This window comes from Pangasianodon hypophthalmus, chromosome 15, assembly GCF_027358585.1.
Source record: "Pangasianodon hypophthalmus isolate fPanHyp1 chromosome 15, fPanHyp1.pri, whole genome shotgun sequence".
Classification (NCBI taxonomy): domain Eukaryota; kingdom Metazoa; phylum Chordata; class Actinopteri; order Siluriformes; family Pangasiidae; genus Pangasianodon; species Pangasianodon hypophthalmus.
In genome coordinates this window covers 15559170-15681065 of record NC_069724.1, presented here as the reverse complement: position 1 = coordinate 15681065, position 121896 = coordinate 15559170, and the positions used below count along the sequence as shown (strand labels likewise).

Here is a 121896-nt window from a genome sequence, read left to right as displayed (position 1 = left end):
TGCATGTGTATTAAACCTTTATGAGCTTAATAGACACAAGGTGGTCTGATTTCAGAACAATTGTTCAGTTCCATGTTTTCAGTTCCGATGCAACAGCAATACAGTGACCTGTAGAAAGCATTTCCAAACCCAGTAAAATTTCTACACTGATGTTATATTATTATCACAAATAATTTGTGAATACTTGAGAAGTGTGACTCTAACAGTGTTAATTTCCTCCACAGATTTCTGCAGCACCACTGGATTGGACTTGTGCTGGAGACTTGCCTGTTAAATGTACAACTCCAACCTTCAGTTCAGAAGATTGTTTGGGAGATGTATGTTCTGCTGTGTAGCAGTTTGAGAATTTGGTCAGTGAAATACTGACACGATTACCATTAAACCACATGAGTAATTAAAATAGCATTAATAGAATTAGATTTTAATTCAGGTCTATAATATATACAATAATCAAAATGAAATAATTAGATATAATACTGGCAATTTGTAATTTATATTACGTAAATTTTAAAAGTACCTTTGCAGTACGTAAAGGGGTAAAATGAGTTGAACTAAACAGGTAGGATTTACCACATGTGCATTGTAGATAGTACTTACTAAAATAGGATAAACCTTGCGCAGTAAAACATGGTGTAAAATTTACCCCCCAAAAGTGATTTGCTGCCTCTTTTTCTTTCTTTTTTTTTTTGTTGGGGGGGGGGGGGGGGGGGTGTTTGAATCCTATATGCTATTTTTTAGTGTGGGACTTATTTAGCAATAACATAGCGCATTGTTAAGACAGCCTACAGAGCCAAACAAACTGAGCTGAGTGTTGAGTTTAAAATGTATTCCGACATTTTAACTAAACACATACACTTTCTTCTTTGATTGCCCGACTGAAACAATTCCAACCGATTTTTTCTTATTTATTTCCAGAAATAAGCAATGTCTCTTTAAGAGCGGAAACCTTGGCTGAAACTCTATTGTCCAACCCCCAACAGTCATTGAAAGTGTCAATCAGCGCGTGGTGCCCTTTGATGTTCGCGCTACACGACTTGTCTTCTGCTCAAAAGCAGTATTTGTTGCAGGCCGTGACTACAATACTTTTCATCTCGTCGTGGTCCTATGTATTTTTCTGTTTTCTCTCAGAAAGTTCGAGCCCTTAAATTTTGAGAAAAATTCACAAGTTTCTGACACGAAAGTGGAAGTGTCTTTGTTTTGTTTTGTGTTTTTTTTTTTTTTTTTTTTTTTTTTTTTTTACAAAGAAAAAAAAAATGCCGCAGCTCAATAGCGGAGGGGGAGATGATCTCGGAGCCAACGACGAAATGATTGCCTTCAAAGATGAAGGAGAACAAGACGAAAAAATTCAAGAGAACGCGTTTACGGAGCGGGACTTGGCCGATCTGAAATCGTCGTTGGTGAATGAATCGGAGATCAGTCAAAACTCGCACCCGCCGGTAGTAGCTATTTTGTCTCGTGTTTGTTTGACCTCATGTTTTTAACTCTTTGCTTCATGTTTTGAGGCCACACGTCGTAGTCAATGTGCTTTCTGCTATTGCTGTTGTAAATGTATTTTCTGCTAGGTTTATGATGGTCAATAACCACCAGTTGCCCATTTGAGTACAAATAGCCTAAAGTTTATTCCATCCAATTCAATTGTTCCGAATGCGTGCAGGTGGTTAGAACAGGACAGCAGGAGGAGCAGAGAGTGTACGAAGAGAAACACAGGGAACACCTCGAACATCTTGACGACGGTGAGTGTAATCAAGTTGGAAGTAGAAAATAACCACGAAGAAGGCTAGCCATAACGGAAATAATTGCAGCCATTATATATAGGATAATTCTATCCTTTCGTGTTACTGCACTTGTATTCGCACAATTTTCGAATGTACTTAAGCGTCGTTTACGCAGTTTGTTATTGTTATCACCTGGCAAAGTGACGTCGAAAAGTTAGTTCTTTAGTGCGTCTTGCCGTGATATGTAAGGAATAACAAACGACGGGCAGTGCTGTGATATGAAAATAATCCACCGCCTGACGCGAAGTGGATTATTTTTGTAAAACAGCACCGACCGAAGTATGCTGTTCCGCCAATACCACAGTGATATGCCAAGGATTGAAATGTTTAATTTATTAATCCACGATACATCGCGCATTTAAACCTTCTATAGTTAGATTTAATCTTATGGAACGTCCGCGAGACACGTTAATAACTAAAAACAATCATTCCCTCACCAGCATCTCTTTTTTTCTCGCTCTGTTAAAGTTAAAAAGTCAAAAATACAGCTTGTCATGCCACTGAGAAACCGGAAAGCGCAAACTCAACTGTCCTGAAAAATTTCCCATGGCGAAACACTTAGTGACTGTTAGAAAGAACTGACAATCGGGACTCCTTCCATAAATATTGCACAAACGCCTTCTAACAGAAAGCTTCACCATATCAACGATGACACGTTTTTCCTCGTTAAATAACAATACGCTGTTTAAAAAGATGTTTATTACTAGGCTTAGATAATATGGAGTGTCCACCAAGCATGTCCCTGTGAATGAGCCGTTGCTATAGAAACGATAACACGCGCATTAATATAAACCTGTTGTTTACGCAGTGTCGGAACTACTGCTGTAGAAAATTGCATTTTCTGATTCGGGAATTCAGCCGTGCTGTGGTATAATTTAAGATGCATGTTTTTCTGTGATTATAAGTTAATTGGCAAGTTACTTTAATGTTGAATTTTGGTGGTAGGACAGGATACTTTCCGGACCTGGTTATGCTCACCACACGTATTACAGTAAACAAGGTTAAATATGCATTAAACCGTTCTTCATGCCTTACTGCTTAAATTGTGCAATGGTGAGATATAAAGATATCTAGTTTATTTTTAACTGATTGTGCACTTGGGACGTAGGGCATTAATTTCACGTCTGAAAGTAAAATTGATGTTACTGTAAACACAGCAACTTTGCATTAAAGCTTTCACCATGTCTTTGGAACTGGGACTGAATTAATCCGTCATGTTTGCCCTTTAGGTTTTGTCAGTTAGTGAAACTTTTTTTTTTTTAACATATGACATTTCATATTTTAGTACCAAAGCCTCAAGATGGAGGGATGTACAAAGCATCGGCATATTCTGGATACCCCTTCCTGATGTTGCCGGATCCCTATCATCCCAATGGACAAGTGTCACCATCTGTAAGTTTCTTATTGTCATTCCTCACTTGCACTCGTAACTAATTATTTTGGAGTGTGAAGTCAAGCAAAGATACACCTGGCATGTCAGATCTGTCTTCCCCTATCAGACTTGATATATTATAAAAAATATATCTTGACTCATTTTAAATCTTGATTCATGGCATCAACATACTAAGCTATAGTTGTAAGATTACATTTATTACCTCTAATTTGAAGATGTTTGTCTTCTTCATGTACAGCTGCTAAGTGCAGCCTTTTAGATTAATGCATTGGTTTCATAAGACAGGATATATTCAATTATTACCATTTCCATATCATCTTCATAACAACCATTTTAGCTTTTTATGTGGCTTAGAAAATAATTTAGAATTTTGAAAATCTTTTTAAATTTTTAAAATTTATATATAAACATAAAGTTTTAGAATGTTGAAAATTCTAAAACAAAAAAAAGAAATGTGCAACATCATGAATATTGTCATATATAGTCAAGATGTTGCACATTTCCTTTTTTTGTTTCTAGGTCACTATTTAAATTTAATAAAATTTGTGATATTGACCATGTTAACTCCTTTGTACAAAAGGTCATATTTTCCTTGAGTCTTATCCCTTGAATTGTAGCACGTGTTCAGATGACACGCTGATGGATTTGATCTAACATGGATCATCATGGTTTACACAAACTTGTAGAGGCCATGCCAGCTCAAGTGCACGCTGTCATTAAAGCAAAAAGGGGAAAGTACTGAATACTAAGAAATTCTGAAATTCCCGTAAATATTTCATAGATTGTACTGTTCACAAGTTTTTGTTGATAATATCATTTGTAATGAAAACCTTTGTGTTAAATCGAAAAAGAATGCCAAACAGAAGCATTTTCACTAGTGGTCTCACACTTTTGGACCCCACTGTACACACACACACACACACACACACACACACACACACACACACACACACACACACACACACACACACAAAACCAGTATATACAAACTTTTGTTGACAAAGTTTGGTCTTTTATTACAGTTACAGAGTCTAACCTCTCCTGTTTCTTTTTTTAATTAATCTTTATTTGTCAAATGAAGTTTCTCCAGCAAATCTATAGTTTAACTTTTGGTGTGGTGTTCTACTGGAAATTTTGACACATATTATGCTATAACATTTATAGCATAATATTTCATAGAAAAAGAGTGGGGAAAAGCACAAATTTAGTGAAGTTATGTCCATTATAATAACTACAGTTTAATTGCATTTTTTCTAATTATTTTTACTAAGGAGATTTTTTTCCAAAATAATACTGAAGTGTAGTTCTTCTTTTCTTCTAACTGAACAAAGATTTGGGATTTTCTAATATCATAACATTGTTAGTATTCGTGCATAACAAATGGTCTTTCACGTTATTATGTTTGACATTTTGGATTCCTCATATTTGTACTATTAGGGTAAAATGTATGTTCTTGGATAAGTGTCTTGTCCAAAATGTTTGCAATTCTTTTAATCACTACAATCCCAGAATGGAGAAACCAGTGACAAAATAAATCACAGAGAAGTTTGTCTATGATAGACAAGACAAACATAGGAAACAACAAGTATAAACTTGCCTGACACACGCATATGAAAAATCATGAACAAGTGAAATGTGCTTTTGACAGGTAATAGGTCTGTTAATCAGTAAAAGAGTTGTTTTCCAAAGCAAAAAGCCCATATGCCATTAACATGCGGGAAATGAAAAGACTATAGAAACTATATAGAAGAGAATTCTAGGCTTTTCTCACCTTTCTAGGGATAATGAAAATGAACGGGCCTGACATAGTGAACATTAAGTATTAACAGAGATTTGTTTTTAATGGAGATCAGTAGTGATAAATCTACTGGTTGTCCTAATGAAGAAGAAAAAACTCTGAAGTAGTCAATAATGTGTGTTCTTTGCATTTTCACCAGTGTTTTAGGCACTGGCTTTCCTCTAATACAAACTGTTTTGTTCACTTAGCTGTAGCTTCTGTATTTTATTAGGGAATTAACTTTCTTTTCATTATAATGCATAGAATGTGACTCTTGTGATTCTATTAGCATTCCTCTGGGATTCCTCTGTCTTGTTTATGTATACTATATGGCCAAAAGTATGTGGACACCTGACCAAACACATCCATGTGTGGCTGTTGAACAGATTTAGTCCCTCCTTTGCTATAATAAATATAATAATCTCCACTCATCTGGGAAGGCTTTCCACTAGATTTTGGAGCTGAATGGAATTTGCCCATTCAGCTACAGGAACTTTAGTGAGGTCAGGCACTGATGTCTGGTGAGGAGGCCTGGCACGTATTCAGTGCTCCAATTCATTCCAGAGGTGTTCAGTGGGGTTGAGGTCAGGGCTCTGTGGATGCTCAAGTTCTTGCACACCAACCTTGGCACACCATGTCTTTATGGATGTTGCATTGTGCACAGGGGCATTGTTATGCTTGAACAAGTTTGGGCTAGGTCCGTTAGTTCCAGGGAAGGGAAATCTTAATGGTACAGCACACAAAGATATTCTAGACCAGGGGTCTTCCATCTTACCCACAAAGGGCTAGTGTGGCTATAGGCTTTCATTCCAGCCAAATTGGAGCACACGTGTTAGGTGATTAGAGACCAAGATGAAATGATTAAACAAGTGGAATCAGGTGTAGCTCCGGTTGGGTTGGAATGAAAGTCTGCAGCCACACTGGCCCTTTGTGAATATGATTGAAGACCCCTGTTCTAGACAGTTATATGCTTCAAACTTTGTGGCAACAGTTTGGGGAAGGCCCACGTATGGGTGTGATGGTCAGGCATCCACATACTTTTGGCCATATAGTGTATTTACTTAGAATTATCTAAACCTTGGTCCCCCCAGGATTTTCTCTCTAAATAATTCTTCCTTGTGTTTTATTGTGAGGCTTCTTTGCCCTCTATTGAAACTGTGGGCTTTGCACTTTGTGCCTCTGACACTGATAAGCAGCAGGTACAGGATTAACACTTTAGCACATTTTAGCAACTGAATTGGTTCTGCTTGTGACGCAGTCATCAGACAGGTAGGATCAAACACCATTAGGTTTGTTTAAATAAGTGTCCTAAAATATCCTCAGAGTAACGCAAACAACATACAGGACTGAATTCCTCATAACCCAACAATGCACTTTAAAATGAGGATATATGATATGGGATGATGGTGTGAGTGCTATGAATCCCCTGAATCCCTTGAATTGAAAGAATTTAAAAGATCTATCAGAAATAGTGTTCATTCACAGAAATATTTTGGAGAATCTGAGGACCTGTGGATCACCCCAGTTTTGATACCTATGATTACTGATGAAGGCATTTTCTGAAAGAAGACAGAAACAAAACATTTGCATGAGGGGAAGCATAATTTAATAATTTTTATGTGAGACCAGACTGTCTTGTTGTTGAAAGGTGAGAAATGCTATGCAGTTGCACACTACGGAGGTAGCAGAATTGCTTGAGCAAATCCTTCTGTTGATCAGGCAAATGAGGAACCTCTGAGAGGTGATGTAGAGTCTTATTCCAGAAGATCTCCAGCATCACTTAGATGTTCCCATATGGCACTGCATGTTTATTTGCTGGGAGGTTATATTCATAAGGGTAGAATGTGGCATCGAAGTGACAGATAAGAAAATCAGATTTTGGCAATATTCATATGATTTACATGTACATGAGTAATCTGTTAATGGGAAAACTACAGATCTAAAGGATTCAGTAGGTTATTGGATTTCTTTCTAAACACATGATGTATACACAAGTATAAACTACATTTAGATGATTATTGTGTGTATGTGTGCATGTTAGATGGAGTGGCGAGTAATCAGGCCCGGGCATGTAAATATGCCTACATATGATGATATTCTGGAGCTGTAAATTTGCACAAGAATATGGATTTAGAGAGACATTGTTTGCAGTGGACTATGAGATGAACTTGATTCTTATAGGCTACAACATAAAGAGAGAACTTTGCAGAGCTTTCCTGTCTAGGACTTCTTTATTTCACCAGTGACTAAAGTCTAGCAGTCCTTAGACTTGTAACCCCATTATGTTTCATCTTTCTGTACTTTTCTCACCTACTATATCGTATGTCATCAAAAGACTTTCACTAACTGAGTCAGTCTGTCATGTTTATTTATATGATGTAAAATGAAAGAAAATCCCCCACCTCAAGGTAACCATGGCTCCCAGATCATAAATGATTGATGTCAGCAAGGCCAGAATGATGACACATTTATGGTCTTCAGAGTAAAGGTTGTTTGCCCCATGAATAAAAAAACCCTAAAAATATAATAGGAAACCTGCATGCCCCAGTTGATAGCCAACTGTTTTCTCAAGGGGGTGGTGCAAGGAGAAGGAAGGGGAGGTAGGGAGTGTAATAGTTGCCTTAGCACAGTGTAATACAATAGAACATATATAATTCCCTAGTAATACAAAAGCTCTGACCAAATGAGAATGCAACCTTCATAATATCACTCTCCCCCTTTTTGAGCTATAAAAATACTGTCAGGTTTGGGTGGGTATGTAATATGCGGCGTGATACTTTATATTGTAAATCACTATGAAGACATGAGCTATGCACAAGAAAACAGAAAAGAAAATACAAGAAAAGAAAACTGATAAGTTTATGCTATGTTAGTTTATGCTGTGTTGGACATGTGTTAATACAAACAGAGTGTGCATACTTTTTTGTACGCCCATGTACTTGTCTGTTTCCATATGTGTGACTCAATGGGTATCAGATGGGAGTGGGATTTGGCTGCTGCGGCCCCATGCGGCTTGGGAGGCTCCGCTGGGTCTAGGCCACACTAATTCAGGGTGTGTGTTGTGTTGGCTGACCATAGCAGTGGGAAGTAGAAGAAGTTCTCCATATGTCCTAGAACCATCCGTTCTTTCTTTCTTTCTTTCTTTCTTTCTTTCTTTCCTTCCTTCCTCTCCATATTTGTATCTTATAGTTCCATACAATCTTTTAGTTCACCATGCCATAATACAGGAATGTTTATTTTACCCACATCTAGTCAGCAAGGATATAAATAATAGTTTATGTTATACAAGCAGCATATTTCTACAGTTTTCTAGATGAAGCCAAAAAGGAAGTTTGTGATCTTGATGGGTGGCATGCTTTTCCATAACACTAAAGAAAGGCTTCAGGTGGCTGTATTTTGGCTGTATTTGTGTTTGAACTTTAGCATATAGTTGATGAAATGAACTATCCCTGAATTACAGAGGCTTTACACTGTCAGCATATGCATGAATTTGTGTAATATTTTAGGTAGCTGAATTGTACCAGTTGTACAGTATATCACAATTTAAGGCATTCTGCTTCATTAAACAGTAGAACAGTAGTTCCTCAAAGGTGATAAAAAGCAGCAGTTATAGTAGTGAATGTGTTCATTGAGTTCATTATAATACCATTCAAAAGTTTTGAAGAGCTACTGCTTATTTAATTGTTTCCAAATAGTGCCAAATATACACTAACCTGCTTCTGAAGACTTGCTTCAACTTCATACAACATTCAAGAACTCGTATAGCAAGCTATGCTGCTAGCCTTGCCCTAGTCTTACTTAAAAGTTCACATGTGCAAATTTGTTGGAAACCAGCATGTTGCTTCTTAAGGTCTCACTTGTCCTGGTGTGAAAACATCTCTGCCTCAAGAGAGCAGAAGTGAGGAATAAGTGAGTGGTTCTTTGTAAAATCCAAAGTGGTCTACCTCAGTGCTAAGGCCTTGTTCAGAATGCAGTTCCCCTAGAAATGAAACATTGTTGTGCTAAGTAATTTTTCTGTAAGGAGGGGTTCCCACATTGACTAGTTGTTCCCTTCAGATATTATGGAATGTGGTTTTCCCATGTGTTTTTGTCCCCCTATAATCAGGGGTCCAACTGGAAACATTTACCTACCATAAATAGAGCTATGCTTGTGGGATTGAGAACAAAGTTTTGTAGATAGTAAAAAGGGGAAAATCTTAAAAAATAGCCTCATGCTTACTATGGCGAACAGTAAAGTCTTGAAGTGCAGCATGAATATGCAGTACTAAGTTGCCTATGGCTCATTAGCAGCATTTTAATATTGTTTATGAAAACCATTGCAAAACCGTTACATTGGTCTGTTCCTTGTAGACATTTTAGAGTGTAGTCTTTGAGCTCTGTGTGTTTTTATTGCCATTCAGCTGTGCTCAACAAACATGCATGGTGTGAGCATTGTGGTAACTGCACTGCGCACATACATCTTACATCCTGTGTTCAGTGTTATCAAGGCCAAGTCGTTCTACAAGAGTAGAGTGATGAGGTGTAATGTGGTTAGACTAAAAACTGTCTCAATGTTTGTACATGAGTGTTTGTGTGTATCTTTGTCTGGATTAATGTAACATTGCACATGATTGTAGGTGCGAAAGATGTTGAGGAGAAGGCATGTGTTGTTCTCCTCTTTCTCTCTAAGTTGGTTTTTATCAGATGAATAGAATGGGGCAAACATTTTGTGAAGCTGAGTTGTGGCGGAAAGGAGTCAGCAGTAAACACTGAGAAGTTAAAAACCATGTAGTGCACCTGGAACACCTTACTTTGAGCAACTTTCAACAGTCAGATGCAGTCTCATCTTTGGCTTTAACCCTTTCACAATGCTGTTGTCAAAGAACATGTGTGCATAATGTTTGCTGATCTCTCTTCACTGCCTACACAATCCCCAACACTAAGTCCCACACAAGTTTAATTTTCTTGATCATGAAAGCCAAGTTCGTGGTCCTGATCCCAAAATAATGTTAGTGGATACATTTATGTTGCTGGTTCCAAAGTGAAATAAGTGGAGGGAGCAGTCTTATCCCAAGATGAGCTACAGATGGCAATGCAGAAATTGTTCATGTGTGTGTGAACACCTACATCCAAAGACACCAAAATGCTGTTGTGAAAAAAGTGTCTTTGTTGTTTCATGGAAGATCCATTACAATTGCATTACAAGGCAGCTTCATGAAAAGGAGAAACTCACACATGTATTGGTGGCCGGGCTATGAAGAAAAAGAAAAGCAGAGCATCAGGTCATTTAGACCTATGTTGTACGTTTTTGAAATGATCATAAATTCATGCCCATTTAATGAGAATTATTTGTTCATTAAAATTTGTTTAAATTGCATTGTTCAATATTGGTCAATTTATTCATTCATATTTTATCGTATGTCTACTGAAAGTCTATAATTCTGAATTTCTTTATAATATTAACAGATAAGTTCAATGCTCTTAACTCTAGCATTTGAGAATGGCATCTATAGCAGTATATCGTTTTTATAGAAGTCAGTTGCACTCAATCTAGCCTCAGGCCACATGCAAGGTGCAGATTTAAATCTCCTTCTATTTCTAATCTAATTAAGTCATTATACTGGTTGACATAACAGACAATCAGTCTTAATGAGGGAGGGTATGTTTTGGCAAAACATCATTGGGTGTATAGCTCTACACAAATGTTGGGTTTGTGCAAGTACAGTTGTTAGGTCTTGTGGTTTACCATGGAAAACAGAGCAAGCAAGGCTGTTACCTGAGAAACAAAGTAGCTGTTATCATGGGTGGCAAAACTTTGTCACTTCTCTGCTGCTACAATATATGCAGGTTATATAGGTTATGCAGGTTTTATGTGTGTGTGTGTGTGTGTGTGTGTGTGTGTGTGTGTCTCCTCTTCAGGAGGTGAAATGCATGCTGAATCTGTTTACAATCCTCCCAATTTGATTGGATGTATTACTCTGCAAATTGGCAGACAGAATTGTCATTGCTACCATGCTGCTACCATTGGTACCATGCTGCTAACATCATGAGTTACATCATCAATAAAGATTAGTGAGCCCATACCAGAAGCAACCATGCAAGCCCAAGCCACAACACTACCTCCGCTGTGCTTGACTGATGAATCCATATGTTTTGGATCATGAGTAGATCCTTTCTTTCTCCACACTTTGGCCTTTCCTTCACTTTGGTAAAGGTTAATCTTAGTTCCACAATTTTTGTGGCTCATCTCTACATTTTGTTGCAAATTCCAATCTGGCCTTCTGATTCTTAATGCCGATGAGTGGTTTGCATTTTGTGGTATGGCCTTTATATTTTTGCTCTCTAAGTCTTTTTTTGAACAGTGTTGGGATACCTTCACCCCGGCCCTGTGGAGGTTCCTGGTGATGTCACTGACATTGATTTGGGATTTTTCTTCACAGCTCTCACAATGTTTCAGTCATCAACTGCTGTTGTTTTCCTTGGCTGACCTATTCCATGTCTGGTTGTTAGTACATCAATGGTTTCTTTCTTTTTCAGGACATTCCAAATTGTTGTATTGGCTATGCTCAATGCTTGTGCAATGGATTTGATCAAGTTTCCATTTTTTTCTCAGCTTCAAAATGGCTTGCTTTTCTCCCAAAGACAGCTCTCTGGTCTTCATGTTGGTTTATCCAGTCTTCATGGGTGAAACCCAGGGCTCAAACCAAGAGGAAACAATCAGAGCTATTAATTGTTTAAACAATCAATCTAATAGGGCACACATGGGCAACAAGAAACACCTGGCAGTCACATTTTCCAATATTTTTAGTCACTTGAAAAATGGGTGGGTTCAAATAAATGGTGTACTTTTGTTTAACAGATCTCGATGTAAATATCAGAAAATGCAAGATGAAATTCTGATCTAACGTTTCATATTCATCTTTTGATCTCCAACCCAAATGTCTTCTGTCTATAACAAAAAGTATTGGCCTTTCTATTCCAATACTTTCTCTCTCTCTCTCTCTGTGTGTGTGTGTGTGTATATATATATATATATATATATATATATATATATACACAATGTGTGTGTGTGTGTATAAAATCACTGCTGAAGAGTTTGGCCTCTATATTCCTTAAAATGATTTGAAACATGTTCAGAGTTGGCAGAGTGACTTTGTGTGGTGACGTTATAAGGTTTGGCAGCTGATTAAGTCAGTTTTTTCACCCAGATAAAATTACTTTCTTGTAGTTCACACCTCTACTCATGAAAAATTTGGAACCATCCGAGTTGTGAACTAAAAGAAATTAATGACTAGAGGTGTCCAGTAATAATAATAATAATAATAATAATAATAATAATAATAATTTCTCAATATTGTGTAGCTCACCACCTTTAAATTGCTTGCCTTTGAGCCTGAAAAAAATCAGGGGGATAGAAAATGTGGAATGAAGAAGGAGATTAAATTTTTTCTTTGCTGATATAATTTGATGTAAAATAAAAGAAAAAAACAATTTAAAAGAGGTAAAAAAAAAGACTAATGCAATGCTATATGAATGAGAATATGGCAAGCTTTCAGATAAAAATATAATAGGAGGATATAATATATTGCTGCATGAATTGTCCTAGTTGCAGTTAACAAATTAACCAATGAAAATGTGGTTTAGTTTAACAATATGGCTTTTACTCTCAGTATTTGGCAGCTTGTAAAATAGCACTTGATCCAGAACATTATTCTGTTACATTATTTTATATTGTGCACCAACAGTTAATTGTGTGCACAACTTAATGTAGCCTGTTAGTAAACTGAGGTAATAAAATCATAATGTATGCATGGCATTTAGGCTATTTTATTGCACTTTTAATTTGATATTTAATCTACACTTAATTTATTCATTATGCAGTTCATATTTTGATATGAGTTGTCAAAATAATAAATAATAATGCCAGTGTTTTACTTAATTTGATGTGCTCTTCTGTGCCAATCGTTTAAAGGACAACCTGGCCAAGCATTCATCTGCTACGATTGAAGCTCACTTTAAAAATTGAAAATTATTATTAACTATTATTAAAAATATTATAAATTAATTATTATTAATTAAATATTTTTTCTTGATATTTATAGATTTAATATTGGCCTCAAATGGCATTCCATAGTTTTTAATAGTGCATTTACAACCCAAAACTTAAATTTCACCATGAAGTATTGTCCTTACACCAAACTGTCAGCCAGTGGTGCTGGGTGTAATACTGCTCAAGCTGATATTGTGCAAGAAAAATAGGTCCAAGGTCAGAATCATGTCTAACTGAGATACAGCTCTGTTTTAGGCAAACTCTGCCCCATGCATGCAACTGTCCAAGTAGCACATAAGTATGTAATTATGTCTGAGGTAATGAGGTCTGAATACAGATTTGCAGTTTCAGTATTAACATCTGACTGTGTGCTTAACACAACTCTGAATATGGTCCTTAGAGACTATGCAATATGCCTTCATTTGTGATGTTGAAAAAAATCAAATAAATCATATCTAATTTATAAAGTGTGGTATTTGAATATAACATGATCTCTTAAGCTTGGAGTCATTCAAGATGAAAGGCTCAAACACCAGGTCATTTTAGGTAAAAAAAATAAATAAATAAAAAAATAGATGCATGCATGCAAAAGATTAATCAAAAGCTGTATCGGTATTAGATAGGCCACCAATTCATGATTATCTGTCAACAATTTCTTGCCATTTCCAAATTTCAGAATTTTATCTGGCTTTTTTAAGACTTAAGTGGTGGGTGGCTAGGCAGGACTAAGCTGAGGGTGGTGGGTAAACTCTGTGTGGGTTTGGTGGTTTGTGAAATGGGATTTTATGGGAATGGGATCAATAATTTATTTCAGAAATCCTTCATTCAATGAACTTGTCTCAGCTTGGCTCTAATTTTCCCCGGCTCAGCTGTCCCTCTGTACATCAGACATTCAGTGCAATTGCAGACACTCTTTGACTAAAAATATTTAAAAAATAATAATCTGCTGAATGACTATCTGCTTAATGACTAACAGCTGCATGCGTTAGGAGTCAATCATCAAGGTGCTATGGAGAAAGAAGGCTCCAGTTTTATGTTTTATGGAAGCTTAGTTTTATCTGCTTACAAATAAAAGTTAGACTTAAAGCAGCTTTTAAAAGATGTCTATGGTTGCCCATAACTTCATCTTCTTTTAACCCTAGGATACATTCAATTCTGTGTTTTTTCTCTCTTTTTTAATTAATGCGGCCTTTAGCAATGGTAGGATATGCTTTTTAATTATATAGCCATTTCCTCCCTGATAAAATGCATAGGTATTGTATCATAGGTTATAAAATGATGCTAATAATTGAAATGAGCTTCTCGTCCTATTCCTATCAATATGGCCTACGCAAATATCTAAACAATACAGCATGGAACAGGAGGGAGGTATGATATGCTACAGTGAAGCATAAAACTTTGTGAGTAGAAAAGGGGCTACACTGAAGCATAAAACTTTGTGGAAAAGGTGCCTTTTTTGCATTTGAGCACTTTTTGTGCTGATATGAAGAAGTTATGCTAAACAGGTATTACAATAAGGACTCTGGTGTGTTTCATCATTAAACATGACCATCAATAGCCTACTTTTACAAAAAAAAAAAAGTAAGTGTATCTTTAAATGCCACGCTGTCTGTTTTGAACCATCTAGCATACTGCACCTCCATGAACACTGCACTGAACAGTTTTTATGTAGATTTTTTGTTACATTGATGGGCTCAGTGATGAAAAAAAACCCAGATAAATTTAGGTGGAAAAAAAAGCATTAACTTTGAAAGTCCTCCTTCAAATACAAAAGGAAGGTTCACCATTCCAGATGCCTGTTATGCTATTATTGTGTAGAGGTGAGAGATTCAGTTAAAACTGAAAAGCAGCTAAACAATTAAAGATAATTAGATACAACTACAAAAGGAGCTAATCAATAAAAACAATAGATATGTATGTGGAGACTCATGTTCATATCATGAAATATATATATTTGTTTGTTTAAGATAATTTGAAGAGAAGGTATCAAATGTGCTGTAGGTAATAGTTCAGTTTCATCATGTGTTTGTCATAACTCCAGCATTTTTCAGATTAGATGCATAGATGCCTGGAACTCAGCAAAACAGAAATGAGTAGTTTTGTGTCAGCTGCTGAACCACACCAAGTGATTTCAGCAGTAGAAGAGGCAGTGGCCACAACTTGGTGCAGGTGTTACCATTATCTAAGCCATGTGAGGGCATTCTGCAGCTGCATGGCAGAGAGAACAAGCCACTGGCAATTATGAGATCCAGAATTGCAGCCAGACTGGGCTTCTTCGTTCAGGGCACTGGTAGTTTTAGAGTTTTTCTTTCATTTACTTCTGTTTTTTTTTTTTCCATTTAATTTATGTTCACATCTAGGGGATCTCGGGGACTTTGACCATGGCATGGTTGTTGGTGCCAGACAGGATGGTTTGAGTATTTCAGAAGCTGCTTGTTTCCTGGGATTTTCATACACAGCAGTCTCTAGAGTTTACACAGAATGGTGTGAAAAACAAAAAAAACATCCAGTGACTGGCAGGCGATGGCTGCTTGTTGATTAGAGAGGTCAGAGGAGAGAACACAGGGGTTCTGAAATACTCAAACCAGCCTGTCTGGAAGTAACAACCTTGCTATGGTCAAAGTCACTGAGGTCCCATTTTTTCCCCATTATGATGTTCGATGTGAACATTAACTGAAGCTCTGGAGCTGTATTTGCATAATTTTACGAATTGCACTGCTGCCACACGATGGCTGATAGCTGATTGGGTAATTGCATGAATGTGCAAAATTGTTCCTAATAAAGTGGTCAGTGAGTATACATTCTAGCAGCTTCCATAGACAACCACAACTTACATATCATCAGCAAATAATACATCTGACTACAGGACAAATAGAGACTCCAATGGGGACATTAATGCTGGAATTAATCCATTGTAAACCTGAATCCAACAGTTACTTGATAACTGAATTGTGGTCACAGATGCAGGTGTGTAGCTTAACTGCCATCAGAGTTCTCTAGGACAAGCAGAGATGTACAAAACAGGAAATGGTATCAGATACATCAGCTGTCAGATACTTCTGCAGCTTTTACCCCCACATATTTATCATCAACTCCAGAACTATTTGCAATTTTCAAGAACATGAGTGAAAATTAATATGTTAATATAGTATATTAATTAATATATTAATGTGAGCTGATGTAACAAGTGATATTTTAGCTGATACATATGAACATACTGTATACTGTCTTTTTTATACATTCTTTCCCACATACAGATGGTTTTCTTATGTAGTGGACTTCTGTAAAACACTATTACACTATTACCTATTACTGTCCATAAAGATTAGAGAACATTTTGTGAGGGATATTGGACAAGGACTGTTGTGCATAACATTTCAGGATTCTATATAATGTTAGGTTTGCCCCAGTGGACTGGAACAGGTTTAGAGACCACAGGTTTTCAATAGGGCTCAAATCTGGAGACTGACATGACCATTAGAAAATACTATTTTTGTGTTTTTATTAGGGGTCCAAGCATTGTTAGGATTTTCTTTCTTTCTTTCTTCCTTCTTCTTCTGGTCAGTAGGTAGTACTTCCTCCTGCTACTCAGGCAAGCAAAATTGGCCTGATCGGCCTAATGGTAGCACTATAGTGCAGAATTTTATGTTTTGGTTCATATCTCATGAACCTTTTTTATTCCACTGATTCCTTGGGTTCTCCCAAATAAAAAGCCTTAAGAACCATTTAGCTCCACCCATTTTGATTTTTTGCATAATATTTTAATAATTTGCATAATATGCAAAACATACTTTTGTGAACTAGTCCTGGTGTCAAACTACTCAGCAGACTGTGAAACTCAATAATTATCAACAACATGCTGTCACTTGTAAACAATATGGCCACCACTTGCCAATCAATACTAATGAGGAGGAGCCTTATTTCTGTTTCTCAGGAACTGTAAGTTCGATCCAGCGGAAAATTGGTATCTATGTGCTAATCCATAACTGGATTTTTGATGATGACCTAATTAATTAAAAACATGGCCACCCTCGGCCAATCAGCTTTCAGCAATCATTTGATAGGGTTAACATTGAGCTATCATCATGAAACTTTAATAGTAGGTTCAGGGACCCACTAGTATGTGATGCAGTCACAATCAAACTGGTCACTGTGGGGTGCTATTCATATTAATGCAAAAAAAAAAAATAATAATTTAGGTTGATTCTTTTGCTCAAACTGTAAAAAAAAAAACCATTTTTGGAGCATTTAGCTCCACCCATGTAAATTTGTGATAATCTGCATATATGCAAAACCTACTTTTGCAAACTAGTTCTAGGATTTTTGGCCATGCTTCACAGTTTTGGTGCCAGATTACTCAACAGAGTCTGTTGAGTCTGCTGAGTTATTAAATGTCAAAAACATGTTGACATTTGTAAACAATATGGCCGTCATATGTCAATCAGTTCTAAGGAGGTGGAGCTGGTTTATTCAAATAAGTGTAATTCATGATTGGTTATATGGATTTGACCCAAACTTGAAAGCCATGTTCAGTACAAAGGCCTGAGGATGTCTGCAAAGGTAGTGGCTTTGTCATTGAATGGGGGCGGAGTTAGGTACAAATAGTTGTTTCTGGGGAACCAAGATCTGCTAATCTGTAACTGGATTTTTAGTAATCACTAAATTACATCAAAAACATGGCCACCTTCACCCAGTCCGCTTTCAGCAGGCATTTCAACTAGCAACTAGCACTGACCTATCATCACAAAACTTAATAAGTGTACTCATGTATGGTCTTTTTATTGCGCCAAGTATCTTGGAAAGAACTGACCACTGTGGGCACTATTTGAGAGAGGAGAGATCGTAACTCGCAGATTGCCACTTGGGGCTATATATATATATATATATATTTTTTTTTTTACTGGATTTAGTCTATAGCCAAGCATTAGCCTGGCAGAAGCAACCAGGGTTTGGGATAAAACATCCTGGTACCTAGAATTTATCATAAATGTACCATCATGTTCTACAGTAGATATCTTAATGTAGGTGCTTCCCCCACTTTTCCCCTAAATGGAGTAATGTTTAATAGTCAATTATGAAACATGACAACTGCAAGCATCAACTAAAGCTAAAAGTATTTAACAGACTATAAGCAACACTTGTGTGTTCTGTACTTAGAAGTTTGAAACTTAGCTTCCATGTTTTATCATCAACAATGTACCTATGGCTGATAGTGAAAATGATGGTGTTTTTTCTCTTAGTGTTAAGTTTTCTGGGTAGATTAACTGCTGCTGGTTAAATGTATTAATGTGGAAATTTGTCATTAGTAGATTTCATACATAAAAGCATTTCTGGCTCATCTTGTTACAGGATAGCAGTTCGATGTTGTCAGTGCATAATGTTTCACGGATGGGAATAAATTGTGATTTACATACATTTTTATTTATAAATGATATAGCAAATGTCAATTTATGTAAATTTAAACTTTCATTTATATAGATGGCAGTAGATTAAGATATAGATGGCAGTAGATTAAGATATAGTTTAAGTGCTCCTTTTAACATTGACTTTGTTGCCATACCTAAACCCTCCACCTTATCCATAACATGAAAGGATTTAAGTAAACCCCAGACAAGATGAGGGTGTGTTTTGAGGTCTGCAAGATGAAAGGAAGAGCTTGAACATTAAATCAATATTTCCATCAATAGAAACATGTACAGAAGATTAAAGAGAAAGGAAGGTGGCTGCAGTGTGCTGATAGCACACTGGGCATTACTTTAATTGATATGAAGAGAAGTATAATAGAAGGGGGAAGTATAATACACATGTGGATGAAGGTGTTATAATGGCACACTGAAGATCTTTAGAAAGCATCATATCTACCACAGAGGTTGCATTGATCCTTTAATCAACCATGGCTCCATTTAAAATACATCAATACTCACGTCAGTAGTGATTCTCTTATTAGATGCTTTTCCATTGGTTGTATTGTAAGGCAAGGTGTTTTATTAAGGTAGTTAACGAAGTTATCTTTTGAGTTTTGTGGAATTGCAGACATGTCTGCTCAATAATAAATATTATTGTATGTAGTGATCATTTAGATTTGAGTTGATATTTAACAAGGTACTTAATTCTTTTTTCCTCACATGCAATGGCGCAGTGTCTTATTCAGATATTACTGATGTGAGTAAAGATAAAATGCATTTCAAAACTATTAAGCTGTGCACATTGAATTTAAATCAATGCACATATCAGCTTATGATGTGCCTATGGTTAGGAGGTCTGTTCCTTCATCCCATAATGGTAGTCAGCATGAATGGGTCAGTTACAAGTTGTTTTTAAAATATAATTACAGCATGGACTATGTTCTAACAGGATTCAATAAATGCAATTATTCTTATGAATTGATGGCCATATTTAAAGTTGAGTTTCATGGGATAATGAAGTGTTAGTACAGAAATTGTTTACACTGGTATTCAGACCTCATATATAATTAAAGGCTTGCATGCTATTTGGACAGTTTACAGTTTACAACTACTTGGCATGCCTCAGTTATGCATGATGCTGACCTTGAACTACAGTATATACACCTATATATACTGACAGTTGTGTATATATATATATATACGTATATATATAACCTTGAAGTATTTTTCTTTATTAACTTCAGCAATGAGAAGTGTTAAATCCAGCACCACTGTCAGACAGATTGTTGTAACCCCAACATGTCACCCAGAATTTTTTGTTTTGGGCTGTATATACACAAGAAATATATATGGATTGCCATTTGAGGCCAATATTAAATACATATATATGACAGTTTTGATGAATTTATTGTATCACCCCTGTAAGGTCCACAAAAAATCTTTACAAAAAGATTAAAGTCCAACTTAAGCACCTGTGTAAACTGACTTTGAATACAGAGAACTTTCCACAAATAAAAATTTGATGCATCTTTTGTATGTAAACCACCAGGTAGCCAACTCTGAATATGACCCTACTGAACTTTTTAATTATATCAATAACTAATACTATTTCAGATTATAATACCATCATGAAAAATATAGGCTGTATTTTAAGTATCCATGATGCTCATGCATAATGTGTTGTAATAGGATTTCCATAACAATGCTATTATTTTTCACAAAAGTTCCACAGACAGTAATCATTTTATTAGAGTTACATTACTGCCTAACTCCAGCAATATTATTTACTTCCACATCAATTAATGTCAATTAATGTACATTATTACATAAAGATAGTACAGGGACAGGGACAGGAAATTCTGGTGTTTGATTTGAATTGCTTAATCGTGCTAATATCACAGTATGTCTGGCACTTTTTCAATCACAGATGGATATATCATTACAGATCTGTGACTCACATCCACTCAGTTATGTCTGCTTAAATTAATCCCAGATGAACAATGATTACATAAAGAGGCTATAGTTCAAAATATAAATAATAATATTTGAAAGGCTATTGGCTTTTTCTTGTATTTTTTATCAAGAGTTCCAGGAACACTGAGATGGTCTTTACCTTGTAAGATTACTTACATTCAGCAGTTACAAAAACTCTACTTTTACACACCATGAAAAATCCCAAACTTTATATTCATCATTTGAATAGCCAATGGCTAATTGTGACAAATCAAATGATGTGGTCTGTAGTTCTCTAACTGGCTGAGGATCTTGGGAAATGGTGTTTGTGTTATTTAGTGATGCAGGTCTTTAAATGATTCACTGAGCTTCCTGGGAAACAGAGTTTTCAAGCGAGCCTGGCACTGACATGACAATTACGATATGGTGTTCCTTCTTTGTTGAGGAATCTATAAGCTAGGTAATTTACCATTATAGAATAATTCTACCACATTGACTCCCGAGTCCACAATTAAATAAAAACTGAAACTACTCAAACAGTAAACTGTTTAAAGTTAATCTTAAAATTAAACTTACTGCACCGAAACATATTGGTGCCTTCGTAGTTAATTATTTTTGCTTCCATTCTTCCCCATGTCCTGTGCCATTCAGGCCAGTCACCTTTGAGAAATCATGCAAGCCAGCTAATTAATATTAATTAACATTGCGTCGAATTATGAATATTCACTACTCATGGAGGATGGCCAGGTGTTTTTGAAGCACACTCAGACTGAAAAGCAAGCAGGGTCAGGCGATTCACAAATGGGCTGTGTGAGCTGGAGAGGCACTCCAATACAGTTTAACATAAGCAAGATTTTCAGAATAAAGATCACTTAGGATGCATTTTATTGAAAGTCAGAAATAATACAAATATGCTGGATAATATAAGCTATATCACATTCCCATTAGTATTTACTACAATATTGCTTTTAAAGTAGGTAGCACCCAATACACAGTTGCTCTGAGGCTTCTTAAATGACTTACTTATGTGGAAATCATCAGAAGGGTCAGATCAGGAGTCAAATCTGAAGGGTGGTTTTCATCAGAAGGGTCAAATCAGAAGGGTGATCCTTCTTTTTTCCTATGCCATGTGGGCACTTGTGAAGCACTTCTGTAGTCTTCTGTTAATGAGATACTACATCCCCCGATATGTAGCTAGAAATATACCAATACGAAAATGACCATATCACAATAATTGTATTGCCAATAAAAATGAATATATAAACTGATTAGTACAAAGAATGAGTTGAATTTCGAGCTTAAACAAATGGGGATGCTGTATAGTTTTTATTTTAACACAATTTACTCAAATAAAACAATTCTAATGAGTGCAGCTTCTTACTGGAGGGTATCACTTTATGTTGGTCTGGGTACTACAAATCATATACAAATCACAAACCATACAGTTCTGAAGTTTGTCCCTTTGTGTAATTTGTACTTTAATTTGACAATGTATGCTTAGTCTAATTACTTCCACTACTGTGGTTTACAGGTGTCTTTTCGATCACTGCTGATCACATGCTTTGGATGTGCCAGCAAAGCAGGCTTAAATAAAACAGTCCCAATGGACACCAAATCAAGGGTGTGTTTCACCTTGTGTAATCACTTGACATGACACTCAATGATAAGCTGCATGAATCTGTAGTATAGGATAGAAAGAAATCAACCCTGGCCTTCACAGGTTCGACAGGAGTAAATAATAATACTCTTGAAGCAACAAAAAAAATATATAGCACAAGGAATTAGATGTATTTTGAGCTTTTTTAAATTTCCTTTTTTTTCAATATTTGGTGAAGCCTTAACAAAAAAGGACAACAGCAGTGATCTTCTTCCTATAATGTACTTATGGATGAATCTTGGGCCACTCTTTCATTTAGGCGCCTTTATATTTTATATGTGTTGACTGCCCTCATCAACTCAGAAGATTTTCAATAGTTCAAATGCAGAGACTGCAGTGTCTGTTACTACACTATATGGCCAAAAGTATGTGGACCTGACCATGACACCCATATGTGCTTGTTGAACATCCTATCCTAAAGGCATTCCAATTCTTCCCAAAAGTGTTCTGTGGGGTTAAGGTCAGTGCTCTGTGCAGGCCAATTGAGTGCTTTCAAACCAACCTTGGCAAACCATGTCTTTATGGACCTTGCTGTGTACTCAGAGGCATTGTCCTGCTGGACCAGGTTTGGGCTAATCCCCTTAGTTCCAGTGAAGGGAACTCATAATGCTACAGCATAAAAAGAAATTCTAGACAATCGTGTGCCTCCTACTTTGTGGCAAAAGTCTGGGTAAGGCCCACATATGGGGATCATGGACATTTTGTATTCTCCCAACCATCTCTGTATTGATTTTGATGTATGATTGGGGTCATTATCTTGGTGAATGATCCATCTATGGCTGTGTCCCACCTTTTGACAGAAGCAACCAAGTTTTGGGCTAAAATTTTTCATGCCATCAATCCTCAAAAGAGCCCCATCAACAACTAGTTGTAAAATCGCCCCAAAGCATCAATGATTCACTCTCAAATTTTACAGTGAGTATCAGTTGCTTTTCCTTGCATGACTTTATGGCTTTGGTTGTGGTATTTTTTTTTACCTACCTGTGAATCCTCAATCTTGATTTAGACATTTTTCATGAAAATTAGTAAAGACAAAAAGCTTCTTGTGCTTAAGAGGACTTGTGATGACAACAAAGCCAGAAGAACTGTTCCATCCATTCATTCTAACCAGAAAAAGTTAATTGCCATACCTAACAATCTGGAATTAACTTATACTGAGCTCTGTGTTATCCAAAGTCCTTATTTTTTTACCCACAAGGCCCATTCCCAATTAATTTACAGCCAGGAGAATTCTTTCTGCACTGGATTATTTTGGTAGATTTTGGTAGATTTCCATTTCCTGTTGACAGTATGCTGTGCACATTTTGGCCGCCACATCTGACTGATGGGACAGCACCCAAAATGTACCGCGAGAGCAACCCAAGAGCTTCTTAAGGCAAAGAAATGGAATGTTCTTAAATCAACCCAGCTGAGCATGCTTTTCACTTACTGAAGAGAAAACTGAAGGCAGAAAGACCCACAAGCAAACAGAAGGTGGCTGCAGTAAAGGCCTGGCAAAGCATCTCAAGGGATTAGGTGATGTCCATGAGTTCCAGACTTCAGACTTCAGGCTACAAAGGATTTGCATCCAAGTATTAAAAATAATCCTAATATTTATGATTGTGAGTTTGTCTAATTACTTTTGAGCCTGTGAAAATGGATGGACTATGTAAAAATGGCTGTAATACCTAAACGGTTAATGCAATATTTTTGTTAACCCCCTTGAATTAAAGCTGAATCACATCTTGATTGCCTCATTTTAAATCCATTGTGTTGGTGTACAGTGGCAAAATTACAAAAATAGTGTCACTGTTTAAATACTTATGGACCTGACTGTATTTCCCGCACTGTAGTCATTTCTATCTTCTCCCCAAAATACACAAGGAAAACAACCCTGGATATCCCATTATATCCGCCTGTCCTTGTCCCACAGAAAGAAAAATCCCAGTTTATGGATGACAGTTTACAGCCTGTTGTTCAGTCTTTATTTACATTTGTTAGAGGTCTTCTATGGGTGGAAAAACTGAGAAATTATACTTAATTGAAAGTATAGATAATGCGTCAAAATCTTAATTAAACTTTTACTTTTAATTGTACTTGATTAGTAAAACGTAAATGTTTTTAACTGACATGAACTGAAATGAAGTTAGTTATGCTTATATACAAGTATCTGATTTAGATTAGTCAACATACAGACATATTTATTTATTAAATTTATGACATTGACTATACATTGGCAAAATATACATCACTCATCACAGTTAGCTGGCTAGCTTGTTGCTAAGACAAGACAAACATGGAGACGTCCATTCTTCTGTTTAGCCACTCTGTAGCGCGAATGCACAGAGGTCAAAAATGATGTAACTCTGAGCTCCAACTTCCCACTTCTGAGGTAAGTTGAATGCAGCTTTACATTTTTAGACATATCATTGAAGTCAGAAGAGTCCACTTTGAAAACTACTGTCTATTATAAACCTACAGATTCTCATTCCTGCTTGCAGTACAGCTCTTCCCATCCCAAACAACTGCAAAAATTCCATTCCCTACTCAAACTACTGAGAAATTATTGAGAGAATGGATGCACTGGTCTCTAAACAATCCACTGCTAAGACAGAGAGAATTCTACTGGTGCTTACCTATGGTATAATCGCACTAATAAAAAAGTAGCTCAAATTATACTTAAAAACTTCACAATTCTTCAGGGAGATAATAAGACTGCTGCCCTTTTTAAGGAACTTCCACTCATCTTTTATAGATGGGACAAAAAAATATACAACTTGGCAAGTGTCAGTAGTGAATTAAATGATCTGTCTGATAGAATATGCAGCACTCTTGCATGCAACCATTCTAGTTGTTCATTCATTCATTCATTCATTCATTCACCTTCAGTTATTGCTTTATCCTGGTCAGGGTCATAGTGGGTCCACAGCTTAGCCTGTGAGCACTGGGTACAAGGCGTGAATACACCTTGGATGGGATGCCAGTCCATTGAAGCACACACACTGATTCACACACTCATTTACACCTAAGGCAATTTAGCATGGCCAGTCTACCTACATGTATGTACACTATATCGCCAAAAATATGTGGACAGCTGTCCATCACATCCATATGTGCTTGAACATCCCATTCCAAAGTTGGTCACCCCTTTGTAGCTATTACAGCCTCTGTTGTTCTGAGAAGGCTTTCCACTAGATTTTGGAACATGTCTGTGGGGATTTGTGCCCATTCAGCCACAAGAGCATTAGTGAGGTTGGGCACTGATGTCCGGCAAAAAAGTCTGGTGCATAGTTGGCGTTCCAATTAATCCTGAAGGTGTTCAGTGGGGTTGAGGTCAGGGCTCTGTGCAGGCCACTCAAGTTCTTCAAGCCATTCTTGACAATTGTGTGTGTCCAACTTTGTGGCAACAGTTTGGGGATTGCTCATATAGCTGTGATGGTCTGGTGTCCACATACTTTTGGCCATATAGTGTATTCGAGAGGTAGTAAAAATTCTACTTTTCACTCCAGTTATTGCTGATTGTGTTACCTTTGTGTTAAATTGAAAAAGAATGCATATCAGAAAGGGAATTTTTTTCTGCTCCTTTTGAAGTGACTCTCTAAAGAAATAAAATTAAATAAAGTATTTAAATCCTCAGAATTATTTGAAAATAAGAAATCTAAAAACTTTTCACTGATAATTATTCGTCCCCTCAGTGTGAATTCTCCTTTTGCAGCAATTACAGATTTTAGTTGTCTTGGATGTGTCTCTATGAGCTTTGCACATTTTGGCATTTTCTTCCTCAGTGCAAATTTTCTCCAACTCTGCAAACTCATGCCATAGATTTTCAATTGGATTTAAGTCTGGACTGCTGAGAAGCAACCCTAGAGCATGATGCTAACACCAATATGCATGATCATTGGAATGGTGTTATCTGGGTGATGGGCTGTATTTGGTTTGCGCCAAACATTATGCTTTGGCTTTAGACCAAATAGCTCAACTTTAGTCTCACCAGACCACAAAATCTTTTTCCAAAAGTTCTCAGATTTTCTGTCGTGGCCTTTCTCAGAAGTGGCTCCATAAAGAGGCCGGATCTCTGAAGAGCTGATTATATTGTTGATGTCTGTACAGGTTCTCCTATTTCAGCCAATGATCTCTGTAACCCCTTCAATGCTGTAGCTGGACTGTTGGATACTTCTCTGACAATTGCCCTTCTTGCCCAAGCACTCATTGTGGCTCCACTTTGTTATAATAGATTTCATAGTGCTGCTAGGAAGGTTCAAAGCATTGTTGGTCTTTTTATAACCCCCTGCATATCCTTTCCTTCTTTAAGTTCATCGTGAAGCTTCACAGGCAGTATTTTTTTTATCTTGTTCATTAGAATTTGTAACTAACATATGTATGTAAACTCGTTCCTAAATTAATGAGTAACCACAAATAACAAAGTATTCACAAATACTTTGTTATTCGGGGCTTGTGTGCAGCTCTACCTCAAAAAGAGAGAGGCCACTAATTTCTATACAAAAAAATCCTTTCAGTTAGTTAGAGTGAGTGTGATCTATTGCCCTAGTTAATTAGGTTGAGCACGTTCGCCTTGCATCTCCAGAGTTGGGGGTTTGTTTCCCGCCACCAACCTGTGTGCACGGAGCTTGGATGTTCTCCCTGTGCTTCCAGAGTTTCCTCCATATACTCTGTTTTCCTCTAAATGGATGTGCTGTAGGCTGGTTGGCATCTCTAAACTGTCTGTAGTGTGAGTGTGCGTGCGTGCATTCGCCGTCCAGGGTGTCCCCCACCTTGTGTCCTGAGTCCCCTGGAATAGGCTCCAGGCTCCCTGTGACCCTGTGTAGGATAAGTGGTACAGAAAACAGATGGATGGATGTACGGTGCTTGGTGCTGCAGGGGGCAGCTTGGCCACTTCACAACATCAGCATCTTATGTTCAAGCCCCAGCTTGGGTATAACTGTATGTGTGGGATTGTACATTGCTTTAATTTGTACAAAAACAGATGAAGCAAAATTTAAAACTGTTAATGTAAAGCAATTAATTTAGTGTAAGAGATAAATTTGTTAATTTAAGTAAAATATTTTATTCTTGTGGAACCGATGTACACAATTGATTCAAGTAAATTCAGTTAACTTTTTTGGTATATCTTTTGTGCTCCCTATGGTTGCTGTTTTGTACACTGAAAAAAAGTTCATTAGGTTTACTTGATTCAAATGTGTAATGAATTAATTTGCATTAACACAGTTTGTTTTTGTGCAGCCAAAATGATTAATCATGTATATTCAAAACTCTGGAATAAAATTAAACTCCAGTGGGTGACTGACCAAAGCTCAGGATCAAACCCAAGACCCAGAAGCTGTGAGATGTTATCCACTCTACTGCAACCCTGATCAGGATAAAGAGGTTTCTGAGTAATTAATGAACGAATGCTTATTGGTAGCACCTTGTAAAGCAAGGCCACCATTGTACTATAGTAATTTATTGTAATATTCCAAAAGATGGAAATTAGCTGCTTAGTACTGTGAAACAGACACCTTGGTTAATCATAAATATTTCTTTTTTTGTTTCTTTTTGCAAAAAAATCCAAATTTCCTGACTGGATAGACCCTCTACAGGATGTTCATATGTTGGGAAGAATAGTAGGATCAGGTGTGGGTGCAGAGGCAAAGATTGGTTTTAGTGTGTTTAGACATGCCCACCTTGTTATGTCTGCAGTGTCTTTGATGTCCTCAAAACTTCCAAATAGGCGGTTTTCATTTTCTCCCTCAGAAATACCAAATCATTTCCAGATGGTGGCACAAATGCCAGCATGGACTTGTTGTCACTCAATGTTTGAGAGCAGGCAAAAGCAGAAGACAGTCCTATTATATCATGCAGGATTTGAACAATGCTTTGGCTTGAATCATTATTGAATTAAACCAAAACATTGTTCAAATATAAAAACAAAGCATTTGATTAAGGATTTTCTTGGATCCAATGCAAGTTTACAGTTCAACTTGTGATTTAAGAGGACGTGAAACTGATCTCAATTCTAATAAGCAGAAAAAAAGTAGCCTCAAGATAATAGAAATACATACAGAGGTTTTAAAGACTGCTATAGAATTTTTAGCTTATCTTACTTTGACTCATATAGGAAATTACCTTTTTTTCTTAGTTTATAGTAATTCTAGATGCAATGAACTGTGTGTCTCACCAGAAAGTATTGTGGCATTTTACACAGGGTCACACAAAAACTTCTCCAAGTATGCAAAAAAGAAGAAATTCTTTTGTTTCACTACGTTCACAATTTCTGTATTCTGCATCCTTTGTCCCCATCTTTACGTTGCTGTCTGAACAAGTGTGGGCAGTTTTGAAAGCTGATAACTAAATTTGTTTTCCCACAGACTGACTGATGCTCACATACACTGCACAGCTGAAAAACAAGTTCCCTTTTAAGCAGGAGAATCACAATCGTCTTTATATGGAAGCTGCATGCAGACTATGGTGAGCCTCCTTGGAGGCAACATTACTGTCCACACAAATGATGATAAGATTATAATACTCTTTGTAATTTCATATTTTTTAATCTATATTGCATTGCATAGCATTTTGGTGGCAACTAATAAATCAGTTAGGAGATATGCACCTTCAGAGGATAGTCATGAGAAGCTCATTATTTTATTAACACACTCAGTCTGGCTGCATCAAAGGATGAAACCTATTCACATGAAATTGTTGGTCTCTCTTTAAATGGGAGTGTGCAAGTAACTCGTGTAATATGTATCAACGCTCAAATAGGAGATTAAAGACATGACTCTCAAAGCAGCTCTCTGTTCCTAAAAAGACCTCTAATTTCCTCTTCAAAAAGCTAGCTACTTACATGTTTAAACCAAAGGATATGTTACAATGCACAGTGTTTCATCTGTAATGTGAGTGAATTGACACACAAGTGGGTCATGGTGGTCAGTGCTATGGGTTCATCATTAATTTCCAGTGATCTGTCATGCACTGTTTTTTAAAAGCAGTTTTCTTTTTCAAACAAATGTTAGATAAAAGCAAATCACATTTCGATAGATGATTTTGTTTGGTAACAATGTAATTGGAAATCTGCTTTGATTCCACATTGACCAAAAGACCACTAGGTCATTGTAGTTTCTGTGGGTGTACTGCTTTGTATTATATAACTACAGAATTGTAATTATTGTAAGCTGGGGGGCATGCCTAAATAGGAGGTTGATAAATACATGTTAAACAAGTCTGCTCATTTAGCCCCAGTAAGGGGAAGAAAGAGCTATACAAGGAAAACAACTACAATAGCTAACAATTGCTTTAGTGATATCAACTAACATCAAACTCAACTTTACAAACTTTTTGTATTGAAGGAAGTTCCCTTTTGTGCACCCCTATAGGTCTTTTCTCTCAGCACACACAGTAGCACATATAGACTAATAATTCAAAACGAACTTTTGTTATCCTATTGTATAACCTAATGGAAAGTCTTCATACTCTCCATTCTTTTTCCTCTGAATCCACCAAATAAGGAATAACTTTTTTTTACACTTTCATTCAAAACAATAAAACAAAAACTTCTAACACTTCTTACAGCTTCTAACACTGTATGCTGTAATCTCTCTCTCTCTCTAAATGATGTAATAGGTTTTGAAAATACCTGGGGCATTGTGTTATGTACTGTTGAATGTAATGGTGTATTATTATTATTATTATTATTATTATTATTATTATTATTGAAATTTTTACCCTGAATCTTTTTTAATCCTGGAATCTTTTTGTGATCTGGTGGTGATGATCTGATAAATTATTACGATCAAAGGCCTTTTTTAAAATAAACTGTAGGCTATAACCTTTCTCTCTCTCTCTCTCTCTCTCTCTGTATATTTATATATATTTTTGTAGACTAACAAAGTGGCAGTGGTGCAGCAGCCTCATGGGATGCACCCACTTACATCACTTCTGCCATACAGCAATGAACACTTCAACCCCAGCCCTTCACATCTGACATCAGATATGAGCCAAAAACCAGGTATGTGTGTGAGTTATCATGTGTGTTGATGCAAGTTTATGTCTTACTGTCCAAACAGATAAATTGTTATATGGTTTCCTCATAAATAATTTCCACCCATTGGAAACTTCAGATGGTTCTCTATTTTCTGTTACTTTCTCATTTCCTTATGTTGCTGACATTTTCTAAAAAAAAAATAAATAAATAAATTTAAAAAAAAATCAGAGGAGAACTTCGTAGCTGTTGCAGATAGCCACCTTAGTTGACCTTGGAAGGTTTAATGGTAAGCCTTTGATTTTCTGCATAGTCAAAATTATGGCCAAAGGACAGCAACATCTGATGCATGGAATTGGAGAAATAGCAGAGCACAGGACACACTGGGTCCCCAAATCACCAAAAGCTTGCCTAGATATGTGTAAGAGTGGTAAGATTAGTAAGTTTAAAGTCATCCGTACACATTCACATGCAACATCTTAGCTATTTGAGTGACAGATCAAACAAACTCTGCTACACAGGCTTCTCTGACTGACATGCAGAAACCTTGGAATAGCATATACATATAGACTAGCTTGATCTAATAATTACACAAGAAAAAAAAAAGCAGAATTGGGGTTAGGAATTATGTCAGGCAAATATTCATTCAGGCAAAAATTAGGCTAAAAACCTTAGAGTCTGTTAGGCAGATAAGCAGACATAAGCTAAGGCACAAAAAGCAAAAGGTCTTCTGGTTATGAACACTAATGTTGACTATAACTAACTATACATTTTTTTGTTCTTACTCAGTCTATGATGTTTATTCATTCTTTTTTTTTTTTTTTTTGAGATACTGTACAGTACAGGGCCCCTAAGGGGACACTGTGATGCAAAAATATGAGATGGGAGGAAAATTGGAGAAAAGGTTTTGCGAGCAAACTCAAAAGCATTGAAATAATTTTTATACATAATTTTTATTTTACTTTTGTGTTCCACTGAGAAACTTTGCGTTCTGTGGCAAATGTTTTGCGTTCTCTCGCATTTTCATTCTCTTGCAAAGATATTTGCATTCATGAGAGACATTGACACAAAAGCATTGAAATATAAATTTTCCTCCCATCTCATATTTTTTTCCACATCACCATGTCCCCTTAGGGGCTCTGTAGTACATTCATCTCAAGTTACTTTAACTTTTTGGTTTTGGGAACCAGTAGAAAGTCTGCTCTTTTTTTCTAGCACTCATTTGCCGATTAAAAAAACATTATTTTTCAAAACAGGTCATTTGAAAGAATGTATAAAATCATATTGTATTTTTGATATTTGATGCAATAGAATTAATTTTGAATAATTTGTTTTGCATCTTCAGGACTCACTTGATTTACTGTATCAAATTTACTTGGAGAAACAACAATTTCCAGGAACTTTCCAAATATGAAAAGTAGAGGCTTGTCTAAAATATTAGTAAATAGTCATGTAATGCTGCAGGGGTGCTGAAACTGAATTGTTGATGCTTCGTTTTAGTTTTCAGGAATCCATTATGAGGCTTTTTCATAGATAATTTTAAGACCTTCCTTTTTTTTTTTTTTTTTTTTTGCAAAAGGCAAAAGTTTCACAATACTCATCCACAATACTAAGTTTTAAGGAACCTCTTTGTAGTATTCCCCCATCCTTTAGAATCCTTTTAAACAAGTCTTCTCATTTAGTCCTCTCTCTTTTAGCTACAGTGCTCATTACTCTTTGTTGTGTATTGACAAAATCACTGCTTTTGTTATTCCTTTTAAAAGTCAGTGCTGGACAGCCAAGCAGAGGTCATTTACAGTGGATATAAAAAGTTGTTAAAATGGCAGGTTTTTATGATGTAAAAAATTTAAACCAGAATAAATCATGTCAGAACCTTTTCTACCTTTATTGTGAAATTGCAACCTATAAATAAAAGTGGAAAACAATAACAATTTTAGGGGGAAAAAAATGTAAAAATAAATAATAACTTAATCAATAACCTGGTTGCATAAGTGTGCCTTCCCCTAAACTCTTTGAAGCACCTTTAGATTTTATCGCAGCATTTAATCTTTTTGGGTAAGAGTTAATCAGTTTGGAACATCTTCACACAATATTTTGCCATTCTTCCTTACAAAAGCATTCAGACTCAAACTGGCTGGGCATCTCCGGTGCACAGCCATCTTCAGGTCACCTCACAGATTTCTGATTAGATTTAGAGCTGGACTCTGGCTGGGCCATTCCAAAACCTTGATCTTGTTTTGGTGAAGCCATTCCTTTGTTGATTTGGAGGTGTGCTTTGGGTCGTTGCCATGCTGAAAGGTGAAATTCCTTTTCATCTTAAGTGTTTAGCAGAAGCTATAAGGTTTTGCACCAACATTTTGGTGATGTGTTATGGTGTTTTTATTTATTTATTTATTTATTTTTTAAAGCACCAAACATATCTTTTGGTATTATGGCCAAAAAGTTCAACATGTTTTTGGGAGATTGGATGTAGTCATTCTGCAAACTTTGCCCAGGCATGGATGTTTAACAAAACAAAACAAACAAACAAAAAGACTTCTGTCTTGCCACCCTACCCCATAGCCCAGACATATGGGGAATTTGGGGGATTTGTGTCAAATGTAGGGAGCAACTAGTACTTGCCAGAAATTGCTGCAATTCTTTTAATGTTGCTGTAGGCCTCTTGGCAGTCTCTCCGACCAGTTTTCTCCTGGTCTTCTCATCAATTTTAAAGGGACATCCTGTTCTTAATAATGTAACTGTTGTGCCATATTTTCTCCAGTTGTTGATTATTGTTTTTTTTTTTTAGTGTTCCAACAATTTTTCAACGACAAGATCCCATACCTGCTTTGTAAGCTCTTTGAGGCCCATGGCTTTTCTAGTTGATATTACCAAGAAGACATCAGGGAAATCCTATAGGAACAGCTGTACTTTATTTGGGTTTAATCAGTCACTTTAACTGATGGCAGGTGTATACTAATTAGCATTTAACATGAGTTTGAATGTGATTGGTTGATTCTGAACACTGCCACATTCCCAGTTATAAAAGGGTGTACTCACTTATACAAGCTGAGTATTGGAAGTTTTTTGTTTTATATTTTTCCCCTAAAACATTTCTTGATTTTTTATGTTGCAATTTCACGATAAAGGTAAAAAACATTCTGACATGGTTTAACATTTTACATCACAAAAACCTTCCATTTTAACACAGATGTGTAGACTTTTTATAGCCACTGTAAGTGGCTGAGACTGGCCCTATTCTTTTTCACTTTTTCATTGTTCTTTGCCACTTACGTGTACCTTTAACAAAAAAAAAAAAAACTGACTTGTGTTCTGTTTTTATTGCAGTACTAACTTGGTCATGGACTAACCCCTCCCCTATCTGGGTTTAAGCATAATGGTATTCTTAATCTCTGGCCTGTTTGTATTGCACAAGGATACCCTTACAAAAGAAAGTGTACCTTTAAAAAGCAGGGCACTTTTTAAAGTACACATATTTATGTAAGCAATTAAATAATAATAATAAAAAAAAACAACTAAACACAACCTTCAGATAAGTAGCTCAAAGGCTTAACCACTGAGCCATAACTTGAAAAGGAATAGAACCCAGGCCTCCTGCATGGCTGGCAAGAATATATGCTGCAATTAATTAAACTTAATATATACTTAATATAAACTTATAAAGTATGCACCATTAAGACATTCTACTACCCTTTATATATATTTTAAATATACTCTTCAGAGTACTGATAAACATAGTTGACACACTACATACTTAGTTTGAGTTATTTTGCAACAACATTGATATTTATACATAATAGCACCTACATAATAGCACCTAAACTCATTTAGTTGAAAGTGGTGAATGTCTACAAAGCAAGTTCAATCTGAGTCAATGCACAAAGTAACTATACTTGTGTAGAAAGTATAGTTAGTATAGTATAGTAAAGTATAGTAACACCAGAAAGTAAAAGCCTCAATGAAACAAAAGAGATTATAAAGAATAAGTTCGCCTTAAGTAAGTTTGACGTGTGTGTGTGTGTATATATATATATATATATATATATATATATATACACACACACACACACATACACACATACACACACACAAATAAATAAATATAATAAATATATATGTATGTATATATATGAGACAATCATACATATTTTTATTTATTTTTTATTTAAGTATGTAATATACTAAAGTTGAGGTGACAGTTAAAAGCACATTTGTTGAAGTATGCTTTATAAGTATGAGCATCCATCCATCCATCCATTAATATGGGCAAATCTTATGCTGCATTTGACGTAACTTGGAAGTAGGGACTCTAAACTTGGAATTATGTCATTTACGAGCTTGCCTCATTTGGGCTAAAAAAGTTGGAAAAACTGTGGTTGTCTCCATGAAAGTGGTGGCTATGTTAATTGATCTAAAGTTAATACTACTAACAAAACATCTAAAATAGTAAAGTGATATTTACTGTTGACTATGTGAGCAGCCATGTTGACATGTTGTCACATGCTGAACTCTGGGTTGGGGAGACCTTCCCAACTTTCCAAGTTCTGAATTTAGGGGGTGTTTTCTTTGGTTTTTCCTATTTGAAGGTTCTGTTACAGGCTTTAGTCGAACACAGCAATATTACCACATTCTTTGTATTTGGACTATGCTGAACTGAACACAGCTGGCTTCAATAAAACAATTATTACTAAAACACAAATTACATTATCTTTATTATGATATGTGGAATGAAAAAAAATGTATAAAGAAATTAATTAATTAATTAATTAAAAATACAAATCTCACTGTCAAGAAATTTATTCATTAATTAAAACTTGAATCTCACTCTCTTGTAAAAAAAAAAAACAAAACAAAACAAAAAAACAGATATAAAAATAGCTTTTGCAACATACTGTCCAGAAATTAAATGGAAGACTACAGCAACATGCAAGACAAGGGAAGTCCATAGAGATATAGAATTGAAATTAAATACTTTTTAATCAACTTCAAAGTGATGCAAATTTGAAAATCCTAAGTTTACTTACGTAATGATGCTAAAACTATTGAATAAGAATGAAACTGTCCCTTTGGATCTTAGCTAGCCAGTGAGTCTGCAACTTAGCATCAACTGGAAATGTATGAAAACTTATTTCTGAATTATACCTCACACAGCAATGCAAGTAAAACTCTTCCCATCAGCTTTTCTTTGTAATGGTTTAAAGGCTAATTCTAGTGATAAAAACTACTTCTTCTTAACAACACAATAAAAGAACGAATGCACACAAGCTTACCTCAGAAGAAAGCTGGTACCATATTGTGCAACTAGCCAGTTGAGCTTCAGCTAGTAGCAAGCTAGTATTAACATGTTCACTGAGAAATTGGCCAAAAACTTACAAAAAGGGGCTCAGCTATTTACAACTTCCAACAAAAGGTTAGGACTTAAAGCCAACAAACTTTCATGGAAACTAAAATAGCTAAAATGGATTAAATGTCCATTTATATGCCCATGTTAGCTCTCAGGTGAACTATGCTAAGTTCAGCACAGTCCAAAATTCTAGCCAATGTGTTAGCTAGAAAGTTAGCATATTTTGGCAGGAAATGAGTATAAATTAAAAAAAAAAAACCAGTAGGAAAGTAAACCTTGCTCACTCAATTCCTGATCTATAAGTTCAACTCACAATCATCTTTTTTCATAAATTAAAAGAAAAATGCTAATCTGTCATGGCTATGCTGGAAAAGGCACTGAACTATGTCTCCCATCAGCCACTGTACCACACTGGGATATGTCACATGGCCATTTTGCACCTGTGTCACATTTTCCGTTAACAAGCACATGTATTTAAGTCACTTCTTGCACCTCACTCATTGTCTTGTGTTTGTCGTTTGTGGTCGTTGCTCTCTGTAGCTGTCTGCTTCTCTGGTTATGCGTACCATGTTCCCTTGCCTTGATACCTAGTGTTTTGCATCATAGTCTTTTGTCAAAATCTGGTTTTTGATTTTGGAAAAAGGGTACTCACTGTAATCTTCTGAAGTGCTGCAGAGAAGAAATTAACTCTCTGACAGAGAATACTGCAACAAGCCCACCAAGGGCCTATGTTGGTCCCATATGTATAGGTTTTCTGGGTTGTTCAGAACAAGTATATGCTGAAGAAATATAATTCAGCAAGATTATTGTAACTTACTTAAATACAAAATATGGTTTATTGTCATATAACACTTACTATATTTCAAGTATGTGCATCAGTACACTCAAGAGTATCTTGAAATATATTTTAATAATTTATTTTAGATTTAAATATTTATAAGTATATATAAATATATATTTTTATTTATATTTAAATAAAATATATTTTAAGTGTAGAACAAAAAAGCACACTTGGACGTTACTTAAATAGATTTAAATTATATTAAATTCATATTACTTGTTTTATTTAATCACATACTTAAGTACATATTTTATAAAAGTGCACAAATGCAATTAAAAAATTGAAGTATATTTACTGATACTGAAATATAATTTAAAATGTACTTCAGTGTATTTCAGGTGCAATTTAATTAGCACTAAAGTATATGTGTTTATGTGTATCAGTATACCCAGAAGTATATTTATAATTCAAGTACTTCAAGTGTACTAACAACTTTGTCTACAAATTACACTTTTAAATGTGAAACTAAGTTGTCTGGGGGAAAAATAATTTTAAAGCAAATGATACATTTAAGCATATCTTAATTATAATTTAAATACGCTTAAGTCATAAGTTGTTTTGAAATATTTAGTATGCATTAAAGTATACTATATGGCCAAAAGTTTGTGGACGCCTGATCAGTGCACCCATATGTGTATCCTCTTCCAGATTTGGTTCCCCCTTTGCTGTTATAAAAACCTCCACTTTTCTGGAAAGGCTTTCTCCCAGATTTTGGAATGTGGCTATGAGGATTTGTGCCCATTTAGACACAAGAGCATTAGCAAGGTCAGGCACTGATGTCAGGCGAGAAGGCCTGGGGCACAGTTGGCATTGCAATTCATCTCAAAGTTGTTCAGTGGGGTTTAGGTCAGGGGCTCTGTGACTTGGTACACCACATCTTCATAGACTTTGCTGTGTGCACAGGGGCACTGTCATGCTGGAACAGGTTTGGGCTATGCGTGCCAGTTTCAGCAAAAGGAAAGTGTAATGATACAGCAAACAAAGTCATTCAAATAAAATTGTATGCTACCAAATTTGTGGCAACAGTTTGTGGAAGGCACACATATGGGTGTGATGGTCAGGTGTCCACAAACTTTTGGCCATATAGAATATGTATGAAGTGTTAACACTAAAGGTATATTTTTCATAAATATATTTTTTTAAATAACACTTAAATACAAATTTAGATAGGTGACCAGAAATGATTAGTTTATGGCTATACATAAGGCACTTCAAAGTGGTTTTGGGTTGTTATTGCTCATCATGTTACCATAATATTGTATAAAGTTGTACACACCCATTTTAAAATTGCAGATTTTTGTGATGTATAAAATGTAACCAAGATAAATAATGTTCAATTCAATTCAATTCATTTTTATTTGTATAGCGCTTTTTACAAAGGTCATTGTCTCAAAGCAGCTTTACACAAACAAAAGTAAAGTGAAGTGTGTGTGTGTGACGTCTCTGATGAGCAAGCAGGGCGACGGTGGCAAGGAAAAACTCCCTGAGATGGTGATAGGAAGAAACCTTGAGAGGAACCAGGCTCAACAGAGAACCCATCCTCATATGGGTTTACACTGTAGTGTGCGTGTGTGTGAGCACAATGTGTGTTGGTGTAGTCCATGGAAAACAGCTGAAGCGTTTTCGTGGCAGTATGAAGCATTGCCGGTGGACAGGTCCAGAGTGAAGGGGGGGAGGTCTGGATCACCGGCAGCTCAGGAGTGTTGCTCGGCAGAAAGAGAAGGAAAGTGGTTAGGTACACTCACAGTCACCGTGTGGAGATAAAACTCAACATCCACGAGTCCCCCAGATCTACTCCTTTGATAAAAACACTAGTCGCTAAATGCTAGGTTAAATAAATAAGTCTTCAACCTCGACTTAAACACTGAGACCGTGTCTGCTTCACGTACATTAACTGGGAGACTATTCCATAATTTTGGGGCTTGGTAAGAGAAAGCTCTGCCCCCTGCCGTGGTTTTGGCAATGCGTGGTACTGATAGACAGCCTGTATCCTTAGAGTGAAGTAGGCGCGGCGGAACGTAAGGTACTAACATATCGCTTAAATACTGCGGAGCGAGACCGTTTAATGCTTTAAGATCTTTTCTAACTTTAATGTGAAATAGCATTGTATGCTGATGACCTGTTTTTATTTATTACAGACCCTGTGAACTGTCCTGATAACATAGTAGATATTCTGGAAAAAACTGGATCATTTTCAGGTTATATGAAAGTAGACACTCAGGGCTTTAAGAATTACAAATGAACAAATGAATTCAACAAATGAAGCTTTTCATAAGTATTTCTTTTTTTTTTTTTTTTACCTAGCCTACTAGGTTTAAATATTATAATTTTATTGTGGCAGTTGTATACGGTGTTTTACTATCAAAAAAGCTTTAGTTGTGCCGTCCATTTTATCTCTGTACCAATGATATTTTGGAAAGGTGTGAATTGTTTGCCCAGCAGGGAGCTCACACCCTTCCCCTTTCCCATCGCCCTGCTCACCAGCAGCTAATCACACTGTCACGATATGCACACACAGAAACTCAACTGGAATCCTATAACAGACTTGCAGTGACAAAATAATTCATTGTTTATAATGATTGAAAATGTCCGGTAAGTCCCTTTCCATTCCGAACGCCATTGTACTCCGAGAAAGGGGTAATGCAAAAAATTGGACTTATATAAATGATTATGTATGATTATGTATGTGGTGTTGTTTATCCTCTTTCGGCTGCTCCCGTTAGGGATCATTGGTCTGCATATATTTGATTTGGCACAGTTTTTACGCCAGGTGCCCTTCTTGATGCAACCCTCACCAATTTTATCCGGGCTTGGGACCGGTGCTGAGAGCACACTGTTGCACACAACCCCAGTGGCTGGGGTTGGTTCCCTGGCTGGGAATTGAACCAGGGCTGCAGCGGTGAGAGTGCTGTGGCCTAACCAATAGTCCTCCAGGGAACCATGATACACATTTGTGTATGTTGCAATAATGCTAATTGTCCAATAAAAACATATACTGAAAAAGGAGATGACAGGGAGACTAGCCATGGAGTCAGGCTTGGGAGCAAAGTGACCTGCTAGGCTCGCTTGTGGGATGTGATGTCACAGACTGTGCAGACCACTAATGTAAACACAGATGTCAGCACCCATGTCACTTTAGGACTGAACCCTGAAGTATTTGGGCAAGGTGAGTTGGGAAGACTTTCATACTCAATTTGAATTGCTCGTGAAGGCACAATATTAGTCAGAAGAGACCAGGGCGCTGCAGTTGGCCATATATCACACAGACGAGGCATTATCCTTGGTGCTCATGCTGGATGGTAACAAGCAGAAGGTTTACAGGGCTCTAGTGGGTGTGCTGTAAAGATGCTTTGGGGAATATACTAGTGCCACTACGCCAGCTAGTGAGTGACACTGAAAGAGCATACAGCAACATGCCCCCAGCAGTGCAGAATGAGCTGGCTATTTTTTTTTGCAGGCTCTCTCTCCACCAGGGCCACCCAGGATGGTGCGAGGTAAATGTTCCAGTTCCAGGAAGGTGTGTCCTGCATGACTTTGGTGGACACTACTGTGGTCTCTACTGTGACTTTAGTTCGGCCTGATGTAATTCCAAAGCAGAGTGGGTTCTTGCCGCTGCAGCAGTGCACTGTGACTGGAGAGCTGTTGCCGATAAAGGGAGGGATTTTGACTTTCATGGTGGGAGGCTGGGCAGTGCACCACCATGCCTGGATAGCAGCAGTACCAGACCCCGGACCGGACTTCCTAAGGAGCACTGGTTGTCAGCTGTAAGGTCATACTGAGCTTTCCCAGTGGTGAAACAGTCAGCATGGGTCCCCCCTCCCTGATGGTTCCCAGCAAACCCTCTGGTTCATCAGCACTACCCTCAAAGATAGTGGAAGTCCACACATGTCCCACAGAACAATCTGACATGGTCACTCTCTCAGAATATAGCCAACCGCCCATGTATTGGCCCCAAAGAACCAAAACACCCTGTCACAGTCTCCCATCACTCTGCCAACAGTTATGCCTCTAACATAGAACACATGACATACCCCCGAGAGCCAGGTCCATGCACCCATGCCGACCCACCTTCCCCAAATGGGATAGGAGGTTATTGTGAGACACATTCGGGACATTTGGCAACTAAATTGTTGTAGCCTTGACCCTCAACAGATTGAGGCACTATGGCGATAGTTGTTACATTTCAGAAACTTGTTTGCCATGGGGTGGGTGACATTGGGTTCACCCATCCTGTGCAGCACTACCTAGAAACTGGTGATAGCCTCCCCATTAAGATGCACCTGTGATGCCTTCTCCTAGCATGCCAGGAGGTGGCAAACAAGGCGCTCTGGGACATGCAGCAGGCGGGTATTGTGGAACCCTCAGACAGCCCATGTCATCAAAACAGCCAGTGGAGGTTTTGTATGGACTACAGGCAACTCAAAAAGGTGACGAAGAAAGACCCTTAACCCTTACCTAGAATAGACAAAGCTTTAGATGAGGTAGCAGGATTGATGTAGTTCACCTCGCTTGACGTCCAATCCAGATACTGACAGGTCCCCATCTCCCCTTCCGCTAAACCAAAGACCATCTTCTGCACCAACTATGGACACTGGCAATTCAGGATTTTTCCCTTTGGCCTCTGTAACACCCCAGCTCCATTCAAGAGGCTGAAAGACAAGGTGCTGTCCCCAACAGAAGTGCGTTGTGTAAGTGGTTGACATATTTGTCTGTGGACCCACCTTCCAGGCTGCTCTCCAGTCTCTGAGGTGTTAACTGGAGTTTGTGGCTTCAGCAGGCCACCACCAGTACTCCACCCGGATAAGTCCTGGTATAAGTGCTGGGGGGGGGAGGGGGGAGCTGGGGGGGGTCTCCTTCCTGGGACACATGTTGGGTGGTGAGGGCATCAGTACAATGGAAAAATAATGTGCAGGTGGTCAGGGACTAGCCCACACCTCGTGACCAACACTAGCTTAAATGCTTTTTTGGGCCTGGTTTCTTATTACAGGAGGTTTGTGAGGGGTTTCTCCTGTGTGGCTGCACCTCTTTTCAACCTGCTGCAGAGGGACAATGACTTTGAATGGACAGAACAATGTCAAATGGCCTTCAATACACTGCAGAAAGCTCCTGTGGAGACACCTGTGTTGACCCTGGCCTGCCATTTATCCTGGACACTGATGTGAGTAACATGGGAGTGGGTGGTGTGATGTTTCAGGTGGGCCCAAAAGGAGAAGGGGTGGTATGCTTACTCGTCCAGGCTGTGCTGCTCTTCACCTGCCATTTCAGATATTATCTCTGTGGCCTACCTTTCACTGTAGGACTGATCACTCTGAACTCCAAGTGGTTCTTGTCCTTTAAAGAACCAGAGGACCAAGTGGCATGCTAGATAGAAGAGCTCCAATCCTACAACTTCAAAGTCATGCATAGGGTGGGTGGACACCATTCTAATGCCATCGCCCTCTCCAGGCACCCCTGTACTGCAATCAGGTGCCGCTACTGCGAACAACACGAGGTGTGTGAGGTGGAACTGCAGACACAGGAACAGGAGGATGCTGATGTGAAATGAGGAGAGGTGGCTATTTGCTTGCAGCAACAGGAGGCTGATCCAGACCTGCAGCCAGTGCTCCAGTGGGTAGAGGCACAGCAGTGGCCACCTTGGGAAGATGTGGCGGTGCACTGCATGGCAACTCGGACACTGTAGGTGAAGTGTCATGCTCTCTGGCTGATTGATAGAATGATGCAGAGGGTGTTGAAAGAACCAGCAAGATTCTGTAAGGGACACAACGCTCTGCTACGCACAATTTCTGCTGCAGGTGCAATTATATATAGAAATTCTGGTCAGAAGTCATGGGCAAGCTATCCAAGATCCTTGACTTTGGCATTCCTTAATGCCCCGTTATGGCATTACTCCTTTATATCTCCAAATTAACAATAACTGAACATCTTAAACCTTTCATATTAATACCATTGACTATTGCCAAAAAGACTATATTACTTAACTGGAAAGACAGAAAGACAGAACTTTTTACAATACCTTGAGAGTTGATTCCTCCAACCACACTTGACTCTTGACTTGTTGAGTTGTAATTTTTTTTCTCCCATTTCTCTTTCTTTATTATTTTTGTTGTGTTTTTTATTTTGCAATTTCTCATCTTGAAATTGTTTTCAAGCAATGTGTTTTGTTATGAACAATCCATGCAGAAGTCTAATTACATTTCACGACTCAACTTCATATCTGGGAGGCCGTTCCTCCCAGTCACATCCCTCCAAGTATCACCATCATTCCTAACATGAGCATTGACCTGGACCTACCCTCTTGAGCACCTGCACCACCTTATCCAAGAAGACGGAATACTCTGAACTGATATTTGGTGTATATGCACAAACAACAGTCAGGGCCTATCCTGTAATGAACTCCAGAGTAGGAGCATGGCCACCCCCAATCAAGATCTTTGGAACTGGAACGCTTATTTTGTGGGAATTTAAAGCCTATTATATATATAGTCAATACTTTTCCATCTCACATAATAACTCACACACTTTCCTCACCAGCAAGTGATGTAGTGACATGTCCCCAGAGCCCCGTCCCCAGGATGGATGTAATGGTCAGGTGTCCACAAACTTTTGGATATATAGTATATGTATACATTTGGTAATGGCAGACTGCTGTATAATAATAACTGAATTGTATGTAGTCATTCATCCCCATGAGAGGCCTGTAATTATAGCTAAATTAAAAATTAAACTTCAATATGACAGGATTTTACTGACTCCTGGCTTCTTCAAAATCTATTTGCCATGTCACCACTGGTTTTCTAACAGTATAAAAAATTCATGTAGACAAAGCTGTTAAAAACACAAACTTTTGAAGTAACCTTTCAGTGACATGGAGTAGATCTTCGGATTCAATGAAAATATAATACCTGGCCTTTAGTCCGTTAACTTGTTTTGGTCATACTTGTCCTGTCCTAGAAATACATCAGCCTGAGCAGATGGCACTTGGTAGTGACTGAGCATTCCCACAGTGTAATCTAGAATGGCTTTTGTGAGGGGGTGGGGAGCAAAGACAAAGTTGACTCAGTCACATTCCAATCTCAATAGATTTATAGGTTGAGTCCAGAAACATGCCTGAAGCATTGGCAAATTACAGTCATCAAGCAGCATTCTTCTGTACAAACATAGGTTGCCTTTAAGTCACACTTAAGTGCTAGATGTTTGCTGCTAACACATGACATCCTTTAGAAACACAGATTTCTGCTGTGAAAACAACAGGAAATTTTAACATGATCTACAAATTATTATTTCATCTCCAAATAAGATGTTAAGACAATACTGACTTGACATGAGTTACTATAATGATTTATTGTCATCGAAGATCAAAATGGAGGCAATTGCTCTGATTCCCATTCTTACAACAAAGCAATGATCAAGGACACAAACCACCAAGACCATAAGATGTTCTATTCCCTAGTGTTTGGTAGGAGAAATCACAGCATAAAGGCACATGATAGTAGTTTTTAACCTTGGGCATTAGAGCATTATTAAAGCACTACTTATATGCTGTTGTTGTTTAGCTGAAATTTACACATTATGCTACATATTATTGGACTCATTATATTGCTACACTTAATATTGCACACACTTTAATAATTATCCTGCTTCTCAGTAAAATACTGCACCTTATTAGGGGGCCAAGCATTGTTTTTGTTAAAATTTTTAGGGGAGCAACCACAGAGATTTGGCTCATATCTCAAAAACTGTAAGTCCTACAGAGAACATATTTGCTACTTATTCCTTGATTTCTCCCTAACAAAAGCCTCAAGAACCATTTAGCTCTGCCCACTTACATTTTTTTGCTAATTTGCATAACATGCAAAACCTACTTTTGAGACCTTGTCCTATTATTTTTGTCTTATCGTTACAATTTTGGTGCCAACATAATCAGAAGAATTCCTTGGGTTCTCCATAATAAAAAGCTCTGCCCACTTAGATTTTTTACTAATTTGCAAAATACACAAAAAAGAAGCATATATTTTGAAAAATAATGTAAATCTTTTTCCCATGCTTTTTTTCCCTTACACTCTAAGAATTTGCCTTTCCAGCCGTTTAGCTACCACCCACTCACATTTGTTGACAATTTGCTTAATATGCAAAACCTACTTTTGAGAAGTTTTCCTAGGATTTTTGCCTTTCTTCAGAAAGGAATCTTCAGAATTTTGGTGTCACATTACTCAGCAAACTAATGAGATTTATAAACAATATTACCACTATGTGCCAATCAATCATTGCATGGCAGAGCTTAATTTTCTTATATAGCTATAAGACAGGGTCTTTATTGAACTGGCCCACCAAATTTGGTTGTTAGGTCCCATTTCCCACCACCTACTCAGCCAAATGAAATGACCCATACCCACCTTGGCTTTAATAAATGAATTTACTTTTTGATTTACAGTCCCCTCCAAAAGTACTAGAACGCCAAGGTCAATTCTTTTATTTTTGCTATACACTGAAGACATTTGGGTTTGAGATCAAAAGGTAAATATGAGACAATATGTCATAATTTCAGATTACATTCCATTTACACCTAGATGTGTTAAACAACTTAGAACATGACATCTTTTGTTTGAACCCACCCATTTTTCAAGTTATCAGAAATATTGGAACATGTGACTGACAGGTGTATTACCCAGGTGTGCCCTGTTAGTTTGATTAGGAAATACTTAAACAACCAACTAAACCAACTACTCTTGGTTTGAGCCATGGGTTTCACATGTGAAGAATGCCTTTGTTGTTAAAAATGATAAACCAAGATGAAGACCAGAGAGCTGTCTGGGAGAAAAGCAAGCCATTTCGAAGCGGGGGAATCAAACAGTGTCATTGCACAGTACAACATTTTGGAATGTCCTGAAAAAGAGAAAAACCACTGGTGTATGAATAAACCAGACATCAAACAGGTTGGCCAGGGAAAACAACAGCAGTTGATGACGGAAACATAAGAGCTGTGCAGAAAAACCCAAAAACATCAGTCAGTGACATCACCAACAACCTCAATAGGGCAGGAGTGAAGGGATCCACCATTCAAAGAAGACTTTGAGAGCAGAAATATAGAGACCATACCACAAGATGCAAAGCAATCATCAGCAATTAGAATCAGATGGCCAGATTGGAATTTGCAAAGAAATACAGAGATGAGCCACAAAAGTTCTGAAACCAAGATTAACTTCAACCAAAGTGATGGAAAGGCCAAAGTGTGGAGAAAGAAAGGATCTGCTGATGATTCAAAACATACAAGCTCATCGTTCAAGCACAGTGGGGGTAATGGCTTGATGCTTGCATGACTGCTTCTGGAACGGGCTCACTAATCTTTATTGATGTAATTCATGATGGTAGCAGCAGAATGAATTCAGAAGTCTACAGAAACTTTCTGTCTGCCAATTTACAAATGCATCCAATCTAATTGGGAGGAACTTCATCATGCAACAAGACAATGACCCAAAACACACTGCTAACACAACTTCACAACTTCATCAGGGGAAAAAAGTGGAAAATTTTAGACTGGCCAAGCCAATCACCTGATTTTAACCCAAATGGTCATTCATTTTCCCTTCTGCAGAGGAGACTGAAGGGAGCAACCCCCCCAAAACAATCCACAACTGAAAAATGCTGCAGTACAAGCCTGGAAAAGCATCACAAAATAAGAATTCAACAGTTTGGTGATGTCAGTGGGTCGCCGACTTGATGCCGTTATTGCAAGCAAGGGATATGCAACCAAATATTTGGGGTTATTTAAGACTATCTGTTCCAATACCTTTTCTCACCTAAAAATTGGGTGGTTTGCCACCAAAGGTGCAATGTTCTAAGTTGTTTAACACATCTAGATGTAAAGCTGAAATTCTGATCAATCATCTCATCTCAATCATCTCATCTTATTCATCTTTTGATCTCAAACCCAAATGTCTTTACTAAAAAAAAAAAAAAAAAAAAAAAAAAAAGGGCCTTGCTGTTCCAATACATTTGGATGGGACTGTATTACTGTAGAAAATAGAGTAAAAATTGTTTTTTTAGCAGAATTTCCAATTTTTTAAAAATTCTACAATTTTAAACTTCATAACAATAGGCCCACAGGGGGCAGTATAAAATGGATATATATGCATATATGCAAAAAAATGCATATATCTCCTCAACTATTTAACATAGGCAGATGAAATTTGCTATGTGTTTTCTTAGCCAAAATTGAAAACTTTATCTCACGTTATTTTCTAATACATTTGGGGAAGAAATATAGCCTACCAAATACTACATACTAAGAAAATGACAGACATTTGGACCCAGGGAACAGCAAAGTCTGTGTGTGTGTGTGTGTGTGCGCGTGCGTGAGCATCACAGGAAGAAAGATGGGATTCTAAGGACATATTTGTCCTTAGCAGAGATAATCGCATGTCAGTTACTCTAGAATCAAGATTTAGGGACATTTTTACCTTTATAAGGACCAGTGCGTGAGTTTGGGGAGTGAGTTCAACTTTTTAACCCTGCCATTGTTTTTTTTTTTTTCCTTAACCTGTGTTAAAAACACAGGTTTAAAAAAATTTTGTAACCATGGTACAAAAATGAAATTGTCCAATGACAAAAACACTTCCAAAGGCATTCCTTTTTTCTCCTTTTCTTTTTTAACCCCATTAATTCCCATCCCTAACCAACATAACAGTTCCCAATGCTGACGTGTGTATGGGGTTGAACCTGATGTGAATTGAAGAAATAAATAAATAAATAAATAAATAAACAAATTATATACCCACTCAGTTTGGAACATGACCAGAACATATAGGTTAGATCTACCTTAGCAGCATTGCAACAATCGCATGTTTAATCTACACTCATGTGAAAAAATAAGTATATCCTATGGAAATTGTTGGCTTTTTTGACATATTTGGACAAAAACATTTGATCATCTTTGAAACAGTGCCTATTAATAAAGTTGATATACTTGAACAAAACCCCAAGGAAAATGAGCTTTTTAAATAATTTATTCAACAGAAATGTCAATTGATGTGATGTTCTTCTGTTTAAAATAGTAAGTACACCCTTGGCCTCAGAAACTAGTATTGCCCCCTTTAGCAGAAATAATTTCTTGTAGGTGATTTCCATGATTGTCCACCAGTCTCTGACATTGGCTTGCTGGAATTTCTGACCACTCTTCCATGCAATACTCTTTCAGTTGCAAGATGTTTGAGGGTTTTCTTGCATGTACTGCCTGCTTCAAATCCTTCCACAACATTTCAATGGGATTCAATCTGGGCTTTGACTAGGCCATTCCATAACCCTCCATTTCTTCTTTTTGAGTGATTCCTTGGTGGATTTGCTAGTGTGCTTAGGATCATTATCCTGTTGAAAGGTCCACTTTCAGTTCAACTTCAACTTTTGGCCTCACATTATCTTCAAGCACTCTTTGATATGATGCAGAATTCATAGTTGAATCAATGAATGCAAGCTGTCCAGTCCCTGAGGCAGCAAAGCACCCCCAAACCATAATATTTCCACCACTGTACTTCACAGTTGGTATGAGATGCTTCTCCTGAAAAGCTGTCTTTGGTCTGCGCCAAACATGTCTGGTATTACTCTGGCCAAACAAGTCTATCTTTGATTCATCTGTCCAGAGCTCATTTTTCCAAAAGGCCTGGTCTTTGCCTATATGCTCATTGGCAAACTGTAGTCTTGCTCTAATGTTCTTTTTAGACAGCAAAGGATTTTTCCTGGCACGCTTCCCATGCAAGTTAAATTTGTGCAGTCTCTTTCTGATTGTAGAAGCATACACTTTGACACCAACAGCTGAAAGACTTACTAGCAGATCCTGTGATGAAATTTTGGGGTTCTTGGAGACTTCTTTTTACATCAGACTGTCTGCTCTTGGTCTGAATTTGCTGGGACGGCCAGTCCTGGACAAATTGGCAGTCGTTTGAAATCTGCGCCACTTGTAGATGATTTTCCTTACAGTGGAATGATGTATTTCACATAATTTGGAGGGTTTTTTTTTTTAAAATCCCTTGCCAGACTCATAGGCATCTAAAGGCTTTACAGGACACTTTAGATCTTGGCATGATGACACCACACACCTCAATAGCAAAGGGACCACCAGACACTAGATGTGAGAAGTTTAAATAAGACAGGTTCCACGTGCACTCCCTAAGCAGGTTCTAATCACTGGCATCCAATCTTGAACACCTGATTCTAATTTTAAGGATTTGAAGGTGTCATAAATGTTTTCCATGTGGCTGATCAGTTTTTTGTTAATTTAAATTGTGAAAATTACTACAAAATGTCAATTTTATTTGATAGAGTGTATCAACTTTATTAATAGGCACTGTTTCAACGATGATCAAATGTTTGCTTGTCCAAATATGTCAGAAAAGCCAACAATTTCCATGAGATCTACTTATTTTTTCACATGACTTTATATTACTTACATAATTTAGCCTCTGTTACACACCAGTCTTTATTTGGAGACTGGAAACAATAAACACTTTTTTGTAAGTTTGCTGCCCAGTAGTAGTTTATTCAATTTGGGAGCACCAACCCTCCATCTTTATTTGTCTCTTAAGAGACTCTTTACATATTCTTGTTTTTTTTGCCCCCATATAAAAGTAGACAGCAACCTATTACTTGATTTAAAGGAGGACTTTTGCAAAAAGATTGGAATGATCTGAAATAAATACAATAATCTGCGAAGCACGTTCATTTTAACACAATTGACTTTACAAGCTAGAGATAGATGTATAACACTTCATCATTGGAATTCAGATTCAAGTTTTTAGGTATAGGATTGTAATTGGCTTTAAACAAAAAAAGAGTATGAGCGAGTGATATTAATTCCTAAGTATTTAAATCCTGATTTTGATATGCAAAAGGGCATGTATCCAAGATCTGATCTGCCATATAATTAATAGGGAAGCATATTCTTTTTAAAAAGTTTAGTTTATTACATGAAAATACCCATAATCTTCTAGTATTTTCACGTCAGAGACACATGATAATACGTCAGATAAATTTAGTAAGAGATCATCAGCATGTAAGCAAAACCTTATATTCGACACCCATTCTATTAATACCCTTGGTAGAAGATCTAATTATTAATGATAGTGGCTCTATAGTCAAAAGAAATAGCAAAGAGCTAAGGGGACACCCTTGCTGTGTGCCCCGGGACAAAGAGAAATGCTATATATCTTATTCGTGACTACAGCTGCTTTTGGGTGGGAATAAAGCAAGCGAATCCAGGAAATAAATTTTGGGCCAAATCCAAATTTGTCCAATACCACAAGTAAGTAATTCCATTCAATTCTATCACATGCTTTCTCTGCGTCTAGAGAAATAATCACCTCAGGACTACTCTCAGACGAAGGAGAATGCACAACTTTAAGAAGTTATTGATTATTAATAAAGGAGTGCTGTCCCTTAACAAAGCCTGTCTGGTCCTGTGAAATTATATCTAGTATTATATTTTCTATCCTGAAGGCCAATATTTTCGATAATATTTTGACATGCACGTTCAATAAAGAGATAGGCCTATATTAACTACAATCTAGGGCGTCTTTACCTGGCTTAAGGAGAACTGTGATATGAGCTTGTGTAAGGCTTGGTGATAGTTTTGACTGTTCAGGGGAATGATTGAACATACTAAGAATCAGCAGAGGCAATTTTGGGGAAATTTTTTTTTATAGAACTCAACGGAAGAAGAACTGTCCAGCCTTGGGGCTTTACCACACTGCATGGCCTTAATTGAATCCTCTATTTCCTGAAGTTGTAAAGTTTGGTCCAGATTGATCTTTTGGTCTTGTTTAACTGTGGGGAAGCTCACGTTACCCAGGAATGTCGACAAAAAAAGTCATGTGGAAATGCAAACAAATCTGAGTAGTATTTTTGAAAAATGAAATTAATTTCTTGGGGGTCTACTATAATTTTTTGAGATGCTTTTCTAATCTTAGATGTAAGCTGCGATAATGATTTAATTTTTAATTGTTGAGTGAGAAGGCAACCTGCTTTTCCACCATGTTCATTGACCATAGCACGTACCAGTTCACACTCGGTTTTATCTCTTGATAATAAATCATATAGTGTTTTAAGGCTCAATTTTTGTCTGATGGTCAATTATTGTCAGTCAATTTTCTGTATAGAGTCAATAAATTTCTCTTGTGTTTGTTTCTTTACTTTATTACATAAGGCATAGTATGAAATTATTTCCCCCTTATTACAGCCTTAAATGTCTCCCACAGTAATGATGGTGATATAGAATCCGTTTTATTTGTTACAAGAAAGCTGTAACATGAATTGGCAAAAGACCGATTCTGAAAGTAAAGTTGTGTTTAGCCTCCAAACAGGCCTCAGTGGATAGTTATATGAAAAACAAGCATCAAGACTTAAGGGGGCGTGGACTGATTCAACAATTATTTTTTTGTCAGGAAATAAAATTGGGGGCAGTCGTGGCCTAATGGATAGAGAGTCGGACCCGAAGGTGAACCTGAAGGTTGTGGGTTCAAGTCTCAGGTCCGGCAGGGATTGTAGGTGGGGGGAGTGAATGACCAGCACCCTCTTCCACCCTCAATGCCACGACTGAGGTGAGACCCTTGAGCAAGGCACCGAACCCCCAACTGCTCCCCAGGTGCCGCAGCAAAAAAAAAAAAAAAGGCTGCCCACTGCTGCCCCGAGTATGGGTCACCATACTTGGCCACAAGTCACTTCACTTCACTTCAAAATCTCCATGGATCCACACAGCCAATTTGAGTCATACTGCAAGAGTTTGAAACATTTTCAAGAGGGGTACAATTTTGGGGTTTGAACGATCCAAAGTTGTATCCATCACATAGTTCAGATCTCTACAAAATATAAGGTGATAAGTGTTTAAGTCTGGTAACAGATCATCTGGTCATCTGTGAGTAAGTGTGTTTCTTGTAAAAAGGCTGTTTCTGGGTTTAATTTCTTCAAATTCTCTTCACTGGCCTATTTAAACATCTGATGGTCCAACTAAGAAAGCATACTGCTGACCCTCCAGTACCTGTCATTGTATTCCCAGTACCTGCCATTATTAATCATTATAAATAATTTGCCAAAAAAAATTTCAATTTGTTTTTAAAGAAGTCTATGCGCTGGCATGCTGTGACTACAGAGATATGGAAGGAGAAGGGAAAAAAGGGGGGGGAAGAACAACTTCAGATGGTAAAACCCTACAACAGATAGAAACCATAATACATTCTAGATATGTCCATTGAACAAAGACAAACCGCAGCTCATAACTATCACTTGACTCCCGATAGTCCATGTCCTTGCGTTCCTTTTCCACAGGGCTCCCGACATAGTTAAACAAGTGAAGCCAGGCATAGAATATAAAAATCTATATTTTATATTCTATATTGTATATAAATATATAAGGGTATATAAGCAGACCCCTAGCATTGTTAACAAACCCAGTACCACATTAGTAAATATAACACTAATGCAGAGCATCATTTATAGCCTATTCAGCGATAGAGTTTCTCCTCATCAATAACATTGAATGGAATATTAACTGGCGAGAGTTACTTAAACAGAGTGCATTAGATAATATAGTAGGCCTACTACTTAAAAAAGCATTTAAACCTTACACCTGACATGAAACATAGAGCTAGTAACATATTCAATGAATTATGAGAACAGAGCATTTCAGTTATGTCAACTCAGAGAACAACATTTAGATAGCCCTATGACAAAAAGCAAACATTATCCCAAATACACTCTTCCAGTCATTGTACTGTATTAGGCCTACCCAATATATAGCATGGCTCTTCTGTAATTCACAACATTGTTGCCATATCAAGGGTTATTCCCATGTAGCAACCCGTCAATCGTAAAACTGCTGAGCTTCATCAGGCATGTTGAAAACAAATTTTTCATCTTTGCAGTGAACTCGCAGTTGTGCTGGATGAAGCAATCGAAAACGCATTCCCTTCTGGTACAGCAGCATTTTTAAAGGCATCGTGTTTAATGGTGAGAGCGGTGGTGATGTCTGGATAGGTTCTCAGAGTAGATCCATTGTATTTTGCCTCATGCTGTCTTAGCGCTCTTTCCTTCTCCTGGAAACTAGGAAAACACACAACTAGTGGATGAGGAGGTCATCCTTCCTGAGGTTTTTGGCCCAGAGGTCCATGTATCGATGTCTCCAGTTCAGGAGAATTTTCAAGACCATCTTGACCCGTGACTTCCATTAGCATCTTGGACACAAACTTAGCTATAGGCAGGCCTTTCTCACTGTTCTCTGTAACATTTATGATCCTGAGATTTGCTCTTCGCAACCAGTTTTACAAGTCATCAACTAAAATTGTCATTTGTCTAAAATTGTCTAAATTGTCTAAAAGTGTCGCATTTTGTTCCTGCAGAGTTTTGATAATTGTTTGGGCAGCAGCCAGTGCGTTGAAGTTATTACCTGCCAGTGATTCTGTTGCACATGAGCGGGACTGGAAACTTGTCATAGTCTCCATTAATGCATTCACAGATTCTTGAAGTGGTACAATCAAGTCTTGAAACAGGGCAGAAATATCTTCCTTTATCGAAGCTCGTTGTTTTGTCAGCTCTGTTACTAGCTGACTCATGGAAACACCGTCATTGTTTGAAGGGGCTTCTTCAGACTTTCCTGTACTAGCCATTGTGGCTAACTTGCGAGCGATGCTGGTTCGCGTTGTCAGCAGGGCATTTGCTACTAATTTTTACTCATCTTGCTATATCAATGCAGTTGTGGCAAGCTCCACTTTAATACCTATAAGGATGATTTAGATGCCTTGAAAAGTGCTATTAAATTATATATTATCAGAAAAGGTCAGGAGCTCTGCTGTCATGTGTCTTACCCTCACATTGACAAACTGGAAGTCCCCTGCCAGTGTTTTTAACATGTTTTAAATTATTTCCTATCTCATGACACATTTATCCAAGTGTGATTATTGAACGGACAGCAAGAAGAAGATCTTGTGAACAGTAGAATTAATTTATTCATTCACATTTGCCTGAAATTCAGGCATAAGCTCTGTTTGAAGAAAATATGACAAAATGCACACATTATCCATTAGTAAAACAATGTAAGGCCTTTACTAAGCTTCTAAAGTTACCAATATTAAAAGCCATGGTTTGGGAATAATGACATGCAGAATAAAGGCTTTATCAAAGTTTCTACCTTTAGCCCTGCTTTTTAATTGATTGAAGTGAAGTGACTTGTGGCCAAGTATGGTGACCCATACTTGGAATTTGTGCTCTGCATTTAACCCATCCAAGTGCACACACACAGTAGTGAACACACACCTGGAGCAGTGGGAAGCCTTTTTTTTATTTTTTTGCTGCGGCGCCCGGGGAGCAGTTGGGGGTTCGGTGCCTTGCTCAAGGGTCTCACCTCAGTTGTGGTATTGAGGGTGGGAGAGAGCGCTGGTCATTCACTCCCCCCACCTACAATCCCTGCCGGACATGAGACTTGAACCCACAACCTTCAGGTTCACCTTCGGGTTGCAAGTCCAACTCTCTATCCATTAGGCCACGACTGCCCCCTAACTACAACCTAAGTAAATGTCTGATGAAAATGCTGAACTTTACTGGGGTCAATCCTAATCCTGCATCTGTGTCAGACTGTTAGTTAAACATCCATTGCATTGCCAATCCAATTCATGGTTATTTTAAACAGATTAAAATCTCTAACACAATATTCTCCTACATAATAATCTTTTTCCACAGGGAGCATGTGACAACCCAAACGTGCCTGCACAGAAAATAATTACTGATTTTGATTGTAATCGAATGTAAAGGTTTACATGATTATCATTCTTCTATTTATCAGATTATTAGGTTGCATGTAAATGTAAATAATCAGGATAGACTAAACCAAGTGGGGCCAATCTGAATGAAATTTTAATCTGTTTGAAAAAGGTGGGTTAATTTTTACAAAAAAATCAATTAAACAAAGGTTTATTCACCATGTAAACCTTTGAATCAAATTATTTTTACAATCTCAATCAGCAAGTATGTTCTTCATCTATGTGGTGTCATGATGCACTCCTACAGTTCTCCAAAGTTTTTCTTACAGATTTTAATTGGGGTGGAGTTAGATTCAAACAACTGTTTCTCAGGCCGCAAGTCCAATCAAGCTAAAATTTGTTGTACTGCATTGCTATGCTAATCTCTATGTGGATTGCTACTCTTGAATAGGTTACTTCAAAAACATGGCAGCCATCAGCCAATCACATTGCAGCACACAGTTTTCTCATTAAGCTACCATCATGAAGTTTTAATAGTAGGATCATCTATGGTTGCTTTAGTGATGTACCCAACTTGGGGAGAACTAGCTACTTGGGGTGCAATCTACACATGGTGCCTGGCCCCCAGCAGATTGCTACTTGTGGCTATATTTAGGGGTCCAATCATGGAAGGTGTATCATGGAACCCTATTCTTTTTGTTAGGATTTTTCTTATTAGGGGTCCAAGCATCAAAGGTGCTGGTCCAAGCATGAAGTTCTTGTAACCCTATTGGAATTGTTCCTAAGTACCCTATTGGAAATTTTAGGATTTTTCTCTCTTTATTTCTTCTTCTTCTTCTTCTTCTTCTTCTTCTGCTTTACTAACTTGGTAAGTAGGTAGTACTCCCTCCCGCTACTCAGGCAAGCAAGATGGGCCCAATCAGCCTCATGGTGGCAGTATAGTGCAGGTTTTTATGGTTTAGTCAATAACTCATGAATCGTGAGCCCTACAAGCAAAATTCTTTTTTTCCACTTATTCCTTGGGTTCTTACAAAAAAAAAAAACAAAAAAAAAACTGAAAAACCATTTAACCCTGACCACTTAGATTTTTTTGCTAATTTGCATAATATGCAAAACATACTTTTGTGAACTAGTCCTAGGATTTCTGGCCTATATTCACATCTCTGTGTAATGTGTAAGTGGATTTTTGATGATTGTTCTATGTATCTTGGCAAGAACTGGCCACTGGGGCCAATTTTTTGATATTTGATACTTGAATCTTGACATTGCTTATTTGCAGTACATGTTATATCCTGAGTACTAAGTATGATCTGTACTGTCTGTGCTGTACTGTCTGTAACTGGGTAGGCTGAAACGAGTAAGAATCGCAACACAGATGCCCAGTTGAATCTTAAATCTTGATGTCTGAATGATAGTTTAGTTGATTGTGACTTAGTCACACATTCCAGTGAGGACCAGTTACACTTGGTCACCACACACATGTATTATAACAGGGGGCTCTCCTTTTCTTCTAATGACTCCCCAACAAGGATGAGATGTGACTGACCTGTTATATGAGCCAAACATCATAGTAGCTTCCCACTCTGCTAAGGAAATACTTACTAAGTTAACACTATTTTTTTAATAATGATCCACCATCAGTTCATCCACAATATCCCACTGTATGTTACAGGTGTTCACAGACATCAGCCTCATGATCTCCCAAGCTTCTATTCCCTGCCCTCAGGAGGAGTTGGCCAAATAACCCCATCCATGGGTTGGTAAGTTCCAAACATCTTGTTTTGTACCTCAGCTAACATTTCCTAAATAATCTACACCCCAAATTACACTGCTTTTGACAAGGTAATAGCTCAGGACTTCGTCAGTCAGGTCTCTTCCATTTAATAGCTACATTATTTGCATCCTCGATATTTATACAGCCTGGGTGCTGTATAAATATACAGTACATATACATTTATGTATAGTATATACTAAATATAGTCCTACACAATGTATTCAAAAAGTATTCAGACCACTGCGCTTTTCCTTGTTTGTTTCTATATTTGACAAAGGTTGTCATTTTGGTAGGTGAACTTTCACCTCAGTCGGAGGTCATAAATGCTGGTTGAGTCGGTTTTGTTAAAGGATGTCTCCACACTTTGATCAGTTTATCTTCTCCTTGATCCTGACAAGCTTTCCAGTCCCTGCTGCTAACAAACATTTCCATAGCACAATGCTGCTACTACAGAGCAGTGTCTGGCTTCCTCCAGATATACCTTTTGGCATTTAGGTTCCACAAGATCATAAAATCTTGTTTTTCACACGCTGAGGATTCTTTTGGTACCTTTCGGCAAATGCATGCAAAGCAGTTCAACTTCAATTAAATTTTGTTTGTTCAGTGCTTTTAACAATAACAAAACAGCTATACAGAATCTGAATGTACAGTCATTCAAAGAATGTCAAAAGAATTGGAATGGCAAGGCTACTTCTTTTGTTTTTGCCATACACTGAAGACATTTGGGTTTGAGATCAAAAGATGACTATGAGATGATAGATAAGAATTTCAGATTTCATTTTTTCATATTTACATCTAGATGTGTTCAACAATTTAGAACATGGCACCTTTGGTAGCAGACCTCTTCAGGAGGAGAAATGCATGCTCAATTGGGTTAAGGTCTGGTGATTGACTTGGCCAGTCTAAAACATTACACTTTTTCCCATAATGAAGTCTTTTCTTGTGTTGACAGAGTGTTTTGGTTCATTGTCTTGCTGCATGATGAAGTTCCTCCCAATGAGATTCCCAATGAGATTGGATGCATTTTTCTATAAATTGGCAGACAGAATGACTTCTGACTTCTGAGTTTTATTATCAATAAAGATTATTGAGCCCATTCCAGAAGCAGCCATGCATGCCCAAACCATGATACAACCTATCCACTGTACTTGACCGATGAGTTCGTATGTGTTGGATCATGAGCAGATCCAGTCTTTCACTACACGTTGGCCTTTTCCCTCACTTTAGTTGAGATTAATCTTGGTTCCAGAACTTTTGTGGCTCATTTCTGTAAATCTGTCCTTCCAATTCTTACTGCTGATGAGTGGTTTACATCCTGTGATATGGCCTCTATATTTCTGCTCTTGAAGTCTTCTTTGAACAGTGGATTGTGATACCTTCACACCTGCCCTGTGGCAGTTGCTGGTGATGTTACTAACTGATGTTTTTGGGTTTTTCTTCAGCTCTCACAATGTTTCTCTCATCATTGTTTTCCTTGGCCAACTGTTCCATGTCTGGTTGTTAGTACACCAGTGGTTTCTTTCTCTTTCAGGACCTTCCAGATTGTTTTATTGGCTATGCCCAATGCTTGTGCAATGGCTCTGGTCGATTTTCCCTCTTTTCTCAGCTTCAAAATGGCTTGCTTTTCTCTCATAGGCTGCTCTCTGGTCTACATGTTGGTTCATCCTTTTTAGCAACAAATGCGGTCTTCACAGGCGAAACACATGGCTCAAACCAAGAGTAGACATTCAGAGCTATTAATTGCTTAAACAGTCAATCTAACAGGGCACACCTGGGCAAGAAACACATGTCAGTTACATGTCTCAATATTTTTGATCATGTGAAAAAGCTGTTTAACACATCTAGATGTAAATATCAGGAAATGAAAGCTGAAATTCTGATATTCATCTAAAACCCAATTCAGTGTATAGCAAAATCAAAAGAATTGGCCTTGCTGTTCTAATACTTTCAGAGGGGACTGTAGATTTAGAGCCCTGGTGAGCAACCCAGAGGCATCATTGGCAAGGAAAAACACCCTGAGATGACATAAGGAAGAAACCTTGAGAAGATCCGGTCTTAAAAGAGAACCCATGTTCTGGTTAACACTGGACAGTGGAATTATAAATCTTTACTTTTCTACAACTGTAAAATATAAAGTAGGGATTTAACCAAAATAGGGCTGCAAAAACTGACAAAATCAATAAAATTTGATAATAAAAACAGCTGGTAACAAATTTCATTATTGGGTAGTTGGACATAAGCTTAATATTGATAACTTGATAATATTTTCATGCTGTGATAGATCTTATCTTATAATGTCAGTAATATTGTATTGTACAATTGAGTACGAAAGTTTACATACACCTAGGCTAAAGACATAGAATCTCAGTTTTTCACAACTCCACACATTTCTTGTTACCATTCATTTTGTTTAGCAAGTCAATTAGGGGATCTACATTGTTTACATTAGAGGTTATTTTGAAACAATCAATTAGAGACAGACTTGTTTCACTTTAATTCACTATATCAAAATTCCAGTGCGTCAAAAGTTTACATACATCAAGCTGACTGTCCCTGTAAACAGAAATTGATGTATTGTCTTTTAGGAAGCTTCAGATCATAATCATAATTGGGAGTTAATGGGAGAATATCTGTGGCTGTAAAAGGGAATACCTTTAGAGACAGTACCCTTTTGCCCTTGATACCATGGGAAAATCCAAGCAACTCAGCCAAGACCTCAGAAAAAAATGTGGACATCCATAAGTCCAATTCCGCTTAGGCGCAATTTCCAAACAACTGAAGGTACCACAAGCATCTATGCAAACATTTTATATGCAAATATAATTTGTAAACAAGGCACAAATTATCTCCCAGGGTTGAACAAATTTTGTTTCAAGGTGCTGAACTGAATTCCAAGACAACAACAAAGGAACTGGTGGAGTTGGAAGCATCAAATAGCAAAGTATTTGAGTCTACCTGTAGAACGCTGGTGTGGGAGAGTGTAGAGGAAGATTTGGGAGACAAGTGATCATGCACATTGTCTCTCACTCTCAGCCGTGGGTTATGGAGAAAACACAGAAAGCACAAAGTTACAGACACAGGTGAGAATCATCATGTCTTACCTGTCAGTTCGACCTGTCTCTGATGCTCGACCATGCCCCTGCTGCCACATCACCATTAAGAGAGTCCTACATTGCCTTGGCCTGAAAGGCTGTCATGCAAGGAAGAAGCCCTTACTGAAAGACCAACACCAGTTGATCACCAGGGTGACAACCTAGTTTTCTGAAAAAATGTTCTCTGGTCAGATGAAAAATTGACCATAATATAATGATCAGCGCTATGTACGGAGGAAAAAGGTGAGGTTTTTAATTTGAAGAACACCATCCCAACTGTGAAGCATGGGGGTGGCAGCATCATGTTTTGCTGAAAAGGGACTGGTGCATTTAAAAATATAAATGGCATCATGAGGAAAGAAGATTATCTAGAAATACCGAAGCGAAACCTCATGGCATCAGACAAAGTTAAACTTGGTCACAAGTGGATTTCCAGCAGAACGGTGATCCTAAGTATACTTTAAAATGGTTTAAAGACAACATAGTGAAAGTATCGGAATAGCCATCACAAACCCCTGACCTTAATCCCAGAGAAAATTTGTAGACTGAACTAAAAAAGCATGTCTGAGCAAGGAGGCCCACAGACCTGATTGCGTTACTGCAGTTCTGGCAGGAGGAATGGGCAAAAATTCCAGAAGAGTATTGTGAGAAGCTTGTGGAAGGCTACTCCAAGTGTTTGATTCAAGTTAAACAATTAAAAGGCAATGACGCCAAATGCTAACACAGTGTATGTAAACTTTTGACCCACTGAAAATCTGTTATGGTAAATAAAAGCTCTTATATCTTAGCTATTATTATGAAATGACTTCCTATGAAAATAAAGTAGATAGCCAAATTGACTTAACACAGGAAATGTATGGTAACATGAAATGTGTGGAGTTGTGAACAACAACTGTAGTTCTATTATTTAATTATGCCTTGTTAGGAGCTGTGTATATAGTATTAGTTGATAATGTATTAGTTGAAATGCTGCAAAGAAATATTTTAAATAGTTATTTTGACACTGAATGTTTTAAATAATAATCCAACTAATTGTTTAATAAAAAATTTTTGATACATTATACAATACATTTTTCAGAATGAACAGATAATGCATTCTAAACAGATACAAATTAAATGTGCTAAAATATTATTTAGGTGGCTACTGTTGTCTAATCAGTAGTTCCTTGATTTGGGAAAAACATCATTGATTTGAAACGATATATCCTTAGGTTAATCAGTCACATTAGAAAGAAAGTATCTTGTGGAGATTAATTATATACTTGAGTGATGTAGCTGAGGAACTGTAGAAGTTCAGGAGTTGAATACATTTATGTCCTGCAAATTGCAATTTGTTATTACATTTTGTAAATGAAAAATTTCTTGCAGCCCTGAATCTCTGGGGGCATACAAAAAACAAATCCAAGTACAGATGGGTCATTCCGTATCAACTTAACCAGAGATAGTTGCACTATGATCTCAGAATTTGCAAAAACTTTCAGTACATAAAGTTTGGTACAAAGCACTGACAGCTCTCAAATATTGTAGTGATCAAGTTCAAGTTCAAGTTCAAGTGGCGTTTTTGTCATTTCGGCCATATACAAGTACATGTACAAGATCATACAAGATCTGCCCATTGGTCATTAAAATCCAATGTGTAGAAGGTAATGATGTTAATTTTTAAAAAAAAAAACAAATTAAGCTTTCTTCACTGTTTGGTGGCTTCACTTTTAATGATTACAAAGCTGTTAGTGTATTTTTCATGTAGTCTAGATGGTTTTCTCCTTATTTGCTCACAGCAAGGCTGTATCTGACTTTATTATGTGTCCTTCAAAATGGCCAAAAAATGCAATAATTGCACAAAATCTTCTGAAAATTCCGAAGCACTTTTCAGATGCTCATAGAAAGATCAGTATTGAGAGACTTGAAATTTGCTAGACTATTACAAACATTGGTTCTGACAACACTACCCATCATTATGGACACCAGATATTGCTACTACTCTTAGATATAAGGTTTAAAATTAAAAAAAGAAAGTCAAAAATTATATAACATTCTTTATACTATATAGAGAATGAAAACAAACAAAAACTTTTACATCACACGATGTAAAGCTCATCAAAAGAGGAATGTGTTTACATGGACTTGGTGCTGAAAATTTCAACAAGCTTTACATCCATAGGTCGGTCACTATTTAAGATCATCAAATTGAGATGACAAAGAAAATTGTCATATTCAAAAAGGGAACTTGGTGATGCACAGAAGAGTTTAGAGACAGAAACTTCAGAAAATGAAAATGTCTCTATTCCTGCATCCACATTGCCCCCTACCCTCATTCAAGTGACCTTAGATGTGTAAGATTTGCTTGGTGCCTTTCATACACATCTTGACTGGGATTCTAGCACCAGACTCAGGAAGCCAGGGAAGTCAATACAAGATCAAAAGCAAAGTCCTTGAAGATAGTAATGTAAAGTTTGAAAGTTACATTCACAGTAGTCAGATCTAAATAGGCTTGAATCAGTCAGGTTTCACTTGTTACTCTGAGCTATTGTCTCTCTAGTACTTAATATGTTAACATTACATGTACATTTGTGAATAAATATTGACCTTTTACATCTATACAATTTTGATTTTTTTTCATAATGATGCCAGCCCCATTGGCAAGTATAATTTGGGGGTGCATATAGTACTAGGATATTAGTTTATGTATGCAAAATTTCAGGTCCTTAGTTGCTTTTCAACATTGGATTTTATGCTCCTTCTCATGGTAATGATGAAATCGGCACTGAACTAAATTACCCATTAGCCCCAGCATGTCACATGACCATGACACTTGTCCCATTGATCACCCACATCTGTTTTGTGTTAATCCTAATCAGCACCCCTATTTAAATCCTGGTCTCTGTATGTTTCACTGTCAACCTTTTGTTGTGTGTATGTTGTTGTGTGTTCCACAGCCTTGATCATTGTTTGCCTGTTTTGGCCTTTTAGCTATTGTTTATGTTTATAGGTTTTGTTTTCACTGTTTTGGTTGTTTGTGTTGCACCTTCTACAATAAAATCTGCACTTGCATCCGCTGCCTCTACAAAAGCCCTGACAGAAAGCTTGACCGAAACATTGATACAGCAGATTTTTTCACTGTCCAGGAAGCCCTCTTAGAGAGGAACCGCATGCTGGGGGAGCAACAGGGGGAGCTTGGGTCAAGGCCACTCAGGAATGGCTCGACACCATGTGCCCTTTCAGAAAATTTTTTAAGGGGGGCTGCTGACCCAACCATAACCATCTACCACCTTTCCTGCCCCACTACGGCCGTCACTCAGTCTACCTGCCCAACTCAGGACATCCCTCAGCCCCCTTGCTCCGCAGACAACATTGCTCCACCTCCGTGCTCGGCTGAGGACGCCGCTCCACCTCCGTGCTCGGCTGCGGACGTCGTTCCGCCTCCTTGCACTGCTGAGGACACCGCTCCCCCATCTTGCTTCGTGGAGGACATCGCGCCCCCTCTGGTTCTGCATTGAACTTTGCTCCCCCAGCTGGCTTCGCAGTGGCCATTGCTCCGCGCTCGTTCTCTGCCTTGGACATTGCGCCACCCCTCCACATGCTCTGCTTCACTGATTGGACGTCGCGTCTCCTGGCAGCTCTGTGAAGGGTAGCACTCCTAAGAAGCCTGATCAGCTTGGGAATGTCTCGTCTGGCTGTCCAAGACCCCCTCTCAAAGTCGTTTCGCGCGTCGGGAGCTGCACATTAAAGTTGGGTGAAGGGGGATTCTGTCTTGGTTATGACAAAATCGGCAATGAACTACATTACCCATCAGCCCCAGCATGTCACATGACCATGTCACATGTCCCATTGATCACCCACACGTGTTTTGTGTTAACCCTAATCAGCACCCCTATTTACGACCTGGTCTCTGTATATTTCATTGTTAAGCTTTTGTCGTTGTTGTGCATACGTGTCATCATGTATTCCACAGCCTTGATCATAGTCTGCCTCTTTTGACCTTTTAGCCATTGTTTGTTTATAGTTCTTGTTTTCACTGTTTTGGTTGTTCGTGTTGCACCTTTACAATAAAATCTGCACTTGCATCTGCTGCCTCTACAAAATCCTTGAAACTCCTCAAAAATTGTAGCCATATTTGCATCCCTGTATTTCTAAACCTAGTGGTCCTTTCTGAAGGAAACATGGTGGTTATATTCCACACATGTCACAAGCTACAAAAAAGAAAATGGAGATATATAGCATAGGGAATTTTCTATAATTTTTCAAAATACGAATAAAATTGATGAATTTCCTAAATTTACAACCTACGTGTAGAACCATTATTTGGTATCCAAAAAGATATCAGTGCCATCAGAATCAAGTACTATAAATCTCCAGCTAGTTTTCAGTCTGTATGTACAGTACTGACCTTTCTGTGAGCATCTGAAAAGTGTTTCAGAATGACTTTTAAATGTGAATATTGCATTTTTGGTCATTTTGAAGGCCCATATTTAGAAGAATAAGACAGATACAGCTTTTTACATTATCTGGTGTCTCTGAGAAGTACACTATAGCCAAAAGTTTGTGGACACCTGATCATCCCACACATATGTGCTTTTTAGAACTTCTCATTCCAGATTTAGTCCCCCCTATGCTGATATAATAACCACTCTTCTAGGAAGGCTTTCCACTAGATTTTGGAATGTGGCTGTTGGGATTTGCCCATTCAGCCACAAGAGAATTAGTGAGGTCAGGCACTGTTGTCAGGCGAGGAAGCCTGGGGTGCAGTCGTCATTCCAGTTCATCCAAAAGGTGTTCAATGGGATAGAGGTCAGGGCTCTGTGCAGGCCACTCCAGTTCTTCCATTCCAGCCTTGGCAAACCATATCTTCATGGACCATGCACTGTGCACAGGGATATTTTGGTACACTTCCTCAGATCTACGCCAATCCTGTGTTGTAGGTATATAGGTAATTCCTTTGATGTCATGGCTTTATTCTTGCTCTGACATGCACTGTCAGGTGTGGGGCTTTATATAGACAGATGTGTAACATTTCAAATCATGCCAAATCAGCTGAGTTTACAACAACCGGTAAACTTTAATCAAGTTGTCTCAACAAGAAAATGATTTGAATATCTGTGTAATATATGTGATTTTAAAAAATGAATTAAAAAGTTTACAAATTTTAATTTATTATAAAAAAATTGTTATAAAAAAGATAAATGACCATAAAATAAATGTAATATAACGAAATGAAATAAATGTGATGAGGTCTGAATACCTTCTGAATACATTGTCGAGTTCTCTCGTATATGTTTCAGGATAAGTGAAATTGTGCCTGACAATCGTGTCTTATATGTCACAAGACTCAGGCCAACATGTATAACACACCACACATAGTTACAACTGGACTACTTATACTACTTGTTGATTCTGTTTTCCTCCCTGAAATTTAGCTGAATTTTTGGTATTAATCCTTTCATAAAATAAATTCATTTGTACAGTGGAACATTGGAAAACTGTTCTTATATATCTTTTATTTATTTATTGTATTATTTTATAGAGAGAAAAAGAATTAAATAAACTGAAGAAAAAATGACTTTTTCTCAGACCATTCTTGGGTGGAACCTCTGAAGAACTCTACTTCTTACATGTGAACAATTACACAGTATAAGCAGTTGTTTGAGTTCTTAGTTAAATCAGGTTAAATTGTGTTAAATGACTGTGCTCCTGCATATGTAAATATGCAATAATAGTAATATATAGTAAAAGTATCTATACATTATAAAATGTAGAAAATGTTTTATGCATCCTGGATTTAAGGTTTTAAGGTCATTTTCAATTAGAAATTTACATTATGTTTGACTTATCAGGCAGTAGAACGTTTTCTTGCTTTGTTTCGTCCATTGCCATTCATTAAACTTCTCAATATGTGCCATATCCCATCTAAATTTCAGCCTAAAGGAAGCCTTGCAGAAACTTTTTAAATCATAAATCACTCTTTGTAATGTGTAATTTAAAGGGCTATCATGTAAAACACTATATAACTCAAAATTAAAAGTGCTATATACAGCACCTGCTCATTCATGCAGTTATTCAGTCAGCCAATGTGGCACCAGTGCTATACATGAAACCATGCAGATACAGGTCAAGAGTTTCATGTTCACATCAAAACTGGACAGTCGAAGATTGGAAAAAGATCAGGCAATGTTTTTCCAATCTTCACGTGTCTAGATTCATTGAGCCAGTTCCCACTGTAACCTCAGTGTAGAACATTGGTATGTGAGGGTGTGGAGGAAGACTGGGGTGGTAGGTAGAATTTTAGCCAAGCCCCGGGCTCATGTTTATATAGTCCACCCTTTTCAGCACACTTCCAACCACTCAGTTCCGTCCTCGCAGCTTTCACTCTGTCAAGTTCAAGTTCATACGCTCCTCGGCGTGTGTGTGTGTGTGCGTGTGTGTGCGTGTGCGCGCGCATGTGCGTGTGTGTCTTGCAAGGTCCGCCAGCTATACCACTCTCTCTCTCTCTCTTGCTGATAAAGGGAGTCACTGAAAGCACAAAGAGACACAAATAAGTAAACTGGCCGTAATAAGACGCAGGTGAGAATCATCATGCATTACCTGCTGGTTCGACCCGCCTTCTCTCTGTCCACAGCTGACGCTTGACCACGCCCCTGCTGCCACACTCAGATTCTTGGTCCTGGCTACAAGCAGTGGAACCCAGTGAGGTCTTCTGCTGTCATATCCCATCTGCCTCAAGTTTAGGTGTGTTGTGTGTTCTGTGATGCTTTACTGCTGGTCATGGGTTAAAGCGCCAGCCCTAGTACTGCCAAGCTGCCAGTGTTTGGCCCTTGAGCAAGGCACTTAACTCTCTCTGCTCCAGGGGCATCATGGCTCTGCGCGAGCACCCTGTGCTCTGATCCCAACTTCCAAACAAGCTGGGATATGCGAAGAAAAGAATTGCACTGTGCCCTAAAGTATATGTGACAGAAGGCTTCTTCTTCTTCTTACTATAAGTACCTAAATGAAATGTCAATACAGCTCCTTTTTCTCTACTAGCATCATATATGCCAGGATGGCTTGTACGGTTCAGAGCTGTCCTGTGCAACTTGTGACTTCGTTCAGAGCTACAGTTTTTTTCTATCCTCTAAAGCCGCACTACACTTTGTCAGATTGGTCAGCAGTTAGTACTGGACCTGGTTCAGCATCTAGCAACTCACAGACAAGCCAGCTAGCTTCAAATCAGCTGTGACCACCAAACTTATAATGGTGGCGTCTCAATTAGGGTTGGACACAGTAACTCAAGCTGCAGCCCGAAGGTTTTTTCACTCACCAGTCAAAACATAATCAGTGTACCTCAGTGTAAAGATTAGATGAACAGTTATGTGGCAGGTTTCTCCATGGTGAAGGCCTTGGCTAATATGTGGTGCTAGTACTCCATGGTGAAGGCCTTGGCTAATAATACAAACAACCTCTACTTCACACAGAAACTCCAAGTGGACTCACCCATGATTAGCCTCACTGAAGGCAATTCATCTGCCTGCTCTACACAATGGAGCAGCAGATGCGCTAGCCAAACAGCGCATATGTCCAGGAAAGTGACATCTCCAGAGGTGGTGCAGCATATCTGGGAAAAGTTCAAGCACAGGCAGTCCTCTTTGCTGATGCTATGTCAACTCGCTTTCAAGCATGGTTCTTTCTAATGAAATCAAATGGCCCTCTGGGTCAGGACACACTAGACCATGACTAGACCCACAGGATCTAGCAATAGAACCACATAATTCTGCTCATAGCACTGATGTAGCCAGCAAAACCCTGGTTCCCAATGTTACTCTCACTAGTAAGATTCCTGACTGAGTCCCAGGCCAATCCATTCCCAAGATTACTGGGTGGGAAAAGTGGGGAATAACTGCCACCTTTTTATTTTATTTTTTTGTCCCTTATACAGTCATGGGAAATAGAAAGTACATACTCCTTCAATTTTAGGTTTTTATATATTAGGGCCTAAATAACAATTGTGTGGTCCTCACCAACTTCTATAAACAAACAAATAACCTCAGGTACTGACAAAAACACAATAGATTTCATAAACCAGGTGGAAAAAAATAAGTACACTCTCCCTACTTCCACAATCATTAGGAGAGTAATTAGCAGCCAGGTGTTACTAATGAAATGCTCAAGATTAGTTGATCAACAAGAAATGTGACCACCTCTATAAAAGCAGACCTTCTGGCATTTTGATGTTCTGGAGCATTCAGGTTTGTGTCTACATCATGCCAAGAAGAAAGGACATTAGCCATGACCTCAGAGAAGCAATTGTTACTGCTCATCAATCTGGGAACGGCTATAATCACCAAACAATTTGAAATTCAAATGGACAATTACAAATGGAGAACCTTAAAGACAGTTGCCAATCTTCCCAAGAGTGGGCATCCCAGAAAATTCTTAATGCTCAGATATGAAGAAAAAAAGACAAGACTTACATCATTTGACCTACAGGCCTCTGTAAGCACATTAAATGTTTCTGGAAGGTGGGGCTGCTGAACTCTGGGGAACTGCAGGCAGTGGCAGTCTCTTCTTTCATGGTGCCGGGGTAGGAGGAGTCCTGGAAGCAGGCAGGCAGGCAGGCAGGGTCACAGTGTCCCTGAGTCTGCGTACACGGACATGTGGTCCTTGGTGTGCTGGATGGCCACTGAGTCCAGTTGGTGGCACTGGACCCACTCCAACATTTTGGCCAGCAGCTGATGGACAAACTGCTCCAGTGCCACCAGCTTGATGACCTTCTCTGCTCAGGCAGGGTCCAGTTGCAGCTAGCATTTGCAGGTGTCCAGGAGTCGCTGGGCATTTGTGAACAGACTATGGGCAGCCAGGTGGGCTTCACCCATCAGGAGGGCCTGAATGTCTTTGTGACGACATTCTCTGAGCTGCTTCCTCCCATGTTTCAGCACCAGTGCGAAACATGCCTCTGCACAGGGACGAAAAAAGGCAAACCACAGAAAAAAAAACAAATAGAAAACCAGCAGCTTTCCAGCAGCTCGGTCCACTTCAGTTCAGCTTCGCAGTCACACACAGAAAATCAGAGGCTTTTGAGTGGCCCACTTTGTTTCAGTTCAGCTCCTGTCACCCATATACACACATACCCACACACACATCAGCCATACTCATTGAGAGAAAGAGAAAAGAAAGAAAACCAGCATAAGCATCTGCAATATGAGAGACAGGTGTGGAACTTTAATTTGCTCACTCCCGCACACTTCTGCTGCAGACTCATGCTAAACCATGCCCCCTACCTGCCACAGTTACATTAGGGTATTTATAGTAAGTACTATGTCACTGTCATATGACTTTCTGGTAATGATCTCCATATGAGTATGCGCATGAGAGAATAGGTTTTCATAAAACCACAGTTATATTTGTAACTAGCATTATTTGACTTACTGTAGCCTTCCTGTTGGCCCAAACCAGTTTGGCCATTCTCCTCTGAAGTCTTTCATCAACAAAGCATTTTGCTGAACTGCTGCTCACTGGATGTTTTTTTGTTTTTCTCACCATTCTATCTGTAAACTCTAGACTGTTGTGTGTGAAAATCCCAGGGGACCAGCAGTTTCTGAAATAATGAAGCCACAGTCAAAGTCACTTAGGTCACAGATGCTCAATGTGAACATTATCTGAAGATCTTAACCTGTATCTGCATGACTTTATGCATTATGCTGCTGCCACATAATTGGCTGATTGGATAATTGCATGAATGAACAGATGATTCTAATAAAGTGGTTGGTGAGTGTGTATGTATAGAGTGGATATCTAGAATTCAGTATATAAAAGGCATTTAAAGTTTTGTGGGTTAATACATTTAGCCATCATACGTAAACCTGAAACCACTAAAAGCGTGGTTAGAAGGTCACCCAAACCTTACCTTACCTACCCCACCTCCCAATTACCTGCAGGCAAAGTCAGCCTGTCTATCCACTCTCCTCGTGTGGCTTCAGGCAGCCCTACTCTTCCAGTCTCGCCAGCAACTCCTCCTATTCCAGGTACAGTATCAGCTGAAACCATCAGAGTCTGAGGTTTCAGCTAAAAGTGCTATTACCCCCCATAGCCTGCCTGTGCAACTTCTGCCCAGCCTAGCTTGCCTAAGCTTTTGCCATGTATGTGCCCTACATTGCTTTAATAAAATAATTGCTCACAGACTACACTGAAGTGTCTGTATAAACACAGATATTCGTGGTTTAAATGGAGGGACTTACAAAACCATAGCCCTCATGTCTAAGACCTAGACTAATGCTGCGTTCGACAACGCAGAACTCCTATCAAGAATTTTGGGAAGGTCTTGTCAACCCCAAGTGTGGTGTCAAACCAACATGGTACTAAGAGTAACTGATTATACAATTCTGTGTTAAATATACTTCAATCATCACAGTTAGCTGGCTAGAGGCATCCATGTTTTTTCCCCACTTTGTAGTATGCTTGAAGGTCAAAAATGATGTAATTCTGAGTTCCAACTTCCCAGAAGTTGAATGAAGCATCAGATCAGACCAAAATCATTTGTGGGATATAATTCCAAGACAGTGATATACCAAGACAGTTTTACTGGCATTAAATTTCTGTATCAATTTGTAGGGCTTAAATCTACGTAGACTTAAAACAGTATCACATTTTTAAGTTTAGAATGGCTCAACACCACGTTAAATATCCCAAGTCAGATATTGATATTCAGATATAGAGCCATGAAGGGAGAGGTTTATAATACTTCACAAATTAATTATTTGATTAGGAAAAAGGGAACTGGAAATACACAGTATTAAAAGATTAGTGTAAGTAAATTGAATGCTGGGTGTAAGGCTCTTGCTTTCTGTGTGGTTTGTCTTTTGTTGGATGATGAAAGGAAGAAGCATCTGTGTACCCAATGTTTTAGTTGCTGAATGGCTGCACTCCAGCCTTGCAAGCGCCTGCAAACCATTGCTGTGGCTTTTCACATTAGACATCAGCTCTGCCATGAAATCATTGTTTTTGCACAAGTGTATAATTTTTTGAGATTTATTTGAGTATATAATTTTTATATCAATTAAATTAAATTGTGCTTTTAACAATAGATATTTTTGCAAATCAGCTTTACAGAAATCCAGAAAATTACAGATTCTTAATGAGCAATCCTGAAGTTGATAGTGGAACAAAAGAACTTTCTGAGATGGCATGAAGAAGAAAACCTGTTCTAAGTGATAGGAGGATTTTGAACATTATAATAAAGAGCCAAGTAGCCAAGAGGCAGGTAGACAAAACTAAATTTGTTAAAAGGATACAGATAAATGTCTGGTATGATTATATTGAATATGAATATGAATGCTGAGATGACCATGGGACAAGCTTTATAGTGACACCCACAGTTCCTCAGGAACCTCAGGATGTACAAGGCGCCAAGTATCTAGGTAAGATTATCCACTGAAACAGGAAGGTAAGTCTTATGATTTGGTCTGCTTATGAAAGGGAAACAATAGTTGCTGCTTTTTCTTAACAAACAACATGTTAATTATGACATGACCAAGTGGTAATTCTTGATTTATTGTCACACAGTTAATTTTTCTATTAGTTGCTGTGACCTGAAAAAAAGTCAAATCTGAAGAATTGCCTACCTGAAGTCCTCCTTGTATCTTGGTTGACTAATATATTGACTAATATCTTCTCTGGGTCCTTCAGAAAAACTCTGGGTCCTTCAGAAACAGGTGTATTAATACTGAGATCACATGACAATGTCATTGCACACAATAGACTTCATTCAACTAATTATGTGCACTAGAACTATTTTAGGGATTTACACCAAGGGGGATGATTACTGAGGCAGTCACAATTTTTACTTTTTTTTTTATTTGTGGGCAATTTTTCAAGCTGTATTGATTTTTTCCCCCTACTTTATTATTATGGTCTATCTTATGTAGATTCATGACATCTCAGTTAAGTCCATTTCAGTTCGAGCATGTATGTGGAAAATGTGGAAAAGTTCTAGGGGGTTAATACTTGTGCAAAGCACTTTATGTAGTGCCCTATATCAAATATGACATCATTAAAGAATCAGTGACACAGTTCACCCTCTGTCTCCTTTTGTCCTCAATACCAGCCCTGCGTGTGTTCTCAAAGGATGAGACAGCTTGGTGAATGGTGTGTCTCCAGACCTCGTGATCAGAGGCTAGAGCAGACCACTGGCAGTGGTCAATGTGACAGGCACCAAGGGATTTCTTCGGAGTCCTTATACCTCTTTTTCGGTGCCCCTCTGTCACAGTGGCCAGTGGTGAGTTCGCCATACAGCACATCTTGAGTAAGTGATGATCCTCCATCCGGAAGATGTGCCCTTCCCACCACAGCAGCATGGCCTTGATGCGGGTAATCTTCACCTGTTTGAGGACTTCAGTGTAGGTGACGAAGTCATTCCAGTGGATGTTGAGGATGGTACAGAGGCAGTGCTGATGGAAGCGCTCAAGGAGACACAGGTGGTGATGGTAAGTGACGACTCGGAGGGTGGTCAGTACAACGGCTCTGTACACACTGATCTTTGTGCCTTTCTTCAGATGTTTGTTGTTCCAAACGCTTTCCTACAATCTGCTGAATGCGCTGTCTGCCTTTGCCAGTCTGCTTTCAATCTCTATCGACCTTGCCATCTGAGGAGATGACGCACCCCAAGTAGCTGACCTGGTGGGCAGTCTTCAGCTCTGACTCACCAATGGTGATGCGGGGAGGGTGGTAATCTTCTTGAGGTGTGGGCTGGTGGAGAACTTCTGTCTTCTTCAGTCTGAAGAGCTTGGCAGCCTCAGCAAAGCAGGATGTTATGTGCTGCAGAACAGTCATCATGGGTGAGACAAGGGTAGCATCATCGGCAAAGTGTAGCTCTCAGATGAGTTGCTCCACTGTCTTCATGGGGCCTTTAGCCATCTCAGGTTGGACAGGCTGCCATTCGTGCGGTATCAGATGTAGACACCATCCTCATCATCAAGGTCTATTGTGGCCCTTTGGAGCATCATGCTGAAGAAGATTGTGAAGAGAGTTTGCGTGAGGACGTAGCCATGCTTTATGGCGTTGCCTATTGAGGAAGGCTCTGAGAGGTCATTGCTGTGTCTGACTTGGCCATGCTGGTCCTCATGTAGCTGGATGATCATGTTGAGGAACTTTGGGGGAAATCCTAGTTGTTTCATGATTTGCCACAGACCTTTTCTGCTCACAGTGTCAAACGCTTTGGTAAGATCTACAAACTTCATGTACAGTCATTTGTTCTGTTCCCTACATTTCTGTTGGAGCTATCTGAGAACAAATACCATGTCAGTGGTGCTCATTTTAGCTCTGAAGCCCCACTGGCTCTCTGGGAGGAGTTCTTCTGCAATGGAGGGTACCAGTCTGTTCAGGAGTACTCTTGCAAGTATTTTTCCTGCAACAGAAAGCAGGGTTATTCCGTGATAGTTGGAGCAGTCTGACTTTTCCCCCTTGTTCTTGTACAGGGTGACGATGACCATGTCACAGAGGTCCTGTGGTAGTTTGCCTTGTTCCCAGCAGCAGACAAAGAACTCATGAAATTTTGTGTGTAGTGCTGGGTCCTCATGCATCCAGATCTCAAATGAGATTCCAATATTCAATAAATGACGTGAACTTATTCAGATATCTTGTACTACTAAGATACAATGGTTATTTGACCAGGAAGTTTAGGAAAATTATGTTTTTACAGGCTTATATTAATGAAGTATGAAATGGGATCTTTTTTATATGAAAAATAAATGAATATAGAAAAGTAAATAATAGGAAAACTTACATAGAAAACTTACATGTTACATTGAAAAATGGCCAGTATTCAGATAGCAGTCAACTACATTGTCCAACTGGAATGCAGTTACTTTAGAATGGGTTTTGTGATCAGGGGATAGGAGATAAACCAGCCAACCTGGCACCAACAACCATGTCAACCTCAAAGTCGGTGAGTTTACTTTTTTCCCCACGTGTGATATGAGTGTAAACTGAAGCTGTTGGCGTATATATGTCTGCATAATTTTATCCATCTTACTGCTGCCACATGATTGGCTGATTGGCTCAAAAAGCACATATGGGTGTGATGGTCAGGTGTCCACAGACTTTTGGCCATATAGTGCAGCTTCACTCACAGACTAAGAACTAGTAGTCATTATATTATGGTTTTTAACCCTGGAATGGCAAATGTTGGTGCCTTTTCTGCTTTTCTGTATTCTTGTTATGGGATTACTAAATGATGTTTAATAAGTAAGGAATAAAACATGACTATTCATGCTGTTATATTAAAATAATGAATGAAGGGGTGGTATGTTAAGTTCAGTAATAATTCTACTCCACAGCAAAATGCCAGTGATTACAGTTTTTTTTTTAATTAATCAAAGAACAGAATGTTATACATTTTTACTATATAATTCAGGGGTTTACTATATAATTCTAACATAAGTTTACTATATAATTCAGGGGTTCCCAAATGGACATTATGAAATTTCTGTAATTTATGAAATTTATAATATACTATGCTACTGTAACATTTGAATTTTTTTATGTTAGTAACATATGTATGTGTAATGTAAGTGACAAAAACAAATAAAATAGGCTGTGTTGAGTGTAAATGGTGACTGCTATAGTAGCTCTTCTGTGGGATCGGCAGACAGGCTAGCCTTTGCTCCCCATGCGCATCAATGAACCTTGGGCACCCATGACCCTGTCGCCAGGTTCACCAGTTGTCCTTCCTTGGACCGTTTTTGGTAGGTACTAACCACTGCATACTACGAACACCCCACAACACCTGCCATTTTGGAGATGCTCTGTTCTTCACAATTTGGCCCTTGTCAAAGTCACTCATATGTAGCTACAGCGCATGCTCTAGCTCCAAGGTCTCTACTGCTCATTTTTTTTACATTTTTTACATTTTTACATTGCTCAGATTCTGGCTCTCATGTTTGCAAGATGGCGACTCCCATTTCAACCAAATAGGTCCTCCAAGCCATACAATGGAAGTAAATGCTGCCATATTGTCCATTTACACATACACCGATCAGCCATAACATTAAAACTACCTGCCTAATATTGTGAAGGTTCCCCTTGTGCCACCAAAACAGCACTGAATCATCGAGGCATGGACTCCACAAGACCTCTGAAGGTGTGTTCTGGTGTCTGGCACCAAAACATTAGCACCAGATCCTATAAGTCCTGTAAGTTCTGAGGTGGGGCCTCCATGGATCGGACTTGTTTGTCCAATACATCCCTCAGACACTCGATCAGATTGAGATCTGGGGAATTTGGAGTCAACACCTTGAACTCTTTGTCATATAACACAAACCATTCCTGAACAATTTTTTGCAGTGTGGCAGGGAGCATTATCCTGCTGAAAGAGGCCACTACCATTAGGGAATATCCTTGCCATGAAGGGGTGTACTTGGTCTGCAACAATGTTTAGGTAGGTGGTACATGTAAAAGTAACATCCACATGAAAGCCAGAACCCAAAGTTTCCCAGCAGAACATTGCCCAGAGCAGCACACTGCCCCTGCCGGCTTGCTTTCTTCCCATAGTGCATCGTGGTACCATCTTTTCCCCAGGTAAGTGACTCAAATGCACCTGGCCATCCACATGATATAAAAGAAAATGGAATTCATCAGACTAGGCCACTTTCTTCCATTGCTCCATGATCCAGTTCTGTTGCTCACATGCCCATTGTAGGCACCTTTGGTGGTGGACAGAAGTTAGCATGGGCACTCTGACTGGTCTGAGGCTACACAGCCCCATACGCAGCAAGCTGCAATGCACCGTGTGTTCTGACACCATTCTGTCAAAGCCAGCATTATCTTTTTCAGCGATTTGTGCTACAGTAACTCATCTGTGTGATCGGACCAGATGGGCTAGGCTTCACGCCCCATGCACATCAATGAGCCTTAGCTACCCATGACCCTGTCACCGGTTCATCAGTTGTCCTTCCTTGGACCACTTTCGGTAGGTACTAACCACTGCATATCTGGAACACCCCACAACAACAGAGTGCAGTAGTGTAATGTTCAATTCAATTTTATTTATATAGCGCTTTTAACAATGGACATTGTCACAAAGCAGCTTTACAGAAATAAATGGATTCAGAAAAAAAAGATATATTGTAAATACGTGAATTTATCCCTAATGAGCAAGCCAGAGGCGACGGTGGCAAGGAAAAACTCCCTGAGATGATATGAGGAAGAAACCTTGAGAGGAACCAGGCTCAAATTGTTATTTGTTAAAAGCGCTATACAAATAAATTGAATTGAGTTGAATAATGTACACCCTGTAACAGTCCTAAATGTTGAGTGGTAATGCAAATGTTCTTTAGTGGTGTGAGTGGTTATCATTGAGCAGCCGTATTGCCTGTGGGATAAAACTGTCCCTGAGTCTGTTTATGTGTGCTCTGATGCTGCAGTACTTTCTACCTGAAAGTACTAGTAAAAAGAGGCCGTGGCTTGGGTGGCTTTGGTATTTTATGATCATTGAAGCCCTCTTTATGCATCTCCTGGTGTAGATGTCTTGGCAAGAGGGATGCTCACGTCAAGTGATGCCCTGTGCCGTTCGTACAACCCTCTGCAGTGCTCTGCACTCGAAAGCAGTGCAGTTGCCAAACCAACAGACGATGATGGCGTCAGGTTGTTCTCAATGGTACCATTGTAGAATGAACTGAGGACTACAGGTTCATGCTGAACCTTCTTAGCCACCATAGGTGGTAGAGGCATTGCTCTAGTTTATTGTGAGTGCACTGTGTTCTTGACTGCTTCCTGTAGTCTATGACCATTTATTTTGTTGTCCCAACATTAAGGGACAGGTTGTTGTCGTGACACCACTGTGACAGTGCTCAGTTGTTTGAGATCAGGCCTATGACCATTGTGTCAACAGCAAATTTGATGATGACGTTTTGACACTCGTGACACCAGTTTTATGTTATGTGTCCAGCCACCATACTAATCCCTGTGAGTGAGCTGTTAAAGCAGATTCAAAAATTTAACAGCACTGTAAACCATAGTACCCAAGTATGTACAGTCCTTTGGCCGAATGTCCCATGCAGCAAGCTGCTGGCCACATCTAGGGTCAAATCAAACCAAACCAGAATTGATTATCTGCTGCCAACACTGAATCATTGAAGTTCAGTTCTTTATTTAAGATCTGGGATTACTAAACAGTGGTTAAATACCACTTAGTAATACTTAATATGTGTATGATATATACAGTCCCCTTCAAAAATGTTGGAACAGCAAGGCCAATTCTTTTGTTTTTGCTATACACTGAAGACATTTGGGTTCAAGATCAAAAGATGAATATGAGACAGTAGATAAGAATTTCAGCTTTCATGTTCTGATATTTACTTCTAGATGTATTAAAAACTTAGAATGTGGCACTTTTGGTGGCAGACCACCCAATTTTAGGTGAGCAAAAGCATAGGAACAGATTGTCTTAGAGTAAATAACAATATTTGGTTGCATATCCCCTGTTTGCAATAACTACATCAAGCCAGAGAACAATTGACACTACCAAACTGTTGCATTCTTCTTTTGCAATGCTTTTCAAGGCTTGTACCACAGCTTCCTTTAGTTCCTGTATGTTTTGGAGTGGTTCTCCCCTCAGTCTCCTCTTCAGGAGTTGAAATGCATGCTCAATTGGGTTAAGATTGGGTGATGAGTAGTTTTCTTATAGTATGGCCTCTATATTTCTGCTCTCAAAGTCTACTTTGAACAGTGGATTGTTTTTGGGGTTTTCTTTACAGCTTTCACAATGTTTCTCTCATCAACTGTTGTTGGTTTCCTTGGCCAACCTGTTGAATGTCTGATTTTTAATACATCAGTGGTTTCTTTCTTTTTCAGGACATTCCAAATTGTTGTAATGGCTATGCCCAATGCTTGTCTAATGGCTCTGATCGATTTTCCCTCTTTTCTCAGCTTCAAAATGGCTTGTTTTTTCCCCTATAGACAGCTCTCTGGTCTTCATGTTGGTTTATCCCTTTTAACAACAAATACAGTCTTCAAAACCTGGGGCTAAAACCAAGAGTAGACATTCAGAGCTATTAATTGTTTAAACAATCAATCTACTAGGGCACATCCGGGAAGTATTTTTGAGCACTTGAAAAATGGGTGGGTTCAAGTGGGTTGACACATCTAGATGTAAATATCAGGAAATGAAAGCTGAAAAGCTGATTTATCATCTCATCTGCATCTTTTAATCAGTCTATAGCAAAAAAATGGTCTTGCCATTCCAGTACTTTTGGAGGGGTATCCAGGTGTGTACGAACAGTACAAATCTGTGTGAGGGACATTTGACCAAACAGAATAGATACAGTGCAGTATTATTCATTGGGTAGTAACTCCGCACCTGCACTGCAACATAATATTGTATGATACACAAAAACATGCATGGCAGCTACTGTACATTTTGCCATCCTTTGACACAACTACGTATTAGCCTGTAAACTAAGCTTTCCCTATATAAAATACCTGCCTCTTGAATTACCTGCCTCGAATACCACAGTTAGCCATGCCTCCATCAAAGCCACTGAAATCACATTTTTCTGCATTCTGAAATTTTGTGAACATTAAATGAAGCTCTTGAAATGTATTCGCAAAATTTTTTAAGCATCAAACTGCTGCCACATAATTGCTGACTGGATAACTGCATGAATGTGCAGGTGCTGGAATGCTAGAAGCTGGAAATGACTTTTTCACTTATTTGTATTGTATTACACAAAGCAGAAAAATTAAATACAATGAAAATTTGACTTGCTTCAAATTGTTTGCATACAAGTATTACTTTTAAATGCAGAGCATTCTCATGAGCTACTTTTCAAGAGTGAAGTTTTTTCAAGTGTCAAAAGAGGGTGTGTGGTTTTCCTGCATGCTCAGTGCTAATGTGTGTGCTTTACCTGCATGCTCAGGTCATTGTGGTCCTCCTTAGTTTTAAATTTATTTTATTATTCATTATATTATTTTCTCAAGCATTTAAAAAATATACAGGTGACACAGTAATAAAGTTTTGCACTTGCTGGTAGTTGTGTCTTATACCTTAATAATAACACAGTATAACACAACTACACAAGGGGGCTTCAGGTAGGTTACTGCCGATCTGCTGTTCGCAGTTGACAGCCATATTTATCCTTTCATTGTATTTAAGTTACTTGTTTCATAAATTTACTTTTGGTAGCTTCATAAAATAGGTTCATGTTTGCACCTTTGTGATAAAGGAAATAACTTTGGTGTTCCTGTGTGTTTATGAAGGTTCTCTCACTCTCTTATTATGGGGACATCCGGAATGCACCCTACAGGAATCCCACACCCTGCTATAGTGCCCTCTTCAGGCAGGCAAGAGCACGACCAGTTTGACATGTATGTGTAAAAAACTTACATTAGAGCATTAGTCAAGATTAGGTGTATTAGTTTAGTAATTAGGCCTCTAGCTCTTAATTAGGTGAAATATCCTGCAACATTGGAACATTTTTTACTCCTTGACCCCACCTCTCATTCCAACCCAGAATCTGTGATAGCCAGAAGAGTTAATTTAGAGTTAACATTAGCACTTCACTTTCAAGCAGTTAAGTAGGCTGTTTATTAAGGGTATTATCTTACTTTGTTATTTAGATATAGATGATAAACTTTATTGATTTATTGTCTAATCATACTTACCCAATTGCTCTTCTTGGACAGCAGTGTTTTTGCCAGTGCAGGCACTGAACTACTTTGTCTCCTGATATTAGCATTTTACTCTGACCTGTGATTTTGCCTACTAGGCCATTCAACTGCTTGTAGCCAAGTTATAACACTATAAATATGTGAAATTCTTTGCGCTCCTATGTGTTTTTGAGCTGACCATCACTACTGGTGTTAGCTAGTTAGCATCAATAACTGCAGTTTTTTATTCATGTTCTACATAATTCTCACTAGTAAGAAATAAAAAAAAATGATTTGCATTTTTAAGGAAACTAGGACACCTTTAAGGACATAATTATATGTCTTTAATTACATGAAATAATATGGGATTTCTATAGTATTTGAAAGATATTGAAATGTTTAACAAATGAAAATTGAAATGTTCTTTTCCTTCTGCATTGTAGTAAGCCTCATACAGAGTCAAAGAGGGAGAGAGAGCCTAAGAAGCCAGTCATCAAGAAGCCTCTGAATGCCTTTATGCTCTATATGAAGGAGATGAGGGCAAAAGTCATCGCAGAATGCACCTTGAAGGAGAGTGCTGCTATCAACCAGATACTGGGCCGCAGGGTGAGGGTTCTCCCAACAGATAGTGTTGGACAATTAATAACACTAATCTGCTTAAATATAGGGATATTGTGTGGTTTTATTTTTATACAATATTTTGTCAAATATTTGTCAAACGGCTTTTAAGTAGTGCGATTTCTTCTACAAAACACTGGTTTCAAAATCATCAATAACACACTATTATTTGATGAAGACTCCCCTGTAGAGAATGAAAGCAGTAAGCCTCTTTTCGTTTTGCCAAACAAAGCTGAAGAAATTTTGTAGCGGGAGCCTGAACCAGTCCTCTGTACAGACCACTTCAAGTCAAGTCAAGTGGAGTTTATTGTCATTTCAGCCATATACAAGTACATAGTGAAACGAAACAACGTTTCTCCAGGACTACAAGGGACTACATAAATTGTACAATAGAGTGCACAAGTGCAAACATGTGCAGACAGCACAGAACAGTACAAGACAGTACAATGACTACTGGGACAGACAATGAGCATAGTAAGTCCCAGTGCAGCACCGGCCAGTACACAGTTCTGTTTAAAGTCAACCTAGTGACAGTAGTGCAAATAGTACAAAGGTATTAAAGGTATTTATAGGTTTTCAAATGTGGACTGGTTGAAAGCTCAATCAAGCTTAACCTCTTGCCAGCCTGCTGTTTTCCCATCACAGATATGGGCTCCAAATAATTGATTTTGAACACTGATGACCTCAAGAATCAAATAAACTCATCTGTGCGGACCTTTTTACCTCCCTTACCATCTTTCTCACTGTATGTGATGACAACACAATTACTCATTCAATCCTTGGCAAATTTTCAACTGTTCCTGTATTGCAAACTTTTTTTAATAATTGCTATGATTGGATTAATTATATTTTTACTGTGTAGTTTTTTGATGCGTTGCAAGATTTTATATGGACCAATGTAGCGATGACTGAGTTTGCAGCAGTTCTGATTGACCCGGATGTCCCTGATGGAAAGCCAGACTCGATCTCCTGGTTGATCCTGGGGAGTTTCTGTCGGCGTCTGTCGACGAACTCTTTGTTGTTCTGTGCCACTTGTTCCAGATGCTAGTGAGTGGTTTCCCACACCTGTTCACTCCTCCTGAACCACTCATCCACTGCTGGAGAACCGGTGGTGTTAGCATTCCACGGGAACAAGGGAGGTTGGTAGCCGGGGACGCATGGTAAGGAAGTGAGCTGGTTGGCCATGTGCATTGGTGAGTTCTGCGCATATTCCACCCATGGCAAGAAGTGAGCCCAATCTTCCTGGTTATCAGCACAAAAGGATCATAGGAACCTGCCGATTTCTTGGTTAGCTCACTCCACTTGACCATTGGCTTGTAGGTGATAGCCAGAGGTTGAGGCTGATTACCATTCTCAGCTTTTCCATGAAGCTCTTCCAAACATGGGACATGAATTGTGCTCTGCAGTCACTCATGATGTCCTCTGGTAACCCAAAATATCTGAACACATGGTGAAACAATGGCTCCACTGTTTTGAATGCTGTGGGTAGCTTAGACAGTGGTATCAGGTGGAGGGACTTAGAAAATTGTGATCACCAGGATTGCTGTCTTTCCTTGGGAGACCGGTAGGTCTGTCATGAAGTCTAGAGCAATGTGTGACTGGCAGAGGTACTAATTTTCCTGTGGGTAAAGTGGACCTTGTTCGGGGCACAAATGGTGCATGATGATATGATGTCAGTGAGTATGTCAGTGAGCATCTTGGCCCACCAGTACTTGTTATGGAGGAGAGGGAGGTTTTGTGTATGCCTTAGTGCCCAGTGGCATGTGAAGTGTGAGGCCAAGTGATGAGTTTAACCCTGGGGGAACATAGGTTTTTCCATTTGGACAGGTCTCAGGACACTGAAAACAATTGGCTTGGGCAAGTTCTTGATCCAGATCCCAGGTCAGCGCACCCATGAAACATGATTCATCAGTTAGTTCTTTGGGCAGAATGTGGAACATGTGAGAAAGGGAGTCAGCTTTACCATTTTTTTGAACCAGGACAAAAGGAGCTGCTGAAATTAAATCTGATGAAAAACAAAGCTCATTTTTGATGGTGGGAGTTAAGACATTTGGCTGTTTGCACTTCTCATCCTTGACATATAAATGATTTTCCAGTAGTCATTGAAGCAGATGTTTCAAATGGTTAACATGGGTTTCTAGGGAACCCGAGTAAATGAAAATATCATCGAAATATGCAATCATGAATTTCCCCTGGGCATGTTGTTGATCAGACACTAAAACACAGAGGGGACGCAAGAGAGCCCATATGGCATTATGCAGTACTCATAGTGGCCACCAGAAGTGATGCTAAAGGCCATTTTCCTCTCATCACTGTCTCTGATGTAGATGAGACTCAACTCAGAAACAATAGCTCAGCAGTTATGAATGCTGTGTATGTAGCTGCACTGCTGCACTGTGTAGGTTCAGTTTGGTGAAAACTTTGGCTTCTCTGAGTTGTTCCAGAGCAGATAGGACTAGTGCTAGTGGGTAGCAGTATTTAATGGTGATTTGGTTGAGTCCTTGATAATCAATACAAGGGCTGAGACCTCCTCTTCTTTTTTCCACAAAGAAAAAGCTGGCTGATGCTGGTGATGTGGAGGGTGATGTGGAGCCCTGTGCAAGAGCTTTGGAGATATATGCCTGCATGGCTTGATTTTCTATGGCAGAGAGAGGATATTTGCAATTTCGAGGGGGTGTGGTACCAGGCATTAGCTCAATGGCACAGTCATATGGACAGCGAGGAGGCAGACCACTGGCTTTTGCTTTGCTGAACATTTCATGATAGTCCTGATACTCCCGGGGAATGGTTACTTGGCACAAGGAGTCAGGGATTTCTACTGAAGTGGAGGCGGACATGAGTGCAGGCATATGGAGACTGAATTTAAGATACTATGATGAACAACTAATGATTTCTCTCTCTGTCCAAAACACGGGGGGATTAGCCAGGAGAAGCTAAGGACAATGGGACACTTGGAAGTGACTGTCACCAGAAGGGAGATGGTCTCATGATGGAGGGTGCTGACTTGGAACTGAAGCGGTTCTGTGCAGTGTGTTATCAATCCTCCTCCCGTGGGGCCCCTATCTAGAGCCTGAATATGAAGTGGGTTCTGAAGACGTTGAAGGCAGAGCTTGAGCTTTTCCACAATGGTCCGGTTGATGAAGTTTCCAGCTGCACCAGAGTCAATCAGACCTGTAAAGATAGTAACACCTTCTGATTGCCTTATCTGAATGGGAATCAAGAATGCTTGAGGGGATACTTATTTATAGGGACTCACTGTGGGCTGGGTGCTGCTTAGTGCGAGCCTACTCCCTCAGTAGTAATAATGGACATTGGACTGGATGCACCAGGCACTGGGAAACTTGGTGTAGGTCACTGCCACAATAGAAGCATAGACCCGCTGTTGTTCATCATTCATGTTCGAGGGCTGTGAGTTTGGCTTGGTCAATCTGCACACTTTTGATGGTGCTTTCGTGAGGTAAGGCTCTCAATTATTTTTGAGGCATGACGGTGACCCAGGACGATTGTCCTGGGTCACCGATAGGAGTTGCTCTCAGATCTCTTTACCTTCAGGTGCATGAACAAATACATGGCGAAATAATTCAATGAATCCGTCATAGGAAGAAATGTGCTCCCCACCTTGGGACCACACCTGCCCAGGTTGTCCAGTGCTTTGTCTGTGAGTAGATTTACAAACTGGGCCTCCTTGCATTGTTCAGACAATTGTCCTTGCTCAGAGAAGTACAGAGAGCACTGAAGCAGAAACCCTTTACACTGAGCTAGGTTACCAGAATACTTGTCAGGGCGAGCAATGAGAGTGGGAGCCAGGGAAGATGTTGCCACCATAGTTGTCAATGGTGGTGTTGGCGTGGTGGATAGCTGCGCAGTTTTGCCATTGAGCATGTCCGTGTGTTGCTGTTGCTCCCCTAACAAGTGGCCCTGAGCTGCTATCGCCTGTTACCAGTTGAACATTCCCGCTGCCTTCATTTTTCTGTGAGGTGGCAGAGATGGCGACAGTTGCAGGAAATGCTTTTATTAAGAAGGGACTGGCAAACACAAAATGAAATCCAAATTTCTTTTTTCATTTCTGCAAAAAATACTAAAATTGTGCTGTGTAAATAATTTAAAATATATACTCATTTGGATTAATCATATTTGTTTTTTTATTTATTTGGTTACAGTTAGAAATTTACCTTATAATGTGTATGTGTTTTACAGTGGCATGCTCTGACTCGTGAGGAACAGGCTAAATATTATGAGCTTGCCAGGAAAGAGCGGCAGCTTCACATGCAACTCTACCCAAGCTGGTCTGCCCGAGACAACTATGTGAGTGCTCTCAGACACACAGACACACACACAGACATAAGCAGACACACAGACAGATACACTGCCAAGAATATCTACAAAAGCAGTGGTCCAGTCCATTCAAAGCTGCATGCAGTGCCAAAAAGCCATCTCTAATGTCCTTATGACGCTCAGCATGGTAGTCTCAGTTGCTGTTAAATTCTGAGCACTTATCACATTAGATTTGATCTATGTGAAAGAATATTTCACCTTTGTGAAAAACATGAATTTCTTTAGACATTGATATTTTTTATGCATACAAAGGTTTACAATATTAAAAATACACTAATGAAGAAATTCATAGAAATTAATAGCAGTGATGAATTTCTTTCTGGAGTCCACATGAGAGGAGCCTATATGATTTGTTTTCTATCAGCAAATTCTTTGTATGCTATCTATGCAGTAGGCCCCAGCACTGGGTTTCCAACTTGCTGTGGGTCTAAAAGGACATATGATAAACAGTTGGATTCATTTCAACGTCATATTTAAAATTATTTTGTGAATACATACGTGTGTCTTCAAAATATGACCTAATTTCCTGTTCTGAGCTTTCACTGTCAAATTTGTTTGCATGCTATGGGCAAATGCTTTTGAATAACAAAATCCATCTGATAACTTTTGTGCAGGTTGGTCTGCAGATGGTCTGAGCCAAAAGTGGTGAATATTGAACAAAACATTGTGGGCTGTGAAACAATTTTAAGGGTTTTGAGAAAATTCCAAATTTTGCAAACAATACAATGGTGGACATGATTTGTTTTTTTAACATCAGTTGACCTTAGAAGCTTTCAAGGAATCAGACAAAAAAGAATCATTATCCTAAGCCAAAAAAATGGGAAAATGGGGGGAAAAAAACACTTTTCCTTATTAAAGTGCCATCTAGCAGTCAAATGAGACAAAACTTAATAGGATCTCTCAGGACCTCATTCTTGATGTTCATGCTGAGTTTTGTGCAAAAATGTCAAATCATTGCTGAGACATAGCCAAACTTCCTGTTTTACGTAATAGCAGAAATTCAGAAATGGTGGCCCAAAAAATTTTGCAGTAAGGTGACTCGGCATCATGTCACAAATCAGGTGACACCAGGACTATGAATGATTTCAGAATAAATAGCAAAAACATGTGTTTTCATATTTTAGTGCCCCTAGTGCTCAAATGGCGTGAAAAATTTTGGGCGCCCTGGAGGTGCGGTCTCAATATGTTTTCTCAGGTTTCATATTGATCCATCAAGCCTTGTTGAGGCTTCCTGTTTGCTGGCTTCGATGTCAAATTGATTTGTGTGTTACAGGAGAATGGTTTTGAATAACAAAAGAAGAAGAAAAGTAACAAACACAATAGGTGTATTTCATGCTTTTATTCCTCATAATAATAATAATAATAATAATAATAATAATAATAATAATGATAGTGGCCAGTTCTTGCCAAGGTACATAGAATCATAAAGATACTATAGATGAAAATACTTATCAAGTTTTGTGATGATAGCTCAATGCTAGCTTGCCAAATTTCAGCTCAATTGGACTTTTGATTCCTGAGAAAAAGCTATTAGGACTTACCTCCACTCCCTATCGATGGCCATGCCCTAACCTTTTCAGACATCGTCAGAACCTTGTATTGAAACCTAACACGTTTGGTTCAAATCCATAGCACCAATCATGAATTACAGCTATGTGAGTAAATTAGGCTTCACCTCCTTATAACTGATTGCCATACTGTTTAAAATTTTCAAGATGTTTTTTGATCAGTATTGAGGTTCACACTCTCCTATGTAGTTTGTTTTTGTGTGCACATACATGAATAGCTCCCCCCAGATAGCCAATTTCAATCTTAACCCTGTCAAACGCCTGCTGAAACCTGATTGGCCAATGGAATCCATGTTTTTAAGCAATTAGGACCTTAGTTTCGCCCCCTTTGTATGACCATGCTCCAAACATATGACCTTAGAATGTTCTCCTGTATAACCCTTTCAAGTTTCATGCAAATATGTGCAAGCAGTCATGAGGTAGCGCTGCTTGAGTAAATTAGGTTCCACCTCATTAGAACTGAATAATGTGGTGATGTGGTGGCCATATTGTTTATAAATTTCAATATATATTGACTGCACCGTACCGAGTATTTTGCCAACAAAGTTGAGAAGATAGGCCAAAAATCCTAGGACTAGTTCACAAAAGTAGGTTTTGCAAATTTATGCAAATTAGAAAAAAAATCTAAGTGGCAGAGCTAACTGGCTCTTAAGGCCTTTTTGTTTGGGAGAACCCAAGGAATCCGTGGAAAAAGAATTTTATTTTGTTGGACTCATGGTTGGTGAAATATCAAAGAAAACCCGGCACTATAGTGCCACCATTAGGCTGATTAGGCCCATTTCGCTTGCCTGAGTAAAATAATAATAATAATAATGATAACAATAACAACAATAATAATAATATAGCTGCAAGCAGCAATCTGTAGGGGACAAGCACCGTGTGCAGCCCGCACTACAGTTAGCTAGTTCTCACTGACTTGCATAGAACACTAAAGGAACCACAGATGAACATACTGTTACATTTTTGTGATGGCAGCTTAATAGTAGCTTCACATATTTACAATTTATTTTGGTTTAACTTAATTTGAATCGATTTATTTCTGTTGTGACAATGTCCATTGTTAAAAGCATTATACAAGTAAAATTGAATTGAATTGAATAGTAAAACTGTGAAGTGTGTTGAAAATTGATTTGCTGATGGCCACTATGTTTTTAAAGTAATCTATTCAACAGTAAAAATCATTTCACAGTTTAGTATAACTATGCAGTACAACAGATTTTAGCTTGATTGGATTTACAGACTGAGAAAAAGGTATGTGAATCTAATTCCACCCCCTATTAAAATCTGTATGAACTGTCATATACCCTATTTGACTTTCAGTGTGGGCTATTAATTGTTTCAAGTAAAAATGTCCCTAAACCTTGCTCTATACATGCAAATTATTTTGGATAGCTTTACATACAAAAAACACAGATTTTTACACAGAATGTCTAGATTAGGATCTATATAAATCAGGGGTGTTAAACTCTAATTCTGTCTTGCTAAGAACAAACATGTCCATAGATTCCCATCCCTCTCTTTTCCTGCTAAGGTACACATACACACACACACACACACACAGGCATGAACGCACCAGGGTCCAAAAGTCTGCCATTCTTTGAGTATGTAGATTTTGATAGGCTATATTTCTTCCCCACATGTAATAATTAGAAAATAACTTGGCATGTTGAGAGGTTTTTTGACAAATAAAAGCAAAGAAAATGTAATCTTCACACGTCAAACACTTGAGGAGATATATTCTTTTTTTTTTTTTTTTATAGTACCCCCTGTGGGCCAATTGTTATGATATTTGAGGGGTCGCCATAGTGTGTCCTGACCAGGTATTGTAAAGTTCATAGAAATTTGACTTTGCATTTAGACGATACGGCTCTTTTAGTACATACATGCAATGGCCTAAAATTCATTGACTTGTAGCAGCCAAACGGTTTGGTCAATCAAAATTGTTTTTTGTATGCTTTTGTCAGATTTCATATTTTATGCTGATTAGATGAACGGCCTAGGACTAGTTTGAAAAAGAAAGCTTTTTTTAGTTAATTAAAGATGGCAGAAAGTACGTCATCCAAAAGTAATTAAACTATATGACAAAAAGATGCAGGAGGACTGAGATATTCTGCTGATATAATGCTATTCTGCTAATAGAAGTTTCACTCTATTCACTACAGTTGTGAAGATATAAACCAAAAGGTAAATTCATTTATTATAGCACTCCTTTCTGGTAGGTATGGGTCATTTCTTTTGTGGGTGGGATATGGGAACTAACAACCAAAATTTGCTGGCAATATTTCAATGATAACCCTGTGTTATAGCTGTTTAAGTAAATTAGGCTCTGCCTCATTAGAACCGATTGACATGTGGTGGCCATATTGTATACAAATGTCAACATTTATTTTATGAAAAATATGCTTGTTTTTAAGTGAAAAAAAATGAAAGCTGATTGGCTGATGGAGGCCATGTTCTTTAAGTAACCAGGTCAACATCAAAGATCACTTGCAGATAGCATAGAGCAGTATACCAAGTTTTAGCTCAATCGGATAAACATTTCTTGACCTTAGTTCTGCACCTTATGCATAACCAACTATGCAAATGACTTCAGAATCTTGTCCTGTATATATGTTTCAGGTTTTGTGGAAATCCATTTAAAAAGTCATGAGTGAGAGCTGTTCGAGTAAATTATGATCAGCCTCATTAGAACTGATTGTCATGTGGTGGCCATATTGTTTATGAATGCCAGCCCAGCATGTTTTGGTCACACTCTGCTGAGTAGTTTGCCACCAAAATTGTGAAGTTCTCAAAAGTAGGTTTCGCATATTATGCAAATTAGCAAAAAAATCTGAGTGGGCAGAGAAACATGGTTCTTAAGACTTTTTTGTTTGGGAGAACAAAAGGAATAAGGAGCAGTGTTCACTGTAGGACTTACGGTATTAAAGATATGAGCCAAAATGTAAAACGCTTTGCTATAGTGCCACCATTAGGCCAATTGGGCTCATCTCTCTTGCCTGAAGAGCAGGAGGGAATACTGTGTACTGACCAAGTTTCATGTGTGTAGGACCTATGATTTGGTCTGCATGATCAGCTTTAGCAGAGAAAAATACATGAAGAAGAAGAAGAAAAATCTTAACAAAAAAGTGCTTGGACCCCTCATAATAATAATAATAATAATAATAATATTAAGAAGAAGAAGAAAGAGAAGACAAAGTATAAAACTAACAGACAAAAAGGTGTCTATGCACATTCAAATGCTTGACATCCTCAGAAGCTTATACTGAATATGTATTTCAGGTTTGGTTCAAATCTGAGAGACCAATCCTGAATTACAGCTTTTTTTAGTAAACCAAGTGTAGCTCCTTACAATTGATGTATGGTGGCCATATTGTTTATAAAGCTTAACATGTTTTTAATCATTATTAAAGTTCACATACTCCCAAGTAGTTTGACATCAGGTATCTTCACAAATTTAATGTCAAACTACTCAGCAAAGTGTGACTCTCAATAATTATCAAAAACATGTTGACATTTGTAAAAAATATGGCCGCCACACAGCAATCAATTCTAATGCAGTGGAGCGTAATTTACTCAAATAGCTTTAGCTCATGAGTGCTTAATGAGATTTGCACAAAACTTGAAAGGCATGTACAGGACAAGGTTCTGAGGTGCATGTGCAAAGTTTGGGAAGTGGTCATATAAAGGGGCAAAGCTAAGGTCAAATAGCTGTTTCTCAGGAACTATAAGTCCGATTGAGCTAAAATTTGGTATGGTGCACCAGTGTCCTAATCTGTAAGTGGATTCTTGAAAATTACCCAATTACTTGCCCATCATTGGCCAGACAGGTATTTGACACAGCTACCATGATATTTTACGAGGTGGACCGGAGAGACAGGCTTGGGACAACTTTATATTTTGTCACTATTTCTTTTGCTTTATAGCAATTTTGTTATATATGTGTGTGTGTGTGTGTGTGTGTGCGCACACACGGCTCGGTGCTGCTCAGCTCTCTCTTTAGTTTTCTCTCATCTCTCCTCTCTTTATCCTTGTTGCCGCTCACTGAAACACAGAACACTCGTTAGCAAAATCCTGCATAGATGTAGATCCTTACCATTTATTTTTCCTGGCTCCGCCTTCCATTGACAAACCAGTGCTCAACTATGCCCCCACCTCCACAGTTGCCCTTGAGCTATTGTCACAAAACTTGAACGGTAGGTTCAGCTAGGGACCCAGTACTGATCTGATGTAATCTCAGTCACATTGGCCCCTGGGGCCCCCTGTTATTCATATTTGTGCACACAAAAACATATCTCTTGGAAAATTAGGTGTATAGGGACAATTCTGTTTTACCTTAATTTATTTACTCAACATCTAATAAATTGCCTTTTGGACCCTTTAACTCCACCCAATCAAATTTGTGACCATTTGTATAAAATGTAGAACCTGCTACTGTGAACTAGTTCTAAGTGCTAATTTTTTTTATGATCCAAAAGTCAGTGTTTTACAGGTTGAGCAACAGAATCAGACTAAAAAAATTTTCACAGTAAACCTTATTTTCCAAGAGATATGCTTTTTTTTCCCAGCACTTCATGCTTGGACCACTAAAAATCCTAGAAAAAAAACGATAGTGTTCCAGTGACTTTGGTGTTTGGAGCCCTAGAAATACTAACAAAAACAATATGGTTCCCATATTATGCACTTGGACCCATAAAAATCCTAATAAAAGCAATAGGGTTCCAGCACTAAGTGTGGTAATAAGAACCAATAAATAAAATTAAAAACCAATTCACTAAAGAAGAAAGGCCATAGGATGCATTTGGGTAATGTTTGTTTCTGGTAGCACTTACTGTTGCTTCATGTTGACATCGAGGTGAACTTTGACCTGTGAATTCATGAGCCTTGCTCTTATGAGTCAATAGAAAAACAAAAGATCGTGGCACTGTGTATAGGTGTTGCTAATATCTGTTGGTTAGTGTAGAGCAGCTTTGCATATGACATCACTAGCAGACATGTGGACTGTGTATAGTGTTTAGTTCTTCTCTTTACCTCTCACTGGGAGACCGTTTCAACACACTTGGTAACATACTCAACATGTCTCTGTAAGTGAATGCAGTTTGCAATAAATGAACAGTTCGTTCCAGGCTTACTGGGTTTTTCCTGCTGCTGATTAGCAATTGTGGAGGTAGTCATGCAGCTAAAAGAGACAAGTGCCTTGCTTAAGCCCAGCAATCCAACAACTGCAAAAAGTGGAACCATTTCAGAAAACATTTCAGGACCTCAAAAAGGTCAAAGTAAACACTGGCCTAGAAAGCTGGTCCATCAGACTGGAGCTGGAACAAATCAACAGCAGTGGTGCAGAGTCATTCCTTATTACTGGTGTGACAGTACAGCAAAACTTTGACACAACTAAACTAAATAAGAAAACCGAACTGTTCAACACTGTTCATATACATAGCAAACCCACTGAACTAAAGGGCAACACCGGAGCAAAATGTAATCTCGTACAACACATTCAAACTTGTATGCCAAGGTAAGCAACTTGACGGTTCAAACATTGCAAGGCTGGTTGCCTACAGCAGCAATGAAATAAAAACTCTAGGATCAGTCATAGTACCCTGCAACTCAGCAGGTCAGAGCCATGATTTTCAGCTCTATGTGATGGAAAAAAAAAATGCACAAGCATTACTAGGCCTGCCATAACGCTAACCATGCCACGAATGCTTGACATGAATGACCACCCAGATTTCTCAAACAAAATCTTTGAGGACTGTGCAGACCTCTTCAAAGATGAAGTGGCAAGTTTCCTGTCACATACTCGATGAAAATAAACCTCACAATGAAGTCTGTTATCTGTCCAGCATCCTGATGGCAATGCAGAAGTTTAAAACAGAGCTGCAAAGAATGGCAGACCTAGGTGTCATCACTCCTGTATCTGAACCAACTGAATGGTTTCATTCATGGTGGCAGTGCACAAAAAGGATTCTGACCATATAGTATATTCATATATTTTTTTGGTTATCTGCAAAATTTATAAAAATACAGCAGTACCATGGTCACTACACATTTGGTAATTCAATTTCCCCTGGAGGAATGTAAAGCTTTCAGCTTGCTCCACATAACATTCTAGCCTCTGTATGCCTGTGTAAGCTCATACAGTAGACCATTTTTAAGAGACCTGTTTAATAACTTTCCAAGTCCTTTATATGAACAACTTAGTGAACAATGGATAATATAAGTACACCCTTACCGTTTTTGCTGTACATCTTTATGAAATGCAAAGCTTTCAGTCTTTGGTCTATATTCATGAACTTAAGATGCCTGATTTTATGATACACTACCAAATAAATCATATGAAATATGATTACATACACCCTTATGAGATTAAAATGTTAGATTGTTTGAATTGTGCCTAGAATTTGTAATCTAATGACACTAAGATTGAGCCTCATTTATCAAGCTGTATATGAACAGATTTTTTTACAGCATGTAGCAGACACCCTTATCCAGACATAGAAGTGCTTTGTAGTGACACAGCCTCATGTTAGTTTACTAGGTCATGGACTAAGAAAACCATCAAGAAAATTTTGTGAAAACCAGTCATTTTATAATATTGGCATTAATTAAAGAATATGAACAATAAAGAAAGCGAGCCAGCAAAAACAGGAAAAATAAAACGAATAATTTAATTATGACAAAAGAAATGTCATTGTAAAAATGGTGGATGGGCTGGTCTGTGCATAGCCATAAGTTGTAAACTAATGCCACAGCAGACAGAAGATTTAGCGCTCATTTATTATTATTATTATTATTATTATTATTATTAACATAATATTAGATACTTTTAATGGCATAGTGCAAATAGTGTGTCATCAAATGGTGTTCCTGGCTCTCATTCAGTGGTGCTGACTTTTTGTTGTTAGGATAGAATTCAAATTCACATCCCACCAAGAGCTACACTTTAGGGACAACTTTTCGCATGTTCATAAAATGCACAGATCATGAACCTGTTGAGTTATACATCCATGGGACTTATTTCAAAGTTCTAAGCATGATTTTACTATGCATATAACACCAAACATGGCCTAGTTGATGAGTTCCCAGTGCCTTTGAGAAAAACAGGGGGATTAGACATTCATGGAGCATGCAATTGTCACACAAACAACACAGTATAAGAAAAAGGAGGTTATGAATGTCCTGAGCAGGCCATGCTGATCACTAACATTACAGTGCTCAATCTCACTATGAACTCAGAAATAAACTTTCCAACATTGATTTACCAGTGTGAAGGTAGATTCATTAAAAATGTTAGCCACCCTGGCACACCAAAGTGTGGCATACATTATCATTCCACTTATGAAACAGATCCAGTCATGAAGGTGAACTTGCAGAACTTTCTTTGTTGTGCCCAGTGCAGTCTCTACTTAGACCAAACAGTGGCCCTGCGATCCACCAACTGTTTGTCACTGAAGGAAAGATGCAAGGGGCTCCCTTGTCTAAATAGAGACTCATCCATTGGGTGGTGGATGTCATCACACCTATAAGTAGGCCAGATGCCAGCCCCTACCATAACATGACACTTTATGAGTATTGTCTCCTCCTTATGGACATTTCTTAGATGCCATTTTGTGACTTTGTAGGAAGGCCAAGGCCAAACATAGAACCAGTTACATAGGCAGCTAGTGTTTTACAGTTGGCTGGAAAGTTCCAATGCTTTTGAGATGTCAATTTCATGAGATTTTTCTGAGATGTCATTGCTGTAGCAACCATGGCAAAATGATGTATGATGTTTAAACAGTATAATTAATAAAGAATGTTAGGACTTGTGAAATTAGTATGCAAAACAGTATTCAAAAATAAGCTTTGTATATATCATATCAGACATATGGAATGAGATGTTTTTAGCACCTCATGGGTATTCAACAGAGACAAATCATAGGATTGGAGGTGTCAGTGCTCACCAAAGAGAAGTGCTTCACACTCAGATGCCATTTTATGAGATTAATTCACATCTACAAACATGGATAAGAGGAAAAACTTGTTGGACTGGGGATGTCAAGAAAAAACATGGCATAGAAGTTTCTTGCTTCTCATTCTTTTTCCGGTTTACTGATGGCTTACTGGTTCCTGTTTTTGATATGTACCACCAGCTAGTACACAGATTCCCAGCCTTGGTCCGGAGTACCCTTTGTTCCTGCACATTTTAGTGTTTTCCCTGCCCCCACCACACCTGATTCAACTAATCAGCTAATTAACAGCCCTTCCTGAGTTGAAGAGGGAGTGTTTGAATCAGAGCACAGCAAGACAGAGGGTACTCCAGGACCAGGGTTGGGAACCTGTGACTTAGCATATCGGTGTTCTTAAACAGTCCCGGGCATGCACATTTTAATAGGGGAATCAGTTAGTCACTGAACATATAGATTAGCTGGAAAAGAATGTACCTAATGCTTTTGCTACTAATCTCCATCACTAGGCTTTTTAAAAAATGTACTTAGTCCTTTTTCTTGGTTATGTCTGCACAAATGTCTTTAACAAATGGTTCTGTATGTATGCATTCACTTACAGGGCAAAAAGAAGAGAAGAAAAAGAGAAAAGCAGCAAGATTCTGCCACAGGTACAACCATAGTTATGTTTACATATTTGCTTTCTTCATAAAATATATCCTGGAAAATTCCATATGGTGCAATCATAGCATAAAAACAGATTCTGTATTCATTTTTCTAAACTGGGAAACAGCTACACTATACTGCCAAAAGTTTGTGGACACCTGACCGTCACACCCATATGTGCGTTTTGAACATCCCATTCTAGATTTAGTCCCTACCTAACCTCCCCAGCCACAAGGAATGCACATTCTCTGGCCAAGAACACAGAAAACCTCCATAAAGTAACAAGTTTTAAAAGGAAATTTCTCTTCGCATTGATTTGTTTTTGGAACCTTAGGAAAGGGTTCTAACAATGTTTTTTTGCTTTTTCGTGTTCTCTCTGTCTGTTAACAAGGTCTCTGCCCATGTCTTCTCCCTCTCCCTTTCTTCCAATCTTCCTTTTGCTCCTTCCTTTTCTATGTGTGCATGCTTGCTGGTTTGCACTCAGACCCTGGCTTCCCTAAGAAATGCCGAGCTCGTTTCGGCCTCAATCAACAAATGGACTGGTGTGATCCCTGCAGGTGTGTACCTCTCCTTTTCTGCCATCCTAAAATTTGCCCAACCTTCCTTCTCTGTCTGTTGCTGCTTTGCATGGTGTCCTGAACTAACATTAGAGCACACAATGGTCAGTATGTTTTGGTAAATATTGTTTTAAAATAAATAAATGGAAATGTTTTTTAAACCTGGTTTAAAGTTATAAAAAACAATATATTTGTAAATAAGATGCATGTTAACCAACTCAACAAAAAATTACATTTTATACATGCCTTAGTATCCTAAAACATGCTGACTGTAGCTTTAGAATCAGGACATTTTTTGTCTTTGGAACCTTGGCATTCATGTTTTTGTTTAAATCATCTAATTAAATGTAGCTCACACGTCATAATTACAGTCTTGAGAAGCTCATACTCATACATAAATATTTTAGTGTTTTCCCTGCTCTAACATGCAGATGGAAGCCATAAATTGTAAATTAAACCAAACTTGCAGTGACTACTGTAATTACTATAAGGACTGTTCCTACAGCAATATATCGACTATTTATTAGACTCCAATTAGATATTTATATCAATGTTTGCCATTCTTCTCCTTCATCAACATATTAGTCTATTTTCTATCCCTGATTTTTTTTTCTTGTAAGGCCTAATATGGTTGGAGAGGGATCTTGGCTAAATCCTCTATGCAGGACAAAGTCCAAGCTTTACACTGTTAAGTTTTGGCATGTGGGCATGGTCTCTGCAACTGTTTGTTGTGTTCTGTCTTGATTTGAATATACAGTCAGGTACACAAATATTTGGACATTGAAAAAATTATTGTTATTTTAGCTGTCTACCACAAGATACAAGAGTTGAAATTGAATATTGCATGTGCATACTGCATAATTTCTAAAAGGTGAACGGTGTACTTTTTACACTATATTACCAAAAGTATTCGGTCACCCATCCAAATGATCAGAATCAGGTGTCCTAATCACTTGGCCTGGCCACAGGTGTATAAAATCAAGCACTTAGGCATGCAGACTGTTTTTACAAACATTTGTGAAAGAATGGGCCGCTCTCAGGAGCTCAGTGAATTCCAGCGTGGAACTGTCATAGGATGCCACCTGTGCAACAAATCCAGTCGTGAAATTTCCTCGCTCCTAAATATTCCACAGTCAACTGTCAGCTTTATCATGACAAAATGGAAGAGTTTGGGAACAACAGCAACTCAGCCACGAAGTGGTAGGCCACGTAAACTGACGGAGAGGGGTCAGCGGATGCTGAAGCGCATAGTGCAAAGAGGTCGTCGACTTTCTTCACAGTCAATTGCTACAGAGCTCCAAACTTCACGTGACCTTCAGATTAGCCCAAGTACAGTACACAGAGAGCTTCATGGAATGGGTTTCCATGGCCGAGCAGCTGCATCCAAGCCACACATCACCAAGTGCAATGCAAAGCGTCGGATGCAGTGGTGTAAAGCACGCCGCCACTGGACTCTAGAGCAGTGGAGACGCGTTCTCTGGAGTGATGAATCACGCTTTTCCATCTGGCAATCTGATGGACGAGTCTGGGTTTGGAGGTTGCCAGGAGAACGGTACATTTCGGACTGCATTGTGCCGAGTGTGAAATTTGGTGGAGGAGGAATTATGGTGTGGGGTTGTTTTTCAGGAGTTGGGCTTGGCCCCTTAGTTCCAGTGAAAGGAACTTTGAATGCTTCAGGATACCAAAACATTTTGGACAATTCCATGCTCCCAACCTTGTGGGAACAGTTTGGCGCGGGCCCCTTCCTCTTCCAACATGACTGTGCACCAGTGCACAAAGCAAGGTCCATAAAGACATGGATGACAGAGTCTGGTGTGGAGGAACTTGACTGGCCTGCACAGAGTCCTGACCTGAACCCGATAGAACACCTTTGGGATGAATTAGAGCGGAGACTGAGAGCCAGGCCTTCTCGACCAACATCAGTGTGTGACCTCACCAATGCGCTATTGGAAGAATGGTCAAAAATTCCTATAAACACACTCCTCAACCTTGTGGACAGCCTTCCCAGAAGAGTTGAAGCTGTAATAGCTGCAAAAGGTGGACCGACATCATATTGAACCCTATGGGTTAGGAATGGGATGGCACTTAAGTTCGTATGTGAGTCAAGGCAGGTGACCGAATACTTTTGGTAATATAGTGTATATGTGCAGTTTACAGTGGGTATCAAGTGTTTTCTTGTCTGCAGTCCCCTGGCAGTAGGAGGGGTGAAACAGAATGCTAGCCACATATGTAACTGTTCTTTGAACACCAAATAACCAACCATTTTCCATACTTACAGTTAATCCGGTTGTGAGTAAGCAAAATGTATACAAAAATTCTGTCTTTAAAAGTTGATAACTGGCCATGATGAAAGCAAAATAACAGTGCCCTGCTATCTGAAAATAAGGAATTTGTTGGAAGGAAACTTTGCTTGAAGGCTGGCCATCATTTTCCTTCAGGAGGGCCTCATGTATCAAAGTTTATACAAGAAATTTGGTATTCATGAAAATCCTGTAAATTCTAAAAAATATTTGTCTCCCACTCCTGGTCCTGAGTGTGTGTAAATTTACACAAGTTGTTTTATATTATTGGCATTAATTAAAGAACATGAATAAAGCAAGCCAAGACAAACCCATACATTAAAACAAATAAAACTAATGATTCCATTATGACAAAAGAAATGGTGCCACTTAAATGGAGGACGGGCCATTCTGTCTGTGCATAGTTGTAAGTCAGCTATTGGAAGATTTAGCGCTTACATATTGGGTGGCCAAGCACCGAAGGTGTGTAGAACCGTCTGGTAAAAAGTTGTGAAATTTGGCGTACTGATTGGGGAGGGTCTAAGGAACATTCTGACCAAATTTGGGCCAAGTGCTCCCAGCCCTCTAGTGCCACCATCTGGTCAAATTTGGGCCTAATTTAGAAGTATGCTTATGGTCACCTTGTGTCCAAAATTTAATAGCCAGGCATCCCTGGATTCCCTTGGTTGAGGCAAGTTCAATGCATCCTATGACGTCAATTTCCACCTAATTAGATTTTCCACTATCTTGGATTTTGTCAAAAACTGTTTTCGCTACTCCTCCTACAAATTTTGTCTAATCACCAAATGTGGGACACGTCATCTTCAGAGTAAGCGTCACAAAAGTTATCAAAAGAACTTCGATACTTCAAATAGTTCGCCCATTTTGTGATGCCACCACTCACTGGTCAAAACTTACAATAACATCCTGAAAATGCTTCCATCTAAGTGCCATTTTTGTTACTCTTCTTTCAGATTTTGTCCAATCTTCACTAAATTTGGCTTACATCATCTTGAAACCTGTCTAAACAAAAGTTATCAAAGGAACTTTTATATTAAATACCATTCTCCCATTCTCTGGAGTGGCAAATTCATCAAACAGGATGATAGGCTGTATCTCATAAGACATTTGTATCTTTTCATGGGACTCTTCAGGACCTCGCCCTAATGTCCCCAAAAAGTTTAATGACTGTGACAACTTCCATAATTTTCCTAATTAATTTAAATAACTTGTGCTAAATTCACAGTTCTCCATTCCTAGTTCTACATTCCTATGATTCCCTAGGGTAAGCTAAAGTGAATGCTCATCAGCATTTGAATTTCAAGAGTACTTCCTGTTTGCCAATTTGAAATTCATTGAAACTGGTTTCATGCCTTAAAAAATTATCAAATGATTTGATATTTTATATAGTTTTCCATATTTTATATACTTGAATCCCTTTGCCTAAAGTTATGGCTCTGCTGTCCTGTGATTGCTTAGGCAAAAATTGTAGCGCGTCTGTGAATGTGCAGCTCACCAAGTCTGGGTGCTTGGCACCTGAAAATGCTGCATGCAGCTTTTATTATTATTATTATTGTTATTATTATTAAATATTTTATTGGCATAGTAGTGAATCAAAATAATTTCTACTTCTGCCTTACAGCCTTTAACCTGATTGTTCATTTCATGCCGTCTGTGCACTTGAACTTTTATAAAGCTTTGTGGGCATCACTACATACAAATGAGCTTTGCCGGTAATGCACTTTGCACATTCTGGGTGATCAACATATGCACAGGAGTACAAACAAAATCAGCATTGCCAAAACTTTTGTAAATCCAGTGGAAAAGTTTATTTCTCTTTGATTTATACAAAGATTAACACACAGCTTTAGTAAAATGGTTGATAAATGAGGCCCAATGATTGCATATCCTTATGCCAAATTGAAGACAATTTTACAGCAACAAGATATTTTTAAAAAATTGATACAAAAAAAAGCAGATGCCATCTTTTTGGAAGTATACTCTACAAATTAATCTAAATTCATAAGTTTCTAAGTTTCATATTTCACATACAAAAAGTTAGTATCACAAAATGTATATACTTGTGAATAGTCACTTACAATTACAAATTAAAAGTTACAATTACAAAAAACGTTTGCAGTTCTGTCATAATTCTATCTCCATATCTGTGACTCCCCTGTTAAAGCATCATGGAGCTATCCCAACACACTGCTCTCATGTACGTCATGATAAACTTAAAGAAATTTTCAGCAAAGCCCAAACTTCACAAGACCGCTGAACATGTGCTATGCTATCTGGCACCAAGACGTTAGCAGCAGATTCTTTAAGTCCTGTAAGTTGCGAGGTGGGGCCTCCATGGATTGGACTTGTTTGTCCAGCACATCCCAAAGATGCTCGATCAGATTAAAGATCTGGGGAATTTGGAGGCCAAGTCATCATCTTCAACACTTTGTCATGTTCCTCAAACCATTCCTGAACAATTTTTGCAGTGTGGCAAAAATAATCCTGCTGAAAGAGGCCACTTCCATTAGGGAATACCATTGCCATGAAGGGGTGTACATGGTCTGCAACAATGTTTAGGTAGGTGGTATGTGTCAAAGTAACATCCAAATGAAAGCCAGGACCCAGGATTTCCCAGCAGAATGTTGAACAGAGCATCACACTGCCTCCACCGGCTTGCCTTCTTCTCATAGTACATCCTGGTGCCATCTCTTCCCCAGGTAAGTGACGCACACGCACCCGCCTGTCCACATCATGTAAAAGAAAATGTGATTCATCAGACCAGGCCACCTTCTTCCATTGTTCCATGGTTCGATTCTGATGCTCACGTGCACGTCTTAGGTGCTTTTGGCAGTGGACAGGAGTCAGCATGGGCATTCTGAGCGGTCTGCGGCAACGCAGCCATATACACAGCAAGCTACAATGCACTGTGTGTTCCTTTCTATCATAGCCAGCAATAACTATTTCAGCAATTGGTGCTACAGTAGCTCTTCTGTGGAATCAATGAGCCTTGGGTGCCCATGACCCTGTCGCTGTTTGTCCTTTCTTGGACCACTTTTGGTAGGTACTAACCACTACATACTCGGAACACCCCACAAGACCTGCCATTTTGGAGATGCGCACACACACACACACACACACACTGACTGAGCATTTTATTAGGAACACCTGTCCACCTACTCATTCACGCAATTATCTAATCGGCCAACCATGTGGCAGCAGTGCAATACATAAAATCCTGCAGATACAGGCCAGCAGCTTTGGGTAATGTTTGCATCAACCATCAGAATCGGGAAAAATGTGATCTCAGTGATTTTGACTGTGGCATGATTGTTGGTACCAGAAAGGCTGGCTTAAGTATTTCTACAACTGCTGATCTCCTGGGAGTTTCACACACAATTGCACTATAATCTCTATTGCACAATTCTGAGGAAACACTAAAGAAAAAACATCCAGTGAGCAGCAGTTCAGCAGATGTAAATGCCTTGTTGATGAGAGAGATCAATGGAGAATGGCCAGACTGGGTCGGGGCTATCAGCAAGGTTACAGTAACTTAGACAACCACTCTGTACAATTGTGGTGAGCAGAAGAGCATCTCAGAATGCATCCGTTGAACCTTAAGGCAGATGGACTACAACAGCCGAAGACCATGTTGGTTTCCACTTCTGTCAGCCAGGAACAGAAAGCTGAGAATGCAGTGAGTTCACCAAAACTGGACATTTGAAGACTGGAAAAACATAGCCTGGTCTGATGAATCTTGATTTCTGCTGAGGCACACAGATGGTAGAGTCAGAATTTGGCACCAACAGCATGAATCCATGGACCCAGCCTGCCTTGAGTCAACAGTCCAGGCGAGTGGAGGTGGTGTAATTGTGTGGGGAATGTTTTCCTGGCACACTTTGGGCCTGTTAATACCATATCACTTGAATGCCACAGCCTATTTGAATATCGTTGCTGGCCATGTGCATCCCTTCATGGCCACAATCTACCCATCTTCTAATGGCTACTTCCAGCATGATGATGCACCATGTCACAAAGAAAAATTTGTATCAAACCTGTTTCATGAACATGAAGAGTTCAGTGTTCTTCAGTGGCCTTCCCAGTCACTGGATCTGAATCCAATAGAACACCTTTACGATGTGGCAGAAAGGGAGATTCACAGCATGAAAGTGCACCTGCAGGATTTGTGTGATGCAATCATGTCAACATGGACTAGAATCTCAAAATAATGCTTCAAACATGTTGTGGAATCTGTCCCATGAAGAATTGAGGCTGTTTGAGAGCAAAAGGGAAGCCCTACCCATTATTATTATAGTGTTCCTAATAAAGTGGTTGGTGTGTGTGTTTGTGTGTGTGTGTGTGTGTGTGTGTATTTATCAGCCATAACATTAAAACCACTGACAAGTGAAGTGAATAACATTGATCATCTCATTAAAATGGCACCTGTCTAGGGGTGGGATGTATTATGCAGCAAGGGAGCAGTCCGTTCTCAAAGGTGAAGTGTTGGAAGGGCCAAATTGTGATGGATAGATGACTGGGTCAGAGAATCTCCAAAATGGCAGGTCTTGTGGGGTGTTCCAGGTATGCAGTGGTAAGTACCTACCAAAAGTGGTCCAAGGAAGGACAACTGGTGAACCAGCAACTGGATCATGGGCACCCGAGTCTCACTGATAAACGTGGGGAGCGAAGGCTAGCCTGTCTGACCCGATCCCACAGAAGAGCTACTGTAGCACAAATTGGTGAAAAAGTTAATGCTGGTTATGATATAAAGGTGAAATACATAGTGCATTGCAGCTTGCTGCGTAGCCACAGACCAGTCAGAGTGCCCATGCTGACCCCTGTCCACCACTGAAAGTGCACATGACCATCAGAACTGGACCATGGAGCAATGGAAGAAGGTGGTCTGGTCTGATGAATCACATTTTCTTTTACATCATGTGGATGGCCGAATGCTTACCTGGGGAAGAGATAGCACCAGGCTGCACCAGGGTCCTGGCATTCCTGTGGATGTTACGTTGACATGTACCACCTATCTAAACATCATTGCAGAACAAGTACACCCCCTTATGGCAGTGGTATTCCCTAATGGCAGTGGCCTCTTTCAGAAGGATAATGTGCCCTGCCACACTGCAAAAATTGTTCAGGAATCGTTTGAGGAACATGAAAAGTAGTTCAGGGTGTTGACTTGGCCTCCAAATTCCCCAGATCTCAATCTGATTGAGCCTCTGTGGGATGTGCTGAACGAACAAGTTCAATCCATAGAGGCCCCACCTCACAACTTATAGGACTTACAGGATCTGCTGCTAACATCTTGGTGCCAGATAGCATAGCACATTTTCAGAGGTCTTGTGAAGTCCATGCCTCAATGGGTCAGAGCTGGTGGCACAAGCGGGACCTACACAATATTAGGCAGCTGGCTTTAATGTAACCTGTATGTATATATAAATATCTTTCCTTTTTATTTTGAGATTTGATTGTTGTAGCACCATGAGGTTGCGAGGGGCAGTACACAGACAACAGGACGTGGAAGTGGGGGAAAAGTGCTCTTTATTTTAAGTGCTGATGTAACGGAAAGGCTGGGGTGAACATGAGGGTGGCTGGTTCAGAAAGGTGAGGTCGCAGTTGTGCCGGAGCTGGGCGCAGCGAACATGGGGCAGCAGCATTGCGACAGGACCCAGGAGGCAGGGCAGTCGCTCTCGGGGTTGGCGAGGGTTGGCATGCTGGGGCCCAGGCTCTTAGTCCTCACTGATATCAGCTTCTGGCAGAGAGAGGGAGAGATTTTAGCACACTGCTTAACCATACCTTTCTCTCCCTGAGAGCGGCCACTGGCCCCTTTTATACTCTCCAGGTTTCTGCAGGAGGGTAGGGAGCCACCGCTGCAATCATTGGCTTCCAGCTGAGACGATTTTCGAGTTTCTCTGCCCGGCCTTGCAGCCACGCGCTCTACCGCTATTCAAAACAATGGATCCAATACCACGGTGGCAGTCGTGCGAGGAGCACTTTAGGCCTTTTCTGCGCGGGCTGATGGCCCCCGTCACATTCTTTTATAAAGTTAGTAATTCATATGATATTCTTTTGATTAACCATTGAAGTCCCACAAAGCAACAGTACTCCCATCCCATTTAGAAGCCTGTTATCGCTACAAATCCTCTGCTGTCTACCACCACTGTAAGCGCTATGATGTACATGAGGAGCAGGTATAAGGACCACAGTACAAGGTTTGGCCTGATGTTTGTTGAGGTGATCTCCTCTGGAAAGAGAGCTTCAGGCCCAGGTCGGCCATCATCTTTCAATCCCGTGCTGTGCCTAGTTGTTTGGTTTCTGGTGTAGATGTAAGAAGCTTGGAATGATTCTGGCCTTTGCTGACAAATGTTAAGTAAGGTGGTTTACAGGACACAGGAGTAGGTAGTTCATTTTTGTTCATCTGCTGTGTTTCCAACACTGCTAGGCATGTTGTGCTGGCAGGTGTATCTGCCTTGGGTTAAGCTTGCTTTGCAGCCAACCAGAATGTGTATCAGTGTTGCTGGGGATGGGTATAGGGGGCATTTTGGGTCCCCACCATATCATTGGTTGGGGTTTTTGGGAGATGGCCATCATATGGCTCTAATGAAGAACTTGAGCTAAATGCTTCCATGTCCCACAGAACTTTCCAAGAGATCTTCTCTACTCCTTCTCATCTCATCCATTGCCCCTTATTTGCCTAGCTTTACACTTGTATTACTTACATGAATGGAAATCTTCAAATAAATTAAATAACTGGTTCATCCAAATAGGAAGAAAAACTCAGTATATAATAGCGCCAACCTGCTTACTGACACAGAAATGCAAAATACTCGCCCTTTTGTTTTCTACTGGCTCACATCCGAATTCACAGGTCAAAGTTCACCTAGATAAAGTAGGCACAAAGTAACAGTAAATCGTTTTTCACATGCCCTGTCCTTTCCACCTCAATTGACTCGGCATTTCCACTGACTGAATTTTATTCATGTTTGGTCTGACCATGTAGTGTCTCCTGCATCACCATAGCAAATGGTCAAAAACTGTAAATTTTACGGCTAAACTGTAGATGTTGACACAATGCTCAGAGCATCTTACAAATGTGGTGCCTAAATTTTAATCACAACACTTGATTCCAATTGTACCTCTAATGATGCTTGGTAAACAAACTTTTTGGTCATGCATTCTGTGTAAAATATGGTGAAATCTTTTTGTTTGAAAAAAGAATGTTTTTAAATAAAACTATAGAGTCACTATGTTTGAGCTTGAAATGGCACTTATTACATACATGTTTTTTTTTTTTGTATATTAATTTTTGCTTATTTTCAGGAACAGTGCAAATAATTCTAGAGTGCACTGTAGATATACAATTAGTGATTTTTAGGAAGGGTCACTGCAAATCAATACAAATATTAGTACTGATATTGGTTGGATATTTTTTGGTTGGTGAACTGCTCACAACCAATCAGTGAAATTAAGGTGTTTAAAAGTAACAATGCTGCTGATTGACAGCAATGTTCCCATGGTAGTGCCTTTTTACTGTATACCCACATATATTGTGGGTGTGCCTGAAAAAAAGCCAATGAGTATAGCTACAAAGTAGGTAGACCTAATAATGTATATACTGATTATAAATGTTATATGAAGATATTATGTATGAACCAATGGCTGCAGCTCTTTACCCAACCCTATAATAATTTTTAAAAGCATTTAAAAATTTTATTTACTTTACTCAATTTAATGGCTTTTTACTGTTCTAAATTATTGTGAGAGTAATGATATATGCCACTTCACCATATTATTAAATGCAAGCTAACAACCCAAACAATGTGGTCCACCAGTCAACCAACATTTAAGAATATACTTTTGTTCCCATCACAACGAAATTAGAAAGCTATCATCTGAACCCATTAATGGTAACTTGCTGTTGTTTGCAATAGGCTGCAATTATGTATGCTCAGCAAGATTAATTTCACGTACATCATGTACAACAGTATATGGCCAAAAGTATGTGGACACCTGACCATAACACTCAAATGAGGCTCTTCCTGAAACTGTTGCCAGAACGTTGTAAGCTTACAATTGTCTAGAATGTCTTTTGTGTGTTGTAGTATTAAGATTCCCTTTCAATGGAACTAAGAGGCCTACCCCAAACCACTGCCAGCATGACAATGCCTATGCCCAACCAACCTGTCCATCTTACTTTTGGCCATATAGTGTATCTTAGAACTCTTTCATGTTTTATAGCACATTTTTTGTCACTGAGTGTGCATATGTGTGACATTTTACATCCACATTTTATTCACAGATAACTCTCTTGACTGTTCCTAGGAGAAAAAAGAAGTGCATTCGCTACCTTCAAGGAAGACAGTGCGCCAGCCCCAATTCTTCCGATGGAAGTGCTGTAGATTCACCCTCCTCTCCTATTAATCACTTCACACACCTCATCTCTCCTCTAAACTGCCCCTTTCCTTTTCCTGATGCAAGCAATGTCCATACGCAGACCAGAAAACACCCTTACCCTCAACACTCAGCCCTAGCGAACTCCCAATTTTCTTCAGCAGAGCGAAAACAGAGAGCACAATCCACACTTCAGTAGTCCATATCATTAAACAATGAGACCCAGAAACTCTTCTGCCTTCAGTGTTTTCACTAGACACTATAAAAATTTTAATGGAGACACCAGCTGCTGTGTGTATCACATTGCCAGCAACTTAATTGTAAAAATTTTAAAATGTCTTCAAATGATGGTATTTTATACCTAATATTAAACATTTGTTTTTATTTGTCATTTTTCTTATTCCTGTTGTTCCCTTTATTTACAAATGCCACTTTCTGAGTGCTATGTCTGGTATCTTTCATCTAAACATCAGTGTCAAGTATGTTTCAAGCAACAACAATGAAAATGCTTCATTTTGATGTTTACCTAGTCCGCCACCAATAATAAATATCGATTCTGAATCTATTCAGCCATAGAATAGAATGTGCCAAAGTTCTCAAGTTATAATAGAGAGTTTATGTTGAATTAATGCAGCTCTTCAAATTACTGTGCTTGTTTACTTCATATACAACAAAATTCTTTACTTCCTTTAAGTGGTGTTGATTTGTTGTGTCTTCTTTTGTGACATATCCATTTTTAATATATTAAACATTTTGGAAAACTTTGAAAAGGAATACTCCAGTGGTTTTTAACAAATTAAATGAACTATACAGACTTGGACCTTAATTTGTGAATAGCTCTGAGAGAAGAATTACTGAAATTATTGTACATAAATGTATTGACTTTCCCAACAACCATGTACTGACCTCTGTTATAAGCGTTTAAATGGGTTTTCCATTCTTTTCTCAGTACTTTCAGAAAATATTTAAACTCCTTTGTTTTAACCACAGTTTATCTTAAAGCATTAGAAAAATATGAATTGATTAAATTCAAAAATACTCCATAATGAAAAAGTATAAACAGGTTTTTTTTTTTTACAAAGTTTTGTTAAATTACTAAAAGACAGAGAAAATAACTTTACACAAGTATTCAGACATTTAACTCAGTACTCTTTGCAGACCCACTCAAACTCTGTCAGCTTGAATGGGGAGCATCAGTGTACCATTTTTTTCTTCTGAGATGCTTAATTAGGTAATGTCTGGGTCTTGGCTGGGCTACTACTCTAGGACATGCACAGATTTGCCTCAGAGCCACTATTACATTTTATTGGCAGTGTTTTGGGCCATTGTCATTTTGGAAAGTGAATCTTAAGCCTGATCTGAGGTCCTGACAAGCCACCCGATCCCTACTGCTGAAAAATGTCCCTACAGCATCATGCTGCTTCCACTATTGTGGGGATGGTATCAGACCAAAATGCTCAATATTGGCTTCAACAGACTATAGAATGTTGTTCCTCATGGGCTGAGAATCTGTTAGTTGCCTTTGGCAAACTACAGTTAAGCTGTCTTTTACCTAAGATTGGTTTCTGTTTGGCACTATACTATAAATGCCTGACTAGTGGAATGGTCAGCTCCCTACATAAAGCCCTTTTCTCTCATTTACTCAGTTTGGATGGGTGGCCAGGTCTAGGAATAGGTTTGGTAGCTCTAAACTTCTTCCATTATTAGAGGTCTAAGCACCAAAGGTGCTGGAACGCTATTAATTTTTTTAGGATTTTCTTCTTCTTTTTCTTTTTCTTCTTCGGAGTCCAAGCACTGAAGGTACCGGAACCCTATTGTTTTTGTTGCAATTCTTCTTCTTCTTCTTCTTTTTCTTCCTTAGATTCTGATTCTCTTCTGAAACAAATTGTGAGACCAAACTGGAAGTCAAACAGACATGAAACATGGTCAACAGGTGCCCGGATGCAGGCAAGTGAGATAGGCCCAACTGAACTAATAGTGGCAGTATAGCATATGCATTTATGTTTCGGCCTGTATCTTGAGAGGTTTTTTGCTAATTTGCATAATATATGAAACAACTTTTGCGAACTAGTCCTAGGATTTTTGGCCAGTCTTCACAATCTTGATGTGACAATACTCAGCTAAGTATGAAACTCAATAACACACATCAGTCAATTCTAAGGCCACAGAGCCTAATTTACTATAACAGCTCTAACTCATGATTGCTTGCATGGTTTCAAACAAAACTTGAAAGGCATACAGAGAATAATATTGTGACATCTTCTGCACAGTTTGGAATGTGGTCATATACATGGGACAGAGCTAAGGTCAGATAACTGTTTCTCAAGAACTGTAAGGCTAACCAAGCTGAAGTTTCATAGGCTGCATCTATGTGCTAATCTGTAAGAGGCTTGTTCAGAATGATGTAATTACTGATAAAACATGGCTGCCATTAGCCAACAAGGTTTCAGCAGGCATTTGACAAGGTTCCCATAAGCTTTCCTCATGAAACTGGTAGGTTCAGGGAGGGACCAACTAGTAACTGATACAGTCTCACTCAAACTGGCTATTCATTTTCCTAGGGGTTGGAGTTAAGTTCAAATAGCTGTTCAGGAACCAAAAGTCCAATCGACCTGCTAATCTGTACAAGGATTTTTAATAATCATAATGTAATAATATAATATCATAATCCATAATAATTTTTAAAAAACATGGCCACCATCATCCAAGCAGCTTTCAGCAGGCACTATCATCACAAAACTTGGTAAGTATGTTAATGTATGGCCTCTTTATTGTTTTATGTATCTTGGCAAGAACTGGCCATGGGGGCACTATTTGTGAGGAGTGCTTGGACACCACAGATTGCTACTTGCAGCTATATTTATTATTATTTTTCTCCAATAAAACAAATTGTGCAATCTAAACCATAAAAAGTGTACGGACATGAAGCAATACAGGAAGATGCTGTATCACAACCACTACTCAGAAAAATGAAATAACCAAATTGCACAAAAAACATGAAACATGAGCCCTACAAACTAAATTCCCTTTTCAACTGATTCCGTGCGTTCTCCCAAAAAAAAAAAAGCCTAGTAGCTCTTCCAAAAACGCTACTCCTCAAAAAAGTAGCTCCACCAGCTTAAGTTTTTTTAGGAACTTGCATAATATGCAAAACCTACTTTTGCGATGAGGTCCTAGGATTTTTCACCTATCATCACAAATATGGTGTCAAACTACTCAGCAGAGTGTGAACCTCAATAATTATCAAAAACATGTTGAGATTTGTAAACAATGGCCACCACATGTCAATCAATGCTAACAAGGTAGAGCTTAATTTACTCTTAATTTACAGCTGTAACTGTTTGTTTGTGTGGATTTCCAGGAAACTTCCTCAATGCACGCTCTAGTAATTGATACAGTCTCACTCAACTTTGCCTCTAGGGGGCTCTATTCATGTTTGTGCACTCAGAAACAAATATTTCTCTTGTAAAATAAGGCGTAGAGTGAAACTTCTTTATTCTCATGCTTTGTTTCCTTATGCTATAAATATTGCTATAAAAATGTGCCTTTTGGACCTTTTAGCTACACCCAACCATATTTTTGATAATTTGCTTAATATGCAAAACCTACTTTTGAGAACTTTTCCTAGAAGTTTTGCCCTGTCTTCACAATTTGGGTGTTAAACTACTCAGCAGAGTGTGACCATCATTGAAATATTGGCACCAAATTGAGATTTGTAAACGATGTGGCAGCCATGTGCCAATTAATCATTGCATGGCAGATCTTAATTTATTTAAACAGCTATAAGTCAGGCGTTGGAGCCATTCCTGTGGCAATATTATTATTGGCCTCTGAGTAGCAGCAAACTCAAGGGGATAAATTAAGCACCTGTGTATCGTAATCAGGTGACTGTGCATGGGAGAGGCACACAGTTTTTTTGACCGTGTTGTGGACAGTGTTGTGGACCATGTTGTGAACATGTTTGTGTGTGACTATGTATTTTAACCCTTTTTGGATGAAATAAAGATAGACCATGTACAAGACCAAAAAGGATTTGGATTTATTGCACATATTAATTACTTGCTTACTCTAGTTACCAGTCACCTCCGGCTTTAATATAAAAGTAAGAAAAACTAGCTTTGTGGATGCTGGATCCCGTTTACTATGTCAAGCCAAAGTTTGTTTGGTGTTGAAAAATGAGTCTGAGAAAGAAAAAAGAATGGTTAAACTCACACCTAAAGCTTTGGTCGAAAAGGTTGATACATTGCAGAGACTATGAAAAGCTAAGTTTAGCAAAGTTTCAAAAATGATAGAGATAATTAATAGGCTGATGTGTGATATAGAATACGAATCTGAGGTGCGTTCTGCCAGTAAAGATTTTAATAAGTTGTACTCAGAAGCTAAAGAAGCACATGATTCGTTGTTGATTTTGTTACCTGATGATGAAACTGAACAGCATAAAATATGGTCTAAAGCATGAATGAATTAAACTGAATTTATTGAACGTGTGAATGTGTGGCTTTTTGAAACTGCAAAATGTCAGAAAACATCTGAAATGGTGTCTGAAATGGTTGATGTGAAAAATGATGTTGGTCCTGAAGATAGTGTTTCAAATGTGTCAAAACGTACATCTGAAGGAATTCAAATGATGCAGTAGTAGAAGCATGTCTACTGTTTCTGTGTGCATCCAAGCAGAGGCCGAGAAGGCTGCGCTTATGGCACATGCTGCTGCATTAAAAGCCAAACACGCTATTGAACAGCAGGAGGAGGAGTTATGAAGGAAAAGAGAACAAATGGAAGCTGAAATAGTGGCTTCAATGCCAAAAATCGCTTTCTTGCAAACCTTTGAGAGTGAAAGCAAATGTTCACGTAGTGAGAGTTCAAACACAACATTATTGCAGGTTAATTCTGCAATTCAATTGATGGGATAGATAATGGAATTCTTGATTCTACAAGGACAAAAATAAACCTCTTCAAGCAAATGAATATGTGCCAGTAAACAGAATGCCAGTGGACACAACCGGAGTATCATGCAGTGTCTCTGCATCACAAATTCCATCGAAAAGACAAAGGAAAGGATTGACAGACCAACAAGGATATAAAGTTTATGAACAGACCAATGTACATGTTTCTCAAGAGCAAGAAGGCAATAAGGGGGCCTCTCAAGTGACACATTCTTCCCTCAGAGAATAAACTTCTGTTTGAAATTTTAAAAAAGACAAGAGAAGTTAACAGCTTATTCCAGTCTTTTCTAGTCAAGGCTGATGGTGATCCATTGCAATACATTCCATTCATCAGAGCATTTGAACATAGTATTGAGGATAAAACCAGTAATGAAAAGGATTGCTTATACTTTCTTGAGCAGTTTACCAGAAGAAGGCCCAGAGAACTGAATCGAAGTTGCCAGCTAAAGCCATGTTGAAGGAGCACTTTGGGAATGAATTCAAGGTGGCTACTGCTTACATGGAGAAAGGCTGGCCCACTATGCTGAAGGTACTGGTTTATTCATGGTTTCTGTGTGCATGTTGCAATACTATGGATCAACTTTCATATATGCAGGAACTTAATATGCCTAGCAATATGGGAATTATTGTGGTGAAGATACCTTACAAACTGAGAGAACAATGGAGAGCAAAGGCTTGTGTGATTATAGAACTGAGTTAATGCAAAGTTCTCACATATTGTGACGTTTATTGAGAGACGTGTAATAATATCACCTGATCTTGTATTTGGAGATATCCAAGATAAACAAAGTGTACATAGATTTAAAAGCCAACCTCAGAAGACATTTAGAGTGAACAGTTTTGTCACAGATGTTGCTGTTTCCAGTCCAGCTAGAAAATCTAGCAATCCATCTGTGCAACAAGGAAATTGCTTTGTGTCTAAGCCTTTTGGAAACTTGTGTGTGTTCTGTGCAAATAAACATACATTGATCCTAGAAAAGGTTGTAGCACAGCAGCTATGCTCATACTTACATAGGAATAACGTTCATGAAATGTATCAGTCAGGATTTAGGCCTCAGGCACAGAGACAGCACTGGTTAAAGTGGTAAATGACTTACTTCTGGCCTCTGATCAGGGTTGTGTCTCCTTGCTTGTGCTGCTTGACCTTAGTTCAGCTTTTGATACCATTGATCATGCTATTCTCCTCGATAGACTAGAAAATGTAGTAGGCATTAAGGGAACGGCTCAGGTCTTATTTGACTGATTGTTATCAGTTTGTAGACGTAAATGGTGATTTATCTTCACATACTAAGGTAAAGTTTGGTGTACCGCAAGGCTCTGTTTTAGGCCCACTGATCTTTTCTTTATATGTGCTACCTCTGGGCAAAATTATTCGTAAACATGGTATTAGCTTCCACTGTTACGCTGATGACATACAGTTGTATGTTTCAGCAAAGCCAGATGACAGACACCAGCTTAATAAAGTTGAGGAATGTGTAAAAGACATAAGACACTGGATGTTATTTAACTTTCTCTTACTTAATTCTGACAAGACAGAAGTACTTGTACTAGGACCACATGCAGTTAGAAGTAAGCTTTCTCATTACATAATAACTCTGGATGGCCTTTCTGTTTCATCATGTGCAGCAGTAAAAGACCTTGGTGTGATTATCGACTCTAGTCTTTCTTTTGAAGTTCATGTAGATAATATCACTAGGATCGCTTTCTTTCATCTCAGAAATATTGCTAAAATAAGAAATATATTGTCACTACACAATGCAGAAAAATTAGTTCATGCTTTTGTTACCTCTAGGTTGGATTATTGTAATGCCTTACTGTCTGGATGTTCCAGTAGATGCATAAACAAGCTCCAGTTAGTCCAGAATGCAGCAGCGAGAGTCCTTACTAGAACCAGAAGATATGACCACATCACCCCTATCTTATCCACACTGCATTGGCTCCCAATCAAATTTCGTATTGATTATAAAATACTACTATTGACCTATAAAGCACTAAATGGTCTCGTGCCACAGTACCTGAGCAAACTTTTGGTCTTTTATGATCCGCCACACCTACTTAGATCAAAAGGTGCAGGCTATTTGTTGATACCTCGAATAGTGCGGGCTACAGCTGGGGGTAGAGCTTTCTCTTACAAAGCCCCGCAGTTATGGAACAGCCTTCCACTTAGTGTTCAGGGCTCTGACACAGTCTCAGTGTTTAAGTCTAGGCTGAAAACATATTTGTTTAGTCAAGCCTTTGGTGAATAGTTTTTTCTTAGGTACAGGGGCAGGTCTGGATGGTTCACAGGCAGTAGAGTGTTGTGGTGAACTGGGATGTTTGGATGTTGTCACCCGCCGACCCCCCCCACTCTCACACATTCACTCGGGTTTGTCGAAGGTGGAGTGGCTGGCTGCCTTATGTCCCAGGGTGCCCTCATGTCTGTGTTAGCTTCTGGCTCTCCCTTTTAGTTATGCGGTCATAGCTAGTCTTGCCGGAGTCCCTGAGATGCCAGTGATCCTGAGCCCTTCTGCTCCCCGGACCTGCCTGACCCATCCTGATGCCCTACTTCTGGTTGGAGTTCTCATCGGTTGAGTTTGCTTGCTGCTGCTGCTGCTGGGGGTGGCCCCATATGGACGGCCTGAAGAACCGTTGGATTGCTGGGGATGGTGCCACCTGGGGGCTGTGGAGATGGCGTGGGGCTCACATATGGGTAGCTGTACTGTAATGGCTTGGGACTGCGATTGCTGTAGTGGCTTTGGGGCTGCAGTTGCCACGAGCGCCTTCGTACTCTGGACTCCATCAGTGGACGGTGGATAGATTTTAACCAACCGGACTTCTTGCTAAAACTGTGATGAATTTACTGGTTGCACAATTGCACTATTTTTCCATATAGTACACAATAATAGAAGGGATTTATTTATAATTTGCACTATCCATTGTACCCAGATGAGGATGGGTTCCCTTTTGAGCCTGGTTCCTCTCAAGGTTTCTTCCTTATACTGTATTGTCTCAGGGAGTTTTTCCTTGCCACCGTCGCCTCTGGCTTGCTCATTAGGGATAAATTCACATATTTACAATGTATTTTTTTTAATCCATTATTTCTGTAAAGCTGCTTTGAGACAATGTCCATTGTTACAAGCACTACACAAATAAAATTGAATTGTGCTCCCATAAAATGGAAAAATTCAGTATTGAAGAAAATGACTAAACAAGAAAAAAAATTAACTTTATGAAAAATAAAGGAGTTTGTTTCAGCTGTCTGAAGCCCGGACATTTGAACAAGAAATGTGGCAACTGCTTAGTTTGTGAAGTTTGTGGACAAGTACATCCAACTATCTTGCATATACATTGTAAGGAATCAGCTGTTAGGCTGAAAGTGCAAGAGCCAGAGGAAAGGAGCAGTTTAGTATCTGCACAAACTTGTGGGCATACAGGGGCCGGTACTGAGAGGAGTTTGATATCAATTATATTGGTACAAGTGAAATCTGTCAAAGGAGATAAAATAATACAGACCTATGCCCTTTTGGACCCTAGGAGCTCAGCCATTTTTTGTTCAGAACATTTAATGAAGGAACTGAATATGAGAGAAAGAAGGGTCAATGTGCTTCTGCTCACCAAGGGGCAAGAGCAGTCTGTATCCTGTAATGATATTAATGGTTTGGAAATTAGTGGTATCAACCCCAGCCATTTCTTTTCACTTCCTGTGTACACTCAGGAACATATGCCTATTACCTCAAATGACGTTGTCACACAGGAGAAATGATCTAAATGGCCATATCTGGACAGTGTTAAAATTCCATGCATTCAAGCCAGTGTGGATTTGCTGATTGGAACTAATGTCTCTAAAGTGATGGAACCTTGGGAAAGAACCCTATTGGGGGGTTGTTAATGGGCCCTTATGGGGAAGAAGTGACTGTAGGAATGAAAGTGGACATCCCTTAACAGAATTTCTATTGGAAAGCTAGAGGAGTTGCTGAAAAAGCAGTATAATCATGACTTCAGTGAAAGGGCTGTTGAAGGGGATGTCCAGAGAAGATCTTTGCTTTATGCAGATAATACAGCTATACTTCAAGATGGACATTACTGCCTGATACTACCATTTAAGACTGATGTGATGTACTACCTGACAATTTGAGTGTTGCCAAAAAATGACCTAGTGGTTTAAAAAGGAAATTAGGTGGAAATAAAAGGCTCCATGAGCAATATACTCATTTCCTTTCTGATGTTTTGGATAAAGGCTATGCTGAGGAGATGTCATCTGAACAATTGGATCATGCTGATGGCAAAGTCTGGTACATTCCTCGTCATGGAGTGTTTCATCCAAAGAAAGGATCTTTGAGAGTTGTGTTTGATTGCAGGGCAACTTTTAAAGGCACATCACTTAATAGTCAACTCTTGCAAGGGCCCCAACCTCACAAACTCACTGATAGGCATTTTGGCGAGATTTAGGCAAGAACCAATAGCAATCATGGCAGACATACAAGCAATGTTTCATCAGGTTAAAATGGCCAAAGAAGATGTGGATTATCTTGTGGTGGCCTGATGGAGATTTGACTAGAGATCCCATTATGTATAGAATGACTCTCCATCTCTTTGGAGCTGTATCATCTCCAAGCTGTGCTTGTTATGCCCTGTGACAGACAGCTAAGGATAACCATATACACTTTTCATCAGAAGTGATCAGAACCATTAATGATTATTTTTATGTTGATGATCTTTTGAAGAGTGTCTCCTCTGAGGAAGCAGCTATCTCCATGGTTAAAGATCTCACTACTCTGTGTCAGAAAGGAAGTTTTTGTCTGACAAAGTGGATCAGTAATAACCAGACGGTATTGCAGTCAGTTCCTGAGGAATGTAGAGTGAAAGATACGCAACAGCTTGATTTGGATCAAGACAGCTGCTGGTTGAAAGAGCTTTGGGTCTTCAGTGGTGCATGGAAGCTGACACATTTCAATTTAAGATTCATGTGAAAAGTCAACCATGCACATGGAGGAGTATTCTGTCTGTAGTAAGTTTAGTCTATGATCCTATGGGATTTCTAGCACCTCTTACTTTGCCAGCTAAATTGCTTCTGAAGGAGATGTGTAGACAGAAGGAGACGTGTAGACAGAACTTAGGCTGGGATGATGACACATCCCTAACTTCCAGAGTCAATGGGCCTGATGGATTTCTGATTTGGACAGAGTGCCAAAATCTCAAGTAAGTGGTGTTTGCATCATTTTGCAGATGCCTGTGAGAATGGTTATGGCACTGTCACATATCTCAAGATGCAGAACAATGCAAACAAGGTTCATGTAGCATTCCTGTTTAGTAAAACCAGAATAATGCCTTTGAAATGACTAACTATTCCTCCTCTGGAACTCACAGCTGCTGTCCTTGCTGTTAAGGTCGACAAACTGTTGAGGAAAGAGTTACAGCTTGCTTTGGAGAACTCTGTCTTCTGGACTGACAGCATGACTGTGTTTAATTACATAAGGAACGAGAATAAATATTTTCACACTTTTGTTGCAAATAGGGCATCCTATATGAGAGTCAATGTGCCTTTGGCAGTGGAGGTATGTTCCCACTAAAGAAAAGCCAGCAGATGATACTTCTCGTGGAATCAAAGTCGACAATTCTTTGAGCAATAGGCAATGGATTGAGGGTCCCAGCTTTCTTTAAAAGCCAGACGATGAATGCCCCATAGACGAGCTGATTTTGACAGATGATGGCAGAGGTCAAAGAGGAACTAAAAGTTAATGCTGTCAGCTTGCATAATGCACAGGATGCCACTAGGCAGCTCATCAGTTATTTTTCAGAGTGGAATAAGTTGAAGGTTGCAGTTGCTTGGTACTTAAGGCTAAAAAAAGTATTGATGGAGTTAAGTTATAAAAGAAAGGAAATACTGACTTTTGAAAATACTAACAACATTGCTGTATCTACTGTAGATGTTCAAATGAAGGAGTTTAAAACCTCCATGGGTGGACAAAGTTTGTCTTTAGAGGATCTGTCTGAGGCTGAACTTCCCATTATTAGCTTTCGTCAACAGGAACAGTTCCAAGAGGAAATTGCTGCATTCAAAGATAGAAGTCTTAGACTTAAAAAGGGATAGTGTCTTTTATATGTTGAATCCTGTATTAGACAATGGATTTCTGCGAGTGGGGAAAGACTTAGAAAAGCAGCAGTGTCTATCAAGCCTAAACATCCCATCATATGGTCCAAGAAACAGCATGCATCACATCTTATACTTGGACACATTCATGAAAAATTGGGTCATTGTGGCAGAAATCAAATGCTCTCTAAACTTTGTCAAAAGTACTGGGTTACAAATACTAATTCCATTGCAACATAGATTATTTCTAAATGTTTTGTCTGTAGACGTTGCAGAGGAAAAGTAGGTGAGCAAAAGATTGCAGACTTTCCTTCGGAAGGATTACACTGGATTTACCCCCTTTTACTAATGTTGTGTTTGATACTTTGGCCCCATTGAAGTGAAAAGAGAATGTAATAAGGTGAAATGCTATGGAGTGATTTTTACTTGCATGGCAAACCAAGCAGTACATTTGGAAGTCGCTCACAGATTCATCTGCCCACGAGGATAGGTGACTCATATAAGGTCAGACAATGGTACAAATTTCATCGGTGCCCACAGAGCGCTACGAGAGGCTCTCTCTGCTTTGAATAACAGCAAGATTCAAAAGGCCTTATTGCAGGAAGGAATTCAGTGGAGCTTCAATTCAAAGGCAGGCTCTCATTATGGAGGTGTATGGGAGCGCATCATTCATATGGTTAGAAGAATCCTTTGTTCAGTTCTGCGTTAGCAAATATTGGATGATGAATCATTACACACTGTTTTGTGTGAAGCAGAAGCATTTTGAACTACTGTCCCATCACAAGGCTGTCCAATGATCCTAATGACCTGGAATCTCTCTCTACCAACCACCTTCTTCTTATGAGAGGAAAAGCTGCTTTACCACCTGGTCTTTTTGTTAAGTCTAATCTGTATGTAAAAAGGAAATGGAAACATGTACAGTATCTTTTAGATCTCTTCTGGGAAAAGTGGGTACAAGAGTATTTACACTTACTTCAGACATGACAAAAATGGACCATGAATGAAGGAGCTTTATTCCTGCAGACATTGTCATCATTGTAGCTCATACAGCACCATGTGGTTTGTGGATACTTGGACGAGCTTTAGAGACAGTTCCAGATAGTAGAGGTCTGGTGAGTTCAGTAAAAGTGAGAACTAAGAACTGTGTTTTAGAACGTACTGTAAGCAAGCTTTGCTTCTTATTAGAGACCACTGACTGAGATTTAAACCTAAGGTACAACAAATAGCAGATACTATTGTTTTATGAGGTTTATGTATATTGTTTTTTTCAAATGTGAGTAAATGTATTTAACTGAGGTTATTTGTGTAATGTCACTGGTGCCTGCCCCTATACGTCACTAAGGTTCATGAGCTATGCCTCGTGTTGGGCTTCCCCTGGTTCTGGGAGCATAATCCCAGGGTGCCAAGATTTACGCAGTGCGTATAACTTGGTACACATCAGATGAATGGAAGACCACGTTCATCACACCCACAGGGCATTACGAGTACCTTGTGATGCCCTTTGGCCTGATGAATGCCCCCTGCAGTCTTCCAGCAGTTTATGAATGACGCCCTCCGTGAGACATTGAACCACTACGCATTCGTCTATCTACATGATATTCTGATCTGTAGCAACTCACTAGCGGAGCATGTGGTTCAGGTCCATTAGGTCCTTCAGCTTCTCCTGCTCAACCACGTATACGTCAAGCTCGAGAAGTAGCAATTCCACGTCACCACCGTCTCCTTTTTGGGCTTCTTCGTATCTCATGGGGGGCCTCATCCCACCTTGGTCCGGGCAGTCCAGTGGCTCCTAGGCTTTACTAACTTCTTTCAATTATTCGTGAAGTATTTTAGTACTCTGGCCACCCCATTGTGCGCCCTGACCAAGACAGAATTACGCAGGTTTAGATGGACAGCCAATGTGCAGGAGGCTTTCAAAAGCCCTAAAGGGGAGACTAACCTCAGTTGACCCCGAGACTCAATTTATCCTGGAGGTTGATACACTATATTACCAAAAGTATTCGGTCACCTGCCTTGACTCACATATGAACTTAAGTGCCATCCCATTCCTAACCCACAGGGTTCAATATGATGTCGGTCCACCTTTTGCAGCTATTACAGCTTCAACTCTTCTGGGAAGGCTGTCCACAAGGAGTGTGTTTATAGGAATTTTTGACCATTCTTCCAAAAGCGCATTGGTGAGGTCACACACTGATGTTGGTCGAGAAGGCCTGGCTCTCAGTCTCCGCTCTAATTCATCCCAAAGGTGTTCTATCGGGTTCAGGTCAGGACTCTGCAAGGCCAGTCAAGTTCATCCACACCAGACTCTGTCATCCATGTCTTTATGGACCTTGCTTTGTGCACTGGTGCACGGTCATGTTAGAAGAGGAAGGGGCCCACTCCAAACTGTTCCCACAAGGTTGGGAGCATGGAATTGTCCAAAATGTTTTGGTATCCTGAAGCATTCAAAGTTCCTTTCACTGGAACATAATTCCTCCTCCACCAAATTTCACACTCGGCACAATGCAGTCTGAAATGTACCGTTCTCCTGGCAACCTCCAAACCCAGACTCGTCCATCAGATTGCCAGATGGAAAAGCGTGATTCATCACTCCAGAGAACGCGTCTCCACTGCTCTAGAGTCCAGTGGCGGCGTGCTTTACACCACTGCATCCGACGCTTTGCATTGCACTTGGTGATGTGTGGCTTGGATGCAGCTGCTCGGCCATGGAAACCCATTCCATGAAGCTCTCTGCGTACTGTACTTGGGCTAATCTGAAGGTCACGTGAAGTTTGGAGCTCTGTAGCAATTGACTGTGAAGAAAGTCGACGACCTCTTTGCACTATGCGCTTCAGCATCCGCTGACCCCTCTCCGTCAGTTTACGTGGCCTACCACTTCGTGGCTGAGTTGCTGTTGTTCCCAAACTCTTCCATTTTGTTATGATAAAGCTGACAGTTGACTGTGGAATATTTAGGAGCGAGGAAATTTCATGACTGGATTTGTTGCACAGGTGGCATCCTATGACAGTTCCACGCTGGAATTCACTGAGCTCCTGAGAGCGGCCCATTCTTTCACAAATGTTTGTAAAAACAGTCTGCATGCCTAAGTGCTTGATTTTATACACCTGTGGCCAGGCCAAGTGATTAGGACACCTGATTCTGATGATTTGGATGGGTGACCAAATACTTTTGGTAATATAGTGTATATCGGGGTCCAATATTGGGGTGGGTGCTGTCCTCTTTCAATGGTCAGGGCCCAAAAAGGAGTTATGCCCCTGCGTGTATTTTTCTCACCAGTTGACGGCACTGGAGATAAACTATGAAGTAGGAGACCGGGAGCTCTTGGCCTTAGAGGGCTGGAGGGGGACAAGCATCCATCATGTCCAGTAGGCCAAGCGCCTGAACCCGCGACAAGCCAGGCAGTCCCTATTCTTGCCCAGTTTGATTTTGTTCTGTCTTTCAAACCCAGGTTGTAAAACTTCAAACCAGACATGCTCTCATTCTTATGGCGTCGGTTTAGGTGGCCCGCTATGGACATCCTTCTGCTGCCTAAACTCCCCTCAGCCAAGGAGACCGCTGAAATCCTCCAGCAGCACATAGTATGCACACATGGCTTTCCAGCCGATGTGGTGTCCGATTGCGGCCCTCAGTTTGCCAGTTGGCTTTGGAAAGTCTTCTGCCACCTCATGGGTGCCACAGAGAGCCTATCATTGGGGTTCCACCTGGAGCTGAATGGACAGACTGAAAGGGTCAGTCAGGACCAGGAATGCTCTCTGAGATGTCTGGCCTCCTCCAATCCCTCGACATGCACTAAACTTCTAATGTGGGTTGAGTATGCCCATAACACCCTCTGGCACTTGTCCTTGGGCATGTCGCTGTTTAAGTGCCAGTTTGGCTACCCTCCACCCATGTTTGCTGAGCAGGAGGAGGAGGTGATGGGTCCAGCAGCAGAACAAATGGTGCACCGGTATCGCAGGATCTGGCAGCCGGCCAGAACAGCCCTGCAAGTAGTTGCCCAAAGCAGAACCTACTCAGCAAACCGTAAGAGGTGCATGGCTCCCACATTCCAGCCGGGTCAGCCAGTGTGGCTGGCTAGTAAAGATTTGCCATTGCAGGTGGAATCTAAAAAACTGCCACCCCAAAATATTGGCCCATTTAAGGTCCTGAGAAGGATAAATGTGGCGTGCAAGTTAGATTTCCCCCGATTTCTGAAAATCAGCCCGACGTTCCACGTCTCCAGACTTAAACCGGTCCTGGGGCGGCACCCCATTCCTGATAGATTGGGAGGGGTACGGCCTGCAGGAGCACTCATGGGTCCCAGCATGGCACATCCTGGACCCAGAGCTTATCAGGGACTACCGCTGGGACCGGACTGTGGGCTTAGGAACGTCAGGGCCATTTCATGGGGGGGGGGGGGGGGGGGGGGGGGGGGTGGGGGGGGGTACTGTAACGTCGTGGGTGCCTGCAGCCACTTGCATGGTCGTTTATAGCTGCATGTGCTCCTCTTTTTGCCCAGAGCCGCATTTAGGCTCTTTTATTTCCCATCATTTATCCAATTGGATAGTGGGCCTAGCTCAAAATTTTTTTGATCTTTGTACCGAGCCCTCCCCGTAACAATTTGTGGCTCCATTGTGTATGTATTTGTAATTATTAAGTTGCTATGCCATAAGCAATTAAGTGGGAAGTGTGTTGAAACCATTCCTGTCAATATTATTATTGGTCTCTGAGCGGCAGCAGACTCACGGGGATAAATTAAGCACCTGTGTGTAGTAAGTCAGGTGATTGGGAATGGGAGAGGCACACAGTTTTTTGACCGTGTTGTGGACCATACTGTGAACATGTTTGTGTGTGACTATGTATTTTAACCCTTTTTGGATGCAATAAAGACCATGTACAAGAAAAAAAGGATTGTGATTTATTGCACGTATTAATTACTTGCTTACTGTAGTTACCAGTCACCTCTGGCTTTATTGGGAAGTCAATACAACCAGGTTATCATTGCCACCCATGACCTATTGCCACCCAATTGAGTAGTTTGGTCCCATATCCCATCCCCTACACAGCCAATTGAGATGACGCTCACCTGAATGGGGCACTGAAATAAATTACTTTAACTTTTGGTTTATATCTCCACAACTGTAGAGTGAGTAAAACTTCTTATATCAGCAGAATTGCTAGGTCCTCCTGCATCTTTTTCTATATGCATTCATTTCTTTTGGCTGACATATTTTCTGATTTCTTGAATTTTCTGAAAAACATACTTTCTGAAAAACAAACTCATCCTTGGTCTAAACAGCATGACATATGGAATGTAGCAAGTACAGAGTTTGCTGACAAAAATAATTTTGACCAGCCAAACTGTCAATGAAATTTTAGGCCATTGCATGTACACTCACTGAGCACTTTATTAGAAACACTATTACTGGTACTAATACTGGGTAGGGCCACCCTGGGCTCTCAAAACAGCCTCAATTCTTTGTGGCATGGATTCCACAAGATGTTGGAAACATTCCTTTGAGATTCTGGTCCATGTTGACATGATTGCATCATGCAATTTCCTGCATACATGCATTCCTCAAATATCAATGGGTTGTTGTAGGATCCTGAGTTTCACAAGCAGAGTAAATGTTCCCCCTCACAGATTCCAATCAGTGGGCCACAGGAATGTTAAAACTTACGAACGTTACTTACTGCCTGTTCACACCGGATTGACTTCCCGCTATCCTGTGAATAACAGGGCATACATTAGAACATCCCTGACCAGAGGATGAACCCTCAGAGCCAAGAGGAACCCTGTCAAGCCTATTTGATTTGGGCCATTGACCAAGACCAGACGGCTGGCCCACAGGATAAAACTCAAGGACCCTCAACCATAGATCTGATAACCTAAGGCCAAAAGGGGAGGGCACTCACCCAGGGAGGCCTCAAGAAAGAATCAACAGAGGATTGTCATGGAATGAGACCTCTTTCCCTGGGAACACAAAAATGCTCTCACCACCATTCGCACTTTCTACAGAACCCAGCTTTAACAAATGCACCAGGTTACCTTACATCTCCTGAAAGGACAATGACTCTTAAAATGAGGCACCATTGTTTGAAAAACTTGTTGCCTTTTTAATGTCATTCCTTATATGTATCATGCCTATAGCCATTCATGCCTATAGATCATTTAACAGGTATCATAGTGTTAATGAGTATACCAATAACAACAACTTTGTGATGTTT

The 121896-nt window shown here is 39.1% G+C and overlaps 1 protein-coding gene across 7 annotated transcripts; it reads left to right on the top strand.

Annotated features, from left to right (window-relative positions):
* Positions 1-979: 979 nt before the first annotated feature.
* tcf7 (transcription factor 7) lies at positions 980-105449 on the top strand. 7 transcript variants are annotated; one of them, XM_026929261.3, is made up of 12 exons: positions 980-1436; positions 1655-1733; positions 3061-3167; positions 29844-29970; positions 55536-55623; positions 68635-68721; positions 77948-78055; positions 78781-78943; positions 83153-83260; positions 93403-93451; positions 93931-94003; positions 104611-105449. In XM_026929261.3, exons 1-12 carry the CDS (start codon positions 1254-1256, stop codon positions 104876-104878), a joined length of 1440 nt encoding a protein of 479 aa, XP_026785062.2. In that variant the 5' UTR covers positions 980-1253; the 3' UTR covers positions 104879-105449. The 7 variants fall into 7 exon arrangements, 6 of the variants coding, with proteins under 6 accessions (XP_026785062.2, XP_034167345.1, XP_034167344.1 ...); XM_034311454.2 differs by having other exon boundaries at positions 104588-104722; XR_004579633.2 differs by lacking the exon at positions 104611-105449 and adding an exon at positions 93649-93724 and having other exon boundaries at positions 981-1436; positions 93838-94004.
* Positions 105450-121896: the final 16447 nt, after the last annotated feature.

Excerpts from the sequence above, each read along its gene's own strand:
- tcf7 (XM_026929261.3), top strand. The coding sequence starts at position 1,254 with ATGCCGCAGCTCAATAGCGGAGGGGGAGATGATCTCGGAGCCAACGAC. Across the intron at positions 78,056-78,780 it reads GAGCACGACCAGTTTGACAT|TAAGCCTCATACAGAGTCAA; the intron begins GTATGTGTAAAA and ends TCTGCATTGTAG. Across the intron at positions 83,261-93,402 it reads GGTCTGCCCGAGACAACTAT|GGCAAAAAGAAGAGAAGAAA; the intron begins GTGAGTGCTCTC and ends ATTCACTTACAG.